The following is a 144,179-nucleotide window of genomic DNA, read 5'->3' as shown; positions in this document are numbered from 1 at the left end:
GCTTCTTTAATTATCAAAACAGAGACTTTATACTGAACTCTGTATATAAAGGAGAGTCATTGCAGAGAATGGAGGACCAAGGTGGTGAGTACAAAGTAAATTGTGTAGCTGGGTACACAGCCTATTACGTTTAGGCTAAGACTTGCAACTTGACAAAGGTTCAGGGTACCAAGTAGTTACTGTGTGTTAACTGGAAGAAAAAGATGAGTACTCTTAATTCTTCATTTTCAGCAAAATCTTAAAAACTTGAAGAGTCTCGACTTGTTCAACTGTGAGATCACAAACCTGGAGGATTACAGAGAAAGCGTTTTTGAGCTGCTTCACCAAATCACATACCTAGATGGATTTGATCAGGAAGATAATGAGGCACCTGATTCAGAAGAAGAGGAAGATGAGGGTAACTTTTCTAAATGTGCTATAGCTGTATAAAATATACTTTTATATTATCAATATCTAAAGTTGAGACTAGAGTTACTCTTGGACTGAAGTAGCACAATATCATAAGCTACATTTTTGCAGTATAGCTCTGTAGCATTCACTCATTCAAATGATGCTTATGCTGAGTTACAATAGGAAGAATTGGAGTCAGAACATAGTCAAGAATGTTGTGCAATTCTTGTTAAATAAGAGAGACTTGTACTTGAATAAAGATATGATTACATTAAAAGTAATAAATAAGCGAGCCAGCGGTAATCTGTTTTGTTAATGAAAGCTTTTGGGGGGAGGGTTTTCTCACTTCATATCTGATCTATGTGGAAATTATATTTCAGTAAGCATACTTGTATCACAGGAGTAGAAGTCAACAGACAGGAGGCCTGTAGCAAAGCTAGTATTGTAATCCCCTTGTGACCTCGAGCATCAGTTTTCCTTATCGCTAAAGTAGGGATACCACCTTCTTCATTGCTATTGAGGGCTAATTCATTAATGTTTGTTTATAAATGGTTCTGAAATTAGATGGAAGGCTCTGTAGAAGTGCAAAGTTATCACAATTTCTGCATTGATTTCAATGCAAGGATGGAAGGTAGCAAGCCTTTCTTTAAATACGGTTAACTTTTCGGACCATGATCACTAAAGCTATGAAAGACATCTGAAATGTTTGTTTCACATAGAGCTGTTCATGAGTGTCTCCTTGTTGCTATTCTGGTGGATTGTACTTTGGGTTTAGATTACATCTGTCGTCATACTTAAATCTGAGTTGTGTTCTTTAAGAGAATTTCACCAAAGAGAAGCTAAATGTGTCAAATGCTCTATTTTGAAAATGTAAACAACGGATAAGTAAATGTAACAGTATCTGAAAATCTCTTAATGGGCATCAACCAGAAATTTTGTTAATAAAAAAAAAAAAAAGTTTAAAAAGTAGTTTCAGATACTAAACCTGTCCCTAAATTCCACCTGCCAGCCTTTGTGGTTCACACTTATATTTAAAATGTCTTCCCTGTAGCTGCATAAAATACCCTATACAGAACTGCCTATTTGAGAGAAATTGTCAAAGTGGCTATGTGCTGCTGCAAATGTACAAAATAAAAATGAGATCTCTTCTCTAATACAGTTCTAACTGTAGGCATGGAACAAATAGGAAGTAAAAGTCATTCAAGGGTATTATTGTGTTAAGCTGGCTGTCCTTTTAAATTTTAGACCTTGATCTACAAGTGACTATGTGCAGCAGATACCCCACAGCCCCCTTTCCCTCTGACTTCTCTGAGGATTGCTGCAGGCTTAGGGATCTGCATATGCAGAAGAGTCGCTTGAAGGATCAGGGACCTTGCCCTCCTACCCTTGGTATCTAAATGCTTGTTAAGTTAGTGTTTATACATTTATAGTCTTCATATATTTTAAATAGACTCTTTTCTCCAGAATGCTGTCCATTTTTTAAAACTTCCGGAGAAGACTTTGTTACTGAGTTGTCTTAAATTTTTGGGAAGCATGTAAAATGAGTTTATGAACAAATCATCACGTTTTAAGTGAGGATATATGGAACTATTTCCTTTCTTTCAGAAGGAGATGAGGATGATGATGAAGATGAGGATGAAGCTGGTCCACCAGGAGAGTATGAAGAGGATGATGATGAAGATGATGGAGGTTCAGATTTGGGGGAGGGTGAAGAGGAGGAGGAGGAGGAGGAAGTGGGCCTTTCATATCTGATGAAGGAGGAGATTCAGGTAAATTTATACTTTTTCAGCTACTCAGTCCAAGAAGTTTTAATTTCACAAACTCTGTTTCTGGGGTTTAGGATTTTCGTGAGGCAAAATGGCTAAACACAGATGCATTTTGTAGAAACCGATTCTTATAAATCTAGCGTTGTATGTAAAGCAACAGACCACTTCAGATTTTGGTGATAAAATTTTCTCTCTGAAGTATTTAGTTGAGCATAAGTGTTGCCTAACAACTAAATATCTCTGCATTTCTCTTAAGAATATGGCTTTGATTTTTCTAAACTTCCATCTCACCACCTAAAATGAAAAATGTCTGCATTTTCTGTAAGCTCAAAAAACAAGACCCTATCTCCCCTCCCCCATGTTGAAATTGTACACTACTACCAACTAAACTGTCAGATTAGAATATTTTTTGGATTAAAGTAGATAACCAATCTTTTTCATAGGAAAAAGTGAAAAAATATCCTTGTTCTTGACTATGTAATCTACAGTAGTAACAAGAATAGTCAATGCTACTTTATCTGAGTAACATTAAAATTAAACAAGGGGGGGGATCAAGCTTTTTGTAACTATGCTTTTTTACATGGGGTGGAATTTTTATCCCCTTGATTCATCGGTAACTCCTCTCAGCACTTCTGCAAGGCTAGCATCAAAATTACCACCCTAATTCAAGGATCTCAGAGATCTTTACAATATTCACTTACACAAGCTTATTGAGAAAGGCAGGTATCTCCATTTTAGATGCGTGAACTAAGCACAGGAAGAAGTGAAGTGACCTAATCATGGCTACATGGGTCAGTGGCAGTTAGAAATAAAACACAGGAATGCTGAGTCTTAGTCCTTGTCTCTTCAACTAGACACTTACCCTGTTTTTTGTATGGAGGAAGTGTATTTATTTTTGTTTCTGTATAGCAGCAGTTCTCACACTCTTAAGATCTTCTGTACCACATTCAGAACCAAAAGTATTTGGAATACCACCTTTATAACTTTTCAGTGTAGTTATAACAGATTCTTATTTTAATATAGGTTGAATCTCACTAGTCCAGCAGACTCTGGTCTAGCAACATCCGTGGTCCAGCATGATTTTATTTTATGTTTTTTATGCTTTATCTACTTACTTCCTTGTGCCAATACAGTAAAACTGTGTAACAACACTAACACTTTGTTATGAACAGAGCTGGTAAGCCTTGGCTAGGCGGCGGCGTGTTGTTCCTTTTATTCGCCTCGTCGAGATAAAAATAAAGAGAGACCCGCTCGCTACAATATTGACCTCCCATGGTTCGGCAAATTCTCTGGTTCAGCACCGTTCAGGTCCTGAGGGTGCCGGACTAGAGAGGTTCAACCTGTATTATTCTTCAGACCATCCTGCATGCCGCATGACTGCTGTGTGTGTACTACCAGTGATACATAGACCACAGTTTGAGAACCATGGTTGTTTGGTGGTCTTCATTTTATTAATCATAATGAAGTGTTTATAGAACTTTCAGTGCTTTGTATAGTCTTACAGAATTCTGTAACCTTTTATCAGAGCATTGAGATTTTGAGGAGGTAATGGCTGAAAGTCATTACAAGAAGGTAGAACTAAGTTTGATTTGAGGAGTTGAATAAGAACCTTTTGGAAATTCCTCTGGAGAATGGACAAACAAAGGTTTGGAAAGAACAGAAATTCTTCAATGTTAAAGTCTTCAGTAAGTCAGTAGCTTCTGTATACTGTTGCTTTTGGGCAACAAGGTATTACAGCATGCATTAAAAAGGGCTTTAGAGGAGTTGGAAACCATGGTAGCACAACAGAGCTAGATAGTGAGGATGCTTTTTATTTGCTACTGATAAAGTGGCCTATATTGAGCATGCAGTTCGGGAAGTTCAGGCTGGTCAGATTTTTATCATATTTTGGAGAGCATAAATGAGGGCTAGAATCAGCCAAATTCTATGCCATTTAAACCAGACCTTTAAATAAGTAGCCTAATTCAAAGCTTCCCTTATATATTCAGCAAGAGCTTGTCTTAAATTATAATTTTGTCTTTAAACACAAAACAAGATAAAATTTTAACTGTAATGCCTTCAAATTTTTACCAGATGGTATAATTAACATGTATAACATTAGCAGTTACTGCTTTAGCAAATAATGTTCAGTTTTTCATCGAATCTTGCTGTACTGCAGAGATCTCACAACATTATGTGATCTTGTCTGGGGTTTGCAGTAACAAGTTGGTCCAATTGAAGCCAATTTGCCAACTGCAAACCTGAAAGAGCAACTTACTTCTCATTTACTGTATATCTTTATTGACATAGCAAAAAATTAGATCTGTTCCTAGTTCATCTATTGCTGCTGCCATAGTTTCCCCACATTTTTTCACAATCCTCTATTTCTGTGACATTTTGATGAAAGCTTATTTGTTGTACTGTCTTGCTCTTCCTTAATGTATCATTTTGTAAATTCCTGGTGGTATCACAAAGGATTGATAAGTGGGAAGTAACAAGAAAAAACTCAGACTACAGGCCAAATTCTGATTTTTATATATCTGGGTTGCACAAATAAGTGCAACATAGAGAAGAATTTGGCCTCCTGTCTTCACACAGCTATAGTAAAAAACCTGAGAGAAAGTAAATACAGAATGTGATCACTAAACAGAATAAGTGCTTTGTTTAGAGAAAACTGAAGTATAGGCTGCTTAAACTAACCCTAGGTATACTGCAATTTTTAAAAATCTGATTAAATATTTCATATTGTGAAGGATGAAGAAGATGATGATGACTATGTTGAAGAAAGAGGTGATGAGGAAGAAGGTAAGTTTCACTAATTGTGAAGGTAGCATGTTTCAGAACCCTTCTGAATTGATTCTTTCAACTTCTGTAATTTAGGAGGTTGAGACTAGCGGTCCATTAGAATAAATTATGTCTGTCTAGCTGGTCTGTTTGAAGGTATGTAAACACAGGGAAAGAAGGTATCCTGATATGGGCTTATGAAAGATTTCACAAGTTAAGCATTTAGCTGAGCAGCCATGCATTACTTCTCTTTTCCCTTAACCAGTATATCTTAACACTTAACTTTTGAGTAAAAGTGAACAAAAACAATTTTCTAAGCATTTTTATAGAAATATTTTAGCGCCCTAAAGTGTAAAGGGGAAAGTTGCCAAATGAAGGAGCTACAAAAATCTAACTTCCTAAGGTAGGGCTGTTGCATAAACTTCATTTATCACAGGTTTAAAAGAGGTTCATTAATAATGCATCAGAAGTGTCTGAATTCCCTGGTTAGGGCTTAAAAGCAGCATTTTTGGGACCCCCGCAAAGCCCTCCCTTACTCCCATCCGCCATGGCATCTGCATAAAATATTTTAAGGAGGTGTCATTTAAGAAAAACAAAACCCAATGTCCTGTTTAAGGGCTGCATGCTCCAACTCATTAGTTGGATTTTTTTCCCATCTAGTCTCTTTCAGTAGCTTCTCAAAGAGTTTTAGTGAAATTCCATACATTTAATGTCTTATGTAGTTCCTATAAATATAGACAAAGGCTTGGAAATAGATGTTTGAGGGAAAAGAGTTCTGTTTGACTTCATCTCGAGACCTAAGAATGTTGAGAATATAAACAAGCAAAGTGACGAGCTGCCTTGTAACTAACAAAAATAAAGGAAATTCATCCTACTTGGAGAATATATTGGTACTAAGTGTATTGCTAGTATTGAGGAAAAGTGGTATGTCATACTTTTAGAGGGAATGATCTCAAGCTCTGTCTGTTGAGAATACTGAGTTTTCTTTGCATGGTACAAATGGGATACCTCTGTATACTCATGTATACAATAAGTATGAAAAGAATCAACAAGAGAAATTGGGTAAGCCTTACACTTAATAGGCAGAGGCTACAAACAAACTGCCAATCAAAAGGCAAATAGACAAAAGCAGTGGCAAAAAAAGGAAAACTTTGGATTGTACCCTACTCTCCCTTTAGAGTGTCTGTTTAGATTTCAAGATGTTCAGGGCAGGGACAAGTCATTTTATGTTTATAAAATGCCCAGCATGTTTTTGGATGCTAGATTAATAATAATAATAATTAATAATGGTTCTGTTAGTGGCAGTAGTGTAATCCTGCTACTGTGTAGTAAACATCTACGTACTGTGATGGGTTGGGTGAGTTACTTACATGGTTCTGCTCATTTTCAGTAAGGACTGGCCAGATTTAGAGAGATTTACAGGGTGAAAAGATTTTTTTGAGTTTTGTGTAGCCCTTTGAAGCCAATTTCTTTATTAAATGTAGACTAGTAGACAAGTTCAAAAATTCCTGATTGCATTAGTAGACTTTTGTTCTACACGCTTGGCTTAACTGAATACCTCTTTGGAAATTTGTACTCTGGATTTTAAAATCACTGATATTGAACTATGCAGTGTCGTAGCTGTGTTGGTCCCAGGATATTAGAGAAAGGTGGGTGAGGTAATATCTTGTATTGCTTCAACTTCTGTTGGTGAGAGATGAGCAGCTTTCAAGCTCACACAGAGTTCTTCTTCAGGTCTGGAAAACGTAGTCAGTGTGTCACAGCTAAATACAAGGTGGAACAGATTGTTTAGTATAAGTAATTAATGCACATTTCAAGGGACATTCAAGACGCATTCAAGGTGTTAACGGTCCACTTCATCTTATTTACCATGACAGTAAAGCAGCCAGTGAGGATGTTTAAATGGCCAGAAAATGATTCTGAGAATGTCAAATTGCATTTCATATTTTGGCCACAAGAGTGCATAATAGGCCACTTGGATTAATTATTGCCACATTTTCTGTATGAAACTGTTGAAAATTAAGAAAAGTAAGTTAGTAAAAGCAAAATCAGGTTAAATGTGTCCTCTCTCCATTTTAAATCTCTATATAATCTGGTTTACTGAATATGTAACTTGCAGTCCAGACATGAAAGGATTCAGATGTACATCAGACTGAAGAATAACCTGTTTCCAGTATGAAATGTAGTATGTTCAGTTTGAGTATTCATCTTAATATGGCTCCTAAGTTAATATGGCTCCTTAATATGGCAACCTAAGTTACTCAGAATAAATAAGAAACTGGTTGTTTCAAAAAGTTCCATCAGTAGCACAAAGATGTATTGTAATGAGTGCATATAAGAAGAAAAAATATAATTTGAAGTAGTCTGCTAGTTTTTTATAGGTAAGAGCACAACACAAGTTAACTTCTTGATGTTTAAATTGAGTGTAATCAAATATATACAAACTTCTTTTTCTCAGCAGAGGGTGTCCAAGGGGAGAAGAGGAAACGAGATCCTGAAGATGAGGGCGAGGAAGAGGATGATTAAGTCACTATAGAAATAAATAGGACCAGAGTCTTTAAGTTACAGAATACGCAATAGTGATCATGCAGATCTGTATGTCTCCATGTACCATAGATGTCCTTACAGAAGATAACATGTTAACTTTTTATAGGAAAGGTGTGGTTTTACTATTTTTGCCCTTTTTATCATTCCAAATAAGATGTAATAGCCTGGTAGTGAACATATGTAGAAAACAACTTTCAACCCTATAATCACTGAACCCATTGTCAAGTTTTCCCCTAGAATTTTATTTGGACTTCTTTTGTTTTATACAAGCTTGCAGTGTTTGTCATTATTAGTCCACAATTAAAGACAGACTTTTACATGGGTTTAGTATGGTGAATTTCATTTAAGATTTTAAAATTGTATGTAAACTGAAATCAAAGATGCTGTAATGTGATAAAGTCAACAGTCTATTTCAAATGAAAAGTTGGTTAAAACCAATTGAGCTGACCACAGGTCCTACTTGGAATCGACTTGATTATTTTAACTTTAAAAAAAAAAAAAAAAAAGTGACCTGTGAATTATTTGGTGGTGGGGGAGCTTATGCCCTCTTTTACTGTGTTATTACTTATGAGGAAGGCCTAAACAGGTTTAAGGCCTAGTTTTCCCTGTTTATTCTGAATATCAACTGTGTTGGAGGACTTGTTGGATATGTTTGAGGATGTATATTAGCTTTCATGCTTTAATTGAAGTGGAGGAGATGTGGCATCCTTAACAAAGGCTTGCTTTCTCCAAAATGTTTAGTCATTGAAGTTATATAGGTATTTCAAACAAACTAAAAAACAATCCAAAGTTTTTAACAGTCTAACCAAAACTCCCTTTCCCTCTTACTTGCTCAACTTTCACTCACTTGGCTCTTGTTATGTTGTCATTTCATTAGTTCCCCAATTATCGTAGTCTTTGAGGTGAGACAGGACCTGAATTTCTAATGTAAAAACAAGCAGGTATTCCCATCAAACACACTTCTAAATTTAAAAAAACCCCAACCTTTTAAAGCCTTTATAAAGCATAAAAAGGCAAAAAATGAGTGTGAGATCAATTCTCTCATCTTTGCAGGTCACTTTTAAAATTTTTGTATCGTTGCAGCTAAATCATTAAAGGCCCCATTTCAACAGTAAATAGTTCTTGGAAAGCTGCGGCAACTTATTCCACTTCACATAGTCGGTTTGCAAGTGCAGAAGATGTGCAGGCCAGGCTTTTCTTTGGCAGACTGTTAATTGTGACTGGCAGATCTTAAATTCTGCCCCAATGGATTATCTCATTTCCCATTTGAGCCAATGCAAAATAGAAGTGCAGAGACACAGCACTCCTCTTTTGCAGTTGTAATTTGGATTTCAAACAGGCATCTCAGTGCAACACTAACTTGCATTGTTTCAAATAGATACTCAACCAAATATCACACACAGCTTTATTCAAGAGACTCTATTTTTTTATTATATATCTTTCTTGGCTGACAGTAACTGTGTTTAAACTGTGGAAAGATACGTGGGGTATTTCCTGGACCTGTATAGTGGAGTCACCCATATAGCACAGTTACCTGTAAATATTTAATAAGGCGTTTCACATACTGGCAGATTTTAAGGCTATGTCTACACCATGAGTTAAGGGTGTGATTTCCAGCTTGCATATGCATACTTGTGCTAGCTCTCATTGAGCTAGCATGAGTATAAATAGTATTTAACACGGCTTAGCTGTGCTGAGTATGTACCCATAAGGTTCAGGTGGGTTTGTACTCGGCACTGCTAAACCATATTGTTACTGCCTGTGCTACTGTGGCTGAACTACTGAGAATCACAGTCCTAGCTTGTATAGACACAGCCTAAATGTAATGATTCCTGAATCAAGTTAAGACAAACCGCATGAGCAAAGAAGTCCACAAAGCCCAATTTCTTGGGGGTGTTTTTGTTTTTCTTAATAGAGCCGTAAATCATAGTTCATGTGGTTGTAAAGCAGAGCCAACGTTTAAAGACATTTGAATGGAATGTATGAGCCAGTTGGCAAAAGATTTGGAAATATATTGATTAAATGGGTTAAACTTTTAAATGGATATCTGTAGAGACATTAGAAAAGTAATTGGTGAAACAACATTTGCAACCACAATCCAAGTTCCTATGTTGTATGAATATTAAATGAATTAAAAATCTTAATTAAGTGCACACCCCTTCTTTCATCATGGAGGCTCTGTGTTCAAAGCAGTTGCTTTGTATTCATCTTTACTATCTCAAAGTTTTTCCCCTATGTTTGTCTTTGAATGTTAACTTTTTTAGTCTCAGCAAATGATAAAACCTTCCTATTTACAAATATGTACTTAAAAATCTCTCAGTGTAAAGATTATACTAGACTGTCTTATACTGAGACATACACAAATTGTACTTAAATACAGCGTTAAACTGAAATTTAAATTAAGAGATTTTTGATGGAAATTACTAAAGTTATCAACAGTCTTGTTTCAGTCAGCAAGTCTACCTTAAATCATTCAATGTTATAAAGGTTAAACTATTTAATTACCTTTTGGAGGGTTTAGTAGATCCTTCCATAAAACATGCAGGCTTACATTTTTTAAAACAGTTCACAATGTGGTGCATCAGCTGCTGGTAACAAAAGTCTGAAGCTCACATGCAACTATGACTTTCTAAGTAATTTTGTCTTTTCCACAGTGTTACCATTTTAAATATAGTTTCCACATTTGCCAGTCAGCTTGACACGTAACCAAGATAGTACAGCTTTTTTGTTTGTTTTTAAGGTAACACATAGAGCCTCCAGATACCTGAAAATTTTTTTGCTTGGTGGGTGGTCTTTTCATGCAAATATGTAAGGGTGGGTTTTATATTTTGTAGAGGTTTTTGTCCTATTTTAATGCTCTTTGTATGGCAGTATGTATATAGTGTGTTCAGTTCCTTATCAAACCCTTTCCTTAAAAACTTTGAAGTAATTGATTTTGTGCAACTGTGTTTTGAATAAAGCCATGACAGTGTTAAATAAATAAATAAATAAAAAACCCTGCAGCACTCTTCTGATGACTTTTAGTTGTAACAAAATGTGTTTCTTCCCCATGTGTGCTGTACATTTTAAATTAAAGTTTTTCAAACTGAATTATTTCAAATAAATTGAAAATTTATTGTTGTATTGGATTAATTTTCTAGCATATAGCTTCCATTCAGTAGCTGTATTTTTTGTTTGTATCAGAGGAATAAGCAGTATTTGCTATTTCCCAGTATTGTTCTCAGTTAATGGAAACTTACACTGTACTTCTATTATAACCGCAACTACCTGTCCTTGTAAAGTTATTATTGAAGTAATAGCACTTCCCTCAAGTTTTAAAATACATTACGTGTTGTTCATGTCAGTCGGGTTGTCATTGCGGGGGGGGGAAATCAATTCTGCCTTGTATAATACAGTAATACCTAGCTTTTGTATAGCACTTTTTGCGATAGCATTTTGAATTCCATATTTCAGAGAATCAAGTAACTACAGTTGTGAAAGGATGATTCTAAGAAGATAGACTGACGTGTTGTTTTTTAAAAAAGTGAACTTAACAGGTTTTGATATTTATTTGCATTGCAGTAGCTCCTACAGACCAAGGTCCTATTTGCTACACACCATACTGTCACTGTCCCAAAGACCTTACACTCTAAGTAACTGACCACCCAGATTAGGGTGACCAGATGTCCTGATTTTATAGGGACAGTCCTGATTTTGGGGTCTTTTTCTTATATAGGCTCCTATTACCCCACCCACTCACTGTCCTGATTTTTCACACTTGCTGTCTGGTTACCCTAACCCAGATTCATATTGGCTTCCTGAAAGAAACTTCTAATTAACTTTCTGTAGAATTGTATTTTCCTAAGCTTAGCCCTCTAATTTTACCAAAAAATTTAGTTCTTGAATTTTGTTGCTGTGAGTTCTCTGCACTGAGCTATTTTTGACACCTGTATATAAACCTAAAATGATGTCAAGAGAATTGAAATGCTTTTCTGCATAAACTCAATGCAGAAATGAGTGTGCAAGTGCTAGCATTGCCTGCCTTCTCTGTAAACTGATACAATTCAACTACAGTAAATAGACAAATCTGGTTCAATCTTGTGAAGTAAAATCGATAGTGGGATGACAGGCGAGAGCTTGGACCTTGCTTTTTAAAAGTGGTTAGCTAGACATCTCTTGGAACTAAACTTCTAGCTCAGTCTCTTACTCTTCTGATGTAGAAACATTGAGGTCTCCTTCAGGTAGGACTTTAGAAAACTACTCCCTCTACTTTTCAAGGGGCTAGAGATCCTATTGCTTTTATTTTGAGATTGGTCCAATATCATTGACAAAAATCCCATGGATGCACTTGTGCAAGTTAATTACCTCCCTCGTTTCTGTCCTAGATGACTGCTTACTCCATTGATATATTTCTGAAGCACTTCTGGTGCTTCAGAATGAAAGGCATTAAATTAGCTTCACAAAATCCTATGTGCCTGTCTCCCCAGTGGATTTTTTGTGGGGGAGGGGTTGGACGGTTGGGACTGAGTAAAATATTTGCCTTTTATAATGGCAAAGGGGTAGGTGAGTATATCTTGGGTGTGAATTAGTAGTTTTACAGCCTTGTAAGTCTGCAAAAAAGTAAATACATTGTGGTATGCCGGTATACAGAGGGGAAAACAACTGTAGGGCACAGTACTTTCCCTTTAAATACAAAAATAAATGTGAAGATTTGAGGTGTTCCGAAAATGAGTGCCAAGGCTAGTATGTTGTCCTGACCGGTACTAACGTGTCTTTCTCTTTGCCGTGTCTAGTAAACCTTAAAAATAAATAAAACAGCTTTTGTCTGCCCTGTTTATGTGATAGCTGCTGCCTGAACACATTTGTTGAAAGTGGGGTTGTAGGGCAGTTATGTCAGTATCAACGGTGCAAAGAATGGTGCTTTCTCTTAAAGAGCAGTTGATTACCAGTGGTAAGGTTTGTACTGTTGCTTATGTCATCCATTTTGTCACAACCTCCACAGGAGTCCCATGCATATTTTTTTCCTCATACTTTCTCTATTTACCTCTTCCCACACTTCCTGCCCCTTCCTCTTTAGTCCTATTCCCGCCCCGCTCTTGTGTGACTCGCTTTATGCCCCATATTTTGCTCTCCTATGGTATCTCTTCCCCCCCCCCCCCCGCCGCCGCTATGCTTCTGTCTCAGTGTTGTCCTGCATCTCATTGTGTCTCTGTTCCCTACCGGGTCAGTGCACACTAACAAGGGGGACACAGCAGCCTTTTTTCTGAGAAGCCTGTGGTAACTAAAATGGGGGCGCCTTGTCACTTCCCATTCACCCAGCCAAGCGCAGGCTGCCTGAGGCAAGAGCTGATTGGCCTCTGAGCGCGGGAAAGCCGTTATCCACGGGTTTTCCCCAATGGAGCTGCAGGGGCTAGGCAGCCACCCGCCGCTGACTGGCTGAAATTTGCCGCAGTTGCCCCCCCTTTCCTCCCCTCTCCCCTTCAGCCTTGTGCGCAGCCGGCGCGGGGGGATTAAGCTTTGAAGTGGCGCGCGAGCTCTTCCCCCTCGGCTCCAACGGTCGCTCCCCAGCCCCTCTGTTTCCCGTCCCGCCCTTTTACCCCACTGTGGCTCAGTGATTTATTTTTGTAGGGGAAGAGGGAGGAGGGGTGAAACTCCCGCCCAGTGCCACAAATTCCACCTTTGAACCACCATTTGCTACATAATGTCTGAAAAATAAATTAATTCCTGTCAGCTGGTTAATATTTTTCAACACCCCCCCCGAAAAGAAACACCCACCCACAAATCCTGAACTTTCTCCTCAAATCTTGACTGAAAATGTGATTTTTGTAGTGGGTGAGAGAGCTCAAGGATTGTTTTAAATAATCATTTCCCTCATAGTTTTAAAAGTTGTTTAATTTGTCAGTTGCTGCTCAAATAAACATCAAAATAAGGCAAATTCCATCAAGTACACATTTTACAAAATATCCTCACCACTCCAGATCCTCTCTGTAGGATTGATTTTGTTGCTGGTCTGCTGGGAGATTCTGAGGCCAATCAGGCCATTGCTCCACCTTTCCTCTCAATAAATACTGGCAAGATGTCATAACTCCCTCAGAGGCACAATTGGGTACTATGGCTTTTATCCTCCATGGGACAGGCAACCTATTCTGGTTTCTCTTACTTGCTAGCTGTTTTAATCTTACCCCAGGTAATATTTCACTCATGGGGTATATTTTAATTTGGATATAAATAACTGCTGAACCATCACTGTTGCCAATCCCACATCCACGAAAATTATGAGATTGTCTTGAAAATCATGGTTTTAAAAAAGAAAATAAGAATTCTGGTTTTTGGGTTTTTTTTTTTTTTTTTTTTTTTTTGTCTTCTGGTGCTGTAGACTTTATTGGTAATGTTTTCAATCTTTTCTCTGCAACTGTGAGAGCTAAAAACATACTCTTTTAAAGACAAGCTGAGATTCTCGTGTAATCACATTAATTCAGGAGCTGGGGCTTTAAGAAAAGCGGCAATTATTGTGAGATTTGTGATAAAGTTGTGAGAACTGGCAACCTAAAAGCCCCCATTTCCTTACAAGTAAGATGGGTAGCACGTTTTGAGCTTGTCAGCAACCAGTTTGGAGGAGAGGTGGTTAAAAGAAAATGGGATATATACCTGGTGTTGCTAAACGCGAGTCATGAGTCAGGCCACAAAATAATAATGAAATTGGTTTAAAAATAGTTTAAAAATAAAACAATGTTGGTTCCTTTTATTTGCCTGCTGGTTTCCGTGCATTTGGGATGTACTCGGATCACATTTTCAATTTTTTCTCTAGCAATAAGGGCTAGAAACTTTAAATGAAGGTTGAGGTTCTTCACTAATCAAATGCCTCCAAGAAATGGGGCTTTAAAAAAATATTATGAAAGGAGGACCCTGGGCAAAAGCAGGGTCATAAGTGGCTGGAAAAGCAGAGGGCAATCCCATTCTGTTTTTGGAGCCTAATCTGACTTCCTTTAATGATAGACTCTCATTGATTTAAATGAGAGTTTAATTGGGCCCTTGGAGATAGGGTAGCTCAGCAAAGAATTGCCTTCCATTTGGTCCTGCTGTTTGAGGTGGTTAGTGTTGCTACCCTGATCCTTCAGCGGAACGTGAGGGATGTGGGAATTGAATGAGGACTTGCCTCTTGTGCTGGTCTCAGGATAGATGGTTGCTGTCTACTCCAGGCCTGCTGCCAACAGGGGAGGTGGGGAATAAGTGAGTTCTGCTGCTGAAAGAAGAGATTGGGCAAGTCTGTGAGTTAGAAATCCTGGCGGGGCTCCTAGCAATTGCTTGGAATTAAGTTCCTGCGTCAAGAGCAAAACATCTATCAAATTACATGTATCCTGTGATTGCAATTTGTCATATGGCTAACACAATTCAATGTTCCATTTATATTAAAATACACAAAAATGTACGTACATTCATAAGAATGGGAATGGCTCCAGTTCACTAGTAGGTCAGACTAAAGTGGCTGGGGAGGGAGTTGTGAGAGTGCTGCAGTTCACATGGATCCAATACCCTATTTAATCACAAGAATGGAGCAATCTGGCACAGTAGAGAGAGATGACACCATGTTGTATGCATAGGTTCATGATCTGCATTTGTTGCTCAGTGGCCCGTCACCTAAAAAACTGGGATTTTATTGTGTTGTAGCCTTAACTTTCTAGGGCTGATGATTTTGCCTGGACAAAGAGAAACATTTAAACCATAGCATATGTTAAGCTTCAGTTTTGGACTTTCCACCTTGACCATATCCCTTTTTAAAAAATAACTGAGATGAGGAAACCCTATCCTCATGCCTCTTAACTCGCCTGCCAAAAATGAGGGAAGATCCAAAAATAAACTTAATGGACACCAGGACAAATCAAAAGAAAACCACATATTACATAAAAGCTGGCAACTTCTGGCATTGGGGCAAGGGAGCCTATCCCAGAAAATGAAATGGATTCTGATTACATATTTATTTTTGTGTTGGAGAGAAGAATTACTTTTGCCAGTTTTATGTGGTGCTTTAAAACAATATACATGATGTGTTCTAGTATTTACTAGTTCTTCTTTCAACAGTAAAGATAAATTCAGATTAAAAATGTGCATTTATGCATTGCTGACATGTGGATAGCAAAATGAAAGTTACTTGAATCCCATTCTGTGAAGCACTGTCTGACAGCTCACATGTAGAATAGAAGGGTAAATGGGAGAGGGCCTGTCTCCTGCCATTTAGAGATTAGGATTCTAATTTTTCTGCAGCACACAGATCATATGAGAGTGGAATGTGGGCGGGAAAGATAGGAGGCAGAGAATATTTTGAATGAGATGGGAATAAAAGTGTTTAGAAAAGGATTGGGAAGGGAAAAGAATGGTATGGTAGTGCATTTGAACACAATAATAAAAAAAGAACCGGATTGGAAGCAAAATCAAGAGAGTGGTAGAAATGGAACAGATCTAGTGGATAAGGGGGAGACAACCTGAGTGAGGGGTGAGAATTTAACACAGAAACAGAGCTGAGTAGGGAAAGAAGGAAACAAATGAGAAGGTCAGGAGATTGGTAGACAATGTCATGCATAGAGTAACCAAAAAGAAGGCATGAGAAAGTGACAATATAGACTGGATGGAAAGAAAGAAATAGAGAAGGGTAACACAAAATTGGGGCGGATCGGAGGGGAGAGTTAATTCAACAGAGAGAGGGAAGGAAAAAATAAAACTGTACTGAGCACTCAAGAATAATTTGTTTGAATTTAGAGTAACTGTTGTGAATACTTAGGCACAGTTCTGTCCTCAATTACCCAAGTGCATCTCCCATTACATGCATTCTCTTCCATCCTCCCAGTGTGTCTGCTCCAGTCTTGCAAGCAGGAAAGACTTCTGCTTTGCAAAGAAACACTAACTAAATAAACAAGTAGGAGATATCCACCTTTGGAAAATGGTGTTTTCTTTTGGATAAAAGAGGAACAAAATAAATTTTGAAAATTTTCTGCTAAAAGGATAGGATTAAGTAGGGTTGCCAACTTTCCAATTGCAGAAAACCGAACACCCCTACCCCACCCCCTACTCCGCCCCTTCTCCGAGGCCCCACCCCCGCTCACTCAATCTCCCTTCCCTCCGATGGCTCTCCTCCATCCTTGCTCATTTTCACTGGGCTGGGCAGAGGGTTAGGGTGCAGGAGGGGGTGAGGACTCCAGGGTGGGGTAGAAATGAGGGGTTTGGAGTGTGGGAGGGGCTCCAGAGTGGGGCAGGGGGATAGGGTGTGGGAGGGTGTACGGGCTCTGGGCTGGGGGTGTGATCTCTGGTGTGGGTATGGGGCTCGGGCTGAGGGATTCAGATTGTGGGAGGGAGTTTGGGTGCGGGAGGGGGCTCCGAGCTGGGGCCAAGGGGTTCAGAGTGTGGGAGGGGGCTCAGGGCTATGGCAGGAGGTAGAGGTTCGGGAGGGGGTGCAGGGTGCAGGCTCTGGGAGGGAGTTTGCGTGTCGGAGGGGACTCAGGGCTGGGGCACGATGTTGGGGTGCAGGAGGGGATTTGGGGTACGGGCTCCGGGCGCCGCTTACCTCAGGCAGCTCCCAGAAGTGGCCGGCATTTCCCTCTGGCTCCTAGGCAGAGGCGCGGCCAGGGGGCTCTGCGTGCTGGCCCCATCTGCAGACACTGCCCCCACAGCTCTCATTGGCTGTGATTCCTGGCCAATGGGAGCTGTGGGGACGGCACTTGGGACAGGGACAGCATACGGAGTTCCCGTGGCCGCGCCTCTGCCTAGGAGATGGAGAGAAATGCTGGCCGCTTCCGGGAGCCGCATGGAGCCAGGGTAGGCAGGGAGCCTGCCTTAGTCCCACTGCACTGCCGAACGGACTTTTAACGGCTCAGTCAGCGGTGCTGACCGGAGCTGCCAGAATCCCTTTTCAACCAGGCACTCCGGTTGAAAACTGGACGCCTGGCAACCCTAGGATTAAAACATCAAAGACACATGAAAGTATTTAAGGCCACCTAAATGACAGTAAATTACACAATTGGAAAATTGGTAAAATTAAAGGGAAGATTCCATGTTTTTGAAAATTAATTTTATGACATTGATTATACAATTCAATATATATAATAAAATGGAGACTGGATTCAAAATCTACAACTGCTGAGAGATTGTATGTTCTAATTAACAAAGGATGGAAAATGTTTAAGCATCAAAAGAAAGTATTTGGAAAGAGTGTCAAGTAAGATTTCTTACGAATAGCCTTCTAAACTATGCAACTTTCCCTTCTCTCTCAGGTCGCAAGATTGCATACCAGGTAAAATCTTTTTTATTATTAGGAAGAATATATTAAAACATGGTTGTAATCAGAGAAGTGACTATTAAAAACCGGCACCTTCGTACTCTAAATTTCTGCTTCTTGTGTACCTTCAATTTCTATCTGTTTACCTAATGGACAAAAACAAATTTTAAATACTGTTAGCACTGCAGAACCAATACAGTTTTATTTGAAAGAGCTGTATGCATTGTCAACAGAATTGTCAGTTAAATTCTGAGTTTAGGATCTTTTGTACTAGTTAGTGATGATGTAAGGAGGCAGTAATAATGCAATTGGATTTTCAGGTCACAGTGCTGGTTATAGAAAAATCATTTTGATATATGTACTGACCATACTGGATCTGGTCATGCTTGAGGGAGAGTTACATATGGGACACCACAATGTGATTTTTAGAGTCAATTTTTTTACTATAACAGCATTTTTAAGGTTTATTTTCCCTATGTAAGGAAAGTGATTAAGCAAATCATTAACCAAATGCCATGCTTCAGATGAACTTTGTTTTGCTGAAAGTGTCTTTTTTATTATCTTAAATTTTAAAAAGTTAAGTTTAAAAACAAAAGTTTGTTCCTGAATAAAGACCCAGTGTTTTCAGCTGTTGTAAACCTTTAAACAGCTATAAGCCCTGCTATATATAAGTACTTGATAGCACAGCTGAGTTGTCTAGTCTTTTGGAAAGAAACTCAAAGGTTTAGGCAAGCTTGTGTGTAGACTGAGTTCTGTGATGCACTTTGTGAGCAAGAATGATGGAAAGCTTTCCCCATTTTTCAGACTCCACTGAAACGGATGGGGTTTCATGATGGATGAATTTAACCTAGCATCTAGATAGTATTCTGAAGCACTTTACACTTTTATTACAGCACTTCATTTAAGTTAACTGATAGATTCACACACATTTTATAATAATGACCTTAGGTTTATATTATAACTCTTATGTATTTTGAATTTAGAATACTTATAAAATTCACACTATCACAAGTAAGTCAGTGACAACTTCTTTCATCAGAAAGAACCCAAGATACTTTAAAAATGGAGACTGGCATACAAATTGTATTCAGGGATTACTTCATCGACTGTTGAAATTCAGCCAGTGTTGAGCAGCATGCAACAATAATACTTAAACTTAGTAAAGGAAGTGGAAAATGTCTTCTAAAAATGAAACTGGAAAGGAGAGTTTAGATAGGCAGAATGGGAGTATCCATATTAGAATTTATTCAGGACATCAGGGTTAACATGATTTAGCAGAATAATCATGGGATCTTTAACAACAGTAAATTGCTAAGAACTTATTTTACACCTTCTGCATATTTTGCAGTACAGTGCTCTACAACAGAGCATTTGATTAAGCACTGACTCTAAAGAAAGAATACCAGATATTTAAAGACCAATACTACTTCCAGAAGGTTCCTTAGGATTCTCACATCCAAATTCTGGCTCAGTCCATCCTGGCTTTTACTATGATTCTGTCAGCTCTCACAATTACTATTGAATTTAGACTTTTGATAGCATAGGTGCTGGAACTAGGGGTGTTGTGGGTGCTACAGCACCCCCTGGCTTGAAGCCGTTTCCATTATATGTAGGGTTTACAGTTTGGTTCAATGGCTCTCAGCACCCCCACTATAAAAATTGTTCCAGCATCCCAGTTTGATAGTTGTATTTACATTTTCTTTGAGTGAAACAAACACATTCACTACTGCCTTTAGAAGTGTAAACACAGTATTTCCTGAATCACTTATGTTTTTTAAAGGTCAGATTAACACAGATTGACAGCTTTAAAACTGATTCAGTGAAGTCAAGAAGATCTAAACCTGATATTATCATAATGCCAAAGGAATCAGGTAAAAGTAGATCATATTGTTCTTGTCTGAGACTATTATTTGAATATTTAACGCACTGAAGACTAAAATTGATAGGAGTGTCTAAATCTCTTTTTATGTGTTTTATCTGCATAAGCACTCTTATTAAGGATAATGCTGTATTGTGTTAGCTTTTTTGTTTTGTTTATTCTATTAACGATTGCTTGGAACTTTGATGCTTCTTAATTAAAGGGAGGTAAATAGCACAGACTAGCTCCAAACATAGTGCTATTCAAGTTTGGGGCTTCTCTTGTTCTGAGTAGCGACTGTTTGTTCTGTGGTGATTCTGAGATGTGGCTAAGGATCAGTTTAGGCTTCTTAATTATATTAAATTACAAAACTGTGTTTTGGTGAATTGATTCAGGACTCCTGAAACCTAGATACTGTTTGGCACCATAGTTATGAAGTTAAAATGCTTTGAATATTAGCCTTACAACCTTCCTGATGACTTGAGATATTCTGGGCTTTGTGGGAGCCCAGCACAAATTAGAGCAGTCTCATTTATGCTAGAGATCTAGCCTGGCACAGATCAGCTCCACTGTAAATAAAGAGGGCAGTACTGTTCAGAAATGGAGCTCTAGTTTAGAAACATTTACATACACTTGTTAATAGAGTAATCTCAGTGTGAATATAAGCACTGTTACTCAAGAAGTGAAAAGTTGCAAAGACAAATTGTCCCCTGCGGATACTGCCTCATTCTGAGCAAACTGTACCTACTTATGATAGAGCTCTTAGTGTTCTCTCTTACACTGTGGCAATACTTGTATAACTCATCAGGCCAATAAAGTATTACTGAATTGAATTAAAATTAATTGAATTGATTTTGGTTGCCTGTCTGTGTGATTGGGGCATTACAAATACTGATGGAGGGGAAGTGCAAAAATAAGAGTGAGGTAAGCCTTCTGACAGGAGGAGATGGAACAGCTAGGGAAGATGCCAAGGACAACCATAGGGTATGAAGGCTGGGGTTCTGGAGGCCCTGCTGTGACTTCTTATCCTTAGTCTGTAAATCCGGACTGCAGCTTTTATCTAATACAGTCTAAGTTGGCTTCATTGCAGTAAAATGCCTTTGCTATCTGTAGTAAACAAAATGCCTTCCTTACATTATCATAAAATGCATTCATCATCAAATGTGTTTGTTGTCAATACCGTGGCATAAATGGAAGTAGTTATGGAATAAACTGTACTTTATTGTGTAAATGTTAAATTAAATACATATCCTATAGTAACAGGTTTCAGAGTAACAGCCGTGTTAGTCTGTATTCGCAAAAAGAAAAGGAGGACTTGTGGCACCTTAGAGACTAACCAATTTATTTGAGCATGAGCTTTCGTGAGCTACAGCTCACTTCATCGGATGCATACTGTGGAAATTGCAGAAGACATTATATACACAGACACCATGAAACAATACCTCCTCCCACCCCACTCTCCTGCTGGTAATAGCTTATCTAAAGTGATCATCAAGTTGGGCCATTTCCAGCACAAATCCAGGTTTTCTCACCCTCCGCCCCCCCACAGACAAACTCACTCTCTTGCTGGTAATAGCCCATCAAAAGTGACCACTGTCTTCACAATGTGTATGATAATCAAGGTGGGCCATTTCCTGCAGAAATCCAGGTTCTCTCACCCCCTCACCCCCATCCAAAAACCACACACACAAACTCACTCTCCTGCTGGTAACAGCCTATCCAAAGTGACCACTCTCCTTACAACCTGAATGAAAATCAAAGTGGGCCATTTCCAGCACAAATCCAGGTTTTCTCACTCCCCCACCCCCATACACACACAAACTCACTCTCCTGCTGGTAATAGCTCATCCGAAGTGACCACTCCCCCTACAATGTACATGATAATCAAGGTGGGCCATTTCCAGCACAAATCTAGGTTTTCTCACACACACACACCCCCCCACACACACACACACAAACTCACTCTCCTGCTGGCAATAGCTCATCCAAACTGACCACTCTCCCCACACTGTGCATGACAATCAAGGTGGGCCACTTCCAGCATAAATCCAAGTTTAACCAGAACGTCTGGGGGGGGGGGGGGGAGAAAAAACAAGGGGAAATAGGCTACCTTGCATAATGACTTAGCCACTCCCAGTCTCTATTTAAGCCTAAATTAATAGTATCCAATTTGCAAATGAATTCCAATTCAGCAGTTTCTCGCTGGACTCTGGATTTGAAGTTTTTTTGTTGTAAGATAGCGACCTTCATGTCTCTGATTGCGTGACCAGAGAGATTGAAGTGTTCTCCGACTGGTTTATGAATGTTATAATTCTTGACATCTGATTTGTGTCCATTTATTCTTTTACGTAGAGACTGTCCAGTTTGACCAATGTACATGGCAGAGGGGCATTGCTGGCACATGATGGCATATATCACATTGGTGGATGTGCAGGTGAACGAGCCTCTGATAGTGTGGCTGATGTTATTAGGCCCTGTGATGGTGTCCCCTGAATAGATATGTGGGCACAGTTGGCAACGGGCTTTGTTGCAAGGATAGGTTCCTGGGTTAGTGGTTCTGTTGTGTGGTATGTGGTTGTTGGTGAGTATTCGCTTCAGGTTGGGGGGCTGTCTGTAGGCAAGGACTGGCCTGTCTCCCAAGATTTGTGAGAGTGTTGGGTCATCCTTCAGGATAGGTTGTAGATCCTTAATAATGCGTTGGAGGGGTTTTAGTTGGGGGCTGAAGGTGACGGCTAGTGGCGTTCTGTTATTTTCTTTGTTAGGCCTGTCCTGTAGTAGGTGACTTCTGGGAACTCTTCTGGCTCTATCAATTAGTTTTATGTTTCTAATTTCTAGCAATATTAAACCAGAGGGGCACAAAGAAATGTTATAAAATCAGTATACACTAAAAAATATATATTTTTAAATGCTTCTAATTTTATTAAACCTATTCAATGGAACCACTTAAAGCTTTCACAAAAAGTTAAATATTTGATCCCTTTAAAAAGCACTGTGAGTTTGGGAACTAATATATTTTTTCCTACAGAACTGATTAAATAAATTCACATTTTAACTATATTTTTCAAGATTTCTTTTACTATGGAGTCATGACTAGCAACTCCATAATATATATAAAATGAGGTTAAGGTACCTAATTGACTCTGCATGATTCTGAACCCCTTTGTAATGTTCAGGCAGAGTCCTCCATTTTAAAACATATGAAATGTTCAGAAGTATTCTAAACAAATATACTTTATCAAATAATTTCCAAAAATGAATGTATACTCAAGCTATTGTTTGTTTGATATGTTTAGGTCATCCCTATGACAGGTTTTTTTTATGATAACTTATTTCAATAGAGGAGGAATTATTGACATCACATATGCACCAGAGCAATGAAGAAGTTAATGAAATGATGTCAAAGATTCTGGGAGATTTGGAACCAACAGAAGTAATACCTAGGAAACAGTTACCTTTGAAGGTAAGAATGGGAAGTTAGATACAATTACCAAATACAATGTAAAGACTGATCATTCCATTACTTGGACCAAGCATAGAGGACACATTGTGGCTGATTTCCCCCATTTTGTGCAGATGAGGGTTAAGGGTGTGTGAGTAGGGAGGTATAGGCCATGGGCGGTGGGTATAACAGGCCAGGAAGCCACTGCCGCAGGACACTGGAGTGGGGCTCCTCGGCCCAGTCCGGGGCTGTGGCTGCTCAGGCCGGCCTGGGGATCCTCTGGTGGTGGGGGTGGGGAAGGGTGGCTTGGGGTTCCAGCTGGTCCAGGGCTTCTCTGGCCGCAGGGGGAGAGGGGAGGGCCAGGGGGCTCAAGGCTCCTGCCACAGAGAGCGGGGTCTCATGCGGATGGGGCAGGGCTGCTGGGATAGCCTCCCCATGCCTGGAAACATGCCTTTAATAGAAGATTTGGGGCCCACCACCATTGTTTTTTATTTAGAATTTGTGTTTCTAAAAAATAAACCAGTAAATTTTCTTAAATCCATTCTTCCGCTGGTATCTCTGTTTAGAGGATTTGCACGCAGAACACTATTAGAAGATCTGCACATAAATCCAAAGCTTCAGATACAATAGAGACCCCTCCCTATGTTTGGAACTTAAGTGGCTATTCAACTTTTGTGCTGCTCTATTTTGTGTTGCAAATTTGTAAAAACAATGGAAGTATTACTTAAACCTAGTAACATTAAAAATGCAACTAAGCCCCATAAATTTGTGACAAATGAATTACATCATCTATAATAAGTGATGAATATTGTACATATATTATTGGTTGCACAATAAATCTCTCTATATAAATAATAAATATACAATAATACTTCTGTAAACAACCTATTCTTAATTAAATTATTTTAATTTATTTTAGTACAATAGCAGCCCCACCCTCCAAATGAAGTATAAAAAAATGTCTATTAAAGAGTTACTTGTTGTAGTAATATAAGATGGAGATTCTCTGGGTGAGGTTTTTTGACCTACAATGTGCAGGAGGTTAGACATGATCACAATGGTCTCTTCTGACCTTAAAGTCTATGAGTTTATAAATTTATGGGCTTAAGGGCCTGAGGACCTTACTTGCCCTGTTGGAATCAGAGCAAATTGCTAATCAATGACCATCTATTATAGCTGAACTAATATAAACCTCAGTTGTAGATAAGTAAAACTCCTATGTGTACTAGAGGAGCTTCCCCTCAGTTTCAGGTAGGAGTATGTGCCACTGGTACAAATCATAGCTTTCCTTGTCTGGAGTCAGGGTTTGCAACAGTGCAACTGCGCTGATAGCTGACTAATGATTGCTGCAACCAGGATAAATTCTCAGCGTAGACAAGGTCTGATTCTCCACTTGCTTGTATCTTGTGTAGTCATTTACAATGTGCAAATTGAATGAAAGTAAGGTGTAAAATGCTGCCGCTCTGATTTTGGTGATATTTTATATTCAAATTGCACATGTATAAATGACTACACAACCATCAATGTGAAGAATCAATATGTATATATTAAATTTGGTTTGTAGCTTGCAGACTGCTTATTTGATTAAGATAGGCCTCCCCTTGTATTTTTAAATCAACATTATGTGTTTTCTTAAAGCATTTGAACAAAAAAAACCCCAAAACACTTCAGAAACCAGGCAATCGTGTGTTTGTATGGGAATTACCTTAACAACAACAAAACAAAAAAGCATAATTAAGCTGTGGTACTCATTACCACAAGCTATCATTGTGGCTCAGAGTATAGCAGGATTCAAAAAAGGAATAGGGACATTTACATGAATAATGAGAACATCTACAGTTACATAAGTTACGATTTTTTTGGTATGATTATAAACCTTCATGCTTCAGATTATAAACTGACCACTAATTTATGGATGTCAGGAAGCAGCCTCTCCTGTTACTCATAACCTTCCACAGTTATTCCAAACTGTTCATTGTGGGATTTCTTGTTCATTTCTCTGAAGCATCTGGTAACAGCCACTGTCAAAGACAGGATACTGGACTAGATGGAACAGTCCAGTATGACAATTCCTAGGTACCTTACAAATGTAAGTAGGTAGTCTATGACTTGCAGCAGATAGATAGATCTGCTATCTAAATTACACACACACGTGCACTATGGAGCATACTAAAATTTATTATATATATTTTTCTTTTTTAGAATCTTCAGGAGATCATTGCTCAGAAAAAGCGAAATATTTATGTAGACGCTGATGTTTCACAGAAGATTAGGTGGGCTTCTGAAAAAAGGAGAAGAATACTTTTGGAAAAAAGGAGAAAAAGATTTATTTTCACAAAATCAATACTAAGGGCCACAAGAAATGACAGCTGGATTTCCAGAAAAAACAATAAAACACAAATATGTATGATAAAAAACAAACAGACCAGTAAAGGCAAAATGCAGGAACAAGTTAGGAATATAAAGTTTAGAAATCAGAAACAAACTCATAAATGTGTCAGAAGATTATATCCCGGTGCTGAAAAAGCCAAAAAACAAAAAACATTAAAATATACTAAAAATATTAAGAACAGAAAAGCTAACTGGAGAAAAAAGAACTCAATAAGTAATGCCAAGAAGGAGCAAACGTTAGTACTGAAGGAAAGAAGAAAAAGAGAAATACACATACAGAAAAGAGTAAAGGATTTTAAAAATCCAGTAGTTCACGATAACTCATCCAATTATTTGTCAGTTTATGTTACACCAGTTACTGTTCAGAGTAAATTATCAAAAAGACTAAGGAGAAACCTAATTGGTTTTAGAAGAAATACAAGAGAAACATCTTTGAATAATTTCTTGCAGAAATTTGGTGATTTTCTTAAATACTTTGCAAGACACAGAACAGTTGGTAATGAAAAAGTTACAGGAATTGATATTAGTCTTAAAATAAAAAAATCCCCAAATAAGTCTCATGTTCCCATAGGAACACAAAAACCAAACATGCAAATTCTAATATTATCAAAAAGTACTGCTCAGCCTCCAGGAATACTGTCCTTCCCAAAACATATGGGAAGAGCTGAAAAGAAAAGAAAGATGTCACATGAACTCTTGGAAAACTCCTCATTCTGTTTCTTTTAAAAAAATAAAGCATAATTCCGAGCATAAATTCAGACTCAAGACATTTAAAACAAATGAACAGAATAGTGTTTTAAAAACCAAAGGGAATAAAGAAACAGTAAAGCAGATAAAGAAAATAGAAAAGAGAATGGCAGAAAGACCTAGAGGCACAAAATTATAGCTTTTATTCGAAGGTTTAAAAGATAAAACAGATGAAAAAAATCAGTTTCTAAAATTCACCACAAAATAGTAAATGTAGGATTGATTACTAGAAAATCCACAATTCACAGCAAATTTGGAAGTACCATAATGATGTCAACTCATTTTAAGAGACAGAAGACAAGTAATTGGCGGAGAAAAGAAACAAACACTGCTAGCCTAGTTACTCATTTGAAGCTGTCAGAAACAGTAAAACACATACCAAACATTCCTAACAGCAGATCAAAACAAATGCAACTTGGCCACATGCATGAACTGCTAAGAGAACTAAAGATATTCATTAGGATTTTACTACAGCAGATGCTGAAGCAGGCACAGGAAAATGTTAAACATTTGACCAAAACTTCTGCCAAAATCCCCTCAGAAACTCCTTAACATGCCTCAATTTAAAAAATTCAGGAATAAAAAAAAATTCCTGTGAAACATTGACTAAAATCTAAAAGTGTTGAGGTGAAAGAAATTCTCATATTGCAAATTGGGAGGAAAAAAGCATAGTTAAGCTTTATAAAAATATCTTCATCTCAGTTTCAGTCTCTTGGAGAGAAGGAAAAGAAACTTTGAAAAAGACGTGGATTTGAACTTTCTTTTCCAAGAAAATATCATTAGTTTGTTTAATAAAAATTCTTCAAGCTAATGTTATTCAGCCAAAGTGAATTCAAGTATTTTACCACCAAAATAAAATATTAGAAGTTTGTTAGTATTTAATGGTACTTTATTGAAATATGGCTTTGTTTAGCTAGACTTTTAAATTCATTTTCAAATATATTGATTCTCTGTGTTCATTCACATGAGTTTGTTATATCAAGCATATACAGTAGCTGAAGTTACTTTGGATAAACAGTAAGCAAGTCCATTAAAATAACATTGCATAAGTGCAGACTCCAGAAGGGTGGATTGCCCTTTGGTCTCTATTCCAATATTTTCACTGGCATATCCTTGACTTTCTTTTTGTCTTTGTAACTTCTACACAGGTCAGTGGGCCAAATTTTGGCACTGCAAAACAGCCAGCCTCCAGAAAACCCACAGCCAGCAATAGGAGCACAGGGAAAAAGTTGGCTGTACTTATTCTGGTCTCTTACAGTCACAGTTAGAAAGTAGTTTCCCCGCAGACTTTCCATGACTAGAGCTGCAGAAGGGGCTTTATATATGGTGTGATCTAATAGTCAGGGGATATGATTGAGATGTCTATCCACATATGCTCACTGATGTGGTCATGCCTTCCACTCATAGCCCTTCTGCAAATTATTCCCATCTTGTCTAGAAATAGACTGTCAGAAGGAACTGTGTCTGGGGTTGATTTTGGCTGGAATACACTTTTACATTAATGCTAAACTTAAAGGGGCAATAAATGAAATAATTACTCTTAATATTAGCATAGTGAAATAATACTATATTAAGTCAAAGTACACAATCACATGCACAATGTTAATTCTTGAAATCAAGAGGGTCAATTAGTCCTCAGTGGATGGGCCACTTTAAAAAATGATGGGTCATACACTGAATATTCATTCAAATTTTCTTCCAAAGATAGTGTTGAATGGAATTCAACTTTAATGAATCATCTTACCAACATGCTGAGAACTTGATATCACAGAGCAGTTACTGGTCTTTGTTGAAAACACTATCAAATGAGATATAGCCTTTTAACACTAACCTATCAGGCCAGTCTGAGTTGTAAAGATCTGTGCTGGAATGACTTTCTTTGGGTTTTCCCCCATTTTTTTCTTCCTTTTTAAAAATTCTGCTTTAGAGGATAAAACTATAACATATATAACAAGAAATGTATTGTGACTAACCTTAGACTAGTTTCAGACTTGGAGCTTTCATAGTTAGCTAATTAGAATTAATTTAATCTTTTAGTGCATATGTCATACACTCTACGGGACACTCTATACTACTGATATAAACTGTGTTAAAGGTCAGGGTCGAACCATGTTGTGGCTCTGAGGCAGTAATCTCCATGAAGATCCCCTTGTGGGGTATCACCACTATTTGTGTGGAGGGGCTGGGGAGACTATGGGCTCAGTGCACAAATCTAGTGGTTCCCAGAGAATTCATGATAGGCCCTGATCATCCGTTCAGAGGCCCAATGCCTATGAGCCCGTACTCTCAGCAGCTCCCCTCATAGTGTGGCTTTATTGGGGCATCTCTACTACAGACCCACACTGGCCACAGTTTCCTCTTGAAATTCCATTGGAGCTTCACTGGGTGCAGAAAGGTACAATATTTGTGTCCTGCTCCTGGCCTGTCCACCCTGCCCTGTATTTTCTTTAGCAGTGTTAAAATAGATATTCTATATTATGTACAAACTTTCATATTTCCCTTGTTTATTTCAGTGTACCTTTTATCTTGCGCGTTCCTTGTAAAATAATTGTTTATATCTTATATTGTATTTTCTACTGTACATTTATATTAAAATGTCTTTTATTATCCTTTAGAAAATATTGTTATTGTATTGGTTGCAAAAGCCGACCATCTGCTATTTATAAAACATTCATTTGTAAAGTTTCTCTGTTTTAGTACAGTTAAGAAAATAGAGTGGGCAAATGAAAAAATGTAACTGGGGGGAATATCTTGCCATTGATTTTTATGCAAAACCCATCACTAAGTTGAAGAAAAGTTCTGCATGCAAGATGGTGGGCAGGATGATATAATAATAAATATTTTTCTTGTTCAGAATGCTTTATAAACATCAACGCTCGTAATACGTAGGTCAATAAACATTGCAAACATTATTTTACAGAAGGGAAATATTAAGTAGACTTGCCCAAGTGGATGAGAAGATTTACAAAAAGCCACAGTAGAAGTAATTATCAAGGCAGGGATTGGAAATCAGAAAGTCCTGGCCCCGGGCCTCTGTTCCCATCATTAAACCACACCTCTTTGACAGCTGATATTATTACATATGTTGCTTAATAGTGTAAATTGTTATTAAAGGCCCAATCCTGAATTTTTCACACAGGGAAAAGTCTCATTGAAGTCAAATTCAGCTTTCCTTCTCTAAGGAGTGCAGGATTGGACTGTAATACTGTTACAGTGATCACATTACACAGTGTTAACCAGAAGTCAAATGCCAACAAAATTTATTGTTTTTTTCTAAAGGAGTTTAAGTGCTGTGAAATCAGTTCCTAATATCAAGACTCCAGTTACGTGATCATAATTTCCAGTTTAGTACTTTCAGTTATTTTTAATTGCATATTACAAAGAGCCATATTCTGTATAACAAGGTGTTTGGCAGGATGTCTACCCCCTTTCCCTTGTGCCTTAAAACACAGCAATAGCTATCTGATTGGTGAGTAAGAGATTTAGTTATTTAAAATATGCACAAAAATACAGAATAAAGGGGAGATTTTCAAAGGCATATAGGGCATGTAGGCACCAACTTCCACTGAAAGTTAATAGAAGTTGGGCACCTAACTCCCATTTGTGCCTTTGAAAATCTCCCCCTATTCTAATCAAACCTTAGGCCAGACTTCCCCAGTGTAGAAAACCTGTGGAAGGGGGCCAAGAAAGAAGGAACATGAATGGTTTCTTGCCTTACTGGAACTTCCTGTCCATGGTTGTGAAGCTTCTTCTTTGAGTAGTGTCCCTATTGGTGCTGCGCTGTAGGTGTGGTAGTGTCCCTGTGCCTGGAATCGGAGCTCTTTGGTAGCAGTACCCGTTGTGCCATACATGCACTCCTCCCCATCTTGTGACATGAGCAGCATCTATATAGTGCTGTACAGTCCAAACACCCTCAGTTCCTTCTCAACCACCTTGGTCTGGGACAGTATCCTTAGCAGAGCCCTGCATATGTCTTTACTTCCCTTAGTAATACTGCTTAGTAATAGTAATAGTGCTTTCATTACTATTTCCTAGTTAGTAGCTGTTTCCTTTAATTTTTTTCTTCCCTTTACCCCCTCATAAAACATTTTTTTCCTTTGGCTCTTTCCTCCCTGTTACTTCTAGGTTAGTGTAGGTTTCCTTTTCTACACCCTTCCCCACCAGGAAGTTCTCCTTACCCATCGCTATGCCCAGATCCCCCAGGTTTAAGAGGTGGTTCTGCTGTCATGAGGACATCTCAGTGAGCGATGGCCACTCACGGTGCATATGCTGATTGGCTTAGGGGCACATATCACAAATGTGTACCCACTGCCTCAAATTGAAGGCTCAGTCCAGAGAGGACTGTGAATTGAGGCTAAAACTTTTACTAATGGAGAACTCATTGTGACCAGCCTTTCCTCTGCAGCAGGCACCATCAGTCTCCAGATAAACATACAAAAATCGATACTGTTGCCAGTATACCATCTTGAATTTATTGGGGGCCTATTGGATGCTATAAAGGCCGAAGCTTTTCCCAGCTCACGGATTTTCCGCAATAACCAGTCTCATTTCCACCATGAGAACTAGCCCATCAGTCTCTGCCAGGACTTGTCTACAGCTGCTTGGTCATATAGCAGTGGCCACATTCATGGTGGAACACGCCAGATTACACATTTGCTGCTTTCAGGGATGGCTACGTACAGTGTATGTATCCCACAGACACAGGCTAAACAAACTGCTCTCAATACTGATTAAGATCAAGGACTCATTAGACTGGTGGACACAACCCCAAAATATCTATATGAGAGTCCCCATCCTCCAGCCAGCACCGTCCTTGATACTGATGACCGACGCCTCACTACTTGGTTGAAGAGAGCACATCTACAGACTCACACAGTACAGGGCAAGTTGTTCCCCTCAGAATCTGGATTGCACATCAACCTCCTAGAATTATGGGCAGTCCGCAATGCATGCCGACACTTTCTACCAGTAATCAGACAAAGGACTATAACAGTAATGATGGACAACCTCGCCTGCATGTTCTGTATCAACAGACAGGTCAGAGCGAGGTCCCAATCCCTACGTACAGAAGCTCTGAAATTGTGGAACTGGTGTATCCAACATCTCTGCCACTTACCTGTCTGGACACCTGAACACCACGACAGACTCAGTGAGCAGGGGGTTCTCACAAGAACATGAGTGGGAGATGAACACAAAACTCCTACAACACATATTCAATCACTGGGAATTCCCAAATATAGATCTGTTTGCTACTCCCAAAAAGGCCAGATGCCCATAGTTTTGCTCAAGAGCAGGTCTAGGTCACCAATCTCTGGTGGACGCCTTCTTCATTACGTGGGATTCACCCCTCCTCTATGCTTTCCCACCCTTTCCCCTACTATTTAGAGTGCCCCACAAGATACAAGTGGAAAGAGCCAGGGTCATCCTCATAGCCCCAACATGGCCACAACACATATGGTATCCTTACCTCTTGCGCATGGCGATCTGTCCACCGATCACCCTGCTGTCTACTCCACACCTCCTCTCCCAGGAGACAGGCCAGATTCTCCATCCTAGAACTTAGAACTTCTCCATCTGAAGGCTTGGCTCCCTCATGGTGCCAAGGTGATTGAACATGAGGGGGTGTCAAGGTTCCTTCCCCACTCTGAACTCTAGGGTACAGATGTGGGGACCTGCATGAAAACCTCCTAAGCTTACTTTCACCAGCTTAGGTTAAAACTTCCCCAAGGTACAAATTAATTTTATCCTTTGCCCCTGGATTTCCACTGCCACCACCAAACTTTAACTGGGTTTACTGGGAAACGTAGTTTGGACACGTCTTTCCCCCCAAAATCCTCCCAACCCTTGCACCCCACTTCCTGGGGAAGGTTTGGTAAAAATCCTCACCAATTTGCATAGGTGACCACAGACCCAAACCCTTGGATCTTAGAACAATGAAAAAGCATTCAGTTTTCTTACAAGAAGATTTTTAATAGAAGTAAAGGGATCACCTCTGTAAAATCAGGATGGTAGATACCTTACAGGGTAATTAGATTCAAAACATAGAGAATCCCTCTAGGCAAAACCTTAAGTTACAAAAAAGACACACAGACAGGAATAGTCATTCTATTCAGCACAGTTCTTTTCTCAGCCATTTAAAGAAATCATAATCTAACACGTACCTAGCTAGATTACTTACTAAAAGTTCTAAGACTCCATTCCTGTTCTGTCCCCGGCAAAAGCAGCATACAGACAGACCCAGACCCTTTGTTTTTCTCCCTCCTCCCAGCTTTTGAAAGTATCTTGTCTCCTCATTGGTCATTTTGGTCAGGTGCCAGCGAGGTTACCTTTAGCTTCTTAACCCTTTACAGGTGAGAGGATTTTTCCTCTGGCCAGGAGGGATTTTTAAGGGGTTTACCCTTCCCTTTATATTTATGACAGGGGGAAAGGAGTCCAGGAGAGCTGGCTGTATTTTAAAGAATCCTTATTGAGGTTACAGGGACAAACCATCCCGATGTGTAGAAAGAATAGTAAATATGGCAGGCAACCAGCTTGGCTTAACAGTGAAATCCTTGCTGATCTTAAACACAAAAAAGAAGCTTACAGGAAGTGGAAGATTGGACAAATGACCAGGGAAGAGTATAAAAATATTGCTCGGGCATGCAGGAGTGAAATCAGGAAGGCCAAATCACACCTGGAGTTGCAGCTAGCAAGAGATGTTAAGAGTAACAAGAAGGGTTTCTTCAGCTATGTTAGCAACAAGAAGAAAGTCAAGGAAAGTGTGGGCCCCTTACTGAATGAGGGAGGCAACCTAGTGACAGAGGATGTGGAAAAAGCTAATGTACTCAGTGCTTTTTTTGCCTCTGTCTTCATGAACAAGGTCAGCTCCCAGACTACTGCACTGGGCAGCACAGCATGGGGAGGAAGTGACCAGCCCTCTGTGGAGAAAGAAGTGGTTTGGGACTATTTAGAAAAGCTGGACGAGCACAAGTCCATGGGGCCAGATGCGCTGCATCCGAGAGTGCTAAAGGAGTTGGCGGATGTGATTGCAGAGCCATTGGCCATTATCTTTGAAAACTCATGGCGATCGGGGGAGGTCCCGGACGACTGGAAAAAGGCTAATGTAGTGCCCATCTTTAAAAAAGGGAAGAAGGAGGATCCTGGGAACTACAGGCCAGTCAGCCTCACCTCAGTCCCTGGAAAAATCATGGAGCAGGTCCTCAAGGAATCAATTCTGAAGCACTTAGTGGAGAGGAAAGTGATCAGGAACAGTCAGCATGGATTCACCAAGGGCAAGCCATGCCTGACTAATCTAATTGCCTTCTTTGATGAGATAACGGGCTCTGTGGATGAGGGGAAAGCAGTGGACGTGTTGTTCCTTGACTTTAGCAAAGCTTTTGACACGGTCTCCCACAGTATTCTTGCCAGCAAGTTAAAGAAGTATGGGCTGGATGAATGGACTATAAAGTGGATAGAAAGCTGGCTAGATTGTCGGGCTCAATGGGTAGTGATCAATGGCTCCATGTCTAGTTGGCAGCCGGTATTGAGTGGAGTGCCCCAAGGGTCGGTCCTGGGGCCGGTTTTGTTCAATATCTTCATTAATGATCTGGAGGATGGTGTGGATTGCACCCTCAGCAAGTTTGCAGATGACACTAAACTGGGAGGAGAGGTAGATACACTGGAGGGTAGGGATAGGATACAGAGGGACCTAGACAAATTGGAGGATTGGGCCAAAAGAAATCTGATGAGGCTCAACAAGGACAAGTGTAGAGTCTTGCACTTAGGACGGAAGAATCCCATGCACCGCTACAGACTAGGGACCGAATGGCTAGGCAGCAGTTCTGCAGAAAAGGACCTAGGGGTTACAGTGGACGAGAAGCTGGATATGAGTCAACAGTGTGCCGCTTCTACCTGCTCTACCATTCTCTGGATCATCAAGAGCTGCATAGGTACATTTATACATGGGAAGGGCATGCTGCAGAAGGGGAAACCATCCTCCTTTTGCATAATAAGGGAGGTGCAATCCACACACAGGAGGTCCTTTTCCTGTGCTGATCCATCTAGGGCAGTGGTTCCAAAACTGGGGTTTGTGAACCCCTGGGCGTTCACGAAATGTTACAGGGGTTTTCCGGGAAAAAATTCCCTAATGGCAGACAGAGCTGTCCCTAGGGACCCCGGGCAGCACAGGGCCAGCAGCCTGGAGCCCCTGGACTTCCAAGAGCTGCGCAGATCAAAGCAAACACATCTATCACACTGAGGAGATTTAAACTTCAAGACTCTTTATAAGAAATGGAAAGGGAGGTGGATATTTTTTGCTGTTCTTAAAATTAAATAGGCAGCTAGTATTGTTTTTAAAATTATTATGAAGAACAAGTTTAAGCTTTGTTATAACATGCATTGTTTGTCTGCACTGCTCAAGACCTGAATGCTTGTGTAGGAGGAACTTTTTGGGTTGGCTTCTTAAATCCCTTCATGCTGTTTAACATCTGATGCTCCTTGATGAAAGATAGGAGCCTTGCTTATAACAGGCTTATTCAAAGTGATACAAGCTACAAAAATGAGATCTTGGAAGAGTGTTGCCATTTTCATAATGTAATAAAAATACTGTAAAGATAAATAATAATTAATAATAAATAGTGTGTAATAAGCATGTAATAAAAACAAATTTTATATTTCCAAGATCACTGCTTTTATAATTTATACTCAGGTAAAGGAGAAAATCCCTGGAAATATTCATTTTTAGGAGGGGGTTCGCGAGACTGGACATTTTAGTTAAAGGGATTCACAGGTTGTTAAAGTTTGGGAACCACTGATATAGGGTGATCCAGACCTTAATTTTTTTTATATGCTGTCAAGTTATGATGAATTTTTATTTTAATTCCTAACTCAAGATGTGATTTTGCATCTCCTGCACATCCAGTGCTCCCATTGAAGTTAACGTAGGATTGGAGCTTTAGATCATCTGTCCTGAAACATTTCAAGATTTTGGTGTTAAAGATAAATTCATGTGTTTGTGGTTTTCTCTCTTTGAAGCATGTGCTCCTTAAGATTAACAAAGCTTTATCTTATCATATAATGAGGATATTTCCATCTCTGTTGATGTATTTTGCGAGAGGTAACAAGGCTTGTTGTTACTGAAATCTCCAATATTAACGTTACATAAATTAACAACGGAGGTTTTCCCTGAAAGAGAGAGCCTCTCTATTCTTTACAGACCTCTAGAGTTACTCCTCATTTGAGTCACAGGTCTGAACAGTCTGGTTGTAGCTACTTGAACAGGACTGGAGAGGGAAAAACATTAATACACCTGTGTTCTAAATTTCTGCATAGCTTTAGGCTTAAATTTCTGCATAATTTCTATCTTAGAGCAGAACATTTTCAGTACAAAGAAAATTCCAGGAATATTCTATTATTGAAAGACAGAAACATTTCCTGGAACAGTGTGAGGTAGCATGAAGAGGATAGTAATTATGTGCATAAAATCTCACAGATCAAGGTGAAAATATATTCCACAATTACTGAATTTATCATTTTAGATACAAGATACATAGCAATGTTGTGTATTGCTTAGTGGCACAAATCAGGTTCCTACCTAGAACTGATATCCAGAAATTCAAATCCCTTTCCAAGAAATTGTATTCTCACCAGAGTCTGAGTGCTGTGGAGGGATCTTTTTTATCTTGATCTTGAGTGACCCCATCTGGCTGATGTGTCAAATGGCATTGACAGGCAGATTACAAGAAAGACCCACATTTGCACTTCAGCCAGCAAGGGTCACTGCAACATGGAGCTTTTGATGGTACCTAGCTTTTTGCAGCAAGACCTGCCCTTTTTGGTGTGTATGTGTGTGCAGTGCCTAGCACAATGGGGCCCCTGAAACACTACTGAGGCCTCTAGATGCTACCACAATACAAATATTATATTTTAATAAATAAGTAAATGGAGGTATCCTTGAGTTTACAATCCCAGTAAAAGCTGACAAAACATGTATATATTTCTTTAATCATGATAATTTATGGATTGTGTTTTTTAAACTACAAAGGTCTGATTCTCATTTACACTAAGGCAGTGTAAAGGGGCCTTAATGTAAATGAGAATCAGACCCTTTGTGTAAAAAGAACAAGCACTAGAGGGCACCATCCACACGAAAGTGTAACCAATAAGTAGCTTTGATATCTTTCACGGAAGAAATCACAGATTTACCATACTTAAGCTATCTTCTTTTGGTAAGGAATCCAAAATGATAGATTAAAATGACTTCTTTTGGAAGGCTCTGCAATCTCTAGCCCAATTCATTTAATTTAATCTCAGCATTCGTAGCATAATAAAGCAGTAAAGCAAATAGCATCTGCTTCTGTCTGTAATATTTGAACAACTCAAGTCCAGAGAAGGAGTGATCAGTTTTCACATGGCGAAATGCACGTAATTGGTACCGTACTAACACTTCCATTTGCAAGTGAACTAAGCCTGCAATATGCAGTGTAGTTGTAGCAGTGTGGATCCCAAGATATTAGAGGGACAAAGTGGGTGACATAATATCCTTTATTGGACCAACTTTTGTTGGTGTTATTCCTAGAATACTCTATCTTTACAAAGCTCAGTATTTATAAACATACAGTTAACAAATTTCTCTTTAGTGAACCAGTGCACAGGAAAAGGATACATTCTGCAAATATTCTATCTTGCCCTTTCACTTGAGCATTATTTGATGTAGGGAGGGGAGAGGTAGATGACTTCTTTCTTGCTATATTAAGATTTGAGGATGTACAAGCTAGTTGTGATAGATTCCCAATGCTCGGACCGAATTTTTGTTAGAGCTGGTTCCTAAAGGGTGCAAATTATTCTCAAACAGCTGACATCTGAGGTCATCAAGCTCTGATTTCTTTAGTTTAAAAGAATATCATGTCTTTTCCTATATTGTTAGATGTAATAAAAAGTACATAATTTAAAATACAGAAAGGAACATCTGTAAGGGATAGTGTGTGTGTATATATATATATATATAGTTGACAGACAAATGGCACTTGGTCCAGCTTCCTCTGTTCTCGCCAGCTGAGAGGTTAGCTACCAGAAAGGACTACTTTAGGGAACAAGTGGAGCAGTGTGCAATGCCTGAAAGACCTCATTCACATAACAGCCTGGATGCTCTTGTACTACATTGTTTGGTATGCAATGGTTTTGTGACACCAGTACTCAAATTTATTAAAAAAAAATAAAAGTTTGCTTCTCTTCTTAAATTTACTCTCCAAATAAGGCACGAGATGTCCAGAAGATTTCATTCTCATTCTTTTATGTTTGGGTCTGACATACTATAAAGGCCACCTTTAAAGATGCTATATTTTGCCAATATATTCTTGGGAGTCTAGTAAATCCACAGGACTATATTAGAATTTGCCCCCGTGGGCTGAACATTAGGTGCCATACCCGCAGCAACAGGAAAGGGAGAGGGAAGAATCTACAGTGAACAGTATTGACCTTTTCATTTTTCCAAGTATCCTTGAAATATAATGGGCTGATCCTGTTAGATATGATTTAGTCTCAAGACTTCAGACCTTAAATATAAAAAAAATTACAATACACTGTATTTGTCACTTTTCTTATCCAATTTAACTCAGCCTTGAGAAGGGGTGAAAGCATGTGTTGGCACTGCAAAGAAAATTCTCCATGTTCTGTTTGTTTCATGACACCTTATTTGCAGCACAATTCCACTTACGTATACTGTGTTAGCTGGACAGGTACTGTTTTTGTCAGCTATATTAAAGATATGCACCATAGAGCCACCATGCGTGCTTTGCATTTAATGTAAAGAATAAGCTAGGATAATGCAGTGGCTTCCATCATCTGAGAAGTGCACTAATGGCCCAAGTAGTGTTTGTGTTACAATATCCAATCACTATCATAACAAAAAAAGCTTTGGAAGAGATAAACTCTATTAGTTCTCATAACTTGGCCATCAGACAGAAGTAGCAGAAGCACTGAAAGAAGCCTGTGCCACTGTAACCCATTAGTCAACGTGTGTTATATGTTCCCTTCAGTGCTCCATCCACAGAGGATGTAAGTTTATTACAGTTTCCTGCTACAGAACCTGGCTCTTTCAGTTTAATCCCTAGAGTGTCAGCCAGTTGTCATGATACCACCTGCAATTTGACCGATGCCTGTCTTTGCTGATCAAAACCAGCAGAGAGTGCCTTGGCTGGCACAAATACTTAACTCGTTAGAGGAGTTAGAGAGGGCACTCAACCTACTACCCTGAAACACACAATAGTCTGACTTGTTCCATAATAAACCCAGCAACACTGGATGCTAAATTACCATCTAGTTTTGAATCTCTCTGCTGGTCAAGATCCTTGAGAAATTGGTAGTAAACTAACTCCAGCAACACTTGGCATCTGCTGTTCTTTCTAGACCCCTCCTGGTCTGGCTTTAGGCTGAGTCATGGCCTAGAAACAGCACAAGTTGCTCTGGAGGATGACTTCATTGTGGCAAAGAAAAGAAGCAGAACAATGCCCATAATTCTGGATCTGTCATTGTGTGAGATTCTTCTTGATGCATGATTTGTCTATTTTTCTGTTGATATCCAGCAAGGAAAGTACTGAAAAGCTAAATATAGCAACACTAAAAGGCTCTAAATCAGGGGTCTCAAACACACGGCCCACGGGGTTATTTTCTGTGGCCCGCCAGCTCCCTGCAGCCCCCCCAGCGTTTACCTAGAGCGGCTCTGGCCCGGCGCGCACCGGGGGCAGGGCAGGCTCCCTGCCTGCCTGCTCTGCCCCCGCGCCGCTCCAGGAAGCGGCCGGAACCTGGGGAGGAGGGGAGCACAGGGGTCTGTGTGTTGCCCTGGCCGCGCCTCCAGGTACCTCCCCCGAAGCTCCCATTGGCTGCGGTTCCCCGTTCCCGGCCAATGGGAGCTGCGGGGGGCGGTGCCTGGAGGCACGGCCAGGGCAACACACAGACCCCTGTGCCCCCTCCCATCAGGTTCCGGCCGCTTCCCGGAGTGGAACGGGAGCCTGCCCTGCCCCTGGTGCGTGCTGGGCCAGAGCCTGCCCCCCGAAACCCTCCTGCAGCTGAACCCCCTGCGGCACCCCATACCCCTCCTGCACCCCGACCCCCTGCCCTGAGCCCCCTGCTGCACCCTGCACCCCTCCTGCTCCCCCTGGGGGCAGGGAGGGGGAGGAGTTGGGGTGGGGATTTTGGGGAAGAGGTTGAAATGGGGGCTTGGAAGAGGTGGGGCAGGGGCACGGGGGGGGCCTCATGGAAGGGGTGGAGTGGGGGCGGGGCCAGGGCAGCGGGGCGGGGGGGTCAGTGATGCGGCCCTCAGGCCAATGTACTAGTCCTCATGTGGCCCTCGTGGTCATTTGAGTTTGAGACCCCTGCTATAAATGATCTATTTATAAAATAAGGTACGTATTTGACACAATGAAAAGGGAAATGGAACTGTACTTTCCCTTACTGTTAAAGAGACTGGAATGCCCTGAGCACGATAATGTACTTCCCAGTCTTCTGACCCATATTCTTATAGTGGCTACCAACTACTTCTATTTTTTCTAGTATAGGTACTTCCTGCTTTTGTGACTGGGATGCTAGGCTGCTCCTTCCCCATTTTAATGAAGTAGTTCTGTGATGAGCTGCTACAGTCTGCATCCAGTTCAGTTTGTTCATGCTGCAGCTTACAATGGAGCTATTTCAAACCCTAGTCTTATGTAAGATGGCTTTGGAGAGCCCAAACTATGGTTATTAAAGAATCCACAATTGAACGGAATGCATTGACAGTACTGTGACAGTCATGATCTTAGTCTGGTGAATTGATACAATTCTCCCCAAAAGGCTTAGGATACTAGGATTAAAGCAGAATGGCAGTCTGCTATTGTTATGGGTGAGTGGTTTCGGAGTGGTAGCCGTGTTAGTCTGTATCAGCAAAAACAACAAGGAGTCCTTGTGGTACCTTAGAGACTAACATTTATTTGGGCATAAGCTTTCGTAACAGTAGGGGGAAATTAGTATGGGAGAAATTAGGTTTACGTTTTGTAATGACCCAACCACTCCCAGTCTTTATTCAGGCCTAATGTGTTGGTGTCCAGTTTGCAAACTAATTCCAGTTCTGCAGTTTCACGTTGGAGTCTGAAGTTTTTTTGTTGAAGAATTGCCACTTTTAGGTCTGTTATTGAGTGCCCAGGGAAACTGAAGTGTTCTCCTACTGGTTTTTGAATGTTATAATTCCTGATGTCAGATTTTTGTCCATTTATTCTTTTGCGTAGAGACTGTCCGGTTTGGCCAATGTACATGGCAGAGGGGCATTGCTGGCACATGATGGCATATATCACATTGGTAGATGTGCAGGTGAACGAGCCTCTGATGGTGTGGATGATGTGGTTAGGTCCTATGATGGTGTCCCTTGAATAGATATGTGGACAGAGTTGGCACCTGGGTTTGTTGCAGGGTTTGGTTCCGGGGTTGGTGTTTCTGTTGTGTGGTGTGTAGTTGCTGGTGAGTATTTGTTTTAGGTTGGGGGGCTGTCTGTAAGCGAGGACTGGTCTATCTCCCAAGGTCTGTGAGAGTGAGGGATCGTCCTTCAGGATAGGTTGTAGATCCTTGATGATGCGCTGGAGAGGTTCTAGTTGGAGGCTGTAGGTGATGGCTAGTGGTGTTCTATTACTTTCTTTGTTGGGCCTGTCTTGTCACATTACTCTCACACCTTCTTATCAACTGTTTGAAATGAGCCACTCTCATTACCACTACAAAAGTTATTTTTCCTCCCTTGGTATCCTACTGTTAATTGAATTGTCTCATTAGATTGACCTCACACTTGGTAAGGCAACTCCCATCTTTTCATATATTTATACCTGTATTTTCCACTCCATGCATCTGATGAAGTGGGTTCTAGCCCATGAAAGCTTATGCCCAAATAAATTTGTTAGTCTCTAAGGTGCCACAAGGACTCCTTGTTGTTTTTATGGGTGAGCGTCACTTTCCGTTGAAAGGCTGACTATTCTAAGTGCTCTAAAATCCATATGCTTATTCAGATTGTCTTGAAAGGGGGGGTGGCAGGTAGGGTTAGTAGCCAAAATTTGGGGTCATTTGAACAAGAGTTTCCCCAGATGCAGCCCCCTCCTCTCTCCCTTCCAAAAAAAGCTATTTACAAAATCACCTGCTTGTTCTAACTTTTTTTTTTGCACAACTGGGGCTCAGACTCTGGCTCTAACCTTCCACAAACTGATCTCAGACACTCAGATTTATCTCACCTAATCCATGGCACCTACTAACCCTTTGGAGAAGCAATATTAAAAAAAGTTTGTAAGAATAAAGTTAGGAACTCCAGGCCAGAGAGTGCCAAACTGATGTACCTAAAAGAGAGAAATGCACATGTGCAACAAGACTAAGACTCTGTTTGAACCCAGAAGGTTTAGAGCAGTAGTTCTCAACCCATGGGCCGCTTGTGGCCCAATCAGAAGACAACTGCGGCCCATGTGACATTCTCACGGCCCTACAGGTAGTTTATATATTGTGTGGATGTGGTTCACATAACACATAGAGAGCTGCATATACGGCCCACAATGGTAAACAGGTGGAGAACTACTGGTATAGAGTCAGTCTGTTATCACAAGGATGGAGGGGCAGTCAGGCCAAAACTGAATAGCACTGCATCAGGTTGTAATGCACGGAGTGGGGACCTAGGCCCAGCCCTGCAGGACTGGAGCTGCCGCTGCTGGATGTGTGTGGGGGTGGCCCCCCATCAATGACCCATCACACCTCCACCTTGAATGCAAAACCTGGCTCTGCCACTAACACAGTGAATGCAATTGGAGACCATGCAGATAAGTGCTGCAGTTCAAATTTGTGGATCACAATACAAACCATGGCTCATTCACTTAGTACTTCTTCGTGACTACTTCTTATGGCACCAGCCTTACTGATCCCTTCCCAGTGGCTGTTGTCAGCTCCAGAGGGCACAGTTAATTTCCTAACAATGGGTAATCTGTTAAATCAATATTGTGTAGTTGTTCTGTGTTTAACAAAAGTGAGGTTCAATTAGATTTATTCATCTGACTGAGTAATTGGTATTTTGTTGGTGTGCCAACCCATCAGAAATTGTAGGCTATCATTTCTGAGTATTATATCAAAGAATGTTGACAAAATTATGGTTTTTACAATGGTCTCTGAAGTTTATTTTTAATGTTGTTTCCCATTGTTATGAGAACAGATTGATTCACCGAAGGTTTAGGGTAACACAGCTTTTTCCATTAAAATAGAAATTTGGATCATTTTCTTAATTGTTATAGTAGGTTACAAATGGTACCATATTTACTGCATAAGAGCCCAATACTGAATTCTTATGCAGACAAAGCTCCCACTGAAGTCAATGGGGACTGGCTGTATAAGAGCTGCAGGAGTGAGCCCCAGAATTAATGCTTAAGAGTTAAATTATTCCATTTCCTTCTCCCCGTAGGCTCCTTAAGGTAGGGCACCCTAACTTTTCCCAGCTGAGGGATGTATTGAAAATGGAGCAGACTGCAGGTGCCCTTATTTTTAATATGGAAATGTAATCCATAGACACTACAGGTCCCTTCATGAATTGCTCCTGCTCTATCTGACCAGCCAGGCTCAATCTAGCCTATGAGATGCCAACTCTGTAAGGAGTCCCCACAAGCATAGGCATCCTACAGGCACTAGTGTTGCTTGTACTTAGGGCCGGCTCTGCCAGATTCCAGTACATCTTGACCCATGTCCTTGGTTATGGGCAAGGAGTGTACAGCACTGATCAAAAGAGGGAGTGCAAAAGTGGCTTTAGGCCATCTTTGCACTCTACAAATCTTGGGCTGTCTGTACCCATTCCAGGTCCTTGGTATAAGTTAGAGCAGCCCAATGGCTGATCTAATTTGTGCTAGCTGTCAACAGTCTCAAGAAGCTGATACAGTAGCTGATGATTGCTGGGATGCAGGGAGGCCCTGGACATGCCCTCTTTCCCTCTGTCACACTTTCTGTAGCAGCAGGTATAAGGGACGTTTTGTGTGCATTATGAGGCATGCCTTGAAGCATGCTGTTGTTATTTATTAAAAAAAAAACCTGTTACATTTTAAAATGAAACATGTATTACTAATTTCAATTTTAAAACCTGGCATTATTTAATTACTTAGTTATTTCTGTTGTATTGCAGTAGAACCTAGGCATCTCAGTCATGGACCAGGACCCCATTGTGCTAGACAAACTCAGGACAAAAGATGGTCCCTCCCCCAAAGAGTTTACAATACAAGTAAAAGATGAAAGTCAAACAACTTTCCATTTATTTCTTTATTTAAGTTAAGTGACCCTTATTGGATAACAGACCCACCCTTCCTTTCCACTCTCATGGCTTTGTGAGAGCATCTGTAAGTGTTGGTACAGTGTTAAAAGCAGATGCTGAGTTGATACCTTCCTGTTAATAGTTTGAGTGTACAGTATGTACTGCATGTCTAAGAATTTTAAGTTGTATGGTATGCAGTAAAAGAGACAGTTGAGAAAGATCAAACTTAATCCACCCAGCACTGATAATCTAACTGACTTTCACAACAAGTAGTTTCTCTGTACAAACCAATGTATCATGCACAGGTGGATCTTAACTCTTACACTTCAAATATGTATACTCTAATTTCACCTGGAAAGGTCTGCATACTTCAACAGGGTGATCTTTATACCCGAATATCCCTCTTTATCTTTTCTTAAAGTACTGGAAACATCAGTGAGACTCAGGTTCATTTCAAACAAAATGAAACAGAACATTTTACGCATGGTAGCAAAGAATTCAGGGGTGCAAAGGGGTTAAGTTTTCCTTTCATTCAGACAATGTGAGGAAAAAGCAAGATCTGCAAAGTTAGATTGCAAACAATGTCTCACGCTGGTATGAAAAGACTGTAACTTCTTGTTCAGCTAATTGCCTGAAAACTAGATTGGTCTCCAGCTCTAAACACTAGCATTTCTACAGAACGTGGCTTCCTATTACAATGTCATTTTGTTTTGTTTAAATTGTCATTGCTGGGAATGGGAATGTTAATTACATTATTTTTGTTTACCAAAGAAAGCAATGACGCATATAACATCATTTCCTTTGATATTCTACATATCTTGCTGTGACAAGCTGAGAGCAGGTGGCTTTCTTTACTTAAGAGCTTTTCAAATATATTGTTATGAACAGAAAGAACATTTTGATGGGTTTATAATGGAGTTTTATTTTAAAAACAGACATTTTGAATATTTTCAACTGCTAACCAAAAAATCCCAACAACCTCTCCCTAAGACCCTGTACCAAAATATTTTAATTTTTAATAGTGAATAGCTAGTGCAATATTTTTCCACTGTTCTTTTATGCACTTTTTAATGTATGATTCCTAAGGAAAACCAAGGACTTAAATAGATAAACATCAGCAGGTTGAGGTACTCGGTGACATATGCCATTGTGGGTGTGAATTAAAGGTGAGTTGGCCTAATTTTCCTTTGCCTTGCACCTTGTGCAGTCAATTGCACCTTGCAAAGTAGGTATAAACACTACCAGATCAGAATGGTAGCATTTCAGTCCACTTTGAACAGTGTGAATGTGTACGCAAGGTGCAATGCCTTGGAAAATAAGGCCTCAATTTTTTATTTAGAGACAAATATCACTATAGTATCTGAGCACTTAGCATGCATACAGTGCTTTACATGTTCAGAGGAATGATCAGCTGTTTACTAGCTAATTCTCACATCTCACACCTGTATTTTAGGTATGATGTTTAATATCTGTGTTTTACAGATGGGGAAATTGAATCAGAGAGCTGAAGTTTGCCCAAAGCAAGTCAGTAGCAGAGCTGGGATAGAACTTAACAGTTCCTGATCCCTAACCATGTGTTCTCACCAACACTCTATGGTGCCTCTGGTCATATAGTTATCGTGCAGATATCCTGCAGTAGGAAATCATCATCTTAAATACTCCTGTGTTTTTTTTTTAAAGGACTGTATTTACATTTACAGTTATAGGGCCAGATCCTCCAGTGCACCAAGACCGCTTTGTGCTGGTCCAGTAGCACAAAGCAGCCTTAATCCCCACAGATCCAGTCAATGGAGGATTCTCCCCATCTAGGGGTCTTTTCAGATGGTGTACAGCAACCATAGCAGCTCTTCTGTCACCCCCTTTCCTGGACCTCTAGTGCAGGGGAGGATCGTTGGAGAAACGGAGTTGTAGCCAGGCCAGGCCTTTTCCCTGGCAATCCCCAGGTTCTGCAACAGCCTTTAGGGGCCATGGGCAGACTGTGCAAATTAGAGCAGCCCCTGAGGCACAACACAGCTGTAGCTTCAGCTACGGGCCATAACAGGCATGCTAAGATAAGGTAATTAAATCTCACACTTCAGGGCACAAACTGATCTATACAGGTTTCTGGAAGATATTTCCCTCCATGCACAGTATTGCACAACTGACTTGGGTGCATGATTTTTCTTCTTAGTCTGGGGCACAAGGCAATGACCGCTGCTAGAGACAGGATGCTAGATTAGATTGGCCAACGATCTGATATGATATTGCACATCCGACGTTCCAAGGAAATGGAAATGAAGTATAGCTCTGGGGAAAGCAGAGCTCTTTGCTCACAGAATTACTCATCATTGCAGCTTCACAGCAACTCTTTTAATAGATTTTTTTTTAAAGTCAAGACCCAGTCACTTTAGAGGTTAAAGTGGAGGAGGGGAGGTTTACAGAAGACCTACTCCAAAGCCAAAGCGCTCATCACATTCATCTCCCGTTCACACCCCGGTATGCAACCTTCAGCATTTTTCTACATGCACAAATGAGTATAAATGAACGTGGAATTGAGCCATGTGACATTTTCCAATGATTGGAGAATAAAATGGGCAAAGGAAAATGAGAGAAGACTTGGTTGGTGCAAAGCACAGCTTTACACAAATACAGTTGGGCAGTGATTTAGTTGTGAAATTCTTACAGGGTAAAAAGAGCCACACGAACATCACACAGTTGTGGAGTAAATATATTTAGCAAATGAGGATAACAGCCCACAGACCAATATATAAAAGAAAGTAGAATACATTCCCTGGCTGAGTAATTATTGGCTATTTATAGCCTGGGAACCTCTAGATCAGAGTGGGGATTTCCTTAGCTTCCTCATTTCCACCACTAGCTTCCGGGGGCATAATACTGGTATGGGTTTAAAAGATGTCAGATCCTCTTCTTTTTAAAAAACAGGGAAGAAGAGTACTCTGGAAAAAGTGAATAAGAAAAAGCCTCCTCCACCTGCTTGTAGTAGCTATGTGAAGAGAAATGTCATCATGGACTGTGCAGAGAGAACATATGGAACATGTTTTGCATTTAAAAACTTTGGACACAATGAACTAATGTGAGGAGAAATTCTTGTAAAGGACATGCCTACTGATAAGCCAGATACATTGCCCTTGCATCTGGACTGTCTTGAAGGAAAAATAGATTGGTACAGGATCTCCACTATCTTTACATTACTAAATATAGCCGACTTTGAATTTGTTTAGAGCACAAGTATTACCTCAAAACCAGACACTCACTTGAAAATGATCAAGAAATAAACCAGGGCTAAACACAACCAAAGCATATTTGTTCCAGCCACCCACAGATGAATGACATTTATGGCTTTTGGGTAGGCATGGCAGAATTCAAATTTTTAAAAAAAATCATTTTGATGGATAATATCAGTTTATTTTTAAGTATTTTTATCTATTTAAATTTTCACAGTTATGCAATATTGTGGGGTTTAAGCTTTTTAAAATTTTGAATGAGATACATTTTTACAGTTGCAGGGAATCATGGAGGAGGGTCAGACAATAATCCTGTAATGACAGTAGACACTGAGATTCAAAGTGCTAAAGTTAACTCTTAAAACACAAATTGTCAACATCACAAGTCAAAATATACCAAGTAAATACCTTTAAATCAAACTCTAATAAGTTCTCAAGCAGCATTTTTCTGACTTGGCCTACCTGTAAATTTCAATTATTATCGATGGAAATATTTTTTGTTGATCTGTGTGTGGATGGTAAAATTGATATTGACTGATATTTACTAATAAAAATCATAGGCTTCCAAGTCTAATTTTGGGGTATGTTTGCACAGCAAGTGAAGGTGTGTACTTTTTCACAAAATGCACAATTAACCTGTGGAACTCATTGCCAGGGGATGTTGTGATGGCTAAAAGTATAACGAGGCTCAAAAAAGAACTAGATAAATTCATGGAGGATAGATCCATCAATGGCTATTAGCCAAGAGGGTCAGGGATTCAACCCCATGCTCAAGGCAACCCTAAACCTCTGACTGCTAGAAGCCAGGAGGAGAAGATAGGGATGGATCTCTCCAACTCCCCTGTTCTGTACATTTCCCCCAAACCTCTGGTACTGGCCACTGTCAGAGACAGGATACTGGACCATTGGTCTGACCCAGTATGACAGTTCTTATGTCTGATTGTAGTACACCCATGCTAGCTTTAATAGCACAGGTAGCAATAATAGTGTAAATGTGGTAGCACACCCTTCAACACGGGCTAGCAACTTGAACACATACATAGATTCCCTTGTGAGCTTGTACTGAGGCAGCTAAACTGTGCTGAAGTTCATGTCACCACAACTACACTATTATTGTTACCTATACTAGCTAGATTACAGCTAGCATGGATATGGATACCTGTGCTACAATCAGATGTTCATTTTCAGTGTAGACATAACCTTGTTCTGTGTTTGAACAGCTCCTAATATAATGAGATCTTTGTCTAGGACTGGGGTTTTTAGGCACCACTGCAATAAAATAATAATTATAGCATCTTTCCTCCATAATGTTGCCTGAGAAAGGACTGAGTAACAACTCAGTAAGAACTTCCGGATTTAGCCTTCTACTTGAAATCTCTTTGTGAATCACTGTGTATCCATTTCTGCTGTGAGACCACAGATGGTTAACAATGCACAGCAACCTACATAACAGTTTGGGGCAGGAAATGAAAAAGAGTGCTATATTCAACTGAAACCATGGGGGATATTTCTGTAAGTGGAATATAATCATCCAAGTTGGAATTTGGCCAGGGTACTGGGGTTCAGAAAAAGTGCTACAGGATTTTTTAATGACCACAAGAAGCCAGGAAGTTAGTTTTATGACTATCAAAAAGACAGCACCGTCAACAGCAGTGCCGCCTAGTTCTACAGTGGAATCTTGGCTCATTATTGGCTCCTGTGCAAAAGTGGCATTTACTAAATTATCAATCAGTCTACTGAGGTAGTTGTGGTCTTTGAGCACCAACACGACTTCCTACAGTACGTAGGTGTTCCTTGGCAGCTTCCCATCCCAATACTAAGTTGGATCAACCATGCTTAGCTCATACAGTCTAATGAGCTCACAAATTGAGATGATATTGCTACAGGCCACGGGTATTTTGTCCTCTTTTCTCATGTTATCAGTACTAAGTTTACCTCGTTCCGAGACAATCCTTAACCCCAACACTGTGGCATGTGTTTGCTTTGTAATGTACAAGTATATGCACCTTTGATCCCAAAGTACTTTACAGGCATAGGGCCCAATTCTCTCCTTGTGCATTTACATTACTGATTACACCACTGAATCAGACTGGCAACATTTTACACCCAATTTGTAGTAGTGTGAATGACTGCACAAGGTGCGGGACGATGGAGAATCAGGCCTATAATGAAATATTATACAAGCTACAACATATATAAAGATCAGTTCGTCCATTTCCAAAATGCTTCTATCTCTAGAGTGAGCTGCTGTTTTAATAGTGAACAGCACATTTTGATCAAACACTACAAGCCTGCCAACTGAGGATCCTGTCAAAAGGGGGTCAGGTTCACTTAAATTGGATGAAGTCCCACATAGCAAGTCCCTTTCTATCCCCATCTGCCAACCATTTCCTCTCCTTAACTAGTCTTGTGTAATGGCTCTTATGTTTGTTGGGGCGGTGAGAGAGGTTGGATGTGGAGAAGGAGATTTATCAGCTTCATGGATATGTGAACAACCACAGCCCACAATTCTCAAACTTTTGTGAGCACAGCTAGAGGTTCACAAACACATTGCACCTTCAATTCCAGGCTCTGTTCACGCATGGTGGGTTTGAGGTTTGATGCAAACATTTTGCCCAACGGCACTGAATCTCCATAATAATCCAAACTATTCCTTGCCCTTTGTCAATCTTTTTTAAAATGCAGGCGCTGGAGCTCAGCAAATCCTCTTCAATTCAACCTGTCTGTTGGAGTTGCAGTGTGTTAGCAACATGACAAAAGATATGTCTGCATTGCAAATTAAGGTATAATTGTAGTGCAGGTAGGCAGCCCCACACTAATTTTCATCTAGGTAGTGGGGATAACGTTAGCAGTGAAGACATGGCAGCATGGATCGCAGTGCAGGCCAGCAACCCAAATACATAGCCAGAGTTGCTGGAAGGATTGGACTGGGGCAGCTAATCCATGCGGAAGCCCAGGCTGCTATGTCTTCACTGCTATTGTTCCCTGTGCTAGCTAGATTAAAGCTATTGTGGGTATGTCTACCTACACCACAAATACACCTTAAATTGCTGCATAGACATACCCAAAGATGTGTTAAAAAATTCATGTATATGTGTTTGTACACATGTGCATTCCTTTTCACCAAAGAGAATAAAATATAGTCAAATGCTGTTAATCTGAAGCAATGCGTGAAGTCCCTTTTCAAATCAGATTAAAATCTGAAATTGGTTCCCACTTTTGGGTACTACTCAGGCATATGGATGAACTAAGCTCAGATTAACCAGGCCCAACTGTATCCACTTAAAGGATTTATAGTCCCTTTGGTCAATGAGCCACCAGATTTCAAATGAAAGAAACTCTGCCTTATGTGGCATTTCTGCAAAGCGATTTAATTTTGCTATGTTTTACATCTGCAAACATATGCATTCTTTCTACGGTGGAGCCCTCTTCTGCAGGATTTAAGCATGGTTCTTTAATATGGTGATGCTTCAACCATATTAGAACATGAATTCATTTCACCTGTGTAAATGGGACCAAACTGTGTTACAATTATGAGTCTAGACAAACCTAGAGCATAGTTCCATAACTATTCCCTTTAGGGAGATGAGCAAAGTTATAATATCTTTATCAGAAAAAAATTCCTTAAGCACATAGCTCCGGGAAAACCCACAGAAATCAAGGAAGAACAACTGGAAGAGACCTTGATAGGTCATAAAGTCCAGTCCCCTGCACTGAGACAGGACTAAATATTATTTAAATAATCCCTGACGGGTGTTTGTCTAACCTCCAATGACAGAGATTCCACAGCCTCCCTAGGTAATTTGTTCCAGTGCTTACCTACCCTTACAGTTGAGAAGTTTTCCCTAATGTCTAACCTAAATCTCCTCTGCTGCAATTTAAGCCTGTTACTTCTTGTCCTGTCCTCAGTGGTTAAGGAGAACAATTTATCACCCTCCTCTTTATAACAACCTTTTACATACTTGAAGACTGTTAGCATGTCCCCCATCAGCCTCCTCCAGACCGAACAAATCCATTTTTTTTCAATTTTTCCTCATAGGTCATGTTTTCTAGACCTTTATTCATTTTTGTTACTCTCTTCTGGACTTTTTCCAATTTGTCCACATCTTTCCCGAAGTGTGGTACCTAGGTCTGGATGCGGTACTCCAGTTGAGGCCTTATCCCAGTTGAGTGGGAAATTACTTCTTGTGTCTTGCTTACAACGCTCCTACTAATACATCCCAGAATGATGTTCACTTTTTTTGCAGTGATACTACATAGTTGACTCATATTTAGTTTGTGATCCACAATAACCCCCTAACCTTTTCTGCAGTATTCCTTCCTAGGCAGTCATTCCCATTTTATATTTGTGCAATTGATTATTCCTTCCTAAATGGAGTACTTTGCATTTGTCCTTATTGGATTTCATCCTATTTATTTCAGACCATTTCTCCAGTTTGTCTTGATCATTTTGAATTCTAACCCTGCTCTATCCATAGATAGATGTAAGCTATTGGTGAGTGTAGGTCAGTGGTTCTCAAACTTTTGTACTGGTGACACCTTTCACACAGCAAGCCTCTGAGTGCAACCCCCCTTATAAATTAAAAACAGGTTTTTATATATTTAACACCATTATAAATGCTGGAGGCAAAGCAGGGTTTGGGGTGGAGGCTGATAGCTTGCAACCCCCCTGTAATAGCCTCGTGACCCCCTGAGGGGTCCCGACCCCCCAGTTTGAGAACCCCTGGTGTAGGTTATAGATCCCCTGCTATGCCTCAGATACGGAGGTGATGACTGTTACACCAGTAGCTAAGGTAGCTTGGCTGTTTTGCTCAAGCTGTGACAGATCATGCTTTGTTTTTTACTCTGGAGGTCACTGGTTCAATACCTGGTGTGTTAGCCACGATGCTGACTATCACATCAATGTTGTTAGCAAAATTCCAACTGTAGAGCGTTCAGGGCCAGGTTATGGTCATAGGCTCTGTGATGTGGACACCTGACCATTAGGAACTGGGCTGAAACCCAGCAACTAATTTCACATAGGCTATTGAACAGCCAAGAGAAGGTAACAGCTTGGCCTTGGGATGGATTTGCTTCATCAGCCTAATTGTGAAAGGCTCGATATCCCATTACCAGTCCCAGGACTTCCAAGAAATGGGACTGTGGCAATAACTGAAACTTTTATAGGTGTCCTCTGTCCAAACTGTGATATGCATTTACAGCAAGATATGTGATTTTTGGAACAACATAACAGAATTTCTTTAGTATAAAGGTTATATTCTTAGTTAAAATATTACAGATCAAGTTCTGGTGTTCTGGAAAAGAAATTGAAACAATTATATAATTTCTCCTTGGGTTAGGGAGGCCAAAAGTAAAAATCAATACAACTTCTTTTCCTGTATCACTTTGAGAAAACATGAGTGGAATTAACATTTCACAAATAAACAGACTGTCTCTGAACTTTCAAGTCATTGGGATTCTCTAATGTTGCACCAAGAGACTTATTTTCAACATGATGACTCATCTCAAAGAGCACTGAAATTCACACCTGTGAGAAGTGAAATCTGGGCAAAAGTAATGTAGAATAGCAAACCCTTACATCTGTGAACCAGAATGAAAAAAAGAAAGGGAAGTGCAGGTTGGGGGTGGGTAGAAATTATCCACATACAATGTAAGATAATATCACTGTTTCCTGAAGCATCAGTGTTCTTTTAAGCATCCAAGATGGTTGTTCCTTCCCCGGAAATCTAATCAATCTCTTCAGAAACTATTATCCAGGGCTGTCTGTACTCAAGCTACTTTGTTCTTTCCATTTCTAGAACTAAGATTTCAGTTTTCTTTCAAAATCTAATGTGCTCTATCAGGCTTCAGGCTGCTAAGTGTCCTTTTGACAGGTTTCAGAGTAGCAGCCGTTTTAGTCTATATCTGCAAAAAGAAAAGGAGTACTTGTGGCACCTTAGAGACTAACAAATTTATTTGAGCATAAGCTTTCGTGAGCTACAGCTCACTTCATCGGATGCATGCAGTGGAAAATACAGTGGGGAGATTTATATACACAGAGAACATGAAACAATGGTAACAAGAGTGATCAGGTAAGGTGAGCTATTACCAACAGGAGAGCGGGGAGCGGGGGGGGGGGAACCTTTTGTAGTGATAATCAAGGTGGGCCATTTCCAGCAGTTGACAAGAACATGTGAGGAACAATAGCGGGGCGGGGGGGAAATAAACATGGGGAAATATGCATCCGATGAAGTGAGCTGTAGCTCACGAAAGCTTATGCTCAAATAAATTGGTTAGTCTCTAAGGTGCCACAAGTACTCCTTTTCTTTTTGTGAATACAGACTAACACGGCTGTTACTCTGAAACACGGGGAAATAGTTTTACTTTGTGTAATGACACATCCACTCCCAGTCTTTATTCAAGCCTAAGTTAATTGTATCCAGTTTGCAAATTAATTCGAATTCAGCAGTCTCTCACTAGAGTCTGTTTTTGAAGTTTTTTTGTTGAAGAATTGCCACTTTTAGGTCTGTAATCGAGTGACCAGAGAGATTGAAGTGTTCTCCGACTGGTTTTTGAATGTTATAATTCTTGATGTCTGATTTGTGTCCATTTATTCTTTTATGTAGAGACTGTCCAGTTTGACCAATGTACATGGCAGAGGGGCATTGCTGGCACATGATGGCATATATCACATTGGTAGATGTGCAGGTGAACGAGCCTCTGATAGTGTGGCTGATGTGATTAGGCCCTATGATGGTGTCCCCTGAATAGATATGTGGACATAGTTGGCAACGGGCTTTGTTGCAAGGATAGGTTCCTGGGTTAGTGGTTTTGTTGTGTGGTGTGTGGTTGCTGGTGAGTATTTGCTTCAGATTGGGGGGCTGTCTGTAAGCAAGGACTGGCCTGTCTCTGAAGATCTGTGAGAGTGATGGGTCGTCCTTCAGGATAGGCTGTAGATCCTTGATGATGCGCTGGAGAGGTTTTAGTTGGAGGCTGAAGGTGATGGCTAGTGGCGTTCTGTTATTTTTTTTGTTCGGCCTGTCTTATAGTAGGTGACTTCTCGGTACTCTTCTGGCTCTGTCAATCTGTTTCTTCACTTCAGCAGGTGGGTATTGTAGTTGTAAGAACTCTTGATAGAGATCTTGTAGGTGTTTGTCTCTGTCTGAGGGGTTGGAGTAAATGCAGTTGTATCAAGGAGCTTGGCTGTAGACAATGGATCGTGTGGTGTGGTCTGGGTGAAAGCTGGAGGCATGTAGGTAGGCATAGCGGTCAGTAGGTTTCTGGTATAGGGTGGTGTTTATGTGACCATCGCTTATTAGCACCGTAGTGTCCAGGAAGTGGATCTCTTGTGTGGACTGGTCCAGGCTGAGGTTGATGGTGGGATGGAAATTGTTGAAATCATGGTGGAATTCCTCAAGGGCTTCTTTTCCATAGGTCCAGATCATGAAGATGTCATCAATGTAGCGCAAGTAGAGTAGGGGCATTAGGGGATGAGAGCTGAGGAAGCGTTGTTCTAAGTCAGCCATAAAAATGTTGGCATACTGTGGGGCCATGCGAGTACCCATAGCAGTGCCACTGATTTGAAGGTATACATTGTCCCCAAACGTGAAATAGTTATGGGTGAGGACAAAGTCACAAAGTTCAGCCACCAGGTTTGCCGTGACATTATCAGGGATACTGTTCCAATGAGAGACTGCTGAATTGGAATTAATTTGCAAACTGGATACAATTAACTTAGGCTTGAATAAAGACTGGGAGTGGATGTGTCATTACACAAAGTAAAACTATTTCCCCATGTTTCTATCCCCCCTTCCCCCCCCCCCCCCAGCTACTGTTCCTCACACGTTCTTGTCAACTGCTGGAAATGGTCCACCTTGATTATCACTACAAAAGGTTCCCCCCGCCCCCCTGCTGGTAATAGCTCACCTTACCTGATCACTCTCATTACAGTGTGTATGGTAACACCCATTGTTTCATGTTCTTTGTGTATATAAATCTCCCCACTGTATTTTCCACTGAATGCATCCGATGAAGTGAGCTGTAGCTCATGAAAGCTTATGCTCAAATAAATTTGTTAGTCTCTAAGGTGCCACAAGTCCTCCTTTTCTTTTTTTTAAGTGTTCTTGTAATCCAAAGGAGTAAACAAACACATTACCTTTGGCTGTGCCAGTTCGGGTCAGCAAACCTACTCATAAGATTCTCAGTAGCTTGTGTGACCCATGTTCCCCAAAGCAGCGTGTGTGGCAAATAGGAAGGAGCATTTTCCATGAGGTGTCCTTCAATCTTCCATTTGCTTTTCTCCTTGGTATGCCAGAGCCCAGATTTAATTAACCTTGCAGGCATGTTGCAATGTCCATCTGTTTTCGTGGGCTTCAGGCAGACATGTCTATTTATATTAGTGTGGCCAGTTCTCACATTTCTATCAAGACTATTGGGCTACTTGGTATTTTTCCTAAACCCCCAACACCTCGAGAGTCATGTGACTACAGGAGACCCTTAGCTTTCATTTTTAAAAATGTGAGTATGCTGTCCTCATGGTTGTGCAGAAAAAGCATGAACATGTGACCCTAATGTACCCTAAAGGCTAAAAACCAGAAGGCAAAAAGAACACAAAATGCAGAGCTATTTTAAAATAATCTCATGATTTCTAAGCACATCTCATGATTTTTGGAGCCTGACTCATGATTTTGAACATTTGAGATTGGCAATACTGTTAGAGGCACTAAGGTAGACAGGGAATATAACTGAAGAGTTGGATTGGACTTTGCTTTGTATTATTAATCGTGAAACCCCAGGAAAAGGGTGTTTTGACCCAAAACAGACTGTGCTGTAGTGCAGGTGTGCAAGTCACCTGTTCACAGTACTGAAAACGGTTGTCTTTGCAGGTTACTGCATGTTTCCTTGATTTTACGTGCCTTAGATATTAATTTCCCCTGAGATCTTTGTAAAAATTGGGGTTCACTACCCCACAAGAAAAGCCTTTCATAGGGTACCTCAGTGCTGCCAGTCACATCTGGACCCTGGAAATGCAGAAGACAAAAATGAAAAATAAGGTGAAAACACAGTTGTGCAAACTTCGAATCTCACAGAAGGTGTGGGGAATGGTGGGCAGAGGTCTGAGGGTGTTTTAACTCAATTAAACTTGTTTGTGCCATCAGTTCTAACCAATGGGTATTCTGGATGCATTTAAAATCAATGCCAACACTACATAAAGTTGCTCCAGGAGTATTTCATAACATTTGAAGAGGGTTCTTACTACAAGAAGAGAAGTGGAAGTCTGGAGTGTGAGTCAATGTACCTTAAAATAGCAACTGATTATTAGGCAGAATTAAACTGGAAAATGAAAGGTAAAAAAGAAAAGTGAGTGGAAACTAGTGTGAGCATTTCTGAAGCAAGTGAGTGTTACAACACAAGCACTGTGACTCAGACATGCTCTTCAGTGTCCATTTGGTGCAAGCTGAATAGACTTTCCATATGAGTAAATGCAGTCAGGTGTTCTCACAGTAAGATTCCAGGGCTGAAGTCATGCTGTAACCACTTCCTTTGGCCACGGATACTTTGCACAATAGATTGGCCACATGTATTCTTTTCTGGGCAAGGACATTAAAATATAAAGCCATCTCAGGGTTGTAGCACTGCACTGTGATAACATCACTGTTCTCCACAAGCTCTGCAGAAAGAAACAATAAAAGGAGAAAATGCAGTTAAAGGGATGCAGCTAAAAAAAAATTATATCTATGTAAAATCCCTTCCTGTGTTATTGATAATGTCTTGGACTATTAAGTCTGAAAGAATTTTTGTAAAAAAAAAAAAGTCTATTTTACTCTTCATCACTTGTGAGGAAGGATGGTCCTGTGGTTAGGACAGTAGACTGGGAATGAAGAGACCTGGAGGCCGAAACCTGTCAAGGCTGGCAGTTGTAGGGGAAGGAGAAATGCTACCTGGTGTATCACGTCCTTTGCTGATGTAATACTGCAGAGGATGCATGGCTGGGGGTACACTCTCAAGTGTGCATTACAGATTTCAAGAGCAGCATACACTTCCCCTCCCCATTGCTGCTGGCCATCCTGAGTGCTGGACATACCCCCAGTAATTTCCTACATGCCCCATACTACCATATAACAGTAAAAAGGCATATCACTCATCTCTACATAAACATGTCTCCTAAAACCAGCTGATGAAGAACAGCCAGGGATATGAGGCCATATTTGGACAGAAGGCAGAGCAAGACAAGATTTTGTTCACTCTCCAATAAACTTAATTCAGAAAGGCTAACGAGCAGCTGCGGATGGGTGGCCAATTTCAGCATTCAGATACGTGCATCCAACTCTCACTGAAGTCAAAGCATGGAATTTGCCCCTTAGTAAGTCTTTAGCATGAAATGACTTTCCCTAATTCTCTTTTACAAGCAGAGCTGTACTGCTAAAAACAATCCTTGGCATTCAGTCAGCGCCTTCCATTCAAAGACCTCAAAGTGCTTTAGACAGGTGAGAAAGCATCAGCAGGGGAGATTGGCCTAAATGAAAGAGGCCTAGCAATTGAATTCCAGTGCTGCTCTTAAAAGCATCTGTTGGGAGGGTGAACAGTGAAACAGAAAACTTGGCTGTGTCCCAGCCCTGAGGCTGCATAATTGTAATTGCTTGTTCTGCAGTACCTGCAGCAGAGAGCCCATGTATGCTAATAATGCCAATGCCATGCCTCGAGGAGTTTCTGCACTGATAGGAACGCTGCCTCCTGGCAACTGTGCATGCTGGAGATGAGAATGAGGTCCAGTCACTTTCAGCCTTACTTTATTTTATGATGAACTCTTCCAGTGTTATCAGATCCTGTCCTTAGCCACAAGCAATGGTATGCATGCTGCTTCTAAAAGTGCTTTCCTTATCCTAAGTCACCCCTCCTTTGCTCACCTCTGTGCATTTACTCTGCGGGCATGATTTGCTGTTCCTTAAAAAAAGACCTGCAAGCTATACTCTGATGGGAAGAAGGCTGGTCCAGTTTTTAGGGCAGCGGCGTACAATTTAGGAGATCTGGATTTCAAGTCAAGAGAGCACAGGCATAAGAATGGCTCTATAGCTAGCTGGTTAGAACAGTCCACTGGGAGGTGGGAGACCCAGGATCCAGTTCCACTACTCCATTGACTCTTTAATTATTTATCCAGAGTTACCACAGCTTCAACAGGAGAGACTGAGAGAGCCCCCCCAGGAGACTCATAGCCCGATAGTTAGCACACTTGCCTAAAAGGCGGCAGTGCCCCTGCTCAAATCCCTTCTCCCGCTCAGGAACAGCATCGACATCAATACATCAGCCATGGCTCAACGCTGCTTGGGGAGTTGGTGTTCCTGTATCGGCATAAGGGAGAGCTTACATCGGTGGGAGACAAATTTAAGTGTAGACACAAGCACAGCTAAGCCGACACAAGGCAATTTACTTTGATCTAACTTTATAGCGTAGACCAGGCCTCAAATCAGCTCTTCTCTGACAGGGTCTTTTAGCCCTCTTTGGCTACTGATAAACTTTCATTCTTAACGCTAGGTTTTAGATTCAAACTCGATTCCTGTTTGTTTATAAATTACTGAAATCACATTAATATTCATTTCAGTGAGTCTTATCTCAATCAGCAACAGACTTCTGAGGTTAGGCTGCAGGACACTAATACGTTGTTTGCTGGGAATCCACGAGGGTTGCCAACTTTCTACTCGCACAAAACCGAACACCATTGCCCCGCCCACTGTCCCTCTCCTCCACTGAGGCCCTGCCCATGCTCTGCCCCTTCTCCGAGTCCCCACCTCCTCTCACTCCATCCCCCCACCCTGTCGCTCATTCTCCCCACCCTCCCTCACTCGCTCATTTTCACCGGACTGGCTCAGCAGGCTGGGGTGCGGGAGCAAGTGAGGGCTCTGGCTGGGGGTGCGGGCTCTGGGGTGGGGTCAAAAATGAGAGGTTCAGAGTGCGGGAGGGGGCTCCGAGCTGGGGCAGGGGGTTAGGGTGTGGGGGGGCGATCCGGCTGGGTGTGCGGGCTCTGATATGGGGCCGGGGATAAGGGATTTGGGGTGCAGGTGCGGGCTCTGGGCTGGGGCTGAGCGGTTCAGAGCGTGGGAAGGGGCTCTGGGCTGGGGCGGGGGGTTAGGGTGCAGGGTGGTGTGAGGGCACTGGCTGGGGGTGGAGACTCTGGGCTGGGGCTGGGGGTGGAGACTCTGGGCTGGAGCTGGGAATGAGGGGTTTGGGGTGTAGGAGGATGCTCCGGGCTGGGACCAAGGGGTGCAGAGGGTGGGAGAGGGATCAGGGCTGGGGCAGGGGATTGGGGTGGGGGGGTGGTGAGGGCTCCGGCTGGGGGTGCAAGCTCTGGAGTGGGGCTGGGCATGAGGGGTTTGGGGTGCAGGAGCGTGTCCCATGCTGGGATTGAGGGGGTTCAGAGGGCGGGAGGGGGATCAGGGCTGGGGCAGGGGACTGGAGCACGGGAGCGGGTCAGGGGTGCAGGCTCCAGGCGGCACTTACCTCAAGCAGCTCCCGGAAACTGCAGCATGTCCCCACTCTGGCTCCTATGCGGAGGCACGGCCAGGCGGCTCTTCACGCTGCCCCATCTGCAGGTGCCATGCCCACAGCTCCCATTGGCCATGGAGCTGTGCAGGTGGCGCTTGGGGTGGGGGCAGTAGGAGCCGGAGCCGGGACATGCTGGCTGCTTCCTGGGAGTTGCACGGCATGGAGGCTAGCAGGGAGCCTGCCAGACCCGCTGCACAGCGCTGTCAACGGCCCAGCCAGCAGTGCTGCCCGGAGCCACCAGGATCCCTTTTCGACCCGATGTTCCAGTCGAAAACTGGATACCTGGTCACCCTAGAATCCACTTTTACTTTAATGCTATCAACAATATGCATTTTGGTGGGGAGAGATTGGCTCAATGGCAAGAGAGAGCACTGTGCACTATTACAGGGGCTTATTTCCCAGTACTGCTCCCACAAGAAGATATGTATAATTACTGAGGTAGGAATTGCCATATCAAATCAGACAGACGTTCTGTTAAGTAAATTATCCAGCTTCTTGCCACTCCAGATCAAATCACTGGTCCATCTAAGCATCCCGTCTCTGCTGGAAGAGCATTGTGTGACAGAGATGGCAATTTCCTGCAATATCCTGACAAACCTTATGAAATTAAGTTAAGCCTTATTGAATTAAGTTTAAGTATCACTATGGGCAAGGGATTGTTTGTAATTCTGTGGGGGAAGGAGACCACAGCCCTCCAAGAATTAAGAGCAGAGGGGGTGATTAAGCAAATTCACTCAGGTTGTAACACTTCCAATGAGCTACCACCATCTGGAGAGAGGCTCATATGTACTGGATCAAACTAGATTCTCCAGGGAGCAACAGACAAAGAAAAGACTTTGGGATAAATAGCCTGAGTTTAAACTGACTCAGGGCCTTCTGTCTGATCCAGCAAACAGACAGGACTGCTGGTCCAATGGGGCCCCAATCCTTAGGGAAGGGTCGGAGGACTTGGGCCTACTGAGGCCCCATTAGACTGCGTGTGCTTGTTCTGAGCAGAAGCTGTGATGAACTTGTGACCCCAGGAAAAACACTGAGTAGGGTCTGAAGGACGTTTACTGGCCAGAGCACTTGTTGGAGTCTGGTGCAGTTGCCCTGAATTGTGACACACACACAATGCATTTTGCAACCCCATGATTTTTTTCATTTAAATAATAAAATTATAACAATAACAGTTTGGTTCTTTTTATTTGCCTTCTGATCATTGAAATTTTAGGATGTACTCTGGTCACATTTTCAAGTTTGCTCTGCAATCACAAGGACTGGAAACTTACTTATCTTTTTTAATTGAAAATTGAGATTCTCATGAAACAACATGACTCTGGGAGCTGGGGTTTTAAGATAATCACCAAATATCACAAGACTGAAGATACAGTTTGCAAGAATTAACATATTAGTGTAGTGGCAGGGCTGGGATAAGAGTCAGTATCTCCTGATTTCCGATGTAGTGCTCTATTCATAGAACACACTGCCTTACAGATGCACCACTTCTCTTTCCTGTTGTCTCTGGTACAAGCATGAAAGGAAAGCTCAAAAGGAATAGCCTCTAAATCTCCTTCTGGACTCATTTTCATACTTCCCCAGTTACATAAATAATCTTGTAAGTGATATAAAACATTTCCAAAAAACATACGTCAAAAGCATGTACCACTTGAGAGCCTCTGCCCAAACAGACTCTCTCCCTCTCCCCATTTCAGTGAATGCTCAGGCAGCCTCGTCATTTGGATAATTAGAGGTGCCAGATGGCCGTAAATATGCTCACAATCCTTCTTATCCAGCTCCCTTCTATCTGGTACCCACATCGCTTTACCCTGTAGCAAGCACCTGGCCTGTTCCAATTCTGCCAACCTCTTCCCCTCTCCTCTTTTGATCTAAATTGCTTCCTCTGGTTTTTATTTTCAATGCAGATGTAAAGGGAAGCTCTCCAGGTCTGGGCTTTGTGCAGGGTAGTGTTCAATAAGAATCTTCATCATTGTCAATTAACGAATAATATGTTGCCCTCTCTTGAACTCTTTTGAGGCAAAGATCTCAGGGCTCTTTACAAAGGAGGGTAAATGTCATTATCCCCATTGTGCAAGGGAAGATGCAGAGATACAGAGGATGAAATCCAGCCCTGTGCAGAGAATCAGGAGAATGCTATGCATCATGTGAATCCTATTCTGAGGACTTAGGTCTCATGCTGTCCTTTCACATAGGGGTCAATTTCACCCAGAATAAGCATGTGACTCATTCAAGATCACACCAAGGGAGTTACAACAGGCCTGTGCTCCAACCACAAGACCATTTTGCCTCCTCTCTCAGTGCACACTATTTTTGCCCTGGAAGTTAATTATAGTCACTGTATTCCAACCCTTCCACCCTTAGTCTGAGCTCTCAAGGGTAAATGTCACTATTACTGGGATGTTTATTGGTCAATGTATCGCTTTCAGGACCTGTCAGGTATATTTACACAGCAACTAGACGCTCATGGCTGGCCCATGCTAGCTAACTTGGGGCTTGGGCTGGGGTGCTCTTTCATTGCTGTATAGACTTCCAGGCTCGGGATGGAGGCTGGGCTCTAGGACCCTACAGGGTGGGAGGTTTAGTTATCAAACTACAGTAAGTGGCAGCCCTAATATAATAATAGAAATGTAGGGCTGGAAGGGACCTCAAAAGGTCATCTAGTCCATCCCCACAAGCTGAGGCAGGACCGAGTATACCTAGACCATCCCGGACAGGTGTTTCTCTAACCTGGTCCTTAAAACCTCCAGTGATGTGGATTCCACCACCTCCCTACGTAACCTGTTCCAGTGTTTAACTATCCTTACAGTTGGAAAGTTGTTCTTAATATCTAACTTAAATCTACCTTGCTACAAATTAAGCTGATTACTTCTTGTCCTCCCCTTGGCAGACATGGAGAACCAATTATAACAACCTTTTACATAGCTGAAGACTGTTATCAAGTTCTCCCCTCAGACGTCTCTTCTCTAGCCTAAACATGTCCTGTTCTTTCAATCTTTCCTCACAGGTCATATTTTCTAACCCTCTTATCACTTTTGTTGCTTTCCACGGGACTCTCTCCCATTTGTCCATACATTTCTTAAAGTGTAGTGCCCAAAACTGTACACAATACTCCAAAAATCTTGCAGCTCCTCTAATGTTTAACTGAATTCCTATATGAACCTCTGTGTTGGAACCATGCTGGAAATTTCACAAGAGTGGATTTCCAAATTTCTCTGAATTCAGGAGTCTTTTATTTTTAGGATTGGGGTATTTGTGCTTTAATTTAGACAACTCTGTTACTAGTGGAAACATTTCAAGCTTGCTAAGCAAGTCAGAAGAGGAAGTAGGACTGGTGAGAGGGTGTTTAAGCTGTTTAAAAAGTTGTTTTCAAGAAATCTTAAAAGATACACAATTAGTTTTTTTAAAAAGAAATCGAGAGGAATAAAAGGTCACAAGCTGTTTTTGGTGATTCATTTATGCTAAGGAAAGCCATACAGAGCAAAAATTCCAGATTACTGCAGAGGTCCAAAGGGTTAGCTTTAAAGGTTGATACATGTTAGTTTTTGCAGATTCTGAATACATTAATTTGGACTGTTACCCACATTTTATATAACAAGGCATAATTATCTCTATCCTACCCAGCCACCAAATCAGTACCCTAACGAATGCTCCAAATGGCTTAAATGTAGTGGAATCTGGCTCTTGATCTCAGAATTGTTCAGTGGAGTTAATTTGGTTATTTCAGGGAATCCAGTGCAGTGTTTAGAGCAGGGCCAGCAGTGATCTCTGTGAGCAGGTACTCTTGGAATCTATCTCTTGACTTGCTGTGTAATGTGGAGCCCGTCAGTTTAACTCTCTGTGCTTCAGATTTCCCATCTGTAACAGGCAGATCATTCTACTTCTTTACTTCCAGAGTGCTGTGAAGCTTAATCAATTAATGTTTGCAAAGCACTTCAAGAAACTCCCATGAAAGATGCTAGATAAATGCAAAGTCTTACTGTGCTGAAATCATTTCAACTTCTTTTTAACAGGGTGATTCTGGGAGGTGGGCTGGATTGTTTAATAGGTCTTTTCTATCTGTTTCTTTGTCTTCTTTTTTTTTTACACTGTGCCCATCACCCTGGTATTTTCTGTCTCTAATGTCAGTCATTCAGAATGAAAATTCATCCCCATGTTGAGAAGCAGCATAAAGCCAATGTACCACTTAAATCCTCACCAAGGAATGGACCACTGGGTCAGATCTGGTATGGCAGATCCTGTTTCTAATAAGCATGGATTTAGGTTAGAAATATGGGCATAAAATCAGATTCAACTATGAAAAATGCAAAGGCTCAGATGCCCACTGATGGAAGCCATTTAGAAAGAAAGATGGGTCAACTGATTAGGGAAAACCCTAGAGATGCTCAAGAGAAAGAAGAAACCCAAAAAGCATAGGTAACGAAAAAGACCTGAGAGTGATAGCTGACCTGTTCACCTAAACTCCCCTTCCAGTTTCAACTGGTTGTGGGGGTTTCCTTTAATTCCCACCCTCAACTGTTATAAAACATTGCTCTGCATTGTTAAACAACTGCCATGTCCCACTCCAGATGTGGCTGCAGTCCATTCATAGGTGAATAAGTAGGGCATAGATCTGTTGAAGGACCTCAGCTCAGGGTTAATTTCTAGAGAAATTAACCTGTGGTTACAAAAGAGGTGAAGGGTGACAGACATGCTGGAACAGACAGCCATCACCCAGAGAACATGTAATCTTTTGCTTCTTGTTGCCTGGCTGGTAGCTAACTCTTCATTGCAAACTGTACTGTGGAGAAAGCAGATGACAGAAGGGGAATTTGCTTCACGTACTTGTGTCCAAGGAGACAGATAAATTGATTTCCCTAGGAAATCACGAGGAATACAGACTTAAAAAGTTGTTTTGATGGACCTAGAAAATAAACACACAGCTCCTTTGGTTTGGTGAACATTATCAGTCCATTTATGCACATGAGTTCATAAACTCCTGTGTTTAAAAGTCACTATAAACCTCAAAGCAACACCTCTATCCCCCTAACTAGGAAATTCTTGTCCCCAGGCATTCTAGATGTCATGGATTACAAGACTCCCCTCAACTCTGCTCCAATCAAAGGGAGACATCTCACAGATATCCTCTCTCAGGGCTTGTCTACACCATACAGCTTTTAGCGACAAGGCTGTGTCAACACACAGCCTTGTCGCTAAAAGTCAGGGTGTGTAAACATTTTTCGTCAGTTCTTTGTCTGCACTTTTGCCAACAAAATACTTCCAGCTCCACGAGCGGCGTTAGCTTTGTCGGCAGGAGAGCGCTCCTGCCGACAAAGCCGTGGTCACACTGCCACTTGCATCAGCAAAACTTTTGTCTTTTGCGAGGGGGCTTTTTTAAGTACCCCGTGAAAGACAAAAGTTTTGTCTACAACTTCGCAGTGTAGACAAGCCCTAAGAAACGCTTCTGTGTATGAGTAAATTCACTAGCTATACTATTGCTAATCTGGCCTGAGGAGCAGGGAAAGAGACTCCAACTTTGGCCTAATAGGGGTGCTTGACTAAAAAGCTATTGGGGCTGGGAGAGGTACTGGACTAGATCTCAGGAAACATGAGCTCAATTCCTGGCTCTGCTATTGACTCCCTGTGCAACCTTGGGCAAGTCACTCATCCTCTGTGTCTCAGATCCTCTTCTGTAAAATGGGGATAACAACCCATCTTCTATCTTCTCTGTTTAGACTGTAAAGTCTTTGGGGCAGAGACTGTTGCTCAGTCTGTGTTTGTACAGCTCCTAACACAAGATGGCACCGCTCTTGGATTCATAGAGCTTAAGGCCAGAAGGGACCATTAGATCACCTAGTCTGACTTCCTGTATATCACAGGCCAGAGAATTTCCTCGAGTTACCCCTGTATTGAGCCAATAACTTGTGTTTGACTAAAGCACATCTTCTAGAGAGAAACTTTGAAGACATCAAGAGATGGAGAATCCACCAGAGGTTAGGGAACTTCCTTTTCTCATTCTCCTATTTATTTCCATGAAATATTCAATAGGGAACAGAATGTTTTATTATTTGTACAGTGCTTTAAATATGCACCGAGCTTTACAGATCATTTAATAGGACTGTCGCCTGGCCTGAAGACTTTATTCTATAATCACCCAGCTCATCTCCCACTGAAATCAATGGAAAAACTTCCATCAACTTCAGAAGGAGTTTGATCAGGCCCTATCTGAGAGGAATATGTCACACAGGGCAACAGCTGAGAAGGTGCAGAGACCTTGTCAAAGATAAGACGATAGCGTTGCCAACTCTTGTGGTTTTAACATGAGTTGTGCAATATTTGGCGGTTTTCTTAAAGCTCCAGCTTCTGGAATCCTGTGAATATGTGAGATTCTAAGCTTTCATTTTAAAGAAAGTCAATTTCTAGCCTTCCTGATTGTGGAGAAAAGCTTGAAAATGTGGCCCCAGTGACCCCTAATGGATCAGGAACCAGCAGGCAAATAAAAGGAATCAGAACGTATTTTCTTTTTTAAAAACACAAAACCTTGTGATGTTTAATGCAACCTCATGATTTTTGGGAGCCTGACTCATGATTTTTGACCACAGAGGGTTGGCAATGCTGAGCTTGTACAGGACCAAGTGGGTGTGAAGGAGGAAGGCTCACAGGAAGCGGGATGCTGTTTCAGAGAAATTAAGTGACTTTCCCATCTTGCACAGCCAGTCAGTACAGAAACCAGTTTTGACTCCCAGTTGTTATCTCTACCCACTAGACCAGCAGGTCTCAATCAGGGGTCTGAGGCCCACTGGGGGGCTGTGAGCAGATTTCAGGGGGTCCGCCAAGCAGGGCCAGCATTTGGCTCACTGGGATCCAGGGCAGAAAGCCGAAGCCCCACCACCCCAAGCCCTGCCACCTGGGGCTGAAGCTGAAGCCCAAGCAACTTAGCTTCCCTGGGCCCTGTATGGAAGGGGCCCCAGGCAATTGCCCTGCTTGCTACCCCCTAATGCCGGCCCTGTCTTTTATATGCAGAAACATAGTTGTTGTAACACAGGTGGGCAGTGGAGTTTTTATAGCATGAGGGGGGGAGGGCTCAGAAAGAAAAAGGATGAGAACCCCTGCACTCGACCATACTGGTTCCCTCTCCTCTATTGTCTAGTGGTTGTAGACAGTTTAGATCACTGGCCCATTACAGTGTGTTATTTTTTCTTGGGAGGAGCTCAGATACTATGGTAATTGGCACCACTAAAATAACCTAGATGATATCTTGATAGAGAGGAAGGATGGTCGGTCCAGTGGTTGGGGGAGGGGGGGACTAGCTCGGTTTTGGGACACTCAGGCGCAATTCCCAGCTCTGCCACCAACTTCCTGAGTGAGCTTGGGCAAGCCCTGTAGCCAATTAGTGCCTCAGTTCCCCACATGTGCAGTGCGGATAATAGCGGTGCCCTGATAAAAGATAGTGAGGTGCTCAGATAGTCCACCAATGGGGGTTCTATAAGTAGACTGGACCAGAATCGCGCACAGACAATGAGGAGCTTAACACAGAAAGAAGATGTTCTCGGTCATCAAATCATCCTCTTCCTATAGCCAGCCACAGTACCGAAACTGGTGTGTAAACCCTTTAGAATTCAGACCTTGGTTCCCATTCATCAGTTCAGAGATACCTGGAAGGGATCTAGCTGAGCCATCTGCTCAGGAATTGGATTTCCATTTCCTGATGGGGAGAAGCCAAAGTGCCATCTTGTCCTGAAGCACCCTTCAGCGGAGAGATCAGCTAAATCGCTTGACTGATTGAGCCTCCTGGAGTCAAGATGTCTGGTATGACAGCGGTTGGGTATCTGTGATCCTGACCCAGCATGGGTCTGGCAAGAAGAGGAGGAGAAAGCCTGTCTCCTTCCCACCACCAGAGATATCCAAGCCTCAAATTCTCAGGCTTTTAAAACTGTATTCTCTAACCATTTTAGATACTCATCGAACCCTCATTACCATATCTGAGCACCTCACAATCTTGCCTTGCTTCTAAGGATCTCAAAGCACTTAATTAAGCCATGTTTCAGAGTAGCAGCCGTGTTAGTCTGTATTCGCAAGAAGAAAAAGAGTACTAGTGGCACCTTAGAGACTAACCAATTTATTTGAGCATAAGCTTTTCTTTCCAATGAAGTGAGCTGTAGCTCATGAAAGCTTATGTTCAAATAAATTGGTTAGTCTCTAAGGTGCCACTAGTACTCCTTTTCTTTTTAATTAAGCCATATAATAGCATGGGTAGTAAGTAAGGGATATATGGAGATCAACTTCACCCACTGTTAAAATGCATCCACCTCTGAGGTAGAACACAGCAGCTGGTGAACAGCAAAGAGCAACACAACGGGTGTTTGCATCTCTTCTCTTACAAAAAGAGCCAAGGGACCTCCAATGACCACAAGTGGTCAGCATCTTCGTTTTATATCTCAGCCACAGCATGGCACCTCCAATTGCACAGCACCTGTCATCACCACAATAGGGTGGTGAATCAGTACTGACCAAGACTACTACGAGCGGCAACTTGGGTTTTCCTTGGCCATCTTGTATTCAAGTAGGCACCTGGCCTGACCCTATGTAGCCTGTGAGATCTAATGTGCTTATAGTACTAGGTGATAAGGTTTAAAAAGATATATATGTGACTTTTAATACTATCTTTGGGAGGAAGAAATATGCCCATCCCCTAAAACGCAGAGGCTGGCCACTTTCCTGAGCATAATCATCCACTTCCAATGCATTAGCATTTTCTCTTTTAAACAGCTATGATAAACATTTGCCACCACTGGGCCCATCTGCTGAAACCCAGTCCCTTAAAGTACAATATCCACCATCTCCCCCCGGCAGTTCCAGTCAATGCCAGCACTTGTGCACTGTTCAGGATCGTATTGTCAGTCACTAATTATTGCAGTTCCGAATAATCACCCTTTGTCTGTGTGTGACGCTCGTATGAATCCTTTATTCTGACCACAGAGCCATGGAACGTCTCCTTCTCTTTATCAGCCTGAAGGGAAGAGTTTCCAGAAATATACAGCTCTTTTGGGAACAGGCAAAAGTCATTTATATGCATAACTCCCGTGCCACTAGCGTCATAAGGGTCGACCACCGACATTTAGAACTCTGACTTGTCCGACCCCTCCCATGCACTCAGGAAATTCAGGAAGAGCAAAGAAATTTCATTCGGTTTCCTCTGAGTCGGGCGATTTTGAAAGAGGCAAAACACAGCATTGTTTGGCTTTCATATCATCAAAAATTAATCGAGTGGAAGACTCTATATAGGTTTTTGCGTTAAATAGTTTGTAGAAGCGTTCAAGAGACTCTACATGCCCAAAAGTATAGCAGAAGATTTCCTGTGCTGAGCCCTGTTGGTATAAATATTTCCAAAGAGAATAACCAGCAGCAGTAGTTCTCAACCTTTTCTATACCAGGACATTACTTTACAACAGAAGTTTCAGAATTCCCCCATCTAGCCATAAATCAAGAGAGAATGGTCGTGATGCCTTGAGACCTGTTAATGACTCCAAGGAACAAGCTGTAGCCTTAAAAAACAACATTAGCATCTTCAAAGTGCTTCTTAAATGGATCATTCCCCCTAGGATCCCTGCGAGGTGGGTAAAGGATCATCCTAATTTTATAGATGAGGAAATTGAGGTACAGAGATCAAAATCTCTTGTCCAAAGTTACAGAGGGAGTCAGATGTGGTTAGAATTTAAGAGCTCCTGGCTAGAGCTGTGGAAATAATGGATTTTTTAGTTCACTGACCATTCCAAAAAATCAGAAAAAAAAAACCCATTTTTTTCAGATTGACCCTATAATGAAATGTTTCTGAATTTTCCTCAAATTGAAAATTAAAAAAACTTTCATTTTGCGTCAAATGCTGTCTTAGGGCAATTGAGGTTGTAAAGAGACTTTTATCCAAAGGTTGGTGGTTTGAATTCAGTCCAAGTTCATAATGACTGAAAGGCAGAGGCTGTCTAATGGCCGTTTGGTGGCCTATGTGAAATGTGTCCTTCTCAGTCCAGTTTGCAGGAGGAAGGCATCCACATCACAGAAGCCACTGCTACTAATTGGCAGCCTCAACGAAGAGCCCAAGGATCTGAATGGGTGACAAAGACTGTTTAGACATGTCTAGAGGGACTTCTTGCAGAACAACGAGGGGAGGACGTGAATGGGGCCGGCTGTGGAGGAAGCATATATTGTACCTATTTCATTAGTAAGGGACTTCAAGATGGGCCAGTGGTTAGGGCCCTAGCCTGGGCTTTAGCAGACTAAACTTCACTTCCTTTCTCTGCTCAGGTTTCAGAGTAGCAGCCGTGGTAGTCTCTATTCGCAAAAAGAAAAGGAGTACTTGTGGCACCTTAGAGACTAACAAATTTATTTGAGCATGAGCTTTCGTGAGCTACAGCTCACTTCATTGGATGCTGTAGCTCACGAAAGCTTATGCTCAAATAGATTTGTTAGTCTCTAAGGTGCCACAAGTACTCCTTTTCTTTTCTCTGCTCAGACTCCCAGATTATGTGTACGCCCCAGCAGCACACCTGTAGCACTGCAGCTGGGGCACTATAGATGCGTCCTGCATTGACAGTCGACAGAAGGCATTTTTCCATCACTGCAGGCGATCTACCTCTCTGAGAGGCAGTAGCTAGGCTGATGGAAGTATCCTTCCATTGACCAAGCTGCGTCTACACTAGGGGTTAGATCAGGCGTTGTCAAACTAGGGGTCGGGACCCCTCAGTGGGTCACGAGTTCATTACAGGGTGGGGTTACAAGATGTCAGCCTCTACCCTAAACCCCGCTTTGCCTCCAGCATTTATAATGGTGTTAAATACATTAAAAAGTGTAATTTACTTTATAAGGGGGGGTCGCACTCAGAGGCTTGCTATGTGAAAGGGGTCACCAGTACAAAAGTTTGAGAACCGCTGGGTTAGATCAACCTAACGACAGTGCTCAGATCACAACATTTTTCACAGCCCTGAGCAACGTAGCTAGGTCGACCTAATTTTTAGGTGTAGACCGGGCCCCAGTATCATGTTGACCAACTAGCTTGGGACCGAATGCTCAAAAGAAGTTAAGAGCCCAACTCCTCCTAAACATTTAGTCCATAGTACCCAGTTCCTCATCTCTACTATGGAGATAGTAGCACTTCCCTATCTCAAAGTGGTGTATGAGGATAAATACATTACAGAGTGTGAGATGCTCACACACTACAACAATGATGGCTGGATAAGTATCCAAAGCCTTTCCCAGATGCTACATTCATTCCACAAATTTTTTAGACCAGGGTCAAATTAAAACAGTGATTCTCCTAGCTTTTGTTTCACTCCTTTCCCAGACACACCTCCACTCTGTAAGCGCTCTGTTTCATAGCCGGTCTGTATGGACACACATGATTACTTATCACTGTCTGTCTAGGCTGTGATCTGGTGCATTCAGTTAGGTCAGTGCTCTCTCTCTCTTTTTTTTTTTGTATGACACACACTATATATTCAAAAATAAATAAGGCCAAACTATGCTTTTCTTCACCAGAGAAATTACCCTGCCTGTGTTTGTCCACAAAAGTATCAGCAAAAATTTGGATCCTAACCAAATCACTGCCAGCTTCAATTACCTGTGGTGTAATGAGAGACCCAAACGCACTCTTAAAACTGAGCCCAATAATGGGGAATTAGAACAAAAGATGAATCAGTGCCTTTTCGCTTATGATGCTGTTTCCTTTCCTATAGCCCTGATTCAGGAAAGCACTTAATCACATGATGAAAATTAAGCACATAGTCTGTATGCACACACATTCACACATCTACTATACACAAGTACACTCACACATGGACATTTGACATCTAATAATATTGTCATATTTGAGATTTTTTCTTCTTTAAGGAAAGAGAAGCTGTTCTCAAGGGAAGCTGAATCATCCACATTAATTCAGGAAACTAGTTAGATCTTGTTAAGTCAGTAATTAGCACTTGTGAATATAGGCCAAAGGATCTCAGGAATATTCTCTCTCTTTCCCTCCAGACTGAGAAGAGACTTTCATTTGCCATTAGTCTATGGCATTAGACTATGAGGTTACATAAGGATTCTCTACAGACAGAGCTGCTATCCTTTCCATGAGAGGTTTCAGAGTAACAGCCGTGTTAGTCTGTATTCGCAAAAAGAAAAGGAGTACTTGTGGCACCTTAGAGACTAACCAATTTATTTGAGCATAAGCTTTAAAGTGAGCTGTAGCTCGCGAAAGCTTATGCTCAAATAAATTGGTTAGTCTCTAAGGTGCCACAAGTACTCCTTTTCTTCTTTCCATGAGAGGCGGCCTATCCTCTACCAGTCAGATATCTGAAAGATCCCAGGAGTTCAGATAAATACTGTGAAACCCTCCAGTTTCATCCTGACGATAGGCAGCTGGCAGCAGGGCTCCTTCAAACATAAATCCTTTCCGGCTCACCTCCAGTGAGGTGGTCTTTCAGATTATTTTGGCTGAACCATCTCCACACAGTGGACCAAATTTGCTCTCAGTTACACCATGTAAGTGTAGAGTAATGCCAGTGAAATCAGTTGGGATACTTTAGATATATATATCATAAGTGATAACACCATGCATGTTGCTTCAAACAAACATGCAAGTCTCCAAACATCCTGTGTCAGGCCCCCAAAAAATCATAATTTAAAAAATAATAATAAATTTGGGGTGCTTTTTATTTGCCTTCTGGTTTTTGAGCCTTTAGAGGTCACATTTTTTCAGCTTTTCTCTGCAGAGCTAGAAACGTATTTATTTGTCTCTTAACAAAAGCTGAGATTCTCACATAGTCACCAGAATCCAGGAGCTGGGGCTTGAAAAATAACATCACATACTGTGAGACTTGTGATTAAGCTGTGAGATTTGGCAACATTGTGAATGAGGCCAAATCCCTTGATTGGAGCCTCTGGGAATAGTGAGAATAATAATAATAATAATAAATTAATTAATAATTATGTGGATGGCAGAATTCAAATCCTGCTGAATGTATTTGGCATAAATTATTCCACTGTAATCTGCTGTCAGTGTTTGGAATAAATGGGCTCAGAACTCTTGCCCCGCTCCAGAAATAAACCATCTCTCCATCTTTTCAACATACCCTGCCTTGGCAGGCAGTATAGCCTAGTAGATAGAGCATGGGGGTGGGGACTCAGGAGCTCTGAGGACTAGTCCCAGCTCTACCGCTGACTTGCTAGGTAACCTTGGCCAAGTCACTTCCCCTCTCTGTGGCCACTTTTCCCATCTGTAAAATGGAGGTGATACGTCAAATGCTTTGAAATCTACTGATGAAAAGTACCATATAAAAGCTAGAGATTATTATTGTACCAAAAAAAGAAATCCCTTCTGGTGCTCTGTTCTCCTCGCCAGCGCACAGCAAGTACTCGCAGTCAGATCAGAAACCTGCATTTATCCACCCACCACGCTAGCTTCAGAAGCCTGACGGCGTGACTCACAATTGTTGATGCTGGGTGGTGGTTGGGTTTTTGTGTGTATGTGTTGTTTGCTACTGCAATGGAAGCCTTGCATACCGAATGCTTCTGGAGGAATATGAAATTACCCACCCAAGTTGTATTATCATAGACCATATTTTTGTAAGATGGAAGTACAGGATGCGAAGTGTTTTTATTTACACCACTCTAGCAGTGTAATGGGACCTTCAGGTGGGTGTAACTTCTAGTCACATCCCCCTAAAAGCCTCTTAACGCTACTGGAACAGTGTAAAGGGACCCTAGGGTACCACAGAATCAGAGTACATGCAGAGTACTTACAGAGTACACGGAAGCATGACAGACATTTGCCTCACTCTGTCTATCTTGCTGTTGTATTCACCTCATCTCTTGAGTGGCTCTTTGTGGTACGGACAGCCTGTCTCTGCTGTGTTTGTACAGGGCCTAGTGCAATGGGGCCCTGATTGCTGTGGCGTGCTTACTACCTCGTCCAAAATATACTGCAGCACAATTACCTGCCTTTTTTATGTGTGCGAGGAGATATGTATCTGTCACAGGCCCTGAGGGACCAATTAGGTCACCTGCCTGCACCTGGAGGGAGTCAGGCCTAACTGAACAAGAAGCCTAGGCTGGATTTTAAAGCCAGAAAGTTTTCAGCAGAAGGGGACTCTTGGGAGGGAGTCTGCAGGCACTCTCTGGGGGCAGAGAGGAAAACCCAAGAGGGAGAATAAACCCTGGGGTTGTAGCCCTGGAAGAAGAGTCAGCCCCAGAGGAGTTGAGGGGAAAGCAAGCTTGAGAGGCTAGGTAGGAAGAAGCCCAGGGAAACAGCAGCAAGGGGAAGGACTGTGGAGACCTTGGCTGCTTGTTGTAGGGACCCTGGGCTGGAATCTAGCGTAGAGGGCAGGCGGGAGTTCCCCTACCAGCCACTGGCAAGTGGCACAGGAAGGCCAGGGATGTCAACCGGACGGCTGGTCTGGAGAGACTTTGTTACCCCAGATCGGGGGGGACTACACAGTGACCTGGCCAGAGGGCCGAGTCACGAAAAGAGAGCACCCCGAGTCCTGAAGAGAACGAGGGGCAGGGAGGGGGGTGTCACTGCTTGAGTAACTGATGGAAGACGACACCAAGCTGGGTGAGAGCTGACTCCCAGAGCAACCACAAGGAGGTGCCACTCACAAGGTGACAAATTTTTTCAGCTGTGAAATGTCTGTTTAACTGGAGTGTCATGTAGCCAATTTGAATGTACTGATCACGAAGTGCAACGCATTGTTGAGCGTATGTTATATGGCCCCTATGTGCCAGAACCACAGAGAATATCAGTCTCTTAGGATATGGGCCGCATGTGAGTACGTTTAGCTCAAGCTGCAGCAGTTTATGCTTTTAGCTCTAGAGGTTCCCTGGTTCAATCTCCGGGGTGTTAGCCAAAGATGGTGGCCGTCACCTTAGCATCCCCAAAATCTGAGTTAGAGATCCTGGAACTTTTCCAACATGGACCCCATTTTAACACAAATATGGTCACATTTGCCCCTTCCCATCCAAATTACAACCATGTAATGTTCCTGGAGAGCCACAGCAATGGCTCACATGGAAAAGGAACATTAGGGGAGCATTTAATGTGTGTTTAGGTTCTCTGAATGGAATTTAGGAGCAGAGAATCAGGAGGAGTTGCTAGTACCGTGTGGCCAGCCAGCTCCCTGCAAAGAACCCAGTCCCCTTGTGATCCACTGGTGAGTGTGTAGTACCGATCTCTCTCTGACAGGGTGTCCCCAGTAATTTTTCACATGGTACACCCCAGGGCTCCCTTCCAGCTCTCTCTGGGCTGGCTCCCTGATCAGGCCCTCACCACTAGTTCTGTGGTCAGACCGGAGGGGACATGGGCTCCTGGAAGCGGGGCAAGGCCAGGCAGGGGGGAGTCCTGGTGCAGGAGCTGTTTCCACAGCACAAACGAGGAGGAGCAGCACTGGCAACACCACCGCCTGCTCAGGTTTGGTCCTGTGGCCCGTCTGTCATGATGGAGTTGTGGGGCCAAAGCTGAGTGGTGCTGCTACCCCCCTGCATACCACTATGGGTGCCAGTGCTTCTCTGTGCCTGATCTGTAGAGGATATGAGTTTATTGCAGCTATGTTTTAAGGAGCTTTTGCTAAAGTTGTAACAGCGCATTCTTCTAGCTCTGGTGGCCCCCTGTTCAAACCCTGGTACATCAGCCAAAATAGCAGCTGTCGCTCCTAAGGGCCATGTTTTGGGAACTTCTCTGCCTCTCATTTATTCTATAGTTTTGCAACTGAACTTTTATTCTTTTGTTATGAGAATTTAGTGCTTGTGAATTAACGACCCTGGAGACTGAAATCCAGTGGTGGAAGAACACAGTCAACAATACACAATCTAACAGTCTTCCTCCGGCTGCTCCCCTTGCACCAATATGTCTCAGCCTGGTCATGGAGCTGCCAGTGAATGGACTGAGAGGAGAATCTTAGCCTATGTGGTCTCGTCAGCCTTGGCTAAATGGCCAAACAGTACCAAAGACGCTGGTGCTCATTGAGCTGTAGTCACCTGTCCATTGGGAACTGAACTGAGACCCATTAATGCAGTTCATATAGGTCAAGGGTTCTCAGTGCATGGGTCACAACCTCCCTGTGCTCGGGGTCTGTCCTTCTTACATTGCAAAACAGAAGGGGAATCCCAGCCTGGTGAGGGGGGAGGTCTCCGGATGGAAAATGTTCCTCTTGAGACTGTTTATTGATGGTTTGTGTGAAAGGCGTCGCTTTCCATGCTGCAGCACAGCCATGTGACTGCTCTGGTACACTCCCAAGAGGGGAGACGCTGGTGCACCATGGGAGATGTAATCTAACCAGGGAGCCTGGCCTCTGGAGGGGAACGGGAAGATGAAGCACCCCAAACTACAAATCCCGAGAAGCACCACGGCAGCATTTCGGAATTTAAATATTTCAAGTGTTTTTTGTTTGTTTGCTTATTTTTGTTTTTTGTTTTTTGTTTTTTTTTGACAAAAACTTGAAATCTCCTGTGGAAAATTTTGCTGAGAAGATTTTTTTTTTTTTCATCAAAATCTTCTGTGGGAAAACACCCCCATTTTCTAACCAATGCCAGCTGATGTAGGTCACTGAACAACCAGCAGATGCTAACAATTTCCATTCACTTCTGATCCACGCTGCTGTTGAGTGAGCCTAGTTGCCGATTCCCCTATGCCACCCCAACCTGTGTGCCAGAATGCTTTTCAAAAGGTAGTATAACTTAATGGTGCTCTGACACCCATGTTTCTGCTTCACGGCTCATTTCCAGTGCTTCTGACCTCTGATCTTAAAAGCAACACAGTTCTTGGGTGTAGCAAAAGCCACTCTAGTTCTTAGTGTGAAAATAACAAAATATGTGGAAGACGGTTTGCAGATGTTAACAAAGGGGTTTGCATGTAAAGTTTTGCTTCCCTCCAGTCTGGACTGGGCAGAATTTAAGGAATATGCAATGATGACTCCCCCTTACCTCCCCCTCTCCCACCGCACATGGATACCACTGTTGTCTCCATGGTGCTGATTCCACTAGACAAGATGCCGTTTGCAGGAGCATTCAGTGCAGTGCTGACATAAGCTTTCTGCTGTGACAGGAGGTTGTTGCCTCGGTTAGTAGGTGTACAATTGTTGGGACACATGGTAATGAAAGGTGACATTTGGATCAATTCAGCAATCCAGTGATGGGTGGCTTTTAATATTACTTGTGAAATTGAGACGTGTGATCTAGGGTTGCTCCTCTTTGTATTTCTCAGCCCGTCAGCCCCAGATTGTGGCTCGCAAATAAACCTGACATTTTCCAGCAATACTGATCAGGTGGGAACTACAGTGAGGCAGTGTGCCCAATGGAGGGTGGGTTACAAAAAGTTCTGCTTCGCTTTGCCTGTTGTTAGTGTCCCTTTTGCTGGTCAGGTGACTGAGTTCTGTTTGAGTGTGTGTACATGCGTGCTCAGGATTTCCTCAGCGTTACTTCTCCTTATATGGTGCGGAGCTTGAGTAAGTCAGTGATTGGCTGGCTGGGCAGACAGACCAGAGGTAGTAAGGCAGCAAAAGAAAGAAAAGAAGAAGAAGAAGAAGGGGGGTGGGGGGAGAGAATGAGACTTAAGGGAAGTGATCTAGCTGGCCACAGAGTGGCAGCTGACAAGCAAAGCAAAACGACCCACACACTCAGAATTTGTCAAGCAAATCCAAGCTATTTTAAAACCACACATGTAGCCAGCACATTTCGGCTGAAATCCCATGGCCTGGTCTGGTGTCACCAATGTTTAGAAAGAAATGACCCTCCTCCCACTCTACCCCTCGTGTGTGGTTTTAAAACACAATGATAATCATGCTCATAATTTGTTGGCCTGTGGAGATCTACCCAGACTGGCCCATTCTGTGCTCTGGTGCCAGGCTGCTCTTTGTTGTTGTTGTTCTAAAACAAATGTCTGTCTCTGGAGCGGAAATAATAGAGCTGGCCAATACAGGCAGCTCCCTCTGGGAACAGCAGCCTCTCCTTGCTCCTCTTTGGGCCAAGTGTTGCCTTTGTGTGACTTTTATCCCCACATGGGTAGAGTCGAGAAAATGTCTGTGCATGATGTTTAAAGAAAAAAAAAAAAGGTCCGTGCTATTTTTGTTTGTTTTTTTGTTGAGGCTGCATGATGGTTCACCACAAAGATGTGAAGTTCTTCAAAAATGTCTTGAGTTGACGCAAAGGCTGGGGATGGCATAAAGGGGCAGTGTTGCTGAAAGCTCGGAACCAGAGGGCAACAAAATGAGGGGAGGGGCGGTTAAGAAGGCAGCCTGGGATGGAATAACAAGAGGCTGCATTGAAGTTGGAGAGAGGTCTTGAAAGCGAAGACCCTGGAAGGAGAAGCCAGGGCAGTGATTCAAAGGATGGGGACAACATGGTCTGCATGGTTGGGAAAGGGATTTTGGCTTGGGCAGGTTGGAGGCAGGGGAGGCCACAGTAGTATTTAGTGTCGCCAACTGGCACAATATTTCATGCTTTTTCTTAAAGACCCAGGCTGCTGGAGTCAGGTGATGATGTCAGAATCTCAGCTTTCATTTTAAAAACACCAGTAAGTTCTGGCCCTCACAGTTGCAGAGAAAAGATAGAGAATGTGCCCCTAAAGGCTCTGACACCAGGAGACAAATATAAAGAATTCAGAAGTTCTTGTTTTAAAAAAAAAAGGCGTAAAATCATATTTCAAGATTTTGGGGGGCCTGGCTCACGATTTTTGAACGCTAATGATGCAGCAATCAAAGCAGCAGAGACGACTTTCAGTTATTTTTCATTTTAGTGCTCCTGGGTTCTATGTGGGACTCAAAGCACTGAAATGCCATGGGGAACGAGTTAATTCCTCAAGTATCTCCAGACCATCTTGGTGCAGGAAGGATGGGGAAATCTGAGAAGTCTGTTGCGTAGACTCCCAGCTTTCGGAGTGGTTATCCATATCAGACCTGAACTCTGAACCTTTTGAGGTTCTCCCACCACTAGGAACCCCCTTTCATGCAGTGAATTGCAGTTAGGTGATGACAGACCTGCTGCAGTCACATGTGCCCTGTTGTCAGTTTTTGCTCGTTGTGCTCTTTAGAAGCTTGCCACCTTGAAGGAACTATTGGGAAGCAGATTATTTTACCCCCAAAATGAAGAAGTGCAAAAGACTCCATGAAATCCAGAAGGGAAGTTGCAATTGCTGTCCATTCTGTGTGCAAGGCACTCAGCTACTACGGTGATGAGCATCAGCATAAAAGCTAACTAGCTAGAGGGATGTGTATGGGGATGGATGGATAGCTAGATAAGGTGGTTTAAAGCCACTTTCTCCCCTTATCGCCAAGATGTACATCTTAAAAGACAGCTCAGAACTGGGGCGGCTGAGAGAAAAATATGAGAACAGCGTTTATAAACTAGGTTATTTATTGCAACATGGCCTTGCATCCTAAGTGTAAAGCGTGGATTTGCAAATCAGGACTTTTCATTTAGGGTAGATTGGTGTGATTTGTAAATCTCTAATAGGATTTGTAAATCTGCAGCAGGATTAATAAAACTAGACTCAGATTTGTAACCAGAGGGGGAATGTAAATCTTACATCCTGGCTCGTACATCTGGTGAATGTTTTTAGCTAAATCTGATGTCTGAGAAAATGTGGTTTTTTAAAAATCAGACTAAGGTTGTTGGCATTTGCAGGCAAGATTGTTGTAAGCAGAACCAACATCCATTGTATGTTTCATGCTCTAAAAGCAAGTATAGAAATCTACCTAGCAATTCATATTTCTGTCTACTCAGTATCTGTTTTTACCATAGGTTCTTCATATCTCAGTTTGTGTAAATGCTATCTGTAAAAAGCCTATGCAGCTTCTTTATGAAAAGTGCCACTTACTGCTAAAGAGGTTACGATGCACCAAATCTCGCTCCCGGTCACACAGGTGTAACCTTAGAGTAACTCCACTGAGTCCAATGAAGTGAAAGGCCCATTCATGGAGTTTGGAACCTGGGCTTTGTATCTGGGTCTCAACTACAAGTTATTAAGCTTGAGGTAGGAATCACTGGGTGAAACTCACTGGCTTGCATTATGCGCCGGACTAGATGATTGTAATAGAACTGTTTGGCTGTCATATATATGGAAAGATTCCCATTGACCTCAACTTACTTGGAATGAAGCCCTTACTCTGGGGTAGCTGAGAACAGACCCTCTCTTTGTAATGGTGGGAACTTACCTCTGGAGCACCCCCTGGCTGTCTGGAGTAGAACTGCAGTTATGTCTTTGCCTCAGTTTCCCCTAGTGCGCTTTCATTAAGTTCAGTGAGGCTTGTACAAGGGAACAATGCCCGTTCAGGGTATGTAAACAAGCCTTCTCCTTCTGCTATAAGACCTATGCTTCTCCAGGGCGTGGAGTTCTGCAGTCGCTTTCCTGCAGACTCAGGGTATGTCTCAGGCCTCCCTGCCTGGACAGCTTTGTAGTCTCTCACCTCTGGAGCTCTTTCTCTTTGTGCTCTGGAGGCTGTTCATCTCTCTGGGAGCCTTTGCTCTCCAGGGAGATGTCAGGGGAATAGCTTCCTACCCAGCTCCCCTGAGGAGTGCTCGGCTCAGGATTTTCCTTTCTGTGTTTTAACATTTTTATCAGTGACCTGGAGGAAGACATAAAATCATCACTGGTAAAGCTTGCAGAGGACAGAAAAATTGGGGGAGTGGTAAATAATGAAGAGGGCAGGTCACTGTTACAGAGTGATGCAGATTGCTTGGTAAACTGGGCGCAAGCAAACAATATGCGTTTTAATATGGCTAAATGTAAATGTATACATCTCGGAGCAAAGAATGCAGGCTGGACTTACAAGATGGGGGACCCTGTCTGTCGTGGGAAGCAGTGACTTTGAAAAAGATTTGGGGTCGTGGTGGATGATCAGCTGACGTGAGCTCGCAGGATTAATGCAATCTTTGGATGCCTAAATAGGGGAATCTCGAGTAGGAGTAGAGAGATTATTTTACTCTGTATTTGGTCTGTCACAGGGAGCCTGGATGCATGATCTCTCAAGGGTCAGTTCCCATGACAGTCCTGTGAAGTGCAACAGACTATTATGTGAGTGATTCAGAAATATTCTGCATACTTTAGGTTATCAGGAACACCGAGATCTATGGTATTGTTATTATGGAGTAGTCTTCCAAAAGAAGAGGTGGAAACGCTGTGCCTTGAGTCATCTAACAGGAGTGGACAAAGCACTGGAGAATAGACTGTCAGGATTAATTACCCCTGGAGGATGGAAAAGATGAGCTAATACTGGTATCTGTTCTGTTCAGGTTCTTATACTGTGGCCTTCATCATCATGGTATCTGAGTGCCTCTCGGGTGCGTCTTTTCCAGCTTTAATGTCTGTGATAGTTGTATGGCATATTGCCAACATTACAATTTAACTATGACGACATGTATTTTGGCAGTGCTTTGAGGCCCCAACTGCGATCAAGACCCCATTGTGTTAGGCGTTGCACAGACACGGAGTGAGAGACAGGCCTGTCCTTGAACTTGCCATTTAAAAGGTAAAAGCCAGTAGGTAATGCAAAAGGCTGCCATCTGATGGCTGCTTGGTGGCTTATGTGAAATAAATTGTTGGGTGCCAGGCAGGTTTCTATCACTAAATCACAATTGATATTAACTTGTCTCCTGGCTGGCAGCATTAGCAAAGAGGCCAAGGACTGGAGAGAGACTGGGCTGGATAGAGATGGAGCCTTCTTAACAGCAGAGGTGGTTAGTGGGAGCCAGGCCCATGGCCCATCAGTAAGGGGCAGCAAATGAGTTTGTGCTGCGGCCTGAAGGCTACTTATTGCACGGATATGCGGAGAAGGTCTGTCCCCAGAGCTGTCAATCCAGTGCTTTTGACAAGTACTTAACCCACCCAAAGCAAAGAAATCCTGGCTTCCTTGCTGGTGGTTCCAGCAGGACTAGTCAAAGGGGGCTTTGTTCGTAAAACAGAAGAAAACAGGGTATCGCTCCCTGCAACGGTTCTGTGCTTCCAATAGAAACCCAGAGCGAGATTAGCTGCAAAGGATGGAAATAGACACTATAAGTCCTAACTGAACTCCCAGCTACTGTCTGCCCTCTAGTAACCTCCCACTTTTTAACCCCCCCCTCCTCACGCCCTACACACAATCCCTTCTTCTGTGGAGTTAATGAATCCTGCCTGAAAGGCTGGTCAATGGTGCTGTCAGGCTCAGCAGGTATAGAGGCATTACCAGACGCCGATGACCTTCCATGCAGCAATGAGCGAGGAACTGGCCTACCAACCTGCTGCTTTGCAAATCTCCAGCGGGAAACTGAGCTGGTTTTTAAAAGCTTCCAGTCATAGCAACACAGTAACAGGCTTTTATTTTTTATTGATTGATTTTTTTTGCTGCTCTCATAGCTGAAAGCTGCTGCTGTGCTGGATTCTCCCCGATACACATAAACACACGAAGAGCTTGGACAGCACGGCCGAGTGGAGGGAAATGATTGCTGTGTCTCTGAATAGTGACGGAATGTATTTTGAGGGTTTCCATGCATCAAAGGGGCCTACTCCATTCAAATGCTGTGTTCCCTTCTGTACCTCTCCCAGGCCCCCGGCCGAAAACCCAACGGACTTCCCAATGGAGAAGCCATTAGTGAATAAACTCTGGCTTTGAAATACTAACACTCCCTGAACCCATGAATTTGATGCCAGTAGTCGACCCAGCATTTGGATACTGTGCACTTTGTTGTGTAGGTATATCCCCAAACCCAGCATCTTATAGGTACTCTCTGTGGCTGTTAAAGATCCCAAATTCTTTTTCTTAATTGTGTTCATGCCTTCTTTGAAAGCAGCAGCGGCGGTGGTGGTGGGTGAGATGTAGTGAAAGCTACGAGATGGAAACAACCACGCCATCCAGCAAAGGCTCTGCCACCTATTGAGCAGAGATGGGCTCAAGCCACCAGAGTTGGATCCAGATTTCAAGCAGCCCAATGTTGCAAGGTTTGGGTGAAGCCCATTGCAAAGAGAGGACCATTTTGCACAATTCCAATCAGGGCTCAGGTTTCCCAGAGGCAGGAAGTGTTCAGATCTTGGATTTTGATCCATGGGATGTGGTGTATAAACCCCACACTGGCTAAACATGGGTTAACAGGAGCCTGAGCCCAGTTAGCACCTGTGGAGGGGTGTGAGGCATAATTGGCATTTGGCAATCAAACCCAGCTCAGGAGGAGTTGGGGCTTCAAAAAGGAAGGAGCGCAGGGAAGTCGGGGAGGTCTAGGTGGGATATTAGGAAACACTATTTCACTAGGAGGGTGGTGAAGCACTGGAATGGGTTACCTAGAGTGTTGGTGGAATCTCAATACTTAGAGGTTTTTAAGGCCCAGCTTGACAAAGCCCTGGCTGGGATGATTTAGTTGGTGTTGGTGCAGGGGATTGGACTCGTTGACCTCCTGACGTCTCTTCCAACCCAAATATTTTATGATTCTGTGAAAGGCCAAGTGAGAATTAGCTGGGAGTTTCCTCTCTTGGTCTAAAGGCTGAAAGAGGCCTGAAGCTGGGAGTCACAGCTAGCGGGGCCTGAGCCAGGAGGAACCCTTTGCTCTGAAATAAGAACAAGACCGAACTTGGCAGGCATTAGGCTGAGCTCCAACATGAAGGCCTGAGGAAGGAGTGGGGCATGGGGAGGGGAAGACCTGGAAAAGAAGCCTGGGAAGGCCACTGGAGGGAGGGAAAACCCTGGGCAGTTAAAAGGCAATGGCTGCAGAAAACGGTGATGGCTGCGGCCCCAAACTGTGACCTGCTGAGTCACAAGAAGAGGAGGACCACCACAGGACCGTCATGACCATCACCAGGAGCGCTAGAGGAGTCTGCTCTGCCACACCCAGCCACAAGGTCATGCGCCAGTGCTGAGTCAACCCCTCTACAGTCCATTATTATGTATTTGTCCTGCAGTGGCACCCAGCAGCCTTAGCCCTGGCCCAAGACTCCCCACGGTACAAGGTGTTGTACAAACAGCGAAAATCTAAGTGTTTGGTCCAAGCCCAAATCTGTGGCTGCCATACAATGCAATGCTGGAACCTCTAAAAGGCAAATGATATCAAAGCAGATTCACAGCAAGCTTAAGAAGGAGGCTCACATATAGCCAGCTCCCTCTCTTTTAAGGGTATTGCTTAAAATCAGTCTGCCCCCCTGCCAGTGAAAAGAACTCTCTTCTGGTCTCTCTCAGAGGTCTTTTGGGAATCGGTAAGTTATGGGTTCACAGACAATGGACCTGGAGCCCTTTAAGAGCACAGGGCATGTTGCAGTGCTCAGCAAAAAGCTTGTTAGATGAGAACCAGTCTCCATGTTTATTATTACCAACTGATCAGCAGGGGCTGGGGAACGTACCATGTGCGCTTCTGAATAAAGCCGTATTGCCATGCCGTTCTTCTCCTCGCTGTGCTCAGTAATTGGATGTCTTTCCATTTGCAGCGTACAACTACAAGGATAGTTAAGCACTGGACTACATTACCGAGGGAGGTTGTGGAATCCCCATCATTGGAGGTTTTTAAGAATGGGGGACAAACACCTGCCAGGGATGGTCTAGGTTTACTTGGTCCTCCCTCAGCGCGAGGTGGTGAAGGGGGTGAACTAGAGGATTTCTCGAGGTCCCTTCCAGCCCGGCATTTCTATGATTCTATGACTGCAGAAATCAAGTTTGTTTCACATGCTCTATGTTATTGGCTTGCAAACATGCCTCAAAAGGAGCTGCTGGAGGGGCACCCAAACACCAACGTCTCGTTGCAGACGTTCTGGGTTGCAAAGGGCTGCACCTGATATTTTTGGTCTGACACCACAAATAAGCACCCACCGCCTCATTACTTGCATCGGCACAGACTAGAAATGGCTTATTGCTTGCGTTCACCATCCGTAGAGATCTGCAGCGAGTCACAGCTTCTGACTTTAGGCTGAGAAGAGGGATACTCCAGGGCTCCATTTGGCCTGATTTTTTGGAAAGCTGGGTTCCGAAGGGTTAACCTCCATGATAGGGGGTGTGTGGCTGCTCAGAGGTAGATTCCAGATTATTGCCCATGTCTCCCTTTGTAAGCAATACTGTGCATTCCGCTTTGTTATAATGCCCTCTGTCTAATTACCTGTTCCCAAACACAGTGCTATAACTGAGAAATGCTCCTGGGAAAGAATTCGATCCATCCATATGGAAAGATGCTCCAGGTGCTCAAAGTATTATACCTGGAAAGAAGTATCTGTACTAGTGAAGCAAAGCCCATAAAAAACCACACTTTCTTCTCGGTTTTTATTGTTTTTAAATTCTCATTTTAATTTTATTTTTTTTTTGTCACAGTCTTAAAATCAATCAAAGTAAACAGAGCTGCAACAGACTGGAGCAATGTCCCAGAGTCTGTACACATGGGAGGTTTATTTTACATAAAAATCAGTGCAGATTGTTTTCTGAAAGGAACACAAAAAAAGCGGAGAGGAAGAGGGAGAACTTTAAACACAAAATACAGATGGGGGGGGGGAGAGAAAAGAATAGAATTGACCAATCAAGCAACAATATAATCCTGTTAGAGAGACACAACTTGGGTGAGGTACTATCGGTTATCAAACCTACTTCTGTTGGTGAAAGAGACAAACTTTTGAGCTTCAGACCTGAAGAAGAGCTGTGTGTAAGCTCAAAAGCTTGTCTCTCTCACCAAAAGAAGTTGGTCCGATAACAGAGAGCACCTTGCCCAACTTGTCTCTCTCATACCCTGGGACCAACACAGCTACAGCAACTCTGAAAATGGAATCATATCACATTTGTAAATAGTTCATTGAGTGGCTGTAGCAAAAGGTTGTAGCATCTTCAAAGCCCCTGGATACAATGCACTCTTAAGATGGGACTTTCCAAGACAATTAAGGGAGTAAGTGGTGGAATTTTCCTCAGTGCCTAAGGCCCAGACCCTTTATGGTATTTAGGTGCCTAACTTCCATTGAAATCAATGAGAGTTAGGTACCTTTTGAGGATCTGGGCCTCAATGACTTGACTTTCAATAGGATTTGTGCTCCTGAATCTCTTAGAGAGTTTGAAAAATCCCTCCTTCATTTCCCATTAGCCTCCTTAGAAAATCCCACCCTTCTCTCTGAGCCAGGACTTGCTATTTGAGTTGGGGGCAGAACCACGAGGTTCTTTAGGCACAAGGTATCGTAATCATGAGGGACTGATTTTCATTCACCGTCTCAGTTCTCACGCATATGAGTTTAGGGCAGCAGATGAGCACGGAGGGAGATGGGAAATACATCGGGGAAGGAAGTCAGCAGAATTTTAATTATAATAGTAGGAATAAAGATGAGATGGGGAAAGTGGTATCTGATTCCTTCAAGTATTGGATATACAAAAATACACTTGTCTGTTAACAGTCGAGCGAAAAAGGGAAAAAGCTTCTTTATAATACAGAACACTCTAAAAATGGAAGTTATTCCCAGGAAAGGGAGATTGGGTGGTACTTTTATTAGAGATGGATCTGAACAAAATCCCAATATCCAAGTTTTCGTACACTGTGAAGAAGTTCCAATGGGATCTAAGATTTGTAGCTGGTTTCTGCTTCTATAATGTGCTGAGCCTAAGTCCTGGAACCGAAACCCAGTTATATCCTCCCCAAACTTAGTTCAGATCAGAATTTTCTCCATGTGGCGTATGATGAGTGGGACTGCAGATAGAGGGTCCAATTCCAGGAAGGATGCTATTTGGTGGTTCAAACAGGTGGCCAGACTACGACTGGACAAACACTGGCCTTTGTGCATGTAACATTGACCTTGTGGTATGCTCAGTAAAGATCTTACCTACAATTCTGCCTGCCTAATGCATCCCTCACAGCTAATGAAACACTATGTGCCTCGGGTCCATCTCTAACCTCAGTTTAGGTGGCAGTACTAGGGGAATGTTTGCAGGCAGGGGTCTGTGTCCATTCACACCGGTTCCCCTCCTCCCCACCCACACACACTCAGAATGCTAATAGTTTTCTATTTCTGGATGCACCACTCTTAAAACAATCTGGTGCCAGATTCCACAGCTGATATAAAGTGGCATGGCTGCATGGAAGTCAGCAGGTCACCAGATGAGAATCCAGCCCATTGCTTTTAGAGCAGCTGCTACATCGTAACTAAAAGAATCGGTCTCTTTATTTACCAGGTGGAACCAGATCATGAGTTTGCAACCCATAAGAGGGGCTGCCCAAAATTTGCAGTGCCCAGGGCTGTGATGGCAATTCGTCATGATCACAATCTGCCTCTGCTTTTGTAACAAATAAATAAAACTCACATGGCCCTGAGCACCATCCGCATGTGACGGATGAACAGAAATGGCTCATTGGAGGAGTTCAGCAGCAGTAAGAACCACTGGCCAGTCAGCATTTGTACTGGCTTTCCTGTGATACGGCGGAAGCAGCTGCAGGTTCCATTTGAGGATCCTGGTTGAGTAAAATACTTAAGCAGGTGCTTAAGCACATCCCTGTCCAGCAAAGCACCTGAGAGCGAATTGCTGAATGGGGTGGACTGCTGAAATGGGACCAAACTTAGCCCTTGGGCCATGCCCAAATAGATCTGCATGCGGGTGTCTCGACTGCTTGGAATATACTCTTAGCCCAGCCCTGGCTTTGCCCACTGCACTCATTCTCCCTCCGCTTCTCTAACCATGACAGTGATGACAGAAATGGTCTATGACACCTTCGCTCTCTCTTCCCTTCTCCAACCAGCTTGGGAGAGATCCATGTGCCTCCTGCCCAGAAATTATCCCACTTCTCCTCTGTCTGGCGCTTATTTATAGTCTCGTTTCATTGCTTTTAAAGAGTCCTGTTGCCGTCTCCAACAGCTCTTCTCTCTTCACGCCCCTGAAGTTCCCCCACCCCATTTGTGTCATAATCATCCTCGTCCCTGTGTTCTGTTCCTCCAGCAGCCTTTTGTTTCACTGCGGTTTCCTGTGGTTCAGCTACAACCATCTCCCAGTCCTCTGGAGAGCCCGTCAGTGTTTATTGGGAGGGGGAATGGGACCATCACTTATTTCCCAGCTTGCAAATTGAAATTCAGTGTCAGTTTAGCAGGGGAGGAGGGGCATGTGGGCGGAAAGCTAAACTAATCACTTAGGGGTTTAGCGCCTGCCTGGACCGGCAGTGTCCAACTTACTATTGAGAGAGTTAAAAAAAAATAAATAGATAATCCTCCACCAATGTTGCTAGGAATAGGAGCCTGCAAGAATCAGGGGGGCCCAGTCTGCTGGCAGAGGAAGGAGAAAAGTTGGCATCTTGTTTACTGCCTGTGTGGTATTTGTGTTTGTTCATTCCCACTAGACAGAGACATTTGGAGAGGCCAAAATAGGGATGTATCCGTACTCCACTGGGTTTAAGAGGGATTTTTTTGGAGGGACGTGAGTGTTTAGGAGTGTGTATATGGGGGGAGGAGGGGTGAGAAATATTTCCCTGAAACAAGAATACAGGGAGCGATTCTCTGAAATGAAAGGATAGACAGCACAGAGTAGGAGATTCAGGAAAACTGTTTGGAACCATTCCTAGAGAACTGGTTTAAGGACAGGCAGTTTTCTAAGGGCTCACAAGCACGGCTGTGTGAGGACATCCCAGATTCTGGGTTTTGTTATGAGCCCTGAACTTGAGTCAGGTTTGTTGAAGTTAAGACATTCTGAGCAAGCCCAGGGCTGGGTTTCAGACGAGATGGGGGCAGAGTATCAAGCCAGCCTGGGGGACAAGTTTCAGACAAGCCCAGGTCTGACTTATTGCTAAACTCAGTAAAAACCCACTAGATACAAAACCACAATAGAGCCTCGTCTACACTAGTCTTTTAAAAATCTCCCATTGTTGCTCTTGCATTGGTGGTGCCAGCACTAGCGTACACATGGCTCATATGGCCCCTGGTGTTTTCACTTCCATGCCAGCTACACTTCTACTGAACAGGGGTGGTATAAACCCCGCGGTGCCTCAGTTTCCCCTCTCACCCCTTGTCTGTTCACACCATGGATTCTTTGGAGCAGGAACTATCTCTGTCTGAGAAGCACCAGGCACAATCTGGGTTGGGGCCTCTAGGCCCTCCCGTCCTATACATCAGTAATCCCTAGATCTGCACAGCAGTTCTCAACACTCTTTATCAAAGAAAGTCAGGTTTACAGTGATCTTTTTGCACAGGGTGGGGGAGGGGAATGGCGGCGCAGCAATGACATGACTAGCCCAAGGTCACGCAGCACCAGAGCCAGGAATAGAACTAAGGTTGCAGACTCCTAGTCCAGCCCGCTAGCTACTAAACCAATTCCCTTAGACAGTAGCAACAAGATGCATGCAACAGTCCCAGCTTTTAAGTCCGCCTTGCCCACTTAATGCCTTTCCCCGTGACCCAACAAACTCGCTGGTGGAATGGAGGCTAGGAAATAAGATTTCGAAGTGAGCTGCAACAGACCAGAGCTTGAGAGTCACTGCTGTGCCATAACACTCTTCCCAGCAGTGCTGCACAGGAAAGCACCGTGGTCTGGTGATTTTCATTGCTGAGGAGCACCGTGGTGTCTGGTGGTTTGTTTTTTTAACCTTTGAGCAGAGAATGAGACTAACTGGGGAACGGGTGGTTTGATGACCAATAGCTGCCGCACTGCAAAGGGGAACTGTGAGATAGAGTAGCTCTGCAGAGAGCGAGGGGAGATGTAGACAGATGAACAGCCAGACGGCCTATTCCTTCTCATGACAAATTTGGATAGAACCCTATTCCATTGGAATAGGAGGTTCCTGCAAAATTAGATCGATTTTGCTGGAATTTTGTTTTGGGGGCAAAAAAACAGGGTGGGAAAAAGTTCTGACAATATCAAAACATCCTGATTTGACATGTTCGGAATGAAAAATTTCAATATTTCAGTCTGAAACAACTTTTTCTTTATATATAATATAATGCAACTCCGCCAGTGCCGGACCCAAGCCAGGATCGAAGAGGAGGAGGGTCCCAAACCGAGATCAAAAAGGAGGAGGGTTGGTCGATGGGGCGGCTTCCCATCACCGTAAAAAAAACCCAAGTTCTAGCTACAGAAACTACTCACACAAACCACATAAACCAAAAATCACAGCCTGAGGAGGATGGAAAGTGATGAGAGGAAAGTGATCAGGAACAGTCAGCATGGATTCACCAAGGGAAAGTCATGCCTGACTAATCTAATTGCCTTCTATGATGAGATAACTGGTTCTGTGGATGAAGGGAAAGCAGTGGACATGTTATTCCTTGACTTTAGCAAAGCTTTTGACACGGTCTCCCACAGTATTCTTGTCAGCAAGTTAAAGAAGTATGGGCTGGATGGATGCCCTACAAGATGGGTAGAAAGTTGGCTAGATTGTCGGGCTCAACGGGTAGTGATCAATGGCTCCATGTCTAGTTGGCAGCCGGTATCTAGCGGAGTTCCCCAAGGGTCGGTCCTGGGGCCGGTTTTGTTCAATATCTTCATTAATGATCTGGAGGATGGTGTGGATTGCACCCTCAGCAAGTTTGCAGATGACACTAAACAGGGAGGAGTGGTAGATATGCTGGAGGGTAGGGATAGGATACAGAGGGACCTAGACAAATTGGAGGATTGGGCCAAAAGAAATCTGATGAAGTTCAACAAGGACAAGTGCAGAGTCCTGCACTTAGGACGGAAGAATCCAATGCACTGCTACAGACTAGGGACCGAATGGCTAGGCAGCAGTTCCGCAGAGAAGGACCTAGGGGTGACAGTAGACGAGAAGCTGGATATGAGTCAACAGTGTGCCCTTGTTGCCAAGAAGGCCAATGGCATTTTGGGGTGTATAAGTAGGGGCATTGCCAGCAGATCGAGGGACCTGATCATTCCCCTCTATTCGACATTGGTGAGGCCTCATCTGGAGTACTGTGTCCAGTTTTGGACCCCACACTACAAGAAGGATGTGGAAAAATTGGAGAGAGTCCAGCGAAGGGTAACAAAAATGATTAGGGGTCTGGAACACATGACTTATGAGGGGAGGCTGAGGGAACTGGGATTGTTTAGTCTACGGAAGAGAAGAATGAGCGGGGATTTGATAGCTGCTTTTAACTACCTGAAAGGTGGATCCAAAGAGGATGGATCTAGACTATTCTCAGTGATAGTAGATGACTGGAGTAATGGTCTCAAGTTGCAGTGGGGGAGATTTAGGTTGGATATTAGGAAAAACTTTTTCACTAGGAGGGTGGTGAAACACTGGAATGCGTTACCTAGGGAGGTGGTGGAATCCCTTTCCTTAGAAGTTTTTAAGGTCAGGCTTGACAAAGCCCTGGCTGGGATGATTTAGTTGGATATTGGTCCTGCTCTGGGCAGGGGGTTGGACTAGATGACCTCCAGAGGTCCCATCCAACTCTGATATTCTATGATTCTATGAAAGCATTATGACAGTGGATGATCAAATCCATCGGGAAGTCACCCACTCGATGGTCCAAATTCTGACGGCCAAAAAGAATACATCCATAGCTACCTGCAATGTACGAACTCTGAATAGTGCAGGAAAAGTAGCACAGGTAATCAAATAAATGGATAGATATAAAATTGACAACCTAGGACTTTGTGAAGTTAGATGGAAAGATGAAGGTATGATAACATCTGGAGAAAAAACAATGTTATATTCAGGTGGAACTGAACATGAGGGAGGTGTAGAAATCATCAGGAATAGCGCTGCAAAGAAATCACATATGAATTGGCAGCCAATATCAGATAAGCTACTGGCAGCTCGATTCCACTCTCGGCACATTAAGTGCACCAGAGTCCAGGCATATGCTCCAACATCCGATGCACATGAAGAAGAGAAAGAGCGATTCTATGCAGAATTGAACAATGTAATGAAAGAAATACCAAACCACGATCTTGTCCTGGTTACGGGAGATTGTAATGCCCAGATTGGAAGTGAAAGAAGAGGTTGGGAAACAGTCATTGGTCCACATACATCTGGAACAAAGACAGACAGTGGCACAAGACTTCTTGAATTTTGTGCCAAAAACAATCTTAGCATCTGCAATTTTTTCTTCCAACATAAAAACATACACAAAAAGACATGGATTTCACCAGATGGCAGAATTCTTCTGTCGACACCGCTGTGTCTACACTGGGGGTGAGGTTGATCTAAGTGCAGTGCTCAGGGCGTGAAATTTTTCAGGGGCTGCATTTACCCAGTTCCAAACCAATCCTCCAGATGCCTTGTCTCCCTGGAGTGTCAACCAAAGGGCCCCTGCTGTCGCTGCACTGCTGTGCTCGTGGGAGCCATAGGCATCTGCTGTGGTTTGGTAGCGCTCCTGTCAAGCGCTCTCCTTCTTGGGCTATGCCATTTCAGCCAGCTCAGGCTTGACACGAAGGGCTCTATGCAAAATGGATCTCGTTTTTTAAATCAAACTTGATGAAAACATTGATTACCCATTTCTTTTTAACCCTTTGACTATACCGATCCATCTTGCTATTTTCAGGGAGAACCCACCCGCAGTGCTGAATGCCCCAGGTACATACAGGTGAACACAACTGCTGAGCTCCTGAATGTGCCATTCGAGGTGTCCTCCACCTGCCACGCCCAGGAGGCGCAGCTGGGGGAACCAGCAATGCCTGCCATATAGAGCGATGATTTCATTACAGTGTGACTGGGTTTTGGCAGGTGCAGTGAGAATCAAGGAGCCAGCAGCAAAAGATTTAAGTAAGAGGCATGCAAAAAAAAAAAAAAAGTTATTGGCTTCTGGGCATATTCTCCCCTTGATTTGGTCTTAGTGGGTGGGGAGCAAGGATATAAAAGACCCCTTCACGTAGCGTTTTCCATGCTGCTTTATTCATGACCCCTTTTTCTCGGTCTAAATGAAAATTTGCTGGCAATTAGAGCCATGAATATGTGGCTGCCTGGTGCCAGGGGCAATTCCGGACCCATTTCTTTAACTAAGTTAATTAATTAAATAAAGCCACCGAGGAATTTTAAAGCTGAGCCTGCTGCTCTGTCTTTTTAGCTCAAGCTAGACACGAGTTCGTCTCAGCTGGCTGAGCGCAGAGCCGACAGATGGGCGGACCGCACTGAGTGAAAAACTAGCTTTGAAGCCCCCAAGCTTGATTTTTTTCCCAATCATCCTGCACCCCATTTAGACCAGTGAAAAGTGGGGGCAAACACTGGTGTTCTGATTCTGTAGCATTATAGCCCACTTGGCACAGGGGTGAATCACACATGGTGCAGGCAATGGAGAATCGGGGAACCACGGCCACCGGGTTATTCACTGTATGTTTTGGGTCATGGGAGTCACAAAACGCCATTTGAGCAGGGGAACTTAAGCCTTATTTCCTCACCCCGCTATTTCATAGGCTCCTTGAGTTGACGGCCAGAAGGGACCATCAGATCGATCATCTAGTTTGACCTCCAGGATATCACATTTCACCCAGTTACCCTTGTGCTGTGCCCAAAGATTTTAGTTAGACCAAAACATTTCAGTCTGCAGGAAGTGAAACTGCACCACAGGCAGAGAACGAGTGGGACCAAGGTGCCCCCAGTATCCCAAGCTCCTGCAATGGGAGGGAATTGATTAGCTGAGATGTCCGGATGATCACCACAGGTGAACCATGCTACAGAGGAAGGTGGGGGGAAAAAAACTCGAAGGTCCCCTATTCTCCCAACATACCCCAACTGATTTCAGTGGCAGGTCAGTGAGAACAGGAGAATGATTCCCTTCCCTGGATGATTGCTGGCTTTGTCTTTCGGGAGTTACAATCCTTCGGTTGCAAACCCATTCACTGCAGCCATGCTCTTTGTAGCCCTTGGTTCCTCAATTTGCCCATGGCATTGATGCGGCCTGAAGGGCAGGACTGGAATTTGACCTCAAGAGCATGGGATACAGTATAACAGAGAAATGAGCATGCAGGCTTGCTCTGAGGGCCATCAGAGCTGCCACTGGCAACCTTGGTCAGACAGTCCCTTAGCTACACAGTGAAAAAAATGGCCTTGCAATTGCTCCAGAACCAGAAAACCTAATACCAATACAAACGTTCCACACTAGTGTGCAGTGCCTTATAAACCAGACAGCAGCTAGTCAGCGCATCATAATATCTAGCTCTTACAGAGCACTTTTCATCCATAGATCTCCAAGTGGTTTACAGAGAAGGTCAGTATCTTTCTCCCCATTTCACAGCTGGGGAAACTGAGGCAGAGAGTGACTTGCCCAAGCTCTCCCAGCAGCAGAGCTGGGAGCAGGATGCCGATCTCCTGAGTCTCAGTGCAATGCTCTATCCACTAGGCCATGCTGCTTCCCAAGATGCGCAGCTGAATTGAAAAGATCCTACTATGGAGCATCAGTGAAACTGACTCGATTTTTTGTTTCTTGATGCACAGAAGGTTTAAAACCAAAAATTGCAACTTGCTGTGAAAGATCAGATGAATCAACGACACACAGGATGTGGGGCCAGGTTCTCTGTTTGCCCTGCCCCTTGTTCAGTCATTTGTATCAGTGCATAATGGCTGTAAAATGCACCCTCTTTGCACTGACGCAAATGACTGCACAAAGTGCAAACGAATGGAGAATCACACCCTTGGTCTCTTTACCCCACCTCCTCCCTACGCAGACCCCGAGTCCTCACGAACATTCCTCCCACACATTATCTCCCTTCCCCACCACAATTCCTCATGCCGTTTTTAACTCAGAAAGATGTGCTCGGGAAGGAAGGTAACAGCAGTACTAAACTGATTGGCATGTTTTCCGCACACATGCCACTCTCTCTTGTATTTGGCTTTTCTCTGTAATCCCACAAAAGGGATTGACAAATGGGGAAAATTTGGTGAAATTTAAAATAAAATAAAAGAGATTACAAGTGAATGGAGGGGGAATTATATCCCATGCTGGGGGCAAGGTCTGTCTCTTTGTTCTGTGTTTGTACAGCACCTAGCGCCATGGGACTTGATCCATGACTGGGACTCTTAGGCGCTACTGTAATAGACCTACCAGCAATAAAAATGTACCACATCTCACACAGTGAGTCCTGATACCTGACTAGAGCTGCGTGGGAATTGGAATTTCTGTTTTGCAGGAAATTCAGTGATCTCTAAATTTGCGTAGTTACAAACTAGAACAAAACCAAAGAATTTCAAAATTTTCCAGAAACTGACATTTCTGAAAAAGTTTTGGTTTGGGGCCAATTGAAATGTTTTAGAGCTCCGTGTAAGCGCAAAAGCTTGTCTCTCTCACTAACAGAAGTTGGTCCAATAAAAGATAGGACCTCACCCGCCTTATCTCTCTTGTTTCAGTGTTGGCGTTTTAAAATGAGTTTACATTTTTGTAATATAAATTTCAAAACTAAATACTGACGTGTTCCATTCTGAAAATGTCATAACAGAATGTTTCGAACTCATCAAAACTCTTGTTTTCCCCCCTCACTTTTTTCCCCCTGAAACAAAATTTTATCAAAACTGACATGTTCTCATGGGAAGTTTTGGTTTCCAAAGGAAAAACACTCCATTGGAAAATTTCCAGCCCGCTCTACAAATAATGAATGACAATGTGAACGTGCAGTCTTACCAAATTCTCTGGCAACGCTGCTGGGTGAGGGAAAGGCCAAAGGAGTGGGACAGGCCTGGCCAGCTTTGGGGCCTCTCTTTGTGCCACAGCGTGGGATTGTAAAAGCCAAGTGCTGTCTACGCTCATCGACCAGGGAGGGAGAAGGAGAGATGGAGGTGGGATATAGAAGGGGAATGAGCACCTCAAAAATAACCCCTTTGTTGGGACCCTTAAAATCTTAAAGTTAGCTCTGCTTCAAATCAGAAGGTGGAATCCTGGCTTCACTGTTGTCAGTGGGGCCAGGATTTCACTCAGAAGCAGCTGCAGTAGGCATTTTGGAGGTGCCCACGGCGCGGAAGGGTCATGAAAACCTTGGTGATGTTCATGACCCAGGCACAGAAACAAGGAGTGGGAGATGGCCCACCGTACCTCTTTCCCTCCCACCCCCAACATCGGCTCTGAGCTCACGGGCAGGGGGGACTTCAGGAATTTGATTGGATGGGGAGGATTCCAATTCCTTTGAGTTGCCGCTCATCCCAGTTTTTGATTGGGTGATTTTTGAATCCCTTCCTCTTGGGATGCTCCAGGGTAAGATCAATGTCACCGTGGCATGATGAGGAGACCGTGATCTCACAGCATCACATCATGACTCTGTTCTGATTAAGAATCATGATGTCCAGACATAAATGCTGTGGCTAGAGCTGTATGAAACTTGTCTGTTTTGGTTTTTAGGGGCACTAGTGTGATGGTTTCTTTTTTGAACTCACTTCACTGGGTTTGTATCAAAGGACTTTTGGGTTGAACCAAACCCACAACTGCCCAATTCAGGCGTCAAAACCATGCAAATCCATCCGGAATGGTTCCCTCCACAAACCATAACTCTTCCCGCCCCCGTTTGCTCAGAAGTCCACCCTAGGTTAGCAGGAAGGTTGGTGAAGCTCAACAAAACCTGGTCCCAAGCTTAGAACCTGTTGCAAAATTTTGCACAGCTCCAACAACTACGTGACCTGTGAGTTTTCGTTGTAGGACAAACCTGCTTCCAAACCAACAGGTGGTCTCCTGCCCAGGTGCTGCAACTCCTTAGCTCCGTAAATACACAGAGTATGTCTACACTGCAGCCACAGGGTGTACCACCATTCTTGTAGATAAACCCAAGCTAGCTTCAAGGTAGCAGAGCTACTGTACAAACCTGCCTGGAACCCTGGGTAATTACTCCCATAGAGTGAAACTTGCACCAAGCCCCACCTCCAATGGACAAATCCACCCCTGTCTTAGGTGACTATTCAAGACACCTGCGAGGTCTCTAGGACTGTTTTGTTTTCCCTATAGTCAGATAACCACCCCTGTTAACCAAACAGTTTTTGTCATTAACTTGGCAGGTTGCACAAGACAGATTTTTAAGGAGCAAGTTTCTACATAACTGTGGGATTCTCGGGTGTGTTCAGTGACCCCCATATGCACCTTAGACTTTGGGCATCTTGCTAGAACTGTATAACCCAATCAGTGTTTTTACATACATACATTTTGATATTATTCAAGTGCCTAGAATCTCAACCCCACTCATGACACATGTCCATGCTAATCCAGTGTAATTAGAACCTCTAGATTTTAAAACAGCTTTTCTATTTTGAGAACTGGGTTTTTTTAATGCTTAACATTATATCTGAAAACTATTTGAAGATTTTTTTTCTTGTTTCCTTCTGGATCAAAGAGAGATGACATAGAAGGGCACTGTCAGAATGGCTTACATGTCAGGGTTTTTTTTAAAATCTCTCCTTTTTTTTTTAAGGGATGAAATTTGATTCCACAGACTGTAAAAATGCACCCACTGAGTGGTCAAAATGTTAAAAAAACAAAGCAAGAAAAGGATACTTCTTGTAAATTCTGTAAAAGCCAAATCTCCCCATTTCTATCATGACAGCATGTCTGTGTGGCTTTGTGATAAGAACTGAAGTGAGCCAGAGATTTTTCTGACGTTTGAAGGATAGGTTTTGAAAAGAGATATGAATATCTTAAAAGGACATTGTGAGGTGAAATTGGGCCCCAAATTTAAGCTTTGCAAACAACCAGCTGTTAAAGAAGCTTAGGCCAATAGAAATATTTCCACCAATATTATTTAATTCCAACTGGTGGGAGCTTTTAAAAAACACAGATCAACATTTCCTTGCAGCGTTTGCAACCCAAACATCACAGCCTTAGCCGGCAATATGAGTGAAACTGACCAGACACAGACGTCAATATAACTAGTCCCATTTCAAATATGTGAGAGGTACAAAATGTAAACAGTGAAAAGGAAATTAGACATTAAAACTCAGTTGTTTTTAATATTCTCAGGGGTTCTTTGCAACATAGGCAAGGAAATTAGATTTCTTTGAAAAAACAACTGATGTTAATTTGCCAGTGTACTTTAAGCCCTGAGAGAAATCTTAGCATATTTCCCTCTTGTCCTGCTGCTTAAGTGCATGAAAGCTGAGCCACCTACTTAGAAAAGTGCTAGACATCAGTGAGGCGAGGATATCTGAGCTCTAATTTGGGATCCGTTTGAGTTTCAGTGGGCCTGATACTGACCTCACGTCAATGTCAGCTAAGAGACAATTGTGTGAGGATCAATCGTGTAAACGGAGAGTGAGCGAGAGCAGCATCAGGCCCATTAAACCAACAGCAATTCTCAGCTTTTCTGTTGCCCTCTGTGCCAAACCCTGACTTTCCATTTCACTCCAGCCTAAATGAAGGAAAGAACAATGAAAAACAAATAATGATGGCCTGTTGGACTCCAGGCCTTGATCATCTGCACAAGAAGGAAGACATTGTGGTTGCTAAATCTGATTGCACCGGGCCAGAGGGTGTCTCCGAAGCATCGGCTGACAGACAGGGTTAGTTTTAACACAGATTGCATACCTGTTGCCTCTGTACAGAGGGCTGTATTTGTACCACATGTATTAACAGCTGCCTGCCACAGGAGTTTGCAAAAGAGGGTTTGGGATCAGTGCAGGAACAATGCCAGGGAAGAGCCCTGTTAACTGCAGTCCAGGAAGGAGCTCCCGATGCCTCTCATGACACGTCAGACTGCATTCCAGGCTGGGAATCGCCTCGTTCTGATAAGGGAATTCCAACCCCGGCTTGGATGTCACTGGCAAGCATCTTCCAGACAGTTTTTGGATAACAGGGACCTCCACGTGCTGATTCTTTTTTAAAGAGGAGGAAAAACATACGCCATGTTGCCAATGCTCTTGGTCAAAGAGCTGTAATGCAGGACACTGGGTTCAGAGCAGCAAACCCAGGGCTTCTATAGAGGGAGAATATCTACCCCTGCTGCTGTGCATATGTCCCCACAAGTATGCCGGGAGCTTTCCAGGTCTTGGTGATCTTCCGTCCTGCAAGCATGACACGAGCAGCCCAAGAACGCAGAGAAAGGATACTTTGAAAAAAAGTAGGAATCCAAACTGATTTATTTGAACACCTTTTGTTTCATCTGGGGATGGGGGGAGAGGGGGAGATCTGGGGAGGGGAAGGGGTCAAGCTTGAGGAGCAAGTTTTGATGAGAACAGGCACCTTGTACTGTTTCGAACACTGTAAATAATAACAAAAAGAAATCACCACCATCCCACCCTGAAGTGTGCCTTCACATCATGCTCTTCCTGTACTGAGACTGTGAGATCTGTTTGGGTTTAGGGTCCGACGGTTGCAGTTCTAACTGTTTGTACAGGTCCCTCAGCTCTTTAATCTCCTGTAACACCTTCTTGGCTTGGCTCCAGGTGGAGGAGGCCTCGCCCAGCAACCTCTCTGTCTCCTGCAAGATGCTCTCAGAGTCCGACTTGGAAGAGGAAGAAGTGGTGGTGGCGGCAGCGGCGAAATCTTTTGTCTTTCGCTTCCCTTCCCCGTAGCCCTTCACCTCCGTCAGCAGTTCCTGAGTTTTTTCCAGTTTCAGTGCAACCAGTTCCTGTATCCGGGCCAGCTGCTCGGGCTCACCCGAGGCAAACTGAGCCTCCAGCCCCTTCCTCAGCACCGCCCGGTGTGCGGAAGAGTCCCGGCGAGACAAAATCTCCTCCATGGAGGCACATTTGTTCTTTTCCGAGTGTGAGAGCTTTTTGGGGACCTGCGGGGTGTACATGGTCCCTTTGTCGAAGGCGTCGTTGCGTTTCCCAGTTTTGTCCCACGAGATCGCCTCCCGTCTCGGCAGGCTCACTGTCCGGCCTTTCTCCGAGGACTTGACGTTCTCCGAATCCGACCGGCGCCGGCCGGCAGCGAGGTGCGCCACAGACTTATCCAGGTCCACCCGAAAGCTCTCTTCACAGGTCCCGTGGTCCTCTGGAGAGGCGTCTTCCTCTTGGATGAGGTCCAGTGTCAGCATGCCATCCGACGTTGAGGTAGATGCCTGCAGAGTGTGGCGAAAAAGGCGGGAGTCGTGAGCGGATGGACGAAGAGGCCGCCCACCCATTACTTTGAGCATCGTAGCAACAATGGCACTAATCAACCTCTCTGTGCATTTCTAATGAGCCCATCAGCAGGGGGAGTCTAGGGGCTGAGGCTCAGGACACCTGGGTCCAGTTCCCAGCTCAGACACAGCCGCCTCCTGTGACCTTGGGCAAGTCTTTTAATCCACTCTGTGCCTCAGTTTCCCACCTGTAAGGCACTTCTGTACTAGGAACTAGAATGAGATATGCCTTTTCATTTCACACAGGCCAGGAGACAGCCATCAGGCCTCACCAACCCGGGTTGCATTTCAACCCAGGGATAAAAGACTCTGTACCTTCTTCCATCCATTTCAAAATAAATAAATGTATAAGGGATTGCTAACATCGGAGGTGACCTATCTGAACTTGTGCCCAGGGTTTAGCTTACGTACCACAGCCATCAAGTGTCCCCGTGTCGGAGGCCGTCTGGAGTGTTGGATTTTCGCTCTGTCGCGGGTCGGATGGGCGAGGTAGCTGTCCTCCTCAACAGTCACCTGCAAGGACACACAAGCATGACAATAAAGGCCGTCAAGCATCCCAGTGACTCAGAAATGCAAACCACAAGCCATCACTCCCTGCCTCTGCAACTGGAGCCGGGTCGATAATTCCTGGTGCATAATTTATTTAACCAGTTTTGTCTTTCTGTCTGTGATCTGTCCATGAGCTGATGGCAACACTTTCCAATGTTGCCCCTGTCCAGAAAAATTTGCTCATTTCTTCAGGGAGGAACTCTCAGCCGGCAGATAGTTTGAATTGCAAACTGCAAATCCGACAGTCAAACATACAATTTGCAGGTCACCCCTGGCAAATATGCCAGCTAATAAAAAACCCAGCTTTGCATTATGAAATGCACCAGCCCCCAAAAGCTCTAACATTTGCCAAACACCATTTGACTCAAAACTTGCTTTGAACTGGAATCAGTTATTTGGGAGGGGCAAAAGAATTCCACTGGCAGTAACTCATCCGAACCTTCCAGACACTGGCAAAGATTCACGTGATGTGCTGTCTGTCCTTGAAAGGCATTTGCAGAGCGCTAAATGGTAGAGCTTTTGGTGGGGTCAAAAGCAAGAGAATTAAGAGAATCTAATCATCTATCTTAGGTTTTTATACTGCCACCCATCACTGTAGTATCTGACCAGCTTCCGTGTAAAACAATTCACAACAGGGAAGTCCCTAGACTTGAATTTCAGGTGAATGTGGGCTGGATTGATCACAGGGCATCACATCTGAGTTCTGGGAGAGGGACAGACTAGTGTAAAACTATCTGCTAGGCTGTTAAACCATTTCGTGGCCCTCCTTTGACTTGCAGACCCCATATCTGCCATGGTAAACCATATGCAAGAGCATTGCTTTCCCAGACTGAGAGCTGCTTGCACCAGTTGAGATAAAGGTGCAGTTTTATGCTGATGTAGTTAAACAGATGCCACTTTGCATGTGGACACTCCTATCTATTTATACCTGGTTTGCATCAGTTTTGCTCGTGTTGATAAATGTAGGCCTTGTTTGCATGGGGAAGTTGGAACAATACATCTTTGTTTTCTCCAGCAGAAACTCCCTCGCATCCTCACACAAACAGCCTTGTTTTGGTTCATCCCGCACTTTAGTTCACAATAATGCAGCCACTTTGGAAGTGACCATATTCTAACAGGAGTGAGATCATATCCCCATGCTGGCCTGTGCCCCGACAGTTCGTCCTCCTGCTGCTATCGTACAGAGCATTGGTGAACAGCTGGATTGGCCTGTCTGGTTACCTGTGTGCACGCCACACCTACAAGCGCAAGCTGAACAGAGACAGCCAGCTTTAAAATGATACAAGTGCATTGTGAGGTGTTAGGCTCCAGCCAATCCCTAAGCTGGGAGCTGGTCAGGTGACTCTCAGGGCAGGTATATAAGCCTCACGGGAGAAAGAGCAGCTCAGTATGCCCAACGTAGCTTCGTGGCTTGGAATCGTCCCGTGCCTCAGAGAGGTGACAGACTTCACGGGCCTTAACCTGCTCCAGCCCAGCTCCCAGCCCTACTCTTACCTTGTTCCCACCCTGCTCTTGACTCCTGATTCCAGCTCTGACCCCCAGGCCCAACTGCCACTGCTCCAACCTCTAAGCATGACCCATCCTCACCTCGGTCTCTGACATGCATCCACACAGGGCTTTTCACTGGCTCAAAAACCATCTTGAGTTAACCTGGTGCAACTTCTGGGTCCAAGCAAGGCCTTGCTCAGGGCCTCATTCTCATCTTTACCCCTTTGCATCACACTTGCCATGGGGAGGTTGGAGGGATGGAGCGGGGGATGCTGCTCTCCGGGTAGTTAAAAATACAAGGCCCAAATTCATCCTTGGCTATTAGCTAGGCCCTGCGCAGACACTTATCTAGAGACAGTCCTGCCCCAAGGAGCTCACAGTCTAAACAGACAAGACAGACAACAGCGTGGATTCCTGTGCACTTTGATGAGGGCAAGATGGGCCTCGCATCTCATCTGTTTTCCAGGTGACCCCCTGGGTGCTTTATGGGGCTCTGCCTCAGGAGGCTGTTCTCCCAGGATAGATAGCCCCTGGAGATAACCTAGGAGTTGCCCGAGGCATATGGAAGTCATGCCTCGCGGCATGTAATCACTGCTGGCTTATTACGAGCTAGATGGTCACAGAGGGTCCACCAGAGCCAGCGTTGCAAATGCCGATCCCCCCACATGCCGATTGCCCTTAGCCAGAGCCCAGTGGCTTTGCACCATTGGTTTTGAGGCTGAGAAAGAGGGACATGCTTGCGCTGGGCTGGGAAGTGCGGGCGGCCTTCCCCACGACAGGTTCGTCTCCTCAGCCAGCGGCAGCTCGCAGCAGCCAGCCTCCCAGCCCGGGCTGACGCATTCAGGATCACAGGGCTCGTGCTACCGTGCTAAAAATAGTCGTGCAGACTGTGCTTTTAAGTCGTGGTTCAGGCTCTGAAGCCCACCCCCCACCCCAGGCTTCATAGCCCGAGCCACAGCCCCTACACAGGCTGGGAGACTGGTTGCTGAGCAGTCGTACCTGAGGCAGGAGAGCTGAAGCCGAAGGCTTCACTCAAGCTTAAGGCTGAGACAACAAAGCTGGGGCCTGGCCCTGAGAGAACTTCTCACCTCGTCTAAGATGCGGTTTTTGGCTCGGGTGATGGCAGAGTTGAGGGCGTTGATCCAGGACTCTTTCTCTTCCGGACTGACGGCCAGGAAGATCAGATTTGGTGCCTAGGAGAGAGGGAATTCATGTCAGTGCTGTGCACAGCGCCCGGGCGGCAATGCGTCGGCTCGGTCCCCGGCCACCGTGACGCCGCCAAGAAAAGGGTGTGGGAATATATACAAAGCCCGGAGTCTCCGCTAACGCAAGCCAGCACAGCTCCACCCAGCACACAATTTATGGTAGCAGAGAACTAGACTGGGGGTCTGTTTTATTTCTCGGGAAGAAGCATATCCAACCAGCCAATCCACAACTGCCACTAACAGCTGAAATGTTTCCAGTCTTGCTAAATGGTTCGGTTACTGGTGAAGGATCTGGTCCACGTTGAGACCATCCCAAATGCTTTGCCTGTCCCTTCTTTAGACTACATAAGAACATAAGAATAGCCATACTGGGTCACACCAAAGGTCCATCTAGCCCAGTATCCTATCTTCTGACAGTGGGCAATTCCAGGTGCTTCAGAGGAAATGAACAGAACAGGTGATCATCAAGTGATCCATCCCCTGTCGCTCATTCCCAGCTTCTGGCAAATAGGCTATGGACACCATCCCTGCCCATCCTGGCTAATAGCCATTGATGGACCTATCCTCCATGAACGTATCTAGTTCTTTTTTTAACCCTGTTATAGTCTTGGCCTTCACAACATCCCACTCCAAGGATCTGGAGTTAAATGATTGGCTTATTTAATTAGAGAGGCCAGAGGCTGGATTCTGCTGCCATTACAAGTCAATGGCAAAACCTCCTAGTCATCACTCAACACTGCAGGATCTACTGCCTCCAACAGATGGAGGTTCATAGGTCTTAAAGCCAGAAGGGACCACTGTGATGATCTAGGCTGACCCTCTGCATGGCACAGGCCAGAGAATTCCTCCCAGGGATTCCTGTGCCCAGCCCAATAATTTGGGCATGGGCAGGGACACTAGATCTTGGAGAAAGACAAAGAGGGGGACTGGGCTGTTGACTCATGCTGCCATAGTCAGTACAGCCTGATATCTTGGTGAAGGTGAGCACAAGCTGAGTAGGAAGCCGTACCGTGTTTCCAGGCTGTTTGGAGTGTGCTAGCGTGAACTTGCTGTGGTTCTTTTTGCTTCTGCTTTTGGACTTCCTGAGCTCTTCGCATTTCTCGTAGTCGCTCAGGTCAAACACTTCCTGGATGTTTTTTTCATCTTTGACCTACGAAGCAAAAAGTAGCAACTGTCAGTGGCGGGCTGCAGCCGACAAAGGTCTTCCGCTCCAGACTAGCTACTGCTGGGATGGCTTTGGTGGAATCACCCAGGGTTTATACATTTATAGCGTGTGTGGTGTAACTCTGTGTGTGCTTATTATAATTGCTTTCCGTTGTTGGAGCTGCACTGCATATCTACAGAGCCCCACACCTCATGCTAGAGCATTGTCTGTAGTCCACCCAGTTCTGATGTCAGAGTAGTATACTCATTTATCTTTGAGGGCGCTTTCCAGTGACACACTTTGGAGTCAGGTGTCCACCTACCCTTCAAGAGGAAGGATGTGGTTAGAACGCTAGCCTGGCAGTTAAGAGACCTGGGGTTCAAATCCATGATTTGCTGCTGGCTTCCTGTGTGACCTTGGGCAAGTCACTTGGTCTGCCTCAGTTTCCCCTCTGTATAATAGCACTCTATCTCGGGGAGTTGGGGGTTGTGAGGATCACTATATTAAAGATTGTGAGGTGCTGCTCAGGTACTACAGTGATGCGGGGTCCTATAACTATCACAGGGACCTGATTCCCATTGAAGGTCAAATTCTATCTAACCGTCCTTTGCAACTTTGAAAACCTGCTCCATTGATTTCTAACCTAGTCTGGGATTTTCAAAGTCAATCTGCCTTGTGCTCCTCTATTTAGACCCTTATGAAAATCTCCTCCTTGATTCCTGAGGGATTTCAAGGGGGTGGGGGGGGCAGAGCGCCCAACTTCCTTAGGCCCCTGAAAATCACAGCCCAAGCGCTAGGCACTGTTATAATTTTTAAAAGCCATACACACAATGAAATTAGCCATGTAAATTGCAACACGTGCTGTAAGGAAGCCGTTAACGGCCCCCCCACGGGCTTAGAGCTCATGGCCAGTGTCTCCTAAAGCAGTGATGGGTACGGGGCTCCTCAGTATTTGGGATCCCCATGTGAGACAGCTTGGGCAGGGCTTCCACAACACCAAAGGAAGTCACCAGCAGAGGTAGCTGCTCAGGTCTGAAAATCAAGCTCCTTGGGAGTCTTAAACGGGGCCTCCAAAATCAGGGCCCCCTCATGGACCATAAGTCCCAAGAACCCCCTGCCCCATCCAAGAGAACTAAACCTTTTGCCCCGTTTTGTGAGACGAATAAGATCCCACTCCTTGGCTTGCGGGGTGGGTTTGCAGAGAGCTCTGTGCCACGTAGCAGGTTACACACACAAAACGGTGGCCATTATCTGCAGACAGACCTGTCGGAAAAAGCTACAGTTCTCCCTTGGACTCTCATAACTGGTCACATCCTTGCCCTGGCTAACACCCCTCCCTGCCACTTATGCATTGGACCAGACAGCGGGCATAGGCTGGAGGAAGGAATATATCTAGTTCTGTATTGAAAAACATGGCTTTGGTCTTGTTTCCCCGCCTCGAAAATCAACTCCAAACAGTGTCAAAACACTGCACACGATCTGCTGAGCTAAAATTCAGGCACACGCCACCTTCCATATCACTTTTACACCAGTGTCCCCCTGTTGACCCCGCTGAGCCAGACTGATCCTGAGTCACACCAGCGTCAGCAAGGGGCGCTCCATCTTTGTGCACGCGCTTGTGTCCCGTTGTGTGTGTGCATGCGTGAGCTGGAGCGTCTGGAAGCGAGTGGGCGTGTGTCTCTAGATTAGCAGATGCAATCACATTAGCGCTCAGTGCCTTTCGGAAGATGGCACAACAAAAGTTCTGGAGGATAAAGATTAGCACTTTCTATTTTTAACCTGGCTGCATTATTACAGCAGCCACGACAGCTGATTCAGGAGCCAGTCCCAGGTTTCTGATATGGCAAAGAAGCCACTTCCCCTGTTGCTGAGCCTCATCTATCGCGAAGAGGTGAACAAGAAAAAACCATCAAAGCACAAAACTTCAGAGCACAGGGTACAGCAGCCTGGAACCCAGACAATTAATGGTGGACATGGACAGCTAGCCCAGCTCATCGGCTGCTTCCACACACAGTGTGTTTATGCAACCCCTTCAGAAGAGAATGCATTTTCAGGGCCTGATTTGCATTTATACTATGGTCCCTCAATGCAGCATCCACCATACTTATGCACCTATATGACCCCCATTATCATAGATTCTAATGTATTTATCCTCACAGCCCTCTGTGGGGCAGGGCGGTGCTATTATCCTCATGGTATAGATGTGGAAACTGAGGCACAGAGCGAGGGAGTGGCTTGCCCAAGGTCACAGAGAAAGTATGTGCTAGAGTAGGAACTTGATCCTAGGGCATAGGCTAGTTCCCTAACCACTGGGCCACCCTTCCAGTGCAAAGGGCCCTTAATGTGGGTATAACTGTAATTTACATCCACTTTAAGGTCTTTATGGAAGAGGGGACACCTGGAGGGGAGCAGTGGCTCAGCCCATGCATTCCTCCCCAGGGGAATTCCTGACCACGCAGGTGGATACATTGGGTTGGGGGCTGGGAAAAGGGTTTGGCCTCTTGTGTACAACAGGGCCTGAGCCCTGGCCAGGCTCCTGGGACTCCAGGCTTCATCTAGTCTGAGCCTTCCCCCATTATAGGATGGGATTTTCAAAGGAGCCTATATGAGTTAGGTGCCCAGCTCCCACTGATTGTCAGCAGAAGCAGAATTGTGCCCTACATGCAGTCATGGGGCTTTGTAATGGAGTTTGAGCAAAGATTGTCATGGAAACCATGTAAGTATCTATCTATCCATACATGAACAAGGCAGTATATAAATAAAACCCAACTGTGGGCTAGATCCCATAGTCTGTGCACTGTAGAGCTTTTATGTACCGCCAGTATCTTCCGAAATACCGTCTCTTTTGAGGGACGGTCTCTCTTCCAGTTGATTGCTGCCCTGTTCACTTGCGATGGGCAAAGAGACCCCCCTGTTGTCACACTCCAGCCAACAAATTACTCATAATTCCAGATGTTGCCTCATTGAGGCCAGTGGGACTTCACTGACCCATAATTCCTTTCATGCACGCAAGAGCTCACCCCATCGCTGTCAGGTTTGCCACCTGTCACGGGCAATGGAGAAAGTGCATCTCTAATGTCTTGCTTCTGGCACAGATTAATGCCTACAAAGCTCTAGAGAACTCAAGTGCACAACAGGCCGAAACCAAAACCCTGGATTTAGCCACCCTTGATCTCTGGGGAGGTTAAAAATCAAACGTGGGACTGGATTCACGGTTTGCAAATGGCCCCTGTCTTGCTGATGGGTTGAGCAAACACCTCAATATCAGTGCACCCCTGTAGCTTAGCACACTGAAATCCAGATCCAGATGCAGCCAATCTTTACAGAGAATGCATCACAATGGATCACTAGAATAGACCGTGGCATGAATAACTGTAATACACAGCAGCAATTGTCAACCTGTGGTACATGTGAAATGCGTGGTTGGTTTAATTTGGCCCCCTTTTATAATACCGTCCGTAATTACACGATCACTGTCTTTAGTTCCATGATCACTGACTGTTTTTCCCTCAGGATCCCTGCCTCAGTCAGCGCACAGAATGGAGGAGGCTCACTAATGAGCAGCAAGTCAATATTTTGTTTTCTGCTGGTTACTTGTGCCCGTTGCTCCAGCTCGATGCCCCCGGAAGTACTCCCACTGATTTCTGGGGTGGGGGTGGGAAGACACAACTCGCTCCTGTTTGCAGGGATGGGATTTTGGGGAGCTGGATGCTTTGAAAATCCCAGCTTGAATCTGTATCGCTATAAATACCCAGGGCCTGGTTCTCATTTATTCCAAGGCTCTGGCATTGGAAAGGGGATGTAAACTGAGTGGAGCTGTAATTTACGCCCATTTGAAGGTGCCTTTGTGCTGCCAGAGTGGTGTGAAGGGGACCTGGTGGCACTGAGAAATCCGGTCCCTTAGCGGTGACGTGCTTTTCACACCTGTGACATTGTTTTCACAAGCTGCCAAAGGTGCCCAAGCCTCGGATCACAACAGGACTCAACAGCTGATCCCTCCCACCTCCCTACTGCCTCGAGATGTAGCGAAAGAAATAAGCAGAGAAGCAAAATGACCTGGATGATTGATTCAGTGAGCAAACTGCAAGGCCAAAGAGAGAACCTGACAGGGAACCATCCACTTCGGTATTTCAAAGGTACCAGCCGGCCACCTCTGCCCCATGTGGGAAAGTCAGACTGACACAAAAAAAGGGGCAAGTGGGTGGAAATGTATTACATCCATGAGTCCTCAGCCGCATGTCAGAGAAGGGAACACTGACAAATACACCCTCTGAAATGAATCACCTGAAACAATCACCCTCGGCAATGCCCGAGTTATCAAATCTAGCCCCACCATTCAGGCCAACCCTCAGTTTCTCCAGATTCCCAGTGGTCCCCGAGACATGCAGATGAAGAGGGTTATGTGGGATATGCCCAATTCTCTTCTTGTGTAAACTGGAGCAGTTTCACTGATTAGGACGGACTGCCAATGACCCCAGCAGAGAACCTGACCCTATGTCTTTTCAGAATTCAAACAACATATGTTTCTTTGGAAGAACATTTCAGCCTGCCTAGAGGACCTAGGAAGGATGCAGCCGAAGAGGCTTAATGAAATACCGCGGCTATTCCTACCAGGGAATAAAGTGCAATTTCTCCATCAGCTCGAGTGATCTGTAAGGAGAACAGCGAGGAGTGGAATAATGCTCTTGATTTTCGCTTTTCTCAGAATGACCCATCTCAGTTAATCGCAGCTCTGGTTGGCTCTGCCTCTCCGGAGTTAACCCCAAACTCAGAATGTTCATTGGGATTGTTCGATTTTTTTTCCCAGTTGAAAGAGTTTGGGGCTTAGAGTTTCAAAAGTGAGTAGTGATTTTGGGGACCTCTTTTCTGGGGGGGGCCGAACCTGAAACACCCTTAAAGGGGCTTGATTTGCAGAGTGCTGAGACCGGGCACCCAAAGTCTCTAGCCACTTAATTTTTTTGCAAGAAACAAAATAGAAGGTAAAAACATGATGATTTATGATTAGCATAATTCTAATCTATATTCTTTGTACTACTCTAATAATGTATCCATATAAACACCCATGATCTAATCTCTCTAGCTGATCTGATCTGCTTTCTTGAAACACGGTAAAGCAAGGAAGGCTGTCCCTGGAGACTGGGAATGGGATATGCAGCCTTTCTCCTTGAGTATTTTGTCTTCAGATTTTTCCCCGTTCAGTTGCTGAAAATCTTTGCCTGTGTATTGGCTTATGTGAAATGAGTTTGGTTGGGTCTCAGCCCAGGTCCTAGGGGGTAATGCCACCATGAAAATCAGCCTGATTCTTTCCAGGCAAGGATGCAAATGGAGATCGAGCTCCCCGCTCCCTCTTAGAGGGGGTTCTCTCCCAGGCAGGGGTGAGACATGTAACCAAGGCAGGTTGGGGAGGACGCTTGCCCTGCTGCTGTATTTGGTCTGTGGAGACCTTAGGTCTCCAGTGCTATTGATCTGGCGTGTTTCATCACACTTAGATCCACTGCCCTCTTTTGCCATCCATGCCCCGTCACTGAAGCCAATGGATTTGCACAGGTTTCCCTTTAACTGGTAGCTCTTTGGGGCAGGGACGGTCTTTGTACTCTGTGTTTGTACAGCACCAAGCACAGCAGTGTCCTGGCTAATGGCTGGGGCTCCTAGGCACTACCATAACACAGCTAATACATAGTAAGAATAATTTAATCAGGCAGAACGTGGCCCAAAATGAAATGGAGTCTACAGGGGCGTTAAGTGGGTATTGGTCAGGCAAGCGACGAGCCAAGCTTACATTATGCTACATCGTGTTCATTTTGTTGCCTCATCCTCCTCCCCACCCTATTTGTCCCTTTCTAGCTGCCCATTGTAGTAGGAAGAGGGCCTGACACATAAGCCCCTGTATCAGAGCCCTGGTATGAGGCAGGACCTGCTCACAAGAACAGGGCTGATATTGCAGAAATAAAACATTCCTAAGAAGTGCTAGGCACAGAGTGCTCGCACAAACACATCCCGATATCAAGTGGTACCAGAACATCCCGGTATCAAGGATGGTATAAAAACATTCCCCAAGGATAACAGGAACACACTGACCCCTCCTAAAAGATAGGATCAGGATGTCAGTATGTAATAGAGATGTTTTAATCAAACCAACATGTACAAGATGATGGGTGATAACTAGCGATGTCAGGGGGCAGTAACTAGCTGTGTCAAAGAGGTAGTACTAACTTGTTTGGATATCGGGGCATAAAGATGTATCTCAGAGGAAGAAGTATCTTTGTTTGGAAAGTCCTGCCGTTCACTGAGCTGGTCCATTGTTATGGGCATACATGTATCAAGGTCCAGTAGAGTCTGCGAGATACTAATAAACCTGGCTGGGTGCCTTCGTCCCTTACTGGATCTTGTGGTCATTGGGTGGTTCGCTCGAGGTCTGCCGTGCCAGCTATCTGTGCAGGGCTGGGGCATCACACAGAGGGAACACACACATGCAGCCAAACATCTATCAATGTCTAACCACACCCATCACAGGTCTGACATCTGGGCTCTGTCACCTCGTGCAAGTCACTTCACCTTTCTGTGTGTCAGTTTCCCCATCTGTCTCATGGGAAGAATAATACTAGCTCTCCTTTGTAAAGTGCTGTGAGATCTGCAGATGGAAAGTGCTTGATGAGATGTTGGGATTCTTATTATAGTGGGCCTGGTCCTTGATTGGAGTCCCTGGTTCTTAAAGCTAAAACTCAATGCACTGAGATGATCGTGATTTTATCATAATAGCCACTGGGAATCCCGGCCATAGGCCAGGACCCTTGGTACTAGGCCCTGTACAAACACAGAACAAAAAGACGGCCCTGCCACACAGAGCTGAGAATAGAATTCATTGGTACCAAGACGAGAGGCTTCCCCACTTCACCTTCTAGCTTCAGAAAAGAGCTTAAGTAGCTAAGGAGTTTCTTTTCCTTTGCCAAGCAGATCCAATTCGGTGGACAGAGAGGTAATTAGTGTAGACAATACGGTGATGAAATGACCCAGTGAAGAGCGATGTGATCCTTATGTCAGGTGCGCCATTAATCCAAGTTTGCAGTACTGTAGGTTTTGGTCCTCAGTTGTCTGATGTGCGAATGCACTATGCATCTATAGGGCCCTATCAAATTCACAATCGTGAAAAACGTGTCATGAACCATGAAATCTAGTCTTTTGTGTACTTTTACCCTTTACTATACAGATTTCACAGGGGAGACCAGCATTTCTCAAACTGGGGCTCCTGACCAAAAAGACGGTTGTGTGTGTGTGGGGGGGGACAAAGTTATTGTAGTGAGGTCGCAGTATTACCACCTTTACTTCTGTGCTGCCTTCAGAGCTGGGAAGCCGGAGCGCGGCAGCTGCTGGCCGGGCGCCCAGCTCTGAAGGCAGCACCCCGCCAGGAGCAGAGCAGAGGTACGGGTGGCAAAACTGTCCCATGCCAGGCTTACTTCTGCGCTGCTGCCTTCAGAGTTGGATCAGGACCCCTGCAGTTAGAACACCGTGACATTTCAGAGTTAAATATCTGAAATAATGAAATTTACGATTTTTTAAATCCTGTGACCGTCAAACTGACCAAAATGGACTGTGAATTTGGTTGGGCCCTATGCATTTAGCTACCTGCCTACCTGCTAGCAGAGGATAACCAGAAAATAATTACATGAATAATAATAGTCCATAGCTCTCATCTGGCACTTTCCATTAGTAGATCTCAAAGTGCCTTACCAAGGAGACTGATATAAAAGATCTGCTCTAGGAATTATTTTGGGGGAAGTTCTATGGCGTGTGATATACACGAGATCAGACTAGATTATCAGAATGGCCTTGGAATCTGTGATAGCATCAGATAGGGAAACCGAGGCAAAGAGAGGGGCAGTGACTTGCCCACAGTCACCCAGCAGCAGAGCCAGGAATAGAACCCAGGAGCCCCGAGTCGCAGTTTAGTGACCTGTCCCATAGGGCACACTGTTTCCCTGAATGAGTTAAGTTACCCTGTACACATAGCGAGATTTCAGTATATCTTTAGATCAGAAGATTAAGCCTCATATTTATCTGGTGCTTTGGGTCCTAAATGGCCCCCCAGCACTGAAATGCAGGCCCCTCTCAGTGGAAAATGTGAGCTGTTTAACACCATGCAGCAGTTTGGGGCAGGAAGTGAAATGAATACTGTCACCATTTGAAACTCCAGGGGGAATATAGGAAGGCAGAATGTAAACCCCTTGAATTACAGTTTGGCTAGGACACACCAGCTCTTGTGAAAAATGCCCTAGTAACTACAATGACCCCAGGGATCTTGAATACCACATACCAGGGTTTTTCACATCTCTTCCAAAAGACAGCAGGTCTGAAAGAAGCCCAGTGCCTCTTTAGATTTACGTATCCCTGATAAAGGCCTACAGAACAATGAGTGAGACAGAGAACTAGATCACATGCTTCAATTGACCCTTTCTGATAAGACCAAGGAGCTGCTCAGTGCAACCAAAAGGCAACCCCGCTGGAAACTGATCACAGGAATTTTTTTTAACAAAATCAAAAATTTACCTTTGGAACCCCCAGCCACATGATATATGTGAGTTCAAGAGCTTAGAAGGCCTCTAAAAAGTCTTTTTGCTCATGAGAAATCCTGAGTTATATTAGCTCAGGAGTCCTGGGGACATGGTGCCATGATGACCCTAGGCATGTCATTTAATTTCTTCATGCCTCAGTTCCCCCATCTGTACAATGGGGAGAATGACAGTGCCGTACCTCTCAGGGGGCTGTGAAAGAGAATGCTGCATCCAGTGGAAACTCCACAGGGGATTCAGGAAGGCAGGATACAGCCCCGTGAAAGGCAGTTTGCCTCAGATCACCACATCGGATCCATTCCTGCTGGGGAGTGCTCAGACGCTCCAGTCACTACAAATAACCCTCTTGCTTCAGACAGATCGAGCTGGGACAGATCAAGCTACTCAGATGAGGAGAGCAACAAGGAGTAAGGGGGTTCTGAGGACAGCCTGCTGGGCTCTGCTGGGGGAGGAATACCTTTGTTTTGTTGTTACTTTGTGGGTTTTTCCTTTGGAAAATCAAACTGCGCCCTGAGGGAAGGGTCTGAACAGACTGTATGGGTGGTATCAGCTAGTGCTTAATTTGTAACGAAAGAGGTGCCCAGGCTATGAACTGCCAAGCCTAGAGGTGCCAGGGCTCAGCCCTGGCAAGCCCCGGCACAAATTAAGCCCTGGTATCAGCCCTTACAGGCCAGCACCTGCGCTAGGCTAAACAGCTAGCGGTCTTTGCTGACAGAGCAGTTCCTAGGTGCACGTTTTAGGGCTGTGAAGTGTGAGCATCATGCAGCTGAAGGCTCTGAATATCTTGCGTCCTTCCCTGTCCCCTCCTCCTCTCCAAGTCCCGCTTTCTCCCTTGGCTCGACTATTTTTCTTTCTTGCACGTTCCTGGTCAGCAAAAGTCGTTCCCAAGATCAAACTCAGCCCAGCAGGGAATTTGCAAAGACCCATGTCAGCAGCAGGGAGAGAGGAATTTTTTTCAGACCCACCTATGCTAGGGTTCCCCGTGGCAGCCCACACTGTAGCAACCCAGAAGCTGAATGGTTCAAGGAATTGGGAATGGGATTTTGGTTGGGGTCATTAGCTCCCATCTAGTCCTGGTTGGGAGGGGCTGGCAATCACTACTATCTAATAGCTGTTGGGTGTAATGAGTTGGTGGGTCTCAGCTTAGTGCACAGCTCACAATGTTCCCTCTAATTTTTGACAGGCTATGTGCACAAAAAATTTCTTCTGTGCAAATTTTTGAGCTTCTGTGCATTGGTTTGTGCGCGTGATGTTTCGCCGTGTGCGAAGGGTTAGGATCTGTGTGTGCGCGCACACGCACACAGCTTAGAGGGAACAGTCACAGGATATGTCAAAGCTTTGGGCTGGGGGTGTGATTCCCAGCTCAAGCAGGCCTACTCGCACCAGAAACAGAGTGGTGGAGAAGGGGCAGGAACAGCTAAGTGCCCTGAGTATGTGCCTAGCGTCTGGGATAGGGACCGATTCAGGGCGGCTAGCTCTTCCCACTGCTGCAGCTAGCATGGGTGTGTCTCCTCCAGCAAGAAATCACACCTTCAGCTCAAAGCACAGATGTGCCCAAATGCATCGCTGTATAGGGCCCCCCTGTGCAGGCAGTCCCTGTAGAAAGGCCAAGGGGCGAATGGGCCAGGGAGACAGATCTCCATGCTCCCAGGGCAGGGCTGCGGCGTGGCTGCTGGGGAAGATTGCTCAGCTGCTGCCTCGCTCTGTGCATACAAAGGGATTCCTTCTCCAAGGGATCAATCTGGCACCTTTCATAAGCACTGAAATAATAAATAAGAGCGAAGGCCGCAGCGGGGAGGAGTGTTCCATGAATGGAACATCCACTAACGACACTTACAATGATGAGGATGATGATTTATGTTACAGGAGCTTCTAGAGAGCCCAGCCGAGATGCAGGTGGCAATGCAGTGGGGGCTGCACAGAGACATAGGACCAGGTCCTTAAAGGGATTTAGGCACCTAAAGATTGAAGTTAGCGGGAGCTGCTGGGGCTCCAGATCAGGCCCTTGTCGGCAGAGCAGTGAGTCCACAGGAGCTAATTCGGTTTGCCACTAGCAGGTGGTATTTTGCTGAAATCATCACTCATGCGTTATTAAAACTCTGGCAGCGGGTCAGATCCTCCCCATTCTTCACCCTCGCCCCCCACATTCCACACCCTTCTCATTGCCTCCTGCCACCCCCGAGCACTGCAGCGTCAGCCCTAAAGCGCAGCGAGAGATAATATCCCCAGCTGGGCACGGGGTACAGGAATCTAACTACCTGGCCCAGGCCTTGTTGGGCAGAAACTTGGGCCAAGGAAGCAAAAAGCCTGTTCTCAAAGGCTGCTGGGGGTAACTCTTCTGATTATCATCAAGCGAACTAAATCTAGAGGGCCTGGCACTCATCTACATGAAGGCCCAAATGCAGCTTACACTTGAGACAGACACCAGGGAAACTGAGGCACAGAGCAGGGAAGAGGCTTGCTTAAGATCACCCAGCAGGTCAGCAGCAGAGGCTGGAATAGAACCCAGGTCTACAGAGGTCCTGTCCTTATCAATGAGGCTGCACTGGCTCCTAGCTTAGAGCACCCCTCTAACGCTGTACCAGCTGTGAACAGAGCAGCCTTCGGGCCGGTACCTTCCGCCAGCAAATTAATGACATTTGTGCAGATATTTGTGCAGAATGATATTTGTCCAGACAATGCTGGGGCCTGGGACCACCATGACACAACATGGACTAATGCAAAGTGAGTTATCAGACCCTAAAGTGACCCATCAGGCGTCTCTTAGGGCACGAACCAGGCTCTGCCATGCATGTCTACCCTGGGCCGCTCTTGGCATGTCCCCTCTGTGGGGAAGTCCCATATGTTTTTCCTCCCCGAGGACCTTTTGAGCAGCAGCATTAGGGCAGAGACAGGACTCCAGTGTAGCAAACCCAAAGGAAACTCTTTGCTGAGCAGGTTAAGTACAGGCTGAGATCTCAGTGCTTCTCCTGGGTTCTCCAGCCCTGTCCCTAGAGAGAAGACGGGAGGGTGGGAGGTGTAGACAGGATAGAGTGTGGGATCTGCTGCAGAGGGCACAGCGGAGGGGTTGATGGAGGGGAAGGGACTAGACTCTGAGAATGGAGAGGTGGTGGGGAGGAAGTTGGATAAGGGAGGGCAAAAACAGGAATAGGCCAGGATGGAGGGAACAGTTCCCAGCCTCCCGTGCGAACTACCCTCAGCCACGCCAGTCCAGAGGACGAAGTAGGTGAGCGGCAGGTGGGCCATTCAGAACTGTCACATCCATGCATGCTCACACGACAGCGCCACCTGTAACGCCTTCCAACGCCCAACGTGCACGGCCACGCCTGCCGCGCACGTGCCAACACCCGTGAGCATGCACGCACGTGACAGGGCACACTCATGGCACGCTCGAGGAGACACGCCACCGCTCACGCACTGTCCACATCCCCCGAAACACACGCAACAAGCCCACTCCTTACAAGCGGCCGTGCCACCACGCGCACGCAGTGCGGAGTCAACACACGCTCCTCCTCGGGGGCTGCGGCGTGCCGGATGAAGAGCACAGCTGCAACCCGATGCGCCAGGTCACACCACCACTCACACAGGTTTGACCCGGCCACCCCGCTGTCCTGATGGGGCCGGGCCAAACCTGAGCAGCGCTGAAACCTGGTGCTTCAAAGTGGTCGGGCTCTGGCCCGGATGGGCTCCCCAGCTCCGTGGCCTGTGCTGTTCCAAACACACGCACAAGCAGCCCCACCATGTACACGCACAATGTACACAAACAACACAACACACACCTCCCAGGCTGCACATGCAGCTCAACAGCGTTCAGACGGCTGCAGCAAACACAAGCCGAGCGTGCAGCCAACTTTTCGAGGGCTCTTGAGCTCACTGAGGCGAGGCTTGCATTAGCGGCTTCAGGAAGCCCACCAGAAAAGCACTTCCTCATTAACTTCTTGTGAGCACAGAGTCCATTTTTGATGGCCATGGGCTTCCTGGCAGGAAGTGGTAGGAGCCCAGCTGTGTGCTGTGTTAGTCAGGCTGTTATTCCCGAGTGTAAATCAATAACAAAGCCATGCTAGAAAGAAGAGAACAATTACCAGAAATGTGGGTTTGGGGAGGGAGATAGGGGAAAGGAATGCAAAATGCCTTGCTGCTTACCAGAAATCAACTCCAACCAGCCTGTGTTTTGTTATTGGGAACTTTCTGGCCACCGACCAAATGCAAAATAACAAAGGTTTTGCATCGTTTATGGGACCAATTTGCAGCAACGGCTAAAGATTTGTGTGTCAGGTCGATGCAATTGGATACACAAAGCCTTCGGCCCCTGCTAGCGTTTGGTGTGCCGATGAACCAGCAAAAGGTGCGTGGCTTTATTAAAGGGTGCACTAGAGGCAGAGCAGGTCGGAGAAGTCTTGCACAGATTCCAAACAAGGGTGGGGATCAAACTTACATTACGATTGTTCACATTTCTTCTTGACAAAACTCAATACGCTAGGGCTGGGGGTTTCAACCCACAGTGGGGTCCGGATTTCAGAAGAGCCCATCTCCTATGTGGGCCCCTAAATAATAATCCCTTGTTCTTACCCAGCACTTTTCCTCAGTAGATCTCACAGCCCTTTAAAAGGAGGGCAGTGTCATTCTCCCCATTTTACAGAAATTGACAGGCAACATCAAGGTTTGTTTCCTAGTTAATATGAGATTTAAGAGGAAGAGGCCCAGGTCCTCGGCTGGTGCAAATCCACATAGCTGCCTTTGATGGAGCGATGCTAATTTACACCGGCTGAGGAGCTGTTACTGTAACAGACCCTTTTCAGAGTAGCAGCCGTGTTAGTCTGTATCCGCAAAAAGAACGGGAGTAGTACTCCCGTTCTTTTTGTAACAGACCCTGGAATCTAGTCTCCCATCAGCATATGCTCTCCCTCTACTACCCAGGGAAGTGAGACTGAGATTCTACCCCAATGTCTAGGCAACCTCCACAAGCTATCCCCGCTCACATCTCCTGGAGGGGCCTGCTCTTCCAATTCCTCCTCAGCTGTATCGTCCCCCTTCACCTCATTGGGGTTGCCTGTAGCCCCTTCCTAGTAGCAGAGTGTTGTCAGTGGAAAGTTATCTCAACTCAGCACGAAAGCACAGCAGGGGCTCCATTGTCTCCATTGGGCGTAATCTGGTGTGTGAAAAAACAAAAGAGGCTGCGTTCTGCTCTGCTCGACCAACCCAGATTTATTAACCTATTTGTAGGCGCTGCAGGCACCTGTTTCCATGAAAGCTAGCTTGCCCAGGATGGCCAGCAAAGGGGAAGACCTATGGCTCAGGGAGGAGATGAATGGGGAACTGGCTACGGGCCTGCTGCTTGGAGTGGGAGGAAATGCTAGCTATAAATGTCCTTCCATCCGTTCTTGTTAGTTTGCATTTGTTCTCTAGAATGTCCAGAGATCCAAGGGCCAGCCACGGCCAAAAGAGAGCAAACAGCGGGGTCAGATCCTAAACTGCACAAGATCTGGTTTAAAAAGAGTGTCATACTTAGAAGTGCAGAGAGAGACCATTTTACGCACGTGCAACGCACTACACACACACACGCACCACATGCACCCAGGCAGAACACACAGATGTTGCTTGTTTGTCCACAGAATGTCACATGAGGGAGATTTCAGAGTAACAGCCGAGTTAGTCTGTATTCGCAAAAAGAAAAGGAGTACTTGTGGCACCTTAGAGACTAACCAATTTATTTGAGCATGAGCTTTCGTGAGCTACAGCTCACTTCATCGGATGAAGGAGGGAGGATTTGCTCCACCCCATGCATGTTTATTCGTATGTTGAGACTCACAGAGACATATCCCACCTGCACATGTGCCCACTCTTCATTTATGCAAACACACACACACATTCACAGAGACAAATTATTCATTTTGATGCTGACATATGCTGCCAGACGTTACCCCTTTAAGACACATATATCCACAAACACGTTATTCTTCCAGGTAGACACACACATGTTCTCTAACGGGCATTATTCATACCCAAATGCACACAGTCTTCCATGCACATGTTCGTTCACACACATTGCTTATTGTGGCACACGCCTTGTTGTTCCCTGCCATTCGATACATGCCTGGTCACTGACACGGATACACATTATTCATTTAGAAACTGGCACTCACATGACTGTTCACATGCAGACATACAGCACATTTAAACACCTGCTCAGGGCACACCAATACTGTGGTGATAGGCGATGGATAGATGTGTTATTTCTCCCTACGTACACGTTCGCTGGCACAGACTCACGTGATCGTCACTGAGACTCGGATACAAACATGCGAGTTCTCAGTCAGACACGCACGTTACTCCGCAATGCCCAGGGCCATTGCATGGCACCCCACGGCAGAGTCTTGGGCCTGTCTACACCACAGACACTCATGCCCTTCTTAGAGGCTGCCCCTTAGCTCCTCAAAGAAGAGGAAAGTAGCTCCAGTGACAGTCATTCAAAACCCAGCCCCATGCAGTGCTACTATTCCTGGGCCCGGGTTACTCAGGTGTCGGTGCCAGAGGCCGGGCTGGGCCTTTACATTAACCCTTGACCAAGCCGGCAGTAGGTCACTAACGAGAAGATCCATCTATTTGCCCCCAGTGCTCCAGGAGCATGCACGGGATGGGGGAAATTGGAAGAGGGGAACTCTGCCTGTCCTGGAAGTTAGATACAGAGTAAAATCCAGTCTGCATTGCACTCCGTGGGTGTGGGGAGGGGGGATCCCTCCCCCACACAGTGGGCTCGCAGACAGGACAGCTGCCACAAAGCTCACAAGCACCCAGCGTGTGCACTGGGGCCTCTCAGCTCCTGGCTATTTCAGTCTCTCCCCCTGCAGACTCAGGAAGGTTACACAACATGGGTTACATATAGGTCATCCCCGGAGAGGCTTCCTCCTCCCCAACCAGGGCTAGCATGCTAGGGTGAAACCCTGGCCCCAGTGAAGGCCATGGGGGGCTTGCCATTAGATTCAAAAGAGCCAGGATTTCACCAGATTTCAGAGTAACAGCCGTGTTAGTCTGTATTCGCAAAAAGAAAAGGAGTACTTGTGGCACCTTAGAGACTAACCAATTTATTTGAGCATAAGCTTTCGTGAGCTACAGCTCACTTCATCGGATGCATACTGTGGAAAGTACAGAAGATCTTTTTATACACATAAACCATGAAAAAATGGGTGTTTACAGAGATTTCTGATCCTGCACAACATAAGAACATAAGAATGGCCCTACTGGGTCAGACCAAGGGTCCATCTAGCCCAGTATCCTGTCTTCTAACAGTGGCCAGTGCCAGGTGCCCCAGAGGGAATGAACAGAACAGGTAATGATCAAGTGATCCATCCTCTGTCGCCCATTTCCAGCTTCTGGCAAACAGAGGCTAGGGACACCATTCCTGCCCGTCCTGGCTAATAGCCATTGATGGACCTATCTTCCATGACTTTATCTAGTTCTTTTTTGAACGCTGTTATGGTCTTGGCCTTCACAACATCCTCTGGCAAGGAGTTCCACAGGTTGACTGTGCGTTGTGCGAAGAAATACTTCCTTTTACTTGTTTTAAACTTGCTGCCCATTAATTTCATTTGGTGACCCCTAGTTCTTGTGTTATGAGAAGTAGTAAACAATACTTCCTTATCTACTTTCTCTACACCAGTCATGATTTAATAGACCTCAGTCATATCTCTCCTTAGCCGTCTTTTTTCCAAGCTGAAAAGTCCCAGTCTTATTAATCTCTCCTCCTATGGAAACCGTTCCATACCCCTCATCATTTTTGTTGCCCTTTTCTGAACCTTTTCCAATTCCAATATATCTTTTTTGAGATGGGGTGACCACATCTGCAGACCCCAGCTCCGCATCCTCACCCCTGAATCATGGCTTTCTGCCCTCCTGCCTGGAAAGGCACAGACTCAGCTCCACCACTTAGACAGCTACAAATGAGGATATTGGTTAGCAGTCCCGGTGATGTTACCGCATCTGCTCAGAGAATCATAAAGCGTCCTGCCAGCACCATTAAACATCTGCCTGCCTGTTTCAGCATAATCCCTGCAGCTCACTGTAAATTTACCGTTATTATTGTCTGCCAATAATACAAGCTATTCCCAGCCCCTCCCTACCTGCACTGATGGGATGGCTCACGGTATTTGGGTGGAGCAAACAGCTCCCCTTTGGCCTATGTGCAGCAAAGTGAATTTCTCTTCTAGGCCCTGATTCAAGCAAACACAGAAGCACGTGCTTAAATTCCATCCAAGTCAACTGGAGTTGAAGAAGTTGATCAAAGTTAAACGTGTGGTTACGTGCTTCCCTGAATCAGGGCCCTCGTGCAGAAGAGCAGTTAACATGCAATGGTAGCATTCTGGGCAGTGAATAAGGAAACATTCTCCCAACCATTTAATGCACTGATCTATCTATGTCTCCATATCTGCATATCTATCTGTCTGTCCGTATAGCATCTGATCAGAATCAGTCTTTCCATCTAGAGTATCTTGCTACAGTAGCTAATCTACCTCTCTTGTCTATTTTCTCTCGGTCTGTGCATTTCTAATGTGCTGATCCCCTAGTTCCCAGGCCTAATTTACAAGGAATAAGCCCCAGCCATGCCCTGTTTCTGTGGCCATCGAGAGCATATTTGGAGTGAGTTGTGAAAAAATGATAAATGGGAAGCCCAGACCAGGCTCCCCCCCAGTTAGTTCTCCAATCATCTCTCCATTGCAATAAACTCAGATCCATACATGCTCTGCCATGCTCAATGATGTCATTAGCCTCTTTGCCAAAGGATCCTTCTCCCTCTGCCCCATGTTATTTCTCATCGATAACCTGGGCGATGTTACCTGACATGCAGGCAGTGGGACCTTCCCTTGGCTGTACACACATGAGTAAGGGCTGCTGGTGTGAACCGTGCTGCGGGATGGGGCCAAGGGCATAGGTGCTCGAACTAGGGGTGCAGGGGATGCTTTTGAACCCCTGGTTTGAAGTGGATTCCATCATATACAGGGTTTACAGTTTTGTTCAATGCTCTCAGCACCCCCACTACACAAATTGTTCCAGCACCCCTGGCCGAGGAATTTGGTTGTTTATCTACATCCTGGCCTATCTCTCCATCCTCATTCACATCTGTAACCCCAGTCCGGACACCGACACCCTCCTCGCTTCTGGTACACATGGCACCAATTAACACCAAGATTTTGTTTTGAAAGATCCATCTGGTTTAAAACAAACAAACAAAACCCCCAATTGGGTGGATTTACCGATCCCAACATCTGTGAAACAGGGAAGGGATGAGCCAACCCCTGCTAGATGAGGACAGTCACAGATTGCAATGCCTGTGCTCAGAAAGCCACATCCAATTAAATCCAATACATTAAACCAAAAACCCTCAGACCGTTGGAACTGAGACAGGGGTGCTTTGTCCACCCTCTGCACTAACAGAATGTCAAAGCAGTGGTTAAACTTTACTTGTGTCCCTTCCTTTGGAAAAACAACTGAGCGATAAGGGACTGGGCTTGGAACCTAAAACCCCAACTTGTAAATCGGTCGGTCTGGCATCCTAACCCTGCTGTTATTTCCATTTGGAAAACGATCAGGGCGCGAGGCTGCAAACCAGGCCATTGTGGAACTCGATAACAGAGGGCAGACATAAGGAAATACGTGACTATGGGGAAAGGAGAGATGAACAGCTTTAACATTTGCCAAGCAAATCGTTTCATGTAGCGGCGCTGGAAAATGTCTCCCCGCCAGTCCTCTGTGGGAGACTCCAGGGCACCGTTGTGGTGGTTGTTGTTGTTAGAATCAACACACAAACCCAATCCAGGTCTTGTTTGAACTGACAATGCAGAGCCAGACAGCGAAAAGAGAATTCCCCATAGAAACTCTCCAGCTAGCAAATTACATGATGGTTAATAAACACCACGGATGGAGACTCCCCGGTTTTGAAGGGGTGTTGGATAAACACTTTGGCTGCTCAGTTTGCTTTCAAAAGGCAAAGGGAGGATGGGTTGCAGGGGGAAGCGGGGAGGAGAGACATATTAAACAAATCCTACCTCTTTTTCTGAGATATAAAGCTGATCTCCCTTCAAAACCACATAACGGTTTTTCCAGATTTCCCTAAAAATGCCTTTCCCGCAAAATTTCCGAACCCAGCCAACCTTCTCTGGCTGCATGGATTGCTGGTTTCCATCCTGTGGCCCCTGACACAAAGGGAGGGGGAGGAAGAGAGAGAAAAGGGATTATTAGAGGGTTTTATTCCTCTATCCTTCACCCTGCCTTTTTCTCCAAGTTTGCCCCCCCTCACCCTCACCTTGCCCACTCTCCACCAATGCTGAGACTTAGGTACTTTACCAGTTTCACTCTGCAGAGATTCCCCCCTGCAGACAAGAAGCAAAAATAATAATACCCAAGGCACAGAGCAAAAATCACAAGCTATATCTCATTCTGTGCATGAGACAAGAACGGCTGTGATGTTGCATCCATCTCATCCAACATGCATTTGCTACCGGGGAGGGAGGAATTCCAACTAACTGATTTTTTACTGCAGCGCAAATTGCATATTTGAGCCTTTGAAGAAGAATTTATTCCTGGGGGCGAAAGGCAAACGCAGGTTTTTATCTGCCATCTCTCGAAAGGCACACAGATACATCCATAGGTGCACTACTCAGAGACTCTCCATATAGGAGACACAGAGAGATACACAATGTCTGTTATGTGTGTTTCATGCCTTCCTTGCAATGAAAATGAAAACCGCATGCTCCTACATCCTTTTTTACACTACACAACACGACTGGATTTCCTGGCAAATTTCAAGTCGAGGAAGAGACTGTGAAGCTGGAGAGAAAGAAAGAAGGGGTGGGTCGGGGTTTTTGTTGTTGTTGTTTGGTTTTCTTTTTGCAAAGAGAGGTGGGAGGAAGTCTCAACAGAACAATAAAGAAACACACACACACACACACACACACACTCCCGCAAATACCCCAGAACCCCTCACCCCACAGAAGAAGCCGTTTCAACTCACCCTTTTTGTAGAATTATTTTTTTTCATCATTCCTTGGTGTGATCGGGCTGGAGGGGAGAGGGGGAGGGGTTCGGGGTGGGGGGGATCAGAGCGGAGCTCCTGACAGCAATGAGGCTGGGGTTGATGTGTCTGTTCTTGGGTGGTGGTGGTGGGGGGGTGAGGGTATATGGGAGATACACCGGGCACCTCCTCTCTCTCTGCTCGCCCTTTGTAGATCACAGCAGCTCTCCAGTTACGCTACAGAGCAGCCTGCCCCTGTGGCCCGCACACACCTCCATGGCCAGGCACATGGGTTTGCACGGAAGGGCTGATTCGGACCCCACAGCTCCATCTATAGCCAGGCGCGCGTGACGTCCCCGAGCTCACAAGACGGGGCGAGTCCCAGCCCGCAGGGGGGTTTCTTCTTTGTTTCTGACTCGCTGCTGGCTCGCGGGGGCCGGGGCGAGCTCTGGGCAGGGCTGGGGGTGGTCAGATGTCCCAGGCGAGCGAGGCGCTTTGCCCGGGCACAGGGCGCCGCTGCACAGGGCACCTCGCTGGCCCGGGGCTGGCGCCCGGGGAGCTGCTGCAGCCACGAGCCGTGCAGTAGCTGAAGTGCTCGCCAAGGGGACAGTTTCCTCCCCCCGGGTTGTTTTCAGGGGGGGTGGGGGGGTGCGGGAGGGGGGGATACCTCGGGGACGGGAGAAGGGGTTTTTCGCCAGGGCTGGTGCCTGGTAAAGACGGGCTCAAACGGCAATAATTCAGAGTTTAGCTGTCACGCTCCCTGAAAAGGGGGGGTTGGCGTGGGGGCGGGGGTTTGCCTGGGTTTGGTGTTTTGTTCATTTTGGGGGTCCTTCGTCGGGTTCTATAATACCCGAACCATCACAGTGCAGGACTGGTGTCATGGTATCTTTGGGGCTCACATACCTTGTTGATAGATAAATGGGGTGAATGGGGATAGATAGATAGATAGATAGATAGATAGGTGGGGTGTATGGGGATAGATAGATAGATAGATAGATAGATAGATAGATAGATAGATAGATAGATGGGGTGAATGGGGATAGATAGATAGATAGATAGATAGATAGATAGATAGATAGATAGATAGATAGATAGATAGATAGGTGGGGTGTATGGGGATAGATAGATAGATAGATAGATAGATAGATAGATAGATAGGTGGGGTGTATGGGGATAGATAGATAGATAGATAGATAGATAGATGGGGTGTATGGGGATAGATAGATAGATAGATAGATAGATAGATAGATAGATAGATAGGTGGGGTGTATGGGGATAGATAGATAGATAGATAGATAGATAGATAGATAGATAGATAGATAGATAGATGGGGTGAATGGGGATAGATAGATAGATAGATAGGTGGGGTGTATGGGGATAGATAGATAGATAGATAGATAGATAGATAGATAGATGGGGTGAATGGGGATAGATAGATAGATAGATAGATAGATAGATAGATAGATAGATAGATGGGGTGAATGGGGATAGATAGATAGATAGATAGATAGATAGATAGATAGATAGATAGATAGATAGGTGGGGTGTATGGGGATAGATAGATAGATAGATAGATAGATAGATAGATAGATAGATAGGTGGGGTGTATGGGGATAGATAGATAGATAGATAGATAGATAGATAGATAGATAGATAGATAGATAGATGGGGTGAATGGGGATAGATACATAGATAGATAGATAGATAGATAGATAGATAGATAGATAGATAGATAGATGGGGTGAATGGGGATAGATAGATAGATAGATAGATAGGTGGGGTGTATGGGGATAGATAGATAGATAGATAGATAGATAGATAGATAGATGGGGTGAATGGGGATAGATAGATAGATAGATAGATGGGGTGAATGGGGATAGATAGATAGGTAGATAGATAGATAGATAGATGGGGTGAATGGGGATAGATAGATAGATAGGTGGGGTGTATGGGGATAGATAGATAGATAGATAGATAGATAGATAGATAGATAGATAGATATAGGGGTGTATGGAGATAGATAGATAGATAGATAGATAGATAGATAGATAGATAGATAGATAGATAGATATAGGGGTGTATGGAGATAGATAGATAGATAGATAGATAGATAGATAGATAGATAGATAGATAGATGGGGTGAATGGGGATAGATAGATAGATAGATAGATAGATAGATGGGGTGAATGGGGATAGATAGATAGATAGATAGATAGATAGATAGATAGATAGATAGATAGATGGGGTGAATGGGGATAGATAGATAGATAGGTGGGGTGTATGGGGATAGATAGATAGATAGATAGATAGATAGATAGATAGATAGATAGATGGGGTGAATGGGGATAGATAGATAGATAGATAGATAGATAGATAGATAGATAGATAGATGGGGTGAATGGGGATAGATAGATAGATAGAGTTAATGGGGATGGATAGCTAGAGTAGATTAGATTAGATTAGATGATATAGATATAGCCTTACAGTGGAAATGTTCAACCTGATTCTTTAGTCTGGCACACACCCACCCTTTGCGGATAGCTGACTATATTTCAACACAAGTACTTTGGACGTAATGCTGTGAGAATACTGATGATGTACTTCTGTTGTGCTGTTAGCATCCTCTTAATACATTATGTGCTGGAAGCAAAAATTGACATTGAGCACTTGGAATATAAAGTATTTCAAGGCCATTCGCGGAGGGAGCGTTGGGTCTTTCACCGCTTTTTCAGCAGCTGGTATGTCTGTGGAGACCCCCGGTGCTGGGGTGTGCACCCCATGCCAGCCTTGGTGGGATTAAGGAGGGCCAGAGCGGCCAGTTAGGCTACTGGGCATTGCGTGGGAGAGGGCGGACCAGGGTTAATTGAAAGTGAAGCCCAGCTGGGGAAGGGCTGGGACAGCATTTGAAAGACAGGAGGCTGCAGGCAGATGTGAGGGGAGAAGTTTGTGGGCATTCCCTGGGAGGCTGGGCTTATTAGGGGGCAAGGGGAAATCTAGGGGGAGAGTCACCCCTGAGAGCCTGCTCTGGACTAGGGTGTCTGGTAACGAGCTAGAAGGGGCTGCGGTAGCCACAGGGAGCAGAGTACACTCCCACAGTAAACCCAGAACCAGGCACGAGAAGATGGAGAGGCTTGGTAGAAGGAGTGACAGCGATGGGGCACTGGGGCTGCTGGTTATAGGATCCCTGGGCTGGACCCTGCTGTGGGGTGGGGCTGGCTTCCCCTGCTAGCCAGCAGTAGAGTGGCAGAGAGCCCCGCGCTGGGGCTGACCACCATCCAGAGAGGGCATTTAGGCAGTGGTCCTGCTGGACTTTGTAACCCTGGACCAGGGGGGCTGAATGGCCAAGTTACGCGAAAGGAGGCTACTGCAGAGCAAACCAAGGCAGAGGGGGGCACGCAGTGCAGTGACAGGCTTTCCCAGACTTTAGGGTTTGTCTACATTTACAGCACTGTAGCACTTAGTGAAGACGAGAGCACTTCTCCCGTCAGCGTGGGTACACCACCTCCCCGAGAGGCGGCAGCTATGGCCACAGGAGAAGCTCTCCTGCCGACACAGTTCTGTCTGCACCGTGGGTTAGGCTGGTATAACGGCGTTGGATTTTCCACCCTCCTGACCGACGGAGTTACACTGCCATAAGTTTTCAGGGGAGACCAAGTCTTAGACACCGGCAGGTGCACTAGCCCGTTCACTGCCCCCGTCTCATGTGCTGTGGGATACACAGAGTATGTGCAAGTACATCCCAGACTGCTAACTAAGACAGAGCCCTATGCAGATTGTCAGCTCCTTCTTTGGGGCAGGGACCGTCCATTAGTACTGTGTTTGTACAGCTCCTAGCACCTGAGGGTCCTGCACCGTGACTGGGGCTCCTTGGTGCTACTGCAACTGAAAATCACTAAAAATAATAACCACAATGACTAGAACAATACAATGTAGAACGATATATATACAGTAACCACAATCTACAATACAGTGAGACAAAACAAATAATAACAATAATGATCTACTTAAGGCCCTACTTGAAACACAGGATGATTGTCAAATAATTGCAGTTGAGTCGTGGACAAGATATGGAAAATCACAGAAAAGTAATAATGGATCTTTATTAATTGTGGTAATTTGGAAAAGCCGAAGAAGACCTATTTGTTTGGAACAATATAAACGCTCAAGTATTAAGTTATGCCTGCTTCTTTTGAAAACCGGACATTTTGCTGCAATTATTTCAGTCATTAAGGTGTGGGGCTGACAGCCCAAGCCCCAGCCGCTGTCAGCTCGGATAAATGGGGAACTACTGTACTAATGGGGTAAAAAGGGTGTGTTGTGAACCTCGAAATGTGTGCAGAATTGCGGACTGTGCAAAGTAAGCTAATTAAAATAAAAAATGTGGTGGAAGCCTAATGTTGCAGGATCTGCAATTTCCGCAAATTAAGTAGGGCCTTAGATATACTTTTAATCGACATTCACAGAGCATTATAGCATGAGTCACCAGTGTCTAGGCCCCTAGACTAGGACTGAGGGGACCTGGGTTCTTCTCCCACTCCACTGGGCTGACCTGTGACCGTGAGCAAGTCAGTTGGCCTCTCTGTGCCTCAATTTCCCCATCTGTAAAATAGGGATAATAATGCTTTGATGTTTAGTGCTATGCTCTACAGTTGAAAATTGCTCTGTATGGGCTGTTACTGTATATTTATTATTATGATGACATTTACTTTCCAAAGTGAATCCAGTGCTGATGGAAGGTGCTGGTCTATTTGACTCCTGCAGGAGTGGGTTTCTGTGTGGCTCAGCACAGACCTACCAGTGGCTTCCCCATTATGAAGAGGGAGGTAGCTAAATACAGAAGCCAAATGAAAGGTGCCGGGATGAAAGTGAGGTAAAAGAGACAATAATCATAATCACTAGCTCTCAAAGCAGGTGAGTGTTATTATCCCCATTTCACAGATTGGGAAACTGAGGCACAGAGCGGGGAAGTGACTTGTCAGATGTCACCCAGTAGGCCAGTGGTAGAGCTGGGAATAAAACCCAGGTCTCCTGCGTCCCAGTCTGGTGCACTAGCCACATCGCCTCCCTTTCGACAGCAAGAAGGGTACGGAGCAGAGAACCCTGGGTAGCACCTGCTGTTCTAAAGCCCCGTGCCCTGAAAAAAAATCACAAGTCAGGCCCCTCCAAAATCAGGAGATTGTCTTAAAAATCACAAGATTGAAAAAAAAGTAACACGCTTGCCCAGCACCAAAACTTCAGCCATCCAGGGTCCCGGTGAGCCGCTTATTTTGTGTCCTACAATGTATAGTGGTAAAGCCATCCAACAGGGCAAGGTTGGGTTCTCCCTGTGAGTATCTGGAGCCTCGTGCTGAATAAAGGAGTTGGTGGGATTTTATCCGACAGTGCTCTTCGATCTTAGAATATGTGCTCAGATCCTTGGGGATAGGGGACCCAGTACGTATCTTACTGTGATGGAGTAGGTACCCTCCCCACCCCCGGTGGTAATGAAAGAGTTAACTGGAGACAGAGCAATGAGCACACCTGGTTGCATCTGGAGGGTGGGCCAGGCCCTGCTGAAGTTGAAGCCCAGCTGAGAAGGGGGCTGTAGGGAGAGTGGGGGAGGGACTCTGCAGTCCTGCCCTGGGTACTAGGGCATGGAAGAAAGGCCTAGAGAGAGGCAGGGGAACAGGAAGCCCAAGAGGGACTCGGGAAAGGGCCTAATGGGAGGCCAAGGTGGGAAGGAGTCCAGGGAGGCAGTGAGGGGTTTGAGGGAACTGTCAGGGCTCAGGGCCTGCAGCAGAGTCCATCTCCTGGCAACCCAACGAGTGCAGCTGGCCTGCAGCAGGCTCCCTGATTGACTGAGTGGTCAGGAAGGGCAGCTGGCTGGCTTTTAGCCCAGCAGCAGCTCTCTGGCTGCTTAATGGGCTGCTGCCTGCAGCTCCTATCCTCCCTGTGCCTGCTGCTGCTCCAGCCATATTCCCCCCCCTGCTCCGAGCTCTGTTCCAGGCCTTGTTCCCCAGCCTTGCTCCTGCTCTGTCTGTGCTCCCTCAGCTGGCTCCTGGTGCCGGCTTCCTGGTTTGACTCTGGTTCTGACCCTCAGCGTGGCTCTTAATTCCCAGTTCCGGCTCTGACTCCTGGGTTGGTTGCTGCTTCCTTGCTCTGGCCCTGGGATCGGATCTGCTTCCCAGCTCCTGCTCTGATCACTAGGCCTGACTGCCCATGGCCAAATTGCTAATAGGAGACCTTCGCTGCTCACCACAGGGTCCCTGTCTGGGCTGCCCTCCCAGCCACTGGGAAAGGTGGTGCAGAAACCCCCTGACACAAGGGGGAGAGGGACTGTTGAATTTGGAGCCGGGCCTCCAGGGAAAAAGCCCTGGGAGCTGTCGCTCTGCACAAGACGGGAAGAGGACTCTGCAGAGTCCAGGAAGGGGTGAAGAATCCATGGAGGAGTGAGCCCGGGTCTGGCTTGAAGAGTTACGTTTGTTTGTGTTTCGTTTATTGGCTTCTCTGTTACCCTGGAAGGGCGAGACTGAATGTGACCTGGTCTGGGCCGAGTCACAAGAAGAGGCAGACTGCCGTGGCCCAGAGCAGGTGGCGCCAAATGAGGAGAGCCTGCTACACCAGGCCTGCCAAAAGGGGCTGCCAGTGTGAGTCTACTCCGTTATAATTAGATGAACGCATATGGGGATCGGTAGATTTAGAGACCCAATTGTAATGGGAGTCGTGTGTCTAAAACCCCCTTGTTTTTGAAAAGCTCATCCCATGTCTTCAAATCCTGTCGGTGGCACTGGTGCTTCTCCATCTTTCAAAGGAGACATAAAATCAAGGTCCTCAGTACTTGTGGTTATTAAAGATCCACCGGCCTCATCGCTTGAGACAGGGAGTTAATCACCCAATTCCAACAGGGTTAACAACATTTTACTTCCCTACAATTCCTCCTGCAGTTTCAATTGGAAAAGCTGTTTTTCACTGCCTGTTCTGAGCTGCTGAACACCCTGGCAGTGGCTGCATTCCAGTGCCAGTTGGAGGGATCCCGGCAGAGCAGTATAAGTTTGTAATGCACCTTGAATCACACAACTAGGGGCCAAATTCTGCTCTCGAAGACAATTGCCTAAATACTGAGTCAATTTGAAGTCGAGACAGTTATTCAGCAACTTGACTCGTCTGAGAGCAATACTTGGCTCTGTGTATTTTGTCTTGGGCAACTTTTTCCTAAGTGTCTCAGGCATGTGGGGCCAGATTTTTAAAGTTATTTAACACCTCAAGGGGCAGATAGATGCCAAGTGAGGTTTTCAAATGGGAGGTAGGTGCCCAGCGCTTTTGAAGATCTCTCAAGGCACATCTCTGTGCATTAAGGCACCTAAATACCAGTGAAGATCCAGCTTCTAGAAGGCTACGTCTCACTGAAAGTCCATGGGACTTAGGCTCCTGGGGCTAGGTTGTCAAAAGTATTTAGGTGCCTCAGTCACTTAGGCTCTTTTTAAAAGTCACACAGCTGCTTTAACCCCCTGCCCTTAAATATGCAAACGGACAGGAGATCCCCAGGCATGAAGGGGCCTTAATAAAAGACCCATGTCGTGCTTTTCTTAAGTGCCGAAAATCCCATGTCTGTGGCGTGTTGTGTTGCTATGAGGCTGACATCATTGACATGAAACAGGTTTTGTAGATTTAGGTCAGTGGCGCTTCTAAATAGAAGACCTGGGGGTAGCGTCATTTTCCCTGGCTGGGAGTTGGGACAGACAGACAGACTAGCCACTCTGAGTTTTTTAGTGATGGAGACAGAGATTGGTTGCAATTGATAGCTGAGGGGCTAGGAGAGGGCCCCCTGTTGGTTGCATTTCAAATTGGACTGATACTCCCAGCATGCTTTGTGTTATCGCTTTGGCTCCAGCTTCACTGCTCCCTGCTCATCTAGCAGAGATCAAAGAAAAGGTCAGTAGGTCGCTCCCAATGGCTTCTTCTGATCTTCTTCTGAATAAACTTTATTCAATGGCTGGCTCCCAATGAGCACCCCTCCAATGGCCCCCAATCAGCCGGTAATCAATTTCTCCCGACAGTGTACAATGAAAGGAACTAAAAAAGAAGCGGCCCTCGCTTTGGGAAAGCTTTTGGGAAATCTGCAGTGCAATTAAGTCTGTTCTATTTGGGTTCTCGTACAATGACCGCCACTGTGGTGTGTGAGCAGCTTAAATGCTCAATCCACTTCCAACGTGAAATGCAGCGACAATGAAACTGAACGGCAAACCCAGGGGGGTTAGGCACGGGACTGCCAAAGAAAGGACAAGTGTTCCAAAAACAACTGTGTGAATTCTCACGGGTGCCAAGGACCCTTTGTGCCACCCTGAAAAACTTCCTGACGATTCTACTGAGCAATAACATCCTCCCCCAGCTCCCCAGGGAGTCTCTCTGTAACTGGCTTAGATAAATCTAGAGTGGCCACATCCGCCTTCCCAGAATACCTGACATTCTGGTACTTCTGGGCATGGTGTGACCCCGCACGCACAGTGCAGGTGAGGTCATGCTGGTGGAGGCGAAGGGGGGCACTCTTCAGAATGGCCTCCCCCATCCCCTCCAGGATACCGGACAAAACCACGTCCGGCTTGGTCTCAGTACCAGACAGGACAAAACCATAGAAAAAGGACGGCGCAGCTCGAAGCTGGACGAATGGCCAGCATATCTAGGGGGCGCTTTAGGAAAGCCATGCAGTCGGGCCAAAAGCTCTGCTTGAATATGCTGCCACTGGGCTACTTTGAGAAAATGTTGGCTCAGACCCTTGGTGGGATTGTACAGGCTTAGCTCTAATGAAGCCAGTGGGGTGACAGTGATTTAGGGGCTTACAATTCAGGCCTAGACGTGTCAGGGGTCAATGTGACAGTGGAGGGGAACCAGAGAAAATGCAACTTCATTCCACACTCACTGTTCCCTTGCTCTAAGTGATCAGTAACCTCCCAGCTAGTGCCATGGCTCTCAACCGTTCCAGATGACTGTCTCCCCTTCAGCAGTCTCTTTTGTCTTGCGTACCCCAAGTTTCACCTCACTTAAAAACGACTTGCTTCCAAAATCAGACATAAAAATGCAAAAGTGTCCCCAGCACACTATTACTGAAAAATTGCTGACTTTCTCATTTTTACCATATCATTATAAAATAAATTGATTGGAATATAAATCTTGTACTTACATTTCAGTGTATAGTATATCGAGCAGTAGAGTTTAAACAAGTCATTGTCAGTATGAAATTTTATTTGTACCGACTGCGCTAGCACTTTTTATGTAGCTTGTTGTAAAACTAGGCCAATATCTAGATGAGTTGATGTACTGCCTGGAAGACCTCTGCATACCCCCAGGGATATGCGTACCCCAGCTTGAGAACCACTGAGCTAGTGGACTTATCCCTTACTCCATTGCATTAGCCTTTACCCTGATAAATATGTTTGTCCCATGGACACGCACAAACAACTCTCATGGAAATCAGTGGACATCGCATGACTGTATATCTAATGGGAGAATTTAGCCCCATCGTAGCTACTAATTACCTCGATCTGCAGCATCATGTCTCTTGTGTAGATTGTGTTCTCGGATTATTTATATTTCCAGTCTCCCTTTATTGCGGTTGCAGGAAAGATAAAAAGTAATAATTGTGGTGCAGTGAGGACTGTGTTGCAATTGCAACACAATAGCATTGAGTGTGGGGGTTTTCCTGGTCCTGCTTGCAGGCTAGAGGGCTCTGTATGGACATGTGCAATCTAGGCCTCACGCACTCAGTGCGCAGACGGACTGTAGTAAGGTGGGGTGAGCTGGGCTGCTCTGTCTTGGGGAACAGCCTGTTTTGTCTCTCCTTTTGTTATCGTTCTGAAAGCAAAGCAATAAAGTCATGTTACGTTACAACCTTCCAGCAAAACTATCTGTTATCTAACTTCTGTCAGTATGCTGTGAAACATAACCATAAATCACATTTAAATTAATATCGACTTAAGACACAGAGGACTGAACAAATGCATGTGCATTACCCAGGTGGAGGGAGGCACAAATATTTAAACTATAGGAATCCAAAACTATTATTGTTTATTACCTGTATGTAGGAAGGGCCTAGGAGCCCCAATCCTGGACTGTGACCTCACTGTGCTAGGTGCGGTACAGACTATACAGAGAGCTGCGCTGAAATGCAAAGTTCCTCCAAGCTGTGAAGCTGCAGGTGCAGCATGATCCAGTGGGGACCTAGGACACCTGGGTTCTATTCCTCCCTCTATTTCCCCTCTCGGTGCCTATGTTTTTCCTTCCTGCCCTTTGTCTTGTCTGTGTAGATTGTAAGCTCTTTGGGGCAGGGACTGCCTTCATCAGCACCTTGCACAACCCGGTTTCAGCTAGGTGTTGCTGAAACAATCCGTAATCCGTTCCCCCAGGCCAGCACAAGGCCTAGACACCATTTTAAGTCACATGTTATGGGTCCCGAGTGGTTCCATCAGTTCCGTCGGTAGAAAATTGCTGGATAGATGTTCTGGCTCTGAAGCTTAGGGATAGAGGCGGTCGACAAAGTCCAAGCCACAACCTCTACGTGGCCGTTTGTAGCACCAGCCCAAGTGGGTGATCCAGGCGTGAAGGCTTGCTGCCGCGGGCTGTGTAGACATGCCCATTAAGGCCACTCCACGTCACCGCCGCAGCACCACGGGGCCTGAGTGGAACCAAGAACTCAGGCTGGGGAGGTCACTCGCCTTGCATTGACAACACACGATCAAGGTGTGGGGGTGGCTGTGTTCATGCAGAACCGAGCACGAGGGTGAGCAGACATCATGGTATCAGGATCGTCCTGATATTAGGGGCTCTGTCTTATATACACAACTCTACCCTCACCCCATGAAGAAAAGTGTCCTGGTTTTTCACACTTGCTATCTGCTCACCCTACCGAGCACAAGGGGAGCCTGACCCATGACCGGGGGTCCTGCAGTACCAATAATACCAGGGTGACAAGCTCTTTGGATTTTTACCAAGGAGTCACCTTGGGGAGAGCAATGAAAAGGGAAAAGGAACGCGTGGCTTCCTAACTGGAGTGGAGTTCCCAGGCCATGTCTGGCAGCACAATTGGCTCTTATTTTTAAGGGATGCTGGGTTAGTAGGAAATCATTGGTAATCATGCATTTTGTTACATGAGACACAAAAATGGCATTGTTTAGAAGGGAGGGGGAAGATCTTGAAAACATAAGGCAGAATGAAAGGAGATCTTCCTGAAGAAATTATCTCTGGGCTTGCTGTCCTTGAACCTCCTATTCATTCACTTGGGCTTGGATGTTGCAATTTCATTCCCCATGATGTGCTGATTCATAATCAACAGTTTCCAAAATATCTTCTCGCAGCTAAATCAGAGGAACAAACGCTCTGGGGGTTGTTTTTTTTTTTCTTCTCCCCCTCTTCCTTTTCCTTTTTGCAGAATTTCGCCTCAGGACAGCGAGTGTGTAACTGCACTGGCTGTTGCTTACAACATGAAATAAATTTAATTAGGGCATATGGATTTTCTTGCTTCTGAAGATAATCACTGCATGGCAGGGAGCACAGGGAAAGGGGGAATGGGGAAAATATCCAGCTGGGCAAGGCAACTGTGCTACTGAAATCCCACTTAAGGGGTGAAATTCACACACACACACCCACCCATCTGCACACGGTAAATTTCACCCACAGTCTTTTGGGGCCTGGCTACTCTGGTGACATGGTTATCTGCTTTCCAGTATCACCTAGAGTCCTCACCCAAGACCAGGAACCCCTTGTGGTAGGCATTGCACGTACACGTAATAAAACAGGCCTTGACCCAAAGAGTTTACAATCTAAATCAACTGGGCAGACAAAGGAGGAATTATTAATCCCATTGTCCAGATGGGGAAACCGAGGCACAGAGAGGGACAGTGACTTGCCCGAGGTCACCCAGCAGGCCGGTGGCAGAGCCAGGAACCAAACCCAGGTCTGCTGAGTTCTAGTCCAGTGCTCTCTCCTCTGGGAATAGCTACACAGGTATCAGGGAGGGGGCACAAGCTATTCTGGCACCTTATAAGGCTCCTGCATAACTGCATCCACATGAGGGGTTGTACTGGCAAAACTAGACCCGTTAAAAATAATCACACCTCTAAGACACAGCGGGTATGTGCATACTACATGCTGGAAACCACAGCCCCAGCTCAAGGTTCAGACATTGACCACCTATCTAGGTTGCCAATCCTCCAGGATTGTCCCGGAGTCTTCAGGAATTAAAGATTATGTCACATGATAAAACCTCCGGGAATACATCCAGCCAAAATTGGCAACCCGAAACTGGTCCAAAGGGGCCTTGGTGTAAATGAAAAACAGGCCTGTGTTTCTCTGCAATTTACTGTAATTTATAGACTAGTTTTGGAGGGTTTGTTTTCTGCTAAATGAAATCCTGCTTCTTCCATCTGCTAAAGGTCCCATACATCTTCCTCCCCCTCCCACAGGCCCAGTGTGAGTGGAGATGTCTAATGTAATGAGCTGAAAGGGGGAATCAACCAGCATGCTTTAATGAAAGGGGTAGAGAAGTACTGAACTGAGAGGTGCTGCAAACTTGGCTCAGGACGGGGAGATGATGTGAAGGGGGCCGGGTGTGGCTGTGAAGGGGCCACAGGATGCCCTTGGGCCTATGGCCCGGCCTCCTGGATGGCTTTCTACAGAAAAGAGCTGGGAAGCTGTGTGCCAGGGCCCAGCAGCCATGAAAACACAGCAGCAGCTGCCCTGCTTCACCCCAGCAGAGTGAATAGGGTCTCTCTGATGATTACATAGCTGTTCCTGGGACAGGCAAAGGGCCAGCAAGGATGCTTCAGTGAGTAATGCCCTGGGATGATGCTTGTGCTGGCCAGATTCTCAGTAGTGGCTGAAGCTTGGCTTGGCTCCTCTTTCCAGGGCACGAGGCCCAGTGCATCTGCCTGGTGGATTGCAGGGACGGGGCCTCTGCAGTGCGGCAGTGCTGCCCCCAACTCACCAGGGGCTCTGGCTGCCCTGCTGGGATCTGGGTTGAGTTGAGGGCTCTGGAAAGTGGGTATCCCATGCCCACCCTCTACTGCATCCCCGGGGGCCAAGCCCAGGTGTTTAACTCAGATCTGTTGTCTGTTGCAGCACAGCACCCGTGCAGGTGCAGGGCGGGTGGGTGCTTGGCTCCAGCATGGAATTCGAATCACCTTTTTTTGGGTCCATCTGACAACCCTCCCTGTGCCTGCTGTCACAGGAGTTTATGCACCCCCCGCCCAGCCTCATGGAGACCCTCTCACACCCGTGCATACAGTCACATGCATGCACGAGCCAGCTGAGCTGCACGAAAACAGCTTGAATCTGAACTTCAAGGCAACAAAACCCGAGAAACTTTAGAAGCTCAGATGGCAAAAGGCAAATGCTGGTGGTTCAAAGCCCCAGGCGGCTCCTGGTGTGGCAGGGAGCCGCGGGGCTGGTGCAGCCAGCACCTTGCTGTCCTCTGGCCCCCGCTCTGCTTCCCAGGCACAGAATTTCTGGGTGACGCTGAGATAAGGAGCAGGGATTTAGGAGTTTGTTCACCCGATCTGACTTGTTCATTCCCAGATCTATCGCCCATCCGAGGCCGCACGGTTTTTGCTAGTAATGCCACAGTTTGACAAAGCCTTATAAGCCTCCAGATGCAGGCCTGGGTCTAGGAACTGCCCCCGGGATGACAATTAGCAAGGGCTGGTTGGGCCTTTGAAGGCAGAAGCTGTGGTTAGAATGGCTGAGAGGACACGGGCAGGCTCTAGCGTTATGGGCGTCACGCTGGGCGGGGCCCGGGCTCGAGTGGATAAAGCAGGGGCTGGGGAGTCAGGATTCCTGAGTTCTAGGCCCAGTTCTGCCGCTGACTTGCTGCCTCTTTCACGCTTTAAAGTGGGAGGATGGTTGGACGGGGCTATTGCCCAGGGTTTCGCTCCCTAACAAGCAATACTACAGTGAAGGGCCCTATGGAAACCTTTCTGTAGCAAGAATGCACTGGCTCTGAGTCAGCCCCAGCATCACCCCCAGTAACTCCATTGAAATCGCTGCCCTGGGCAGGGGTCTGCAATATGGGCACCTTCCTTTGTGGCTGTAGCTCAGCGGCCTGAGACTAGGCGGAAAGGAGGCGAGTAAAGTGGTGGTGATGCAGGCGCCGGAGGGCCGACTGCAGAGCTGGTAGGGGGCCGAATTAATGCCAATTAATTGGGGGAAGGGAAGTTGCAATGCAGAGCTTGGGGATGCGGCTGAGCCCCAAACAACTCATCTCACGTACACACCGCAGCAGCGAAGAGATGGCCCAGTGACAGTTGCTGGAGAGGCCGTAAGTCGTTCGTCTGCTACGAAAAGGCTCCATACGCCCCTGGCTGCTGCCTTATTAAGGAAACAAGGGACACAGAGACACCGCCCGCCGGGCTTCCTCTCCCCGCCCGTACCCCGGTGGACTGCCGCGTTTCCGAGAGCTGGAAACTCACAGCATCTTTGTCGCAAGTCTGTGAGTTTCCCAGCAGGCCCCCAGCTGCTGTTAATTAGAAGGGGACTCGCCGTCTGGCTGCAGCTGCTGGAGCATCCAGGGTTTGCAGCTGACGCCGGTTGCTTTACCCCACGGGCCGATTGCAGCTTGGCAGGGGGCTGCTCTGTGGCGGAAGGGGGAATAGCGGACCATTTGAAGAGGTATTGTGTGTGTGTGTGTGGGGGGGGGGGGGGTGGCGTCAAGGGATCCAGCAGAGTCTGCAGTACTGTGGCCAGCGAGCCTGTTCCCAACTCCTCTCTCTACTCTGCTAATACTCTGTCCAGTATTGTACCCACTGGCCCCCGGGGTAGCTGGAGCTGAACAAACCCCCTGGAGCTGAGTCCATCTCCTGGGATTGCTCCCTGCAGGGCTTCGCCTGGCCTAGTCTGGAAAGTCCTCTCTGGCTTCCTCGTTTCTCTCATTGGCTCAGCCGGCTCCCCCTGTGTGGGGTTGGTAAAGATTTTGCCAGTGAATTGAGCACTTAGGAAACTGATTTAACAGCCCTAGTGCCAGACACTGGGCAAGCTTGCTCCTTCAGGCTCTGAAAACATATGTGCTGACCCACGCCTGCCTGCTAGCCCAGCCCAGGGCTCCCACCCCGGCTCTGCTGGTGCCCCTTAATACTGATCTGCAGCCCTGGGCTCCTCCCCTAGTGGTGTTGATGCCCCTGCATCTTGACTCACAGCCCCCCTGCCCCGTTATCCCTGCCCTGGGCTCTCCCCACCCCGCCCCCCTGCTAGTCCAGCCCTGGGGCCCCCCTGTACACACACAACTGCAAGGCACCATCCATGTACCGTGTCGTGTGGGGGCAGCAATATCTCCTGCAGCAGCGCCGCCCTCGCCCCATTGTGCGATCTAGCTAAAGGAGCACACACGGCAGCCGCCTTGCCTGCTCACCGGGGCAAGGTGGGAGGATTCCCACTTGGGCCTGGGAATTTGCCAGCACTTTTATGCCCCTGAGTCTGGGGCATTTTTGCTGGAGGTAGTTGTTCCCATGCTGGGTTCCTGGGCCGCTCAGGGCCTGGGCCAGCCTCAAGCCTCAGTCCTCAAAACTAGGCTCGTAAGTGGTGCATTGGCCTTGTGCTGCTACTCCCTGCAGGGCGGAATCTTGTCCGTTCTCCATCCCTGCGTCCCCCCAGCATGGTCTATGCTATATATATATATTTACTTCACTTCCTGTCCACAAGTGGTGCTGTGTTAAACAGCTGCCACATTCCACCCCAGAGGTGGCTGCATCACGTCAGTGGCAGTGTCCACCGCGCACAGCCGGCGGTTGGGGACGAAAGGCGCTCGAGAGATTATGCAGCCCGCAGCCCCCAATGAGCGCCCGTGGCTCACAGCTGCGGCTGGGAAGGATGAATTACTTGTTTGGCAGCAAGCGCCTGCGATGAACCAATAAATCCAGATATGTGGCAGGATTAATCACCCATGCCGGGGAAAGGAGTGAGTCTGAATGGCGGAGACTCCTCTCCTGTGCTGCCTTTCCGAGCACAGAACAATACCAGCCGAGCCACGGACCTGCGGATTGACGAAGGGAACCAGCCTAGCGGGCATTCTTCCCACCTCTCACCAACGGCCCTACTGGTTCCTCTCCAGCCTGGAGCTTTCCCTTGAGAAACTACCCTAGGAAGCGGGTGCTTCAGTGCAGGGGATTCGGTTCAGGATGCCCTACACCAGATGCTCACATGCTCCTCTGTCCAGCAGGGAAAACAAAATTCTCCTAAAAGCGGTCCCAACAGGGCCCTCCAGGACTTTCTCATCCGCCTTCCCCCGTAAGCTAGGTGGCTTCTAGGGGTTCGTGCTGCAGGCTGAAACTGATTGGATCCTGGTCTGTACATACCTTTGTGAGGGGAAGTTTAGAGCGGAGGGCTCTGCAATCCAGCAGACAAAGGGAGAGTGAGATCTGGTGGCTGGAAATTGAAACTAGACAAACTCAGGCTGGAAATGCAGGACAAATCTTTAAGGGGTGAGGGGGATTAATGATCGGAACAACCTACCCAGGGAGATGGGGGATTCTCCTTCGCGTAGAGTCTGTTGCTCAAGGCTGGGTGTCTCTTTCTAAAAGAGACATACTGGCTCAAGCAGAAGCGAGGGGCTTGATGCAGGAATCACTGAGCGTGATGCTCTGGCCTGGGCTAGGTAGGAGGTCAGACTAGAGGATCACTATGGTCCTTTCTGCCTTTAAAAATCTGATGGTGACATTTCTGGCCTCTTTGAAATCAATGGCAAAACTCCCATTCACTTCCGGTGGTCCAGGAGGTCATCTTATGGAGTTGTCGCATTTAGCTGTGCTGGATGGGCTTTATTTATTTATTTTGCACTGGGTGTGATCCTTGAGGGCCCGACTTTTCGCCTGGTCTGCCCGTTGTGCAGTCGTTTTACACCAATGTGAGTGCAGAAGTGCAACCCGCAATGCTGCACACCCGCCTGCGCACTGCTGCAAATGCCTGCACCGTGGAGAACTGCGCCCGCTCCTGTTGACGTGCCGCAAAAAGTGCTCAGCGCTGGAGCAAATGGCATTGATTTTGAATCCCGTTTGACTCTGGAGCAGTGATGGGGTTTGCATGGTGTAAATAGCCCCCAGCTAGAGCAGCCCTGCACCTAGCAGCCTGGGAATTGTTCAGGAGGAAAGCCCAGAAGAGGCAGGAGCAGGTGGTGTCTATTATTTTGTTTTCTAAAGACTGGGGGGTCCCTCTGCGACTTCATTACTAGCTGCTGCAATGCAGATTGATTTCTCCCCCCCCACCCCCCCAATTCCCATCAGCTTAATCCTTGCAAAAGAGGGGGACTGGGACATGTGTCTTTCTGCTCCAGCGAGCGGCTTGTAGACTAGACCAGGTTGGAATTGGCCAAAGGTGCCTTTTAGGAGCCTGGCTTTGATGGGTGATTGTCTGCTGGGAGATGGACCGAGACCCAACAACAGCCCTAGGAGGGAATGGGGCATGGGGACTGAATTGCTCGCTTCACCCTAGAGCTGGCCCATGCAGAGTAACCCACGGGTGTGTACGGGCGAGGTCCCCCCTCTCTGCCTGGGAGATGAGCCTGTTATGATGCCAGCCAGGCAGCCTCCACGCTTCAGCTCAAGGGTAGCAGCTGATGCTTTTAGCTGTGGAGGTCCCCAATTCAGTCCTCGGTCTGTTGGCCAAACCAAGAGAGGACTTGCCCCATCATGAAGTCAGTTTAGCTGCTAGACACCTTTCTAGGCTCTCTCCCTGTGCCTCAGTTTCCTTAACAGGAACAACAGCGAGCGAGCTCAGTGGGAGAGGAAGAGGGCGGGAAGGATTATATCACAACTCGCTGTCTGGAGACAAATGCAAAGTATCCTGTCCTTAGAAAGAGAAATTACACTCCCAGCTGTGCAGGGGCCTCTGCTGGCACCGGCCCAGCACAAATCACAAGCCCCGTCTATGTCATTTCTGTTTACCTGGTTTTGAACAGCGATTTGTTTTGCCCGCAGGTGAGTACTATGCCATGGCGTGCCGGGCTGACTGCCTGAGGCCTAGGGGAAGGGACTGGATTCCCTGGCGGGAGGGAGGATTTCCAGGTGAGACAGCCTGAGGTACAAGGCTTGAATCAAACTGCTCAAAATGCAAAGCACAATATGCTCACCCCCACCCCCCGGTCCCCAGGCCCATGTCTGCTTCGGATTAAATTGAGCTGATTGTTTACCATGACACTTCAAGCAGAAAGGAGGCCACCTTACATGTATCAGCTCTAATCGAAGCTGGTGCAAAGGGGGAGGGGGGCAGGGGGAGTTCTGGTCTCACGAACTGTTATTACTCTTCGGGGGGGGGGGGCGAGATGATCACATGTACGGGGCAAGGGGGGTCTGGCAGATTTCCCAACAGGTTTGTTTAACCCCCAAAAGCCGACAGTTGCCAACCCCTGGGGAGGAGATTGCATACCCAAATGCAGGGGAAGGAAGCTGCCTGTAGCTGGCTGCAGCTTCAGCAGGGTCAGTGCACCACCACGAGCAGCAGCAGTGAATCCCCTGCACCAAATCCTCTGCGGTCGCTTCAGGTAATGCAGCTCTTTGCTATGGAGCGGAGCTGCCCACGCCGGTTGTGGCCTCCTGGCTGAACCTAATCTAGCCAGGACATCTTGCTTCATGACGTCGGTCTATCTCGCTACTGGATCCAACAACACTGGTACCCCTGCCTTTGAGCTCCAGGGGCTGATAACACCCGGTGTTCTTGCTCTGCAGAATGGCTTCCGATGAAGTGAGCTGTAGCTCACGAAAGCTTATGCTCAAATAAATTGGTTAGTCTCTAAGGGGCCACAAGTCCTCCTGTTCTTTTTGCGGATACAGACTAACACGACTGCTACTCTGAAACCTAAGCAGCATAGACTTCCTAGAGGCAATACCCTCAACAATGCCCGGGGATAAAGATCATGCCAGTTCCCCATTGCCACTAAACCAGTGATAGGGGAGAACGGCGGCGATCGTAACCCAGAAGTTGAACAGGGAGGATACCCGCAGTCGGGGGACGTTGTGGGAGCTCTCACCTTTTCCAGTGCTGCTGCTCTCATGCGTGCCATGGAGCCGTTTCACAACATACATACATACGCCCAATAGGTTCTTAGGCGCCGCACGGTGGTTGGAGAACATCTGGGATCCGAATGTCCTTGCTTTGGGGAATTAAATCAGACAGTTATGAATTCAAACACCATAAGAATGGCCACAGGAGATCAGACTAGTGGCCATCCAGCCCGATATCCTCTCTTCTAACAGTAGCCTGTGCTAGATGCTTCAGAGGGAATGAACAGAACAGGGCAATTATCAAGTGATCCATCCCTTGTCATCCAGTCCAGGCTTCTGGAAGTTGGAGGTTTCGCGACACCCAGAGCATGGGATGGCATCCCTGACCATCTTGGCTAATAGCCGTTGATGGACCTGTCCTCCAGGAACTTATCTATTATTTTTTTGACCCAGTTATTACTTTAGGCCTTCACAACATCTCCTGGCAAGGAGTTCCACAGGTAGACTGAGCATTGTGTGAAGAAACACTTCCTTATGTTTGTTTTTAAATCTGATGCCTATTCATTTCATTTCCAGGTGACCCCTGGTTCTGGTGTTATGTGAATACCCCTTTCTCTCCACGCGATTTGACTTTATAGACCTCAGTCACATCCTCTCTTACTCACCTCACGTCTAAGGTGAACAGTCCCAGTCTTTTTCATCTCTCCTCAGATGGACGCCGTCCCATCCCCCTCGTCATTTTGTTTCCCTTCTCTGTACCTTTTCCAATTCTAATATAATTTTTTTTTTTGAGATGGGGTGACCAGAACTGCACGCGGTATTCAAGGTGTGGGTGTACAGTGGATTTATATAGTGGCATGATGATATTTTCTATCTTATTATCTATCCCTTTCCTAGTGGTTCCTAACAGTGTTCACTTTTCCCCCTGCTGCTGCACATTTGAATCGATGTTTTCAGGGAAGTATCCATAATGACTCCACCATCTCCCTCTTGAGCAGGAACTGCTCATTTAGATCCCATCACTTTGTATGGAGAGCTGGGATTATGTTTCCCAAATGTGCGTTACTTTGTATTTATCAATGCTAAATGTTATTGCCAATTGTTGCCCAGTCCCCCAGTTTAGTGAGATTCCTTTTGACAGGTTTCAGAATTTCACAGCCGTGTTAGTCTGTATCCGCAAAAAGAAAAAAGGAGTACTTGTGGCACCTTAGAGACTAACAAATTTATTTGAGCATGAGCTTTCGTGAGCTATGCAAAAGCTTATGCTCAAATAAATGTGTTAGTCTCTAAGGTGCCACAAGTACTCCTTTTCTTTTTGAGATTCCTTTGTAACTCTGCAGTCAGCTTTGGACTTATCTTGAGTAATTTTGTGTCGTCTGCAAATTTTGCTACTTCCCTGTTAACCTTCTTAACACCCTCGGTGTGCCATAAGAATATGTTAATAACTCCTCAGACACTATGCGGTAGCTAAGAGGTGTTCTCTCTGTTTTACAAGGTGCAGAAAGTGAGCTACAGAAAGACATGCTTGAGGTCACGCAGCAGCTTGATAACAGAGCTGGGAATAGAACCCACGTTCCCACTTCTAGTCCCTAACCCACTCCCCTCCCACAGCTGGGAACAGAACCCGGGAGTCCAGACTCCTGCTTCCCTAGTCTAACTGCTAGACCATTCCCCAGCTTCCAGGAGTCCAGCTTCCCAGTTCTAGCCTCTAGCTCATTCCCTTCCTAGAGCTGGGAACAGAACCCAGGAGTCCTGAACTCCAGTTCCCTCTTCCAAGCCCTAGCCCATACTGCTTTGCACAAAGATTTCCAGCACCTGAATACCAAGAAACTGCCCCAGGATTCCCCTATGGACAGGGGCAGATCCAAGCTTGCATCAGCTGGACTCTACCTTCCATTGGCTGCAAAGGAGAAATCTGACCATCCCACGGCTTCCCTTGGAAAACAGATACCGCTGCTGGGTTATAGCTGACAACCTCTGCTAGGCCAGGGCAGGGTCCTGAACTGACAGCAGATAGAAGAGCAAGGGACATCGTCATGGGATCTCCTTTGGCACTAGCTGCCGGTGGGCTCCTTTCTGGTTCCGACATGGTGCATTAGCTTCTCCCCAGAATGCAACACGCCTGAGCTGGCATCTCAGCCTCACAGCTGGAGCTGTCTCTAGGAACCACGTACTGGAACCAGAGCAGGGGCCTGCATGGCTCTCAAGGCCTGAAGTTAGCATGTTCCAACCCTCCCCACTACCCCCTCAAGACCAAG

At 44.9% G+C, this 144,179-nt stretch overlaps 2 protein-coding genes across 4 annotated transcripts in view; one reads left to right on the top strand and one right to left on the bottom strand.

The window, feature by feature from the left end:
* The window catches only part of ANP32E (acidic nuclear phosphoprotein 32 family member E), a 16,812-nt gene extending 6,340 nt beyond the window's left edge, over positions 1-10,472 (top strand). The window contains exons 4-7 of one of the 2 annotated variants that reach the window (XM_074939108.1): positions 232-397; positions 1,996-2,159; positions 4,889-4,940; positions 7,381-10,472. In XM_074939108.1, the coding sequence (XP_074795209.1) occupies positions 232-397; positions 1,996-2,159; positions 4,889-4,940; positions 7,381-7,445 (447 nt within the window). In that variant the 3' untranslated portion in view covers positions 7,446-10,472. Of the gene's footprint in view, positions 1-231; positions 398-1,995; positions 2,160-4,888; positions 4,941-7,377 lie in introns of both variants that reach the window. The other variant, XM_074939107.1, reaches the window with a different exon arrangement.
* Positions 10,473-56,076: 45,604 nt separating this feature from the next.
* PLEKHO1 (pleckstrin homology domain containing O1) lies at positions 56,077-123,029 on the bottom strand. Of its 2 annotated transcripts, XR_012636244.1 has the most exons (7): positions 122,969-123,029; positions 122,004-122,150; positions 103,262-103,402; positions 102,136-102,240; positions 99,422-99,523; positions 97,474-98,950; positions 56,077-56,277 (listed from the first exon to the last, which is right to left on the bottom strand). XR_012636244.1 is itself a non-coding variant. In XM_074939138.1 (6 exons), the coding sequence occupies exons 1-6, from the start codon at positions 122,996-122,998 to the stop codon at positions 98,198-98,200; spliced, it is 1,278 nt and encodes a 425-aa protein (XP_074795239.1). In that variant the 5' UTR covers positions 122,999-123,029; the 3' UTR covers positions 88,228-98,197. The 2 variants fall into 2 exon arrangements, 1 of the variants encoding a protein (XP_074795239.1); XM_074939138.1 differs by lacking the exon at positions 56,077-56,277 and having other exon boundaries at positions 88,228-98,950.
* Between the last annotated feature and the right edge of the window lie 21,150 nt (positions 123,030-144,179).

The sequence above is a fragment of the Natator depressus genome, chromosome 24, assembly GCF_965152275.1.
Source record: "Natator depressus isolate rNatDep1 chromosome 24, rNatDep2.hap1, whole genome shotgun sequence".
NCBI classification, from domain to species: Eukaryota; Metazoa; Chordata; order Testudines; family Cheloniidae; genus Natator; species Natator depressus.
This window is presented reverse-complemented; position numbering and strand designations above follow the sequence as displayed.

Excerpts from the sequence above, each read along its gene's own strand:
- PLEKHO1 (XM_074939138.1), bottom strand. The coding sequence starts at position 122,998 with ATGATGAAAAAAAATAATTCTACAAAAAGG. Across the intron at positions 103,403-122,003 it reads TTTATATCTCAGAAAAAGAG|GTCAAAGATGAAAAAAACAT; the intron begins GTAGGATTTGTT and ends TTTGCTTCGTAG. Across the intron at positions 102,241-103,261 it reads CCAAACAGCCTGGAAACACG|GCACCAAATCTGATCTTCCT; the intron begins GTACGGCTTCCT and ends CCTCTCTCCTAG.